Raw genomic sequence first — 116817 nt, forward strand, 5'->3', positions numbered from 1 at the left:
CCACCTCTGCCCCCATGCAAGGCCTGATGGCTGTTTTGTCCCCAGGAAGCCCTGCAGAGCTCTGCTCCTCCTATCCCGCTTTCTAGGGCTTGTACCCCTCCCGGGTGCAGAGCTGTGCAGCAGCAGGACTTGCTCTCAGCTCTCTGCCAGCCCAGCCAGGGCCTGCAGGCATGGTGGGGTCAAAGGGGCAATGAAGCAACCCCTGGACATCCACCTGCCCATGGCTCCCCTCCACTTTAGTCTCCTGCTTCAACCTTTCCTCTTCCTCCTCTATCCTTTGCCCTCCCTCACACCAGATTTTTCTTTTACGTTTTTTTTTCCCTGTTTCAATCCTTTCCTTTCCACTCCTTCCACCTCGTCCCTCTCCCTCAAAATAATCCAAACCTGTTCTTCTGCAATCCCGTGTGGAGCTGGCGCTGCTCCTCCCTTCCCTACCATCCCCTCCCTGAGGGACCAGCTTGTTGTTACCCTCCCAGCAGGACCCAATGCCACCTTTTCCCTTTGTAGAGCACAGCATGTTCTCCAGGGTTGTAGCATATGGTGGTAGCCACCCACCTGACGTGACCCCCTAGATATGACTGCATGAGACTTCCATGGCTTGGCTGTAGACAAGCCATTGTGTAGCTCTGCATCCCACAACATGCTTGCCTATGATGGTTTTGGGGATAGGATGAAGGAGGAGGGGTCTGCTGGACCTTCCTGGACAGTCATCAGTGGGGAGCAGTGTGGAAGGTGGCACCAGAGCAGCAGACACCCAGCTCCTTGCTGCGGGGCATGGAGCCTGTCCCCAGAGACACGCAGTAGCGGAGGCTCCTTGGTGGGATGGCCCAACAGCCATGGGAGGCAAAGGCTGGTGGTGGCGGTGGCGCCAGCTCTGTGGTGGCCCTGGGGTGATGGTGTTGGCTCGGTGGTAGCAGTGAAGGCTCTGAGGTGTCACTGGGGGCTTTGTGGTGGCAGTTTTGAGACGGCAGTGGAAGCACCGTGACGGTGGCTCCGCGCTGGCACTGGGCTCTCTGTGCTCGTCCCGCGGCGGCGCCACGCGCCCGACGAACCGCTCTCCGCCCGAGGAAACCACCCCCCCCCCCCCCCCCCCCCGCCCGGGGCGTGCGCCCGCCCGGCCCACGCTGCCCGGTGCCTCCCCCGGACCAGCCCAACGGCCCGCGAGGGGGGAGCCATCCTCTCCAACGGGATGGTTGCGCGCGCCCGCCCCCTCCTCCCGTAGCAACGAGCCCGGCGTCGGGCGCCTGCAGCCGGGGCGCTGCGGGCAGGTCGGTGCGTACCGCCCGCTGCGAAGGGCCGGGCCGGGGTCCCGCTGGCCAGACCGCCGCCCCCGGCTCGGGCAGCGCTGCTGCGCCCTCATTCGGGGGTGGGTCCGGGGTTTCGGGGTCTAAGGAGCGGCTTGGGGGTACGGGGACCCCGCCGGGCTGAGCCTGGCGGGGGTGGAGGGATGGAGACCTGGGCGGGCGGGAAAATGGCGGGCGGGTGGAGGGCAGGGGGAGGTGGGCGGCTGCACGGACGGAGGGGTACACAGGTGTGGGTGATGAGAGAGTCCCCCTCGTGTTTTTCAAGGCGCTGGAAATGGCGGGCAGGGTGACCGTGGGAAGTGGGGTGTGTCCCCCGCCGCTGGTGCAGAGCTGCTCCCGCTGCCCTCGGCGGGCCTCGCTCCGTCCCGTCTCCGCCAGCAGCAGCAGCCGTTACGGCCGTTGGGCCGCGCCTCGTGCACCCCAGCAGCAACGGAGGCTGCTGCGCTCCCTAAAACGAAACGAGCGTTGTTGGAGGCGCGGCCTGAAGATTTTGTGTGGTGTCCTGTAACGCCTACGACGCTGCAACCTCAAAACGCGGGGCGCAGCCCTGACGTTGGGGCACGCTGTGGAACGAGGAACGCTCCGTCTTGCTGCTCCCCGCTGCGTCCCCAGGTTCTGGTGGTGGTTGCGTGGGGCTTTCCCGTGGAGAAGGGAATGCGTTTAATAACCCGGAGGAAAATAAATTTCAAAACCATGCAAATCGGTGGAGGGGATGGGCTGCTATAAAACTCCAAATTATTTTCAACTTCGTTTTTAAAGTAGAAGAGATTTGGAGTAGAGGATAATGTTTAAAGCAGGTTCTTGAGAGCGCATCACCTTGTCTGAGCTTATATGGCTTAAATTATAGGAAGAAAGGATTTCCACGTGTTGGTGTCTGGATGGTGTAGCAGTTGGCGTTCTGGCTAATCCACAGATAAATAGATTTCAGATAAACGACTACTAGATTTCAATCTGCAATTTTACTTAGGGGTTAGATTGTTTTTAAAGTACTTTTCTCTTTTTTTCTGTTGCAATTTTTAGCCGTTTTGAACCTTATTTGAAAGAGTCCATTTTGTCAAAACTTTTGATCAAAGAATCGAAGTAAAGGCAACAGATCAAAAGCTCACACCAGTCGTTGTGGAAGACACGTGGGAGTTTGACTTCTTGGATATGTAAAGCCTGGATTTACTGAGAAATTGTAATTATAGTTTTGCCACGATGCCACACAGACACTGTAGCTAATGTTGTGTCAGTAATGCCATTAGAATATGCTCTCTTTTTGAATAGTTCAATTTAGCATAGCACAACGTACCTGGTGTGTCTAGGAAACATGCTTTTGAGGTGTGAGAGAACATGACTGAAGTGCTGGGAGGATCCGTGTTTCAGCAGTCATGAAAAGATTTTCAAAGCTTATTATAGCTAAAGCTGGGATGGCTTGGTGCCAGGCAGATGTTTGCTGTTGGAGAGCAGGGAGATGCTCCCAGATGTGCAGGGGCAGCAGGGAGTGAAGGGTTATTGAAATGAGCAGATGATCTGCTGTCAGGAAGACATCTCATCTACTTGCGATGAGCTAAACTTCTTTTTTCACCCGCCTTTGGAGCTCTCTTCATCGAAGGGGAGCTCCAGCCCTGAGGAAAGTGCTCCCAGTAGGAAGGGATTGAAGGCTGTGAACGTGGCATGCAGCTGGCCTCCCGCCCACGGCTGCAGCAGACGGAGTGTGACACTAACAGGGCTCTGGGCAGTTTCACTGTTTTTCCTCAAGATTCCTTGGGCAACCAAGAAATCTCCGAGCACGGGCTGTTTCACACCGTCCTTGCTGGAAAGCCTGGCCACATCCCAGCAGCTGGGGTGGCGGGTGAGTAGGATTCCCTTTGTGCCTAGCAGTTCTCCCATCTCTATATCAGCTTTAGCACACTCAGACAAGCTGTTTTACTCATCTCTCTGGGGAATTGCTGGGAAAACTTTGGAGGCCTGGTTTTGTTCTTTATTTTGGGTGGTGTGTGTCAGTTTTTTTTGCAGTTACAAACACCAGACCCTCCCTCTGTGCCACTGGGAGAGTGAGGCAGATGGATGTTTTTGAGCTGGACGCTGAGTAGGGGTTTGTTTTATTTTGAGATTACTGCTCAATCAGTGGAGGGAGCAAAACAGTGAAGAATTAGGCCTGCTGTGGGCAGGCTTGGTACACGCTTCCCCCATCACGGGAGCTCAGCCGTCATCATCAGCAGCCACATTATTTTGGTTCTAGGCAGAGATTGCCAGTCCTGATAAATTTGGAATGGGTCCAGTTGCTCACCCTACTAAAGGTTCAGATGAACCTTGCATCCTGGAGTTAGCTTTTTTTAACTGGGTGGGTTTAGGATTGTGGTCCTAAGAGGTGAAAGTACAGCAAGTCACATCGCCACCTCCGCCCCTGCTCCCTCGAAGAGGAAGCACAGGTGGCTCAGAGCCACCACAGGGTCGTTCTGCCTTGCTGCTGTTCTCTGTGCCGGTGCAGCAGGCACAAAAGAGTCCAGCAGTGATTCATCAGGAATCCTTGGATCTTGGCTGATACCAATCAGTCCTGCTGGGCTGCTAAAATAGATATGGCCAGAGCATAAAATAGCTAATAAAACCAAAATCCTCCATGGAAAATTCATTCTTCAGGGTATGAGGTTCCAGTTGCCATGCCAAAGAAGAGCTGAGAGGAGAAAGATTTGAGATTTTCTAGCTTGAAGGAGAGGAGGGGGTATTATTGATCTCATCTCCCAGGTCTCTCCAATCTGTTCATTTACTCTGTTTCACTTAAAGGATTCGCATCATGGTAACCTTGATTTATTATCTGATTTCTTTTTTGAATCAACCTCTCAAAATTGTGCGCTGGCTTGAACCTGCAGTAATAAACCAGCACAGTTATTCCCTCTTATCTCCAGCATGCATGTAATGCGTTCTCTGCTGTGTGTACCCAATTCATTCTTGCAAACAGGCAGCAAGGTGAAATTTAGAAAAAAATTGCCCTCTCTGATCAAGAGTATAGGATGGGCAGAGTTTTCACTCCATTCAAGAACACAGCAGAGAGGGCATGGCAGGAAAGGATGCTGTCTTGTCATCTCCATGTCAGGGTGAGACTCCAGACAGGTACCGCTGTGGCCTGCGAGACCAGGCAAGGTCTTTGTAACACTTAGCTGCCAGCAAGTTGGGAGATGCCCACGTAGCAGCCTGTTGCAGAGGCTTGCCCTCCAGGAGTAGGCAAGGCAGATGTGTGGGTACTAGCAAGGGTGCAGGACACAAACCGTTAGTCAGGTAGGGCTGGATTGGGAGTCTGGGTCTAGCATTGAGCAGGAATTGATGAGTAAGCCGTATCGTGCTCGGAGCAGCCTTGACAGACACTGCAGAGAGCTTTGACTCATAATTTATAGGAATAAGCTGTGCGGGTATATGTACATCATTACATTGGCTCATGTGTGTGCAGGCTGGAGAGTCTCGTGTCACTTTAGTTGTACTAATTAATTACAGTAGTCATCCCTGTGTTTAGACAAGCCTGAAATCAAGGGTTGCGTTATGATACCAGAAGTCTAAGGGCTGTTCTTAGTTAGTATCTCTCAGTGCGCAAAGGTTTTTGTAGAATAAGTCTGTACAGCTGTGATATTTGCCTGGACTTGCGTCTCCCCAGGTAGAAGAGTAGAAATCATTTGTGAGCTGAGATCACCAGCAAAAATATCACCTACAGGAGGGAGAGGGCAGTTTCTGGCTATGTTTTAGCATTCATTAGGCTATGCTTAAACATCTTTCCTGAACTGTTTAAATGAAAGAGTCAGACTTTACACCTGAGAGTAGCTGTGTTGGGTATCTAGGCTGTAGCCTACTCCCACTGGAGTCAAGTGTGACAAGGTTTTTAAGGGATCTGGGTACAGCAAAAGTAGCACTTCTCTTGTAGTCCCAGTTTACTCAAATTCTCCTCGCAGCCTTTTGAATGCTACCACAGATCCAGGAAGCCTCTGCTGCTTCAGGAAAGCAGCTTTTCATGCATATACTGCTGGTTTTCCCCCTCCAAAACCCATTTAGAATAAAAAAGGCGCACTCTTTCCCCAGGGTTAGTGAGCCATTGAGCCAGCCACCTGAGACCGATGGCCCCCAGGGCACGAAGGCAGCGCTTGGTACCCAAGCAGGGGATGGAACCTACCTTGTTACCCACTCATCTTCTTAGCAAGCCAACAATATCCAGTGCAGTGGGAGGGTATGGAGGAGTGCCAGAGATAGAGTGTTTAACAGGCTCAATGTCTTTCCACTCTAGCAAGCCCAGGGTTGCATCACAGCATTGTTCTCCTGAGAAGATGGATAAAGCAAAGAAGGATCTGACGAGTTCTCTCAGTAGGAGCCCCAGTCCTCCCAATACCAGCAATGAAGCTTCGTCCCGGGACTGCAGTCCAGGAATGCTTCACGATAGCTGCAACCAGGGACCAAAAAAATACTCAGCATTTAGACAAAAGATGTTTTATGCTGATGTCCTCACTCCAGAAGCCTCCAGCATCTCCGAGGTAAGTGCAAAGAGCATTTATTTTTCTGCCACTGTCCTTCTAAAATGGAAAGACCTATGGTACACCTGATATGGAGAAATATAGCTTTCACCCCAGGTCCTAGTCCTTTATTTTGGTCAGAGGCCTTTTGTGCAAGACCTTGCCTGGTACAAAGTGAAGCCATAAGGCTCTCCCTGATCGTAGTTGTGCTGCCTTCCTCAGTGGCCAGTGCCACTGTCATGATGTTGCCCAGGTTTAGGATGCCAGCGCGAGAGGGCAGGCAGATGGTTGTGGTTGCAGATGATATTTGGAAGTAGAACCCTAATGACTGCCTGCCTCATCAGCCCCCAACCCACATTTTAAGCTGACGTCAAGCTGCACTCTCTTGACAAATTCCCTGCATCTCTGTGCATTGGGATGAAGACTACAGGTATTTCTGTCTCTTTGAGCCTTTTCTGACCGTTACTCATAGTCTGACTTGTCCCTAAAGCTCTGGTAAAGTGGGTCTTACAATCTCACTTTGTCTATGGACCTCTGTAACCCACCCTCCCACTGTGCTACAACTGTGCTTTGTTACCTCTGACACTTCCCTCACGTGCTGCATTTCAGGATGTTTGTGCTGGTGCCCGTTCGTACCATGCTTTGCTAAGACAAGCAGACCTCGAGCAGCACACCCCTAAAGGTAAATATACTGAGAGGAAACGTGACATGGTGGGAAATGGGGCCGTAACTCTTCAGGTGAGCATGCTGGGAGCTAGGCTGATGACTCCAGGTTAGTGCACTTCTTTCATTCTGCTCTCAGTGCCCAGGAACAGTGCTGAGCTGCTTGAATGCCCTGTGAAAAGTGAATTCCATTTAGAGGTGGAGCAAAGTGATCTGACTGGGTGGTAAAACCATACTCTCCCTTTTCTCCTGGATGTATCCACTCCCCGCAGGGTTCAGGGTAGGCTGCGTTGCTGCCTGTGGGAGTTTGGTCCCACGGGCCATATGCCAGGAGAACAGTGAATTTGCATGTGATATCGTTGCTTATGGAGCCAGCAATGCTGCTTTCCTGTGAAAATGGCACCTGCCCGTGAGAGCTGGATTCAGGATCTAGGTACCCATAGCCAAAATCATGGTCCTCTCTCATTTATTCATTCTGCATCCAGCTGTGCTCCAGAGTGGCTTGTTCTCCTTAGATGCAAGGAGTCTTTGTGTATACAGAGCTGCTGGTCCCACCTGCTTACAAGAGCTTGTTGGATCATGGATGCTCAAACACAGGAACAGAGCACGGCTGAAAGGTTTGCCAGCACTCTCCTGGCCCCTAGAGCACTCCTGGGGATATGGATCATAGGCTGGCAGCGGGTGGGGAGAAAGCGTGCATGTGAGAGGATTTCAGTCTTGGAGAAAGATGGTAACTATATATACCACCTTCCTGTGCTTAGAAGTGACATTTATTTTCATGAGTGAGGACAAATGACTGCATCCTCAAGTGATTCTTGACAAGCTAGACTCATCCCTAACAAGTGGAGACAGATCTCTATTTACGATCTGCTGCTTCTTCAAGGGGGAAGGAGCTATCAAGCCGGAAATGTAAATGCAAATGAAACGCTAAGTATTGACATAAATAGTTGATAATGCACAAAGTGCTGTAATGGATAGTGCCGTGGATTTTGCAACAATGAAGTGACAAAATTGGAACAGCTGTGCTCCCTGACAACAAATATAAATCAGGGACACTCTGTAAAGACCCCAAGCAAGAGATATGCATGAGGCTACGGCGCTGCGTCTTAGGAATTCTTCAAAATTATTGTAAGCATGGATGTTTGTATGGGCAATGCAAATGTTTAGGATCATGTTTATTCCAGGCTAGGCACCCTTACCAAGAGAGAGGAGTAGAGAGAGAGGAGCCAGTTCGGTGGCTGTTTCCTTTAGTCCCTAAGCAGATAACGTACAGCTACAAGGGTTCAGTCAGGGGCCATTTAGGAAGGGCAAGGTAATGACATCTTAGAGGACCCTTTCTGTCCCTGATCTTCCTGAAAACTGTCTGGTTTCAGCATTATTGGCTGCTCTGCACAATTGCTTTGAAATCAAGGGGTGGCATGCATGATGCAAGCAGAAGCACATGGAGCAGGGTAAAGGATTGGGTCCAAAGCTTGACATCCAAAATACCACTTACAAGCCAGAACTTAAGTTTCTCCTTGGTAGAGTGTGAAAGTTCATCAAACGAAAAGCTCTCACTCTACTAAGATCTATTTTTAGCTCAATGCTTAGCTCTGTCTAGGGAATAGTGCTTTTCAAAGCTTGCATGCAGTTACTTAATTTAGGTTAAGCTTCAAATTCCCAGTTTGCTGCTGTTCTATTATTTGTGATTTGTTTAGCAATATAAACAGTTTGGTTTATTTATGGGGTAAATGACATGGTTTCATTTCAGCCAGTTCTTGGAAATATATGCTTTTTGCTCAGTCCAAATTTCCATTGAAAACATTTGGCCAGATTGTGAGGTTGTTAGCTGCTTAACTCTTTTTTTTTTTCTCACACCACTGCTGATGTGAGTGGGAGGTTTGCTTGAGCAAAAACTGAGGAGAGGTTTGTCCCATGTAAGGTGTGAACAGGGACTTCAGCACATAAAGATGACCTGAGCAGCTTTTTCTCTCCTGCAATATTCATAAACCCTTTATCACCACCTTGACTGAGTCACTCCCAGCTACGACTGACTCTTGGTCTCAGGGCACCCCAGGGAGGCAGGGGAATCCCACCCCTTTCTGAGAGTGAGGGAAACCATGCACTAGAGACAGTAACTTGCCCACAATCATGTAGTGAGTCTGTAGCAAAGCTGGGGACAGAACAGAGCTCCTTAGAGCCAGGTCAGTGCCCTACCTCCTAATAAGGTGCAAGGCAGTAATTCTCAGTGGAGGCTTCTTCTATGCCATCATTTTGATACTGGAAAATCATAACGACATACTGCAGCAGTAGAAAAGGTCTTCCTTTATGTTTACCGTTTGATCTCTGCTTGATTTCTCTCACAAATCTAGTGAAGTGACTTCTGCAGACAACCTAGGAGACAGCACAGTCCTCCTGTGTGTGTAAATGTAAAGCAGAGTGATATCTGATGTTTCAACTGTGTATTTCTCTTCACCTCTTAGTCACAGCCTTCAAGGTGCCTGAGGACTTTGGAAGTGTCCTGAATAAGCAAGTGACTGGACCGACCACTGAGAACCTCATCAAGTCAGATTTCCCAGTACAATCATTTAAGCCGAAAGTGCAGATTCCTTTCCAAAGGCTTCCAGGACAATGCCCTCGGGATATTGAGATAGAGAGGTAAGTAACCAGAGAGTGGCTAGAGACATCATTACGGAATGGACACAGCAGATTGGGGTGTTGATTTTTGCTTTCAAGACATACCATGTCAAAAATCTTGAGGAAAACACTATCCTGGTAAGGCAGCGGTCTCCAGAGTGGAACGTACGCATTGAAGGGGGTGCGCAAGACAGTTCACTGGGATGCAGGAAGAAAATATTTTTTAAAATAGTGCTTATTTCATCTTTTTCTCATCCTTTCTATTTTTGTCTATGCTCTATAATGTGCATAATATATTATTACAGTAGTACATGTGTATAATTTATAAATTGGACTAGGTGATCATTGTAGGTCCCTTCCAACTTAACTATTCTATTCTATAAATGACGAAATAGACATGTATGTAGTGTGTGCTCAAAAACTTTTTTACTGATGGTGTGCATGATCAAAAATTGGAGTTGTAGGTATGGGAGCCCTTCTAGGCACATTAAATGGTTATTTTCCCATCCAATTCAAAACAGGAAGAAACGGCTGTATCTCAGCTTTGATATTGCTCAGCTCTTAGCCAGCGAGGGGATAGACTCCAATCAGCTGATGCCCAGGCACCATGATCCTGACAATATGCCAACTATTGAGGAGAAGAAAGATCCTGTCTTTCCCATCTACCTCCCATTAAAGGTAAGAGATCTTGTTTGCCACTTATGATCTGTCTCATTGCTCATACTACAGGCTATTTCTGAGAATTGCAGGACACTTAGCCGTCATTGACACAACAAGTGATAAAACAAGGAAATGCTTTCAAGCAGGTTTGGGCCCCAAAGGATCTCTACAGGATGCTGACCATCTTCTACAGGGTGCCCACAACTTCCATCAGACCTAACAGTCCTTGAGGGTGCTTCTCATTGTCATCTGTGTGTCCAGAGAAAAACGGTTGTCTCTTGTTTCCTTCTGAATGTAGTAGTCAGCAGTATTATTGCATGAGACTTCTCCAGGTGGTGGCCTCTCCACCCTAGGAAAGGGCTAGAGGTACAGATATTGCTGTCTGGGAGAAGATTGTTGATCAAAGATCAGCACAGCTTTTGCACCTGAACTGTTTTCCATTTTTGTAGCCCATTTAGGAACTGCATATTAATTCTCCTCTTATCACATTTTATATTGGGTATTTTCTTCTCTCTGAAGTGAGACTTCAGCTCACTTATGTCCTGGCTTTTTAGATATTTGACAATGACGAGTATGACTGTCGAACTCCAGAAGAGTGGATCTCACTGGGACTGGAACCAGGATCTCGTGACAGAAAGCCAGTGCCTGGAAAAGCACTTTTACCTATGGATGATGTACTTGGACACGGTAAAGCTTGAATGAGTTACTGCTCAAGCAAGGCAGTGCTAACAGTTACAGGCCCGTTCAGCAGAAGGGAGCATGTGGATTCTGATGAATGCAGCTCTGAAGAGCAGAAAAGCCATATTCATTCTGACCAGGCTCAGGCAGTCAGAACAAGAAACCGGGGATCTCACCGACTGTCAGTCCTGCCTTGGACTGACTGTTTCCGCGTTTATTTAAAAGTAGCCTCTGCCTCTTGCCCTCCTGTTTCTATGCCTGGAAGTCAGTACACTCACAATTTCGCTTTATTGATGTGTAGGTATCATCATGAAGTTAGTTAGCTTGCACACGGTGTGTTCTGTCTGGATTTCACTGCAAGTGCAGCATCAGAAGTCAAGTTCAGACTGCAGTGAAAATCCAAGTAGTAAATCTGGGGCAAATTAAGTGATGTGGACGTTGTTTTCCTGTCGCTCGGAGCCTTCCCAATGCGAAGGCGTCACTAGGTACAGCTGTACTGGTGTCCATTTGTGGCTGCAGCTCATATCAACACATCTGCACTAGCTTTAAAGCTTAGGGACTGGCATGCATACTGACAGCAGCCCTGGGGCAACCTCCAGAGGCTTGACTATCTGCAAAACCTAAGCATGAAACGTAAGCTGTGTGGATCCTCGGGCAGCCAGCGCATGATGGCTGAGTTCTGCTTGCAGCTGGCTTGGGGAACGCTGCACATGGTCACTCCTCAGGTTGAGTGCACTGTTCTGCACACGAGTACTCAGACCCTGTAGAACCTGGGGGAGGTGAGACCACTGGCATCCATGTAGGGCCAGCACTGTTGCAAATTCCTAGAGCTCAGACCTGTGGTTAACAGCTTCTGTTCTCAGCTTCGGTATAATGCTGTCTTGACCTGTATGTGTATTGATAGCAATATAGATGTGTATCTGTCTGGTTAGCACCTCCCAGCATTTAAGAGGATCCGAACATTTAACAGTTAGGTGCTCTGGGAATGACCCAGGGAAAGAATGGACTGGGGAGAAGGTACAGGGTTTTACACCCACTCCCAATTAGAAGAATGAGGACTCGTGTGGAGGGCAACACAGGGCTCCTTTCCGTGCATGGAAAGGAGAATGGGATCCCCATAGAGCCCATGTGGGTAATGAGGGGTCCAGGGTCAAGGGGTGAAGGAATTGGGAGGCAGAGGAGTCCCCAGGTATGGGCTGAAAGAGAGGATGTAGGGGTATATGGGACTCAAATATGAGGCTATGGCTGCAAAGAGGAAGTGGGAATGTCTGAAGCAGGCAGTGGGGAAGATGGTCCACAGGGAACCCACAGAGGTAAAAGGAGGAAGATGAAAATCTCTGGTGTGTGCGAACAATTGGAAATGCTAAGCTGTAAGACCTGAGTTCATTATTTAGTTGATCTCAGCAGAAATTATGAGAAACTGAGTGAAATTCAAGCTAGTAAATGGATTTGACTGTAGCCTCGCCAATCTGATCAGGAAAGTCCATTTGCTGTAGCCTCCAGGAGGATGGACTAACCTTGTTTTAATCCTTTATTCTCTCAGAGGACCCCAAAAGCCAGAAGTTAATCTACAAGTGGATTGATGTTGGTGTTCTGGATTATGACAAGGAGACAGAGCTCTACTTGGTCCATAAAACAGATAAGAATGGGCTGGTGCGCGATGAAGAAGGGAGACCCATCCTCAATGGAGGAAGAACTCCAGAAGGTGTGTTTCAAGTAAGGCCTTTTGGGACCTGGCGTATATGCTGAGAGCCAGTCCGTTACCCATGCTGGTCCTTGGTAGAGATGGAAAGGACGTCAAGAAATCTTTTAATTCTTCTCCCTGTTATCATTCTTGACATATGTCTGTTTAACCAGTTCTGAAGAACTTTTAGGGGACAGAACACCACACCGTAATTTGACAACCTATTTGAGGCCTTCTCTTTGGAAATACCTTTCCTTTTTCTCTGTCTCCTGTCTTTCCTGCCTTCAAGACAAGTTAAATGATGGTCTTGCTGGGCCAATGCCATTTTGAGGGGGTATGTCAACAGATTAAGATTAGGTACCCGCCTTTTGAAAGGTTTGGAGATGCTGCTAATTCCATGCTCCTTGTCTCTTGCTGACCTCAGCTTTGGTCCTTCATTTTGATCTCCAGTAAGCCAACTCAATTATGTTGTCCATCAAAAAGCTGCTGACAGCATTGCAAGCTGTTCTGAGTTTTGTGTTCCCTGTTGACTCTTGTAAGCTTTCGTTTCCCAGGAAGAGCCCCATTGTTGTCATGTCAGTACTGGGTGCCACGAGTTTGCCTGCTGTTTCTGGCTGAAGACCCCCAGGTGTTTGCACAGCGGGTAGTTTCTGCCAACAGCTTGCGTAAGAAGACACAGGCGCTGCTACTGTATCACCTTTATGTGGACTGCATGCCCACAGATGGACTAAATAGCATCAGTGAGAAGAGCCTGGAGAAAATGAAGTTATGGGCTTTGAATAGCCCCAGACTGAAGCAGGAGAAGAGGTAAAGCATCAAGTACATGTCTGGGGTCTCAGCCTTCAGTCCATTAACATTGTAGGGCTTCACAGGGGATACCAGATGAGCGGCAATGGAGGCAGATCTTGAGCATCCAACTCTCAGACTGTGGATCTCATCTGCTTTCCAGCCTGTGCATACTTGCCTAAGAGTGTCATCAGAAGTAGGTAGGACAAGAGCCCCAGGGACACGCGTACAGGATGGGTGATCTGTCAGTATTCCCAGATGAAGTAGATGTACTTCATATGCAGATCCACTGAGCCATGTTTACACCTGCAGTTAAGTGGCCTTCAACAGCAGGAAGGTTGGACAGAAATGGCATGGTTGACCTTGCTGTCTCCCTGTGCTTTCAGGGAACAGATCAGTCATTGCTGAATTGATCTGCAGACCATCAGCTGTCTCTGGAGAGTTGGCTGTTGTCCGCTGGTGACTCTTCTACTTATTAACAGCTGCTAAAATGAAAATAAGATCTGCACAGTGTGAAGCAAACAGAACAGGAGATCTCCACCTGGATATAATCGAGTGTCTCTTTGAGATGCAGTCCATATCAGGAAGGCGTTTTAAGAGTCACTGGGCTGATGAATCATGAGCCATTGGCAGCGTTGCTGGGAATCAGCCATGACTGATTGCCCAGCTCAGAGACAGGAAGGTGTGAAGGGCTGCATGGTCTGCCAGCCTGAACTGGAGAGTAGGAGAGTAATTAGTCTCTGTTTGTGAGCAGAAATACAGGTATAGAGAAAAGTACTCTGCCTGCTTGAGATGAAAGATGATGATTTCCTAGGGCAAATGAAGCAGGATTTCAGCGCTTATACATGTTTTGGCTGAGGAAACTGATTTCAAGAGGTGTTCAGCGGAAGGCAGTTGGAAGGGCAGTTCAGATAGCCCAACTTTGCCAGAATTACTAGCTAGCTTCCTCAGTTCTTGTTTTTTTCCCCATCCTCTCTGTAATGCTTCTCCCTCTGCATACCCCAGTGGAGATTTTGCTTTGATCTGAAAAGACATTTGAGAAGGCTGCAGTCCTAGGTGCAGGTCCCCACCTGCACCTGTTGTTAAATGTCCCATTGATAGCTTTGCTAGCCACTTCATTGTCTGCACAGCTCTGCTAATGCATTCAGGAGTAGGTGAGTTTCTGTCTTAGCAAATCCAGGAGCGAGTGAGTGAAGGGTGGGTTTTACAGTAAAGCTACAGATGCATTTCTGCTCAAACACTATGGGTTATCATTGTTTCCATGTCTTGTAACAGGGTGCTAGACCGTATGTGCTGCCTGGAGAAAGAAGTGAGATTAGACTATGAACGCGCCATGAACAGGATGATCTTTGACAGAGTCGTCAGTTCCAAACCTCAGACATTTTCTTATGTCACCCTGCCAGACAAAGAGGAGAAGAAAGTACCAGAGAAAGGTACAGGACACAGTGAAGCAGTTTGAACTTGGCATGGTTCTAAGACCTCATCTTTGATAGGATTCATGCTTTGTTGCAGAAACTCTCAAGTTTATGTTAATGATTAGGGCTCCAAAGAGGCAGCAGCAGGAGATTATGAGACTTTTGAGTATGTCTGCTCTTTTTTGGGGTATATTTGCATGTTCATGTTACCTCAGTGTAACACATTGCCATCCAACAGCTGAGCTGCAGTAACCCTGCAAGTGTCCCCTTAATGGCACCAAATGCACGGCAGTGTCATTAGCTTAACTGCCTTCCGCTTGGCTCTGTGCTGGGGCTGGCCACCTTCCATTTGCTGTGCTCAGCTGTAGCATACCTCAGGTGTGGAAGAGGGCTCGGGCTCTTTTAGAGTCCCAAACTGGAGGAAAATAACCACAGTAAAACATGAGGAGGTATATTTTGTGCATTTCGATCTTCCAAAGGCTGGAATGCCCTGGGGTGGTTCACAGGTGGCCTCTCACAGGTGAGATGGCTTGGCTGTGCCTTGAAGCCTCAGAGGGAAGATTCTTCATGTCCAATGTTCTTTCTCATGGGAACTTCATGAGCCAAAGCCTCAGGAAGGGACCAAGACAGTCCCTCAGCCCCCAATGGGAGATCGCAGAAAGTCTCTGCTGCAGAGCAGAGACTCTTTCATCCAGCCATCTGCTGAAACTCCTACATGATAAGACCTGTGCATCAGAGGAGAATCCTTTTCACAAGCACTGTCCCAAAGGAAGCTGTACTTTTCCTCTAAAACAGAAGCTGGGATGGCCATTGCAGGCAATAACATGTTATTTTTTTCGGTGCCAGGGCTCATCTGGATCCCAGACTATCCTTTTGATGAACAACAAGCAGATTTCAACTTTGTCTCTCTCCTGACCAGGCCAGAAGTCATCCTTCTCCTTACACAGGTGCAAGATGAGTGCAACAAGGCAGCCACCATGTCTCTGTTTAACTCAGACTTAGCCAAGCATGTCTGCTTGGAGGAGTTTGAACAGATCCAGACCCAGACCTTCACTCAGGTGAGTGAAGGAAGCGTGGGGAGCAAACACATGGAGCAGCCAGCAGGGCTGTCGGCGTGTAGTACACAGATGCAGCAGCTGCAGGTCAATTCCCTGGAAACGGATGAGCTTTCAAAGGAGACGTGGTGGGTGGGGCAGGGAGGAATTTGCATGTGTGTGTCAAATTTATTGGGATGTGGGGAGAACGGGCTGAAAGAGCCATAGCCCCCTGGTTAGCATCAGGCAATGCTGACCCTGCTCTTAGTCGTGTGTTCAGCAAGTGGCCACATAGGGCTGCAGCCCCTCTTTCCTCTGCCTGGTCTCCATGCAGATAACAGTCCTAGTTGGTACTCAAAAGTTTCCAGTTTTTTTGTTTTTATTTTCCCATTCTTCCAGCTGCAAGGCACAAGATTTTGTGCCTTTGATTCCTCCTGAAGTACTCATGGGGGTAATGCTTTTCTACACTCTATGTTCTTTATGTACTTAATTAAATTACCCTGCTTGCAATGCCAGCAGACAGACTAGGACAAGAATTTGCAACTCTGTGGTAACTCTCGCCAGAAGATCTTCATGCCTGCTAAACGAGGGCAGCACATTGCAACCTGGATATGGCCACACGGGGTAACTTGCACAGGGTTACACAGTGAATCAGTGGCAGAGGGCATGTGCTGGTCCTTCCCAGTCCCATGCTGTTTCAACTAGTCAGTGCTGTCATCCACGCAGTGACTGCTGTTGTTTTATTACACAAAACCAGCAGCGGCCTGTGGAGCAAAAGTGACATTTGGTGGTACTTTAATAAATTAAAACACTGCAGACTGCTGCTGCCCTTGGCTTCTTCCCCTCTTTCTCCTTACTTGTCAAGACAAGACAACATTCTGTCCTTTACTTGCTCATCACACACAACCACACAACTTTTTATGAGGGACCCTGACACAGGCAGCTCCAGGGATACTGTTCTATAGAAAAGAGAACAAAAAGAAAACACTGTGTATAAAAAGAAAGAATAGAGCATTCCTGCTTTTTAACATCAGGCTTTCTTTTTGTAGGTCATTTGTCAGTGAAGGAGATGTGTGGCCAGGTTCAGATGCCACGTGTGTGTGCATGGATTTGTGTATGCAGCACTGTTTAGCTGCCACAGCTCTGAGAGAACAGTTGCCTTTCACAGCAGAGAAAGGTCCAGCAGTCCCAGTTAGCAACTAACCTCACCATACTGCTTTCCTATCAGCCCTTGGAGGATTACACAGCCTGCTTTTTTTCTTTGCCCTAGGTTCAGATGTTTCTCAAGGATACTTGGATCAATATTCTAAAGGCTGCAGTAGAGAGCAACCTGAGAGATGCAGACAAAGACTGGTACAACCTGGAACAGAGCCACTGGGATGCTTATCAGATGTCCAAACTGCATAAGCTGATGAAGCGCATCAGATTCATGCTTCAGGACTCTCTGCGGTGTCTGGTCCAGAACTCGCTGATCAGCTTCACCCAGCTTTTGCTGGACGCTTGCCATGGTACCCTGAATTGCTCGAAGGACCTGGAATGGGGAGATGACCTTATCAATAGTCCCTACAGGTAAGGAAGGGAGAGAAAAAAAGGGTGGAAAGAGCAGGGAAGTGTAGTGCCATTGTCTTTCTAACTACTGTTTTTGCAAGCAAGCTTTGTATTGTATGGGGGCTTTAGGCTGGGCTGTTTCCCCCAGTCCTCCACCTGACACCCTTGCTTGAGTATGGAAGAAAGACACAGAGCTGGCTGCTCTGTTAGTACAGATTTTAAGTTGCTGTTAGTGATATGAGGCAGCCCATCAGAACCAAGGTCTGCTACTTTGACATACTGTTCTAAAGATTAGCCACTATCCAGCATTCTGAGGGGACCAAATAATTTCTACGTTTTTCTGGAGGCCAAGAAGAATACGAGGAGGTATTGCTGCTTAATTCCAATCTCGGATTATACCTCGAGAGTAGGAAGGGATCTCAGGAGTAGCCTATGATCTCTAAAGAATGTTATCACAGTGCCTTCAATTTTCTTCTCTTGGGTATCGATTTAAAGATTTATGTCCTTTGTGGTATTAAAAAAGGAAGATTTAGAAATTGAAAACAAGAAGAAAAGAAAAAGAACCTGCCACTCACGTGAGGCCTTTTACCTTGAAATCAGTGGAAGTCTTGACACTGACTTCAGCAAATTCTGAGCCATGCTGGTAACATACAAGACTGGGAGATACTGAACATAGCTTCTGAAAGGTGCATTTTAGGAGTATATTGGAGATGCTGAATGCTTGGTTTGAAGAGCATCTGCAATTTTTCTGTAAAGCAGCTCCAGTTCTCAACATAAGGTTATGACTTTTGGGGGTCTTGGTCTGTCATGATTGACTCTTCCTTTGCCTTTAGTAGACAAGGGTTCTCGATGTCTTTACTGGTAAATTCAGGATGCACTGTTTCGTGCTTTCAGCTGCATGGAACAGTCCTCTCCTCTGCTTTCTTTTCCTATCTGGTAGGCATTTCAGTATCTGCACCAGAGCAGTATAGTTGTGTGCCATTGTCTCTAAAAGCATTCCTGTTCTTCCTTATCTCTTCCCACTGCAGGCCTCAATGGAATCCACTCTTTGCAGTAGACCTTGTGCTAGACAGCAGCGGGGTTCACTTCAGCCCCCCTGTGGAGAGCTTTGAGAAGTCCCTCATATCTCTGTTTGACAAGGGAATCCTGGTGACTCACACTATCCCACAGCTGGAGAAGGTGAACTGTTCTACATAAACAGTGACAGAGCTGTACAGGTCGTCTTAGTGCATTGCAGCTTGGCATAGACACTCCTGAGCTTCTACTGAGGGAGAGAGTTGCAGAAGTAGGTGGTCAGGAATCCAGTTAAATTAACTTGGGCACAGCACTGTGCTGATGCAGTTCTATTCTGACAGGATTTCTTCAAGCTTCCCAGCCCTGTAACTATTTTATCTGGTTACTGTCTCTACTTTGGTGCTGCGGGTTCTGTGGAGACATGTCCTAAGTAGCCTGTTTGCCCTAAGTGCATGGCAGCTGGTGAAAGCAGATTCATAAAGGAGATAGCACCTTTTCCAGTGCTGTCAGCCTGGTGCAGATCTCCTCTGGATATGTATCCTTCTGCCTGTTACTGTGAAAGACCTGTCTCCCTAGATCCTCCTTCTTTGTGGGGGCAATGCAAAACTGATAAAACAATTCCTGACACAATGTAGGATGGACTGCATGACTTCCCAAAGGTGCCAGTAGTGATTGTCTTGCCCATCTCCTGAGGAGGCATGGTTAGCCCTGCTAGTCCTGAAAGACCTCTCTCCTTCCTCTTCCAGTATGTGTTGGAGAACATAGTTATCACAGACACACCCGTGCTGGACTCAGTGGGCTTGCATGAACCAGAAGTGGAAGAACTACGTGAGGCTATGCGGTCTGCCATTCAACAGGCAGTGATCCCTCTCCAAGCCTACGCCAAGAGATATGAGAAGTTCTTAGAGCTAAATAACAATGACATTGGGTACTTCCTAAGGTAAGTGCTTTCTGACAAAGGCACCTCTAACCCAAATGAAAGCCGTTTCAGGAGCTGTTGTGTGGCTGTGTGTGAGAATGCGGGACCTGTTCTGAGACCACGGATATGTGTGACATGCCTCAGATCTGAGATCAGGCATCCATCAGAGGACATTGGTGGTGGCAGTGAGAATTTCTTCCTGCCTCTGACAGCAGTCACATTCCTGTCGTGTTTGTAAGTGTAATTGGAGATATTAATGGCCCTAAAAATTACTCATCCTGTTTGAAAATCCAGTTAGCATACTTGACTCTGATGCCTTTCAAATAGCGTCTGTTCAGGCTGATAACATTCTATAGAAAACAATGTTTTATTTTGTTTCAGCCTCATTGTTTTCACTGCCAAAACTCTTTGCACCTATGCTGTCCTTCAGCCTCTGTTACTTTAATGGTTTTCTTTTTAGAGCTCAAGTTTTCTCCAAACTGTGGGACTGAAGCCACTTTTCTATTTTGCTATTCTAGCTTAATCAATTTATAAACCCTATCTGACAAATTCCTGTCTCTTCCCGGAACACTGAAGTGCCTGCCCTCTCCCAAGGTGCCTCCTGATCTTGCCTTATTACCTCGTTCATCTCTTTCTTGCACTCCTTTTCTCCAGCTGAAATATTTTGTGCTCTTATTCCACTCCACCTATTGTGCTCCAAGACCTGTTGTAGATTGGTTTTGTTAGTGAGGGGGGGGCCTAAGGTGGCAGCTTCTATAGGAAACTGCTAGAAGTCGCTCCCCTTTGTTCAGGGGACTTGGCCAGGCCTAGGGCGGACCCACTGCTGGCCAAGGCTGAGCCGATTGGTAGCAGAATGTCCTGTGATAACGCCTCTGCGATAACGTATTTAAGAATGGGAAAACAGAAAAAAAGAGAGAGGAGAGAAGATGTCAAGAAGCTGAGTGGGGGCAGAGGCGCAGAGGGGGAGGCGCAGGCCTCATGGGCCTTGCAGGCCTCACCCTCTGGCCTCTTGCCAGGTGGCCGACTGGGCCCAACTCGGTCCGGCCCGGCTGCAAGAAGTGGAGAGGAGATGAGAAGTGAATAAGATGTAAAAAAGATCCTGTGAGACATCTACCAGCCTGTTGTGAGGAACGGCTGCAGACGCCAAGGTCAGTTCAGAAGGAGGGGGAGGAGTAATGCGGCTCCTGGCCAAGATTCCCCTGCAGCCTGTGGTGACGACCATGATGGAACAGGAACTGGCGCCCAACAATTTCCTCAAGATCAACATCTTCAACTTGCAGACCATGGACATGATACACCAGCCACGCCAGATGTACCAACTGCGAGTTCCAGATGCAGCATGCAAGAGTCCCATACTACATACCATCTCTCTTGTCCTGAAAGACTGTATGACATATGGAACCCAAAGTCATGGACTAAATGAACTCAACAGACTTTGGAGGGATAGCCCATAGATTGAAGGAGTTACATCTATGTGTGTGTATATGTATACGCATGACGTTTATGGCATGGAATACTCTCTTTGGCCAGTTTGGATCAATTATGCTGTCTGTCTTTCTCCCAGCTTCCTGCATCTGCAAATTAGCGAGACTTGGAAACCAGGACGGTGTCCTTGGTCTCATTCACAACAACTGGTATCATCAGGGTGTTTATGAACATTCTTCACACACAAAATCCAAAACATACCAGCTACTGAGAGGAAAAATTAACTCCATCCCTGCCAAAACCAGGACAGAGTTTGTCCCTTCCCTTGCTTTCCAGTAATGTTCCCCAGCTACACACCAGTTCCGTGTGTTCTCATGCATACATCTTCTGAAACTGGGGGGCTGTCTGCGCTGCTACATGGGTGTAGCTGCAGTGCAGGTGGCCATCGGCAGCCTGGCTTATTCTGCTTGGTGTTGGTAACCGTATCAGTGAAGGGACTGCAGCAGAGCCTTCGGTGCAGGCTGGTCACCCAAGTCGATGGTCTTTACATGGGATGCCTTTGCTGCAGTAGCTTCATAGGCTCAGTGAAAGCCAGCACTCGTGTAGTTGACTGTGACACAAACACTCCTCACTTCCTATGTAGGCGTATCTTTGGTTGTACGGCCTAGAAGGCATTGGTACCCTCTCAGTTTGTGCTTGCAGAAAGTTGTATGCATTCCAATAGACGCATGTTTTAATAACAGTAAATGTACTCAATTTAATGTCTTGATCTTTTTGGCGGCATGTCTGGTCATCCTACGAATAGTCTGGATATTCAAATGATCTTAACGTCTGTTACCTTCTTTTTGTTGGTATTTTTATTTACAGAGACTATGAAGAGCAATGTCCATCTGCCCAGGAGGTGAGGAGTATAGTAAACACGCACTTGTCTGAAAAGGAGAACCTGGAAAACACTCTACCTAGTTCTGTTGTCATCGGTCCCTTCCATGTCAGCATAGAAAGTGTTAAGCAAAATCTTTCCAGAAAATACAAAGCGCTTGCCACTTCCACGTTGGACATACTGGCTAAAAACCTCCATTTGCGGGTGCAGAATGTAAGTTACCTGGTTCAACAGATTATGTGTCAGTGTCTCGTCTTGTCCTTCTGCTTTTGGAGTTGCTGTGTTTGTGAAACGGCCAAAAGATAGCAACTGAGGCCACATTAATGAGGAGATTTTAAAGGTTGCATTGAAGTGATTAGTTTAAAATGACGACTAGAGGGGAGATGCACAGATTCAACCAAATCAAGTATTAAATATACTTAATAAATTATGTGCCTGAAAGCTGTATCTCTTGAGACAAAGACCCTGCCATCTTACAAAAATATGTTGGTGGATTGAAAATATCTGCCTAGTAGACAACTGGAAGGTCCTACTTGCTCTGAGGATAGCTGGAATATAGACAATTGTGTCTGCCAGAGGGTTGTCTAAATCTGTTGCTGTTATTTCAACCATGTACCTGCATTTCCTCTTCCTCTTGTTTTGTCGGTCTCATTCTGTTTGAGCTCAAATGAGATGGATGGAGAAAGACTGTGGAAACAAAAAGATGGAACAGGACTGGACACTCATCGCTTTAGACCACCTGCAGAATAGGAAGTGGGTGGCAGGTTCTCCAGTTTGCCCATTAGCAATTGCTGACTTTTTGATGGTCTTTTCTCTGCTGTATCCTCCTGCAGATCTGTGATGCATATAAAGCCGCCAGCTGCAAAATGCATGAGAAACCAAACACTATTGAGGAGCTGGCTGAGCTGCGGGACTGGATGAAGGGAGTGCCCCAGCAGCTGGCTGTGCAGGAGGTAGGGCATGCTCTCCTTATGGACAGGGAACACCAAAGGGAAGTGAGGAGGAAGTTTCTCAATGCCATATGTGGTGCCTCAGAAGCTGAACTTTTTGGCTTCAATGTCTATGTATGCAAGGCCATAAAATTCCTGGCTTTCTATTTTTGTAATTCCTAAGATTTGTATTTTTAAAATACATATATGATGAATTTAAATAGCTATGCAAAACAAAATAGCATTTAAAAATCCTGCCCAAAAGAATTATGTACACTTTTTGCTGTCTTCATGAGCCATTCTGCATTTGTGTACCGAATACCTGTCTTCTAAAAATGAATGTTGTTTTCAAGAAAATCCTTCTGCTACCAAATGCTTATATTGCTGTTAGCATATTTCTTCTAATAGGACGTTCTAATGCCAAGTTATTTCAAAGTTGAAGTGTAGGTGTTCTCCCACTGAACAAATGGGGAACAAAGGCATCAAGCCACTGACTTGTCCATGCGGAGGAAAGAACCTGGAGGATAACCCAAAACACTCAATTTCTGTCCAGCACTTTGTCCACTAGGTCACACCTCTCTCCATTCGTATAGAACAGAGGGTGACGATGGCATGATTGTTTACAGAACAAGGGGTTGTAAATCCATTCGCACTCTTTGCACAGCAGAGGAGCAGACTACGTCACATTAAGCTAACGCCCTTCAAAGGCACCTCATGAAAATGAGGTATACACCTGAGAGTCGGAATCAGTATGGTCTAAAGGTGTCTATTTTTTATCTCTTTCTCTCATTCTGTGCAGCAACTGATTCGTGAAGTCATGGAAGATTACAAGGTCATGGAGGGATTCTTTTACAATCTTACCGAAGAAGATTTCAGTGACAAGTGAGCACAAGGCATTTCTCCCACTGTCAAAGTGGGACACTTTGCAGCAATTACCACTCAGTGCTTCAGGGGCTATGTGTCTATCAAGGGCTCCAGCAGAACTTTTAAGTGCCTCTCAGGCTATATGAGCACTGAATTCTTGAAATGAAGCTTATAGAGAAGAAGCGTGGGTTCATGCTGCCTTCTGGCCTGGGGCAAGGCAAACTGGTAGCTATTAGCCTGTTTAACATATTAAAACTTTCCCTTGGTTTTTGGAGATATTTCCAGGGTCTCAAAGTGCACAGTTTAGTCTGTGCCTGAAACTGAATGAATACTTCCATGGTAGGAACATCCCCAGGGTTTGCTTAGGACTAGGAAGGAACATGAACCCTGTATTACTGTTACTGCATTTTTTTTCCACGCAGTCTTCTCTTGATTTTATCCTTGGCTATGTTATTCGGGTAGAGGTCTGACTATCCCCCAGTAGCAGAGTTGGCTCACAAACACAGCTACACAGCTTCTAAAGTCAGCTCAGCCCTGGGAGCACCTCTCATATGACAGGGACTTGGTCCAGTTGTGTCTGTAATGTGAGTGAGTCTCTGCAGAGTGCTCCTGAAACTAGAAACATGGAATGCACAATGCAAAAACCCCACAGAAGCTGCAGGAAAGCAGCTCAGCTCTAGGACAGCTTAGCACAGATGTAGCTGTATGCCCACTGGCCAGATCTGGCACGTGCAGAACTGGTAGGAGATGCCTGCATCCCCAGGTGCTGGGAGGCGTGTGACCTCAAGCGTAATGCTGCAAAGCTCGCATCTGGCGTAAGTCCAGACGGAGTAATGGGTGGGCTACAGCCGAGCAAGAACCAAGAAATCCGCCTTGGTGTGAGCAGCCACTTTGTGCAGCCCTTCCCGTATCCGCATTGCGCTGCCTGGGGCATTCTGCAGAGCCCTTGCTATCCAGAGCTTCTCTGTATCTGGGTTACCCTGGCCCCACTCTGCCCAGCTTAACAGGAGGTTGGCTTTTTCAGTAGCCCTGAAAAGCACAAGCCAAGACTCTAGTCCCACTTTTTTTTCAGTTCCTTGTGAATACATTCAAAGACAGACATTCACTCTGGATGCCAACTGTTATTTTGCTGTTTCCTAGCTTTTCAGAAACATACTGGATTTGTTCCTTTTAAAAAGGCCCTCCACTTCTCCCCAGCCCTCTCCAATTCAATAGCCTAGTCACAAGGACTGCATATCAACAAGACAAGCTGAGAAAAAAATGTTCTGTTGAAACCACATGTGTTTCTGTTGTTGTAAAGCTTCCTTGTTTGGTAGGAGTTGGCTTTCTCGTTCTGTTATTCTCAGCATTTCAAACATATGCTCAAAAAACTTCTCTTTCTCTGCTTTGTTTTTTTGTTTGGTTGGTTGGTTTGTTTTGTCATGTGAGCACAGGTGGGCTGCAAGTTACTGGCCACTGAAAATATCTATGCAAGCTGAGTCTGTTCGGCTCCAGCACCTGGAGGATGAAGACAAATTTCGCAAAATCCAGGTCGTAGATCAGAATAGCTTTCAAGACAAACTGGAAGATATGCAGGTATTAAGCCCCTGACAATAAACTGTCCAGAGAAGGGGACCTTGAAGCTCTTGTGGTCAGCCAGGTGGGAAACCTTCAGATAAGGTTTTAGTCAGATGAGTTTCTAGGACAATGTATTGTCAGACCAAAAATTATCAACCCTCACCTTGTTTTTTGATTGGAAATTGAGCTTTTGATTAAGAGTTTCATTTTTGTGTGAAAGACAATACTCTTTGCAGAAATGCTGTTTTTTCACTGGGAAGGTGTTCATTGAGATACAGTTCTTGGTGCCTGGGCAACACATGCACCTCCTTTTTCTTTCCTATGTATTCAGTTCCCTGCAGAGTATCTCGCATGATGCGCTGCCATCAAAGGAGGAAATACAGCATTCAGTCGTGGAACTCATCTCATGTGAAAGAGCATGAAACAATAGCAGAATTTTGGAGCTGAGATACCTCTGTTTTCTGTTGAAACAGTTTGAATTTTATTTTTCACTAGAAACTCTTAAATACAGAAAAAAAAAGATGCCATCTTGGAAAGGCTGTAATCAGTGACCTAGATGATCTTTAAAATAGCCTCCCAAAGTGATAATACCCCAACACTGGCTTAAAAAAGAAAAAAAAACCAAACAAAACCTCCCAAGCAAATAAACAATTGAAACCAAATCACCAAAACAAAACAGAAAAGTTATTAGAGAAGGACATATGTTGTTAAATAGTTCTTGGAAACAGAGTGACCTGGTAGAGCTATCATTTTCTCTTCACTGGTTCTGTAACTAATGACAGTGTAAATTCAGTAACAAGAAATTTGAGCACAGACTTGCTGCTCTTACTCCTCAAGTATTAAATGTTGTCGCAAAGACAAAAGCAGCTGGTCATCCCATTTGCACTTTCAACCACCTGACCAGTGGTTATTGCTTCTCCTCACCACTTTCATTGAGGTCTAAACGCAAGTGGAATTGGATTGAGGGAGGTGAAATTGTGAGCATAAAAATTTTGTCTTTGAGCGTCACAAAGAGCACACCAGGAAGCTGAGCTCTCCAGAGCTTCTCTCTCTGAAGCCCTCTGCTTCAGAGCCACACCTCATACCTGCCTTTTCTCTTCCAGCTGACTGTAGGTGGATTTTCCATCCAAGCAGATGTTAACCAAGCTCATGAGTTGGCTAACAAAGCAAGGCAGGTCAGGAAGCAGCTGAAGGAGCTTCAGAATTTGGCAATTCTCTACACCAACAGGGAAAAAATCTTTGGGATGAAAGTTACTAATGTAAGTGTCAGATCCTGTACCTACAGGACTTTAATCTTTGTTGGGATTTCTAGGTGGTAGGTAGAGCAAATAATGAGGTACAATTCCTTAGGAAGGAATCCTTTGTGCTCTTCTGATTTATCTGATTACCTGCTCCACAGTCCTGCAGAGTGACCACACTGCTCCATCACTCCACTGGACTGCAGAAGAGCTGGTCCCAGGCAAATGTGGAAGGCTCTTCATGGGCCTGATGTTACCACTTCTGTGAGAGACTTTGGGTGCCCACACTCGGATCTGAGTGATGTTAATGAGGAGGAATTGGGTGGGGAAGCTCTTGAAGCAGCAGTTACTGCTGTTACATAGACATGGATGACAATGGTTGCGGAGTGGTGTGCAGGCAGGTGGCTGGGCTCAGACTGTGCTGTGTTCTCCTAAGGCGACAGTTTATATAGTTGCAAACGTTCGTTTTGCCTGTAGCCGTTCAGCTGACAATGAGTCATTGTCATCCACGTCCAGCCTAGTCTGGCTGCAGAGTAGAAGTGAAGTTTACATGATCCGTTCCTGCCTCTCAATTTGTGGTTACTCTTCCTTCGCTGTAAGGAGCCAGGTTTCGATATGATGTACATTGTATGCTTTCACTGATTGTGCGTAGACTGCCCATCAAAATCTCCTCATTCTGCAGCAGAGTATTTGTAGAGGCAGGTGGAGAGAGTGCTTTCCCTGCCAGACACGGTGCAGGCACAGCTCCACTGAATGCGTTTTGGCTTGAATGTGTAAAGCCCAGCTCTGTTAGTTGCTCTCTCGTGGAATCTATATTGTGGTCCTAGGAGAGGGTAGTCTGATACATTCTCTTGAAGTACATGTTTTCTTGTTGTTTGCTTGAGATTCAAAAAAGAATCGTGCCTTTTTTTACCTTTTGACATGCAAGCTGTCGTTCAGAGGAGAATACACTTGTTGCTTATGCTTGCTTTTTCTCTCTTTCCAAAGTACAGTGAGCTATCCAGGATGGTTAAGGACTTTCAGCCATACTATGATCTCTGGACTACAGCATCAGACTGGATGCAGTGGTATGAGAGCTGGATGAATGATCCTCTCATGGAAATTGAGGCTGAGCAGCTAGAAAAGAATGTCAATGACTTTCTTAAGACTATGCAGAGATGCGTGAAGCAGTTCAAGGATTCACCAGGTAGATACGCTGTCTGGGGAGAGGAAGTCAGTGCATATCAGCATTTTGATGTGAGGCATGTCACAGAGTGCTCTGAACAGAGACTGTTCACATGGATGTGTTGTGTGTATTAGAGCCAGATGAGAAAATGCTAGCAAAGTTATTTTCCATTTTTTTTTTCTGGAATTATGGTGATTCACATCTAGGGGTTAGTTTGCTGCTTGAAGTACCACTTTGGCATGGAAACAACTAGGCTGCAAATACCTTTTATACCTAATTTCTAAGACAATACTGAGATAAAAGCCATCCTCTTACGTTGCAGTTTATTTTACTTTATGTAAAATAGTAAATATTATCCAGACTAGTCATAGAGAATTACTATATAGCCCAGTGGCTGGACATGTAAGTTTAAGTGCTTACGCAAGTCAGGCAGCAAAGGAACTTGAATCTGTGTCTTCTAGGTGCTGTTTTCTTGGCCAATCTTATTTTCTCTACTGGCCAATGGATTTAATGGAAAGCGAGAAGAGATTTTGATCTTGTTATGAATAAAGTGAAATTGCAAAGTCTGGAAATGATCTGTGGAATGTAATAACCATTTTTCTTCCTGCCTGAATGCGTATGGAGTTTAGATGATCGCATACAGCCCTTGCAATTCACGTGAAGGTCTTTTAGTCATGGCTCCTAGTAAAGCTGAAATTGAGACTTCAGCCGTAGCTTAACTTCCCATTCCATGATTCTCAGAGATGTGTTGGTCATTCTGTAGAGCTAATTCTAAAATCTCCTGCCAGATGGCTTAGATTGAAATATATTTTGCAGTGGGAGATTTTTGATTCATCCTTTCTAACTTGAACTCTCTCTTAAACAATGCCATGAATCAGCCCCAATGGAGGAGGTGATGAGTGGATGCGTGAGTAACTATGATTCATTATGGTAAACAGAAATACTAAGAATACCTGCTCATATTCATTGCAATATTCCCTGGCACCTGGTAAAATATGTGCTTCGTCCTTGAGTCTGCCTTGTTTTTGCATACCACCCAGCAGGGAGTGTGAGGTGGTCACATTCTCGTCATGAATAGACAGTGCAGCCACGCAGGGTGCAATAAAAGCAGGCACATGCCTTAGCCAGATTTTGGAAAGGAAGCGAGTCCCATGTTCTTTGCCTGTCCATTGCTTTACTGTCAATAGCACAAGCTGAAAAAGGGCAGGATGTGAACAGCACAGAGACGTGGGATTCCAGGACACCCCCAGACTGCAAAGCCCTATCCTTGACTCTGCCCTTCTTATGGGGCAGAAGTACCTTTGGCTCTACTGTGGCCATAGGCTGGCAGGGCCTCTCCTGCATACTTTTCATTTCCATAACTGGCTGTAATCCTAGCCTACTTCTAGCTCCTATGTATAGTGTCCATCTTCTGTTTGGGATGGCCTGAGCTGGGGTGTGAGATAACTCGCAGCCCAGTCTTGTTAAGGAAGTGAAAATCCTGGAACGATGACTGGATCTTTTAAAATATCTGTTGGCAGATGGGTTTTCATCATGCTTGCGCCCATATGAAGGAATTTAATTTGTTTGCTTCCCATATTTTGGTGAGCTCTAGGCTAAGGCATTCTGCTTAGTGTGGACTTGCCTGTAACAGACTTTTGACTAACAGGCAGGACTGCGTGTGGGAATGGGCTTGAATCCTGAATTAGTAGCCATGTAGAGAGAGCCTTTGTGTCCTCGTTACTTCAACCTGCATTTCCCAGTGCTCTCTCCCACTGCTTACCTACTCTATGCTATGTGTCTACAAACACATCAGGCTTTAGACAACTTCTAGGAAGTTTCTTAAAGCAACTTCCTCACACATTGGTGTTGCTCATGACATTCTGTTTCTCTCCCTGAAAGCGTGCCAGGGTGTGGCAATGGAGTTTCGAGACAAGATTGAAGAATTCAGACTATACGTCCCCTTAATTCAAGGTCTGCGCAGTCCTGGTATGAGGGACCGGCACTGGGAGATGCTGTCAGAAGATATTAACATTGATATCAAGCTAGAACCCAGTCTGACAGTTGGTCGCTGCTTGGAGATGAACCTGCTGGGCCATATCGAAAGCATTACCAAAGTAGCTGAGATAGCTACCAAGGAATACACCATTGAGAATGTGAGGAGAGAGGGACTTGCTATGTCTTTGGTTGCTTCTCAAATATCTTTCTGTTGTGCAGGCAGTCATTGCCTTGAGTGATGTTCCTGATGTCCCAGAGCATTAGACACATTCTGCAGCACAAGTGAAAAGGCTGCTGCCCTTAGAGAGGGGAGCAATGGCCACGCAACTGAGTTCACACACATGAAGAAGTCATTTTGTCTTGCATAGAATTTCAGTTTTAGCATAACAGTGCTGTCTGATGATTATGCTGACCCACTGGTTGGGTCTCGCACGTCACTGTGGGATTAGTGACTGTTTAAGTTAAAATAAATTGATTGTCTGCATTCTGCCATTCAAATGTTATGTCAGGGAGGTTAGCCGTGACTGGAAACGGAGGTGGCAAATCCTTTAACACAATAAATGTGCGGGAAAGACTTGCTGGCTCTGGAAATTCATAGGTTAGGTAGTCGTTCAGCTTCAGTTCACCAGTTTGGATGTGACCTAAGATGGTCTGGATTGAAAGTCATTACCTTCTGACAGCTTTTGTTCTCTTAAATCTCAGGCGAGTTCCCAATGGATAGCTACCCCTTTCACAAAGCCATCGTTAACGATAATCATTAATAGGCACTTTGCTGGCAGCCTCTGTGCGTCTAGTAGCATAAATGGGCCTGGAGATGAAATTGCCCTTTTTTCTCCCTTTTTCACCCCGCCTTTTTTCAAAGATGTTCCTTTTGGGACAGCTTTGAGGTGTTGAGTCCATGGGCAATGCAGAGGAAATGTGCTGTTGCTGAGTGTGTCATACATAAAATACATAGGTGCAATTTCCAGTGGAATCCAAGAGCAAAAATCTGTTACTTCCTAGAGAGGGGCATTAAGAGAGTCGTGGATGCTGGGATAACCATTGCACAGGTTGTATCTGAAAACTGAATTGCTTGTCCCTCTGTTCCAGGCACTCAACAAGATGGAGAGTGAATGGAACTCTGTTGTATTTACTCTGATGCTTTACAAAGACACAGATACCTTTATTCTGAAAAACACTGATGAAGCTTCTCAGCTCCTAGATGATCACATTGTCATGGTTCAGAGCATGTCCTTCTCACCATTCAAGAAACATTTTGAGGAGAGGATGAACATATGGGAAAATAAGCTGAAGATGACTCAGGTATTGTTTTCTTACCTGTACGCATGGTGAGGGCAGGCAGCTGTGCTGCCATGCTTGAACATGGACGTGTGCAGTTGCTGCTAGGGACCTGCGAGGACAGCTATCAAGAGAATATCAGTCTTTAGGGAAGAAGAGGGTCTGTCAAAGTCCTATGACTCTAATAAAAGAGGGGATAAACTCAGAGCCTTATTCTGCGAACAGCCGTGATGAAATTCCAGCTCTTTTGCTACCCATTGCAACACTTTTTGGTGGGGGCCAGGACTCTCCCATTGCTGTGAATAGTCCTGCTGGCATCTCTAATCATATTGTACTAAGTGGACCTTACAGATTCATACAGGCCCTGTGAAATCCATACTAGTTATTCACATCTCGGTGTAGGAAAGCATGTGGAAAACTGCTGTTTAGATCAGGATCTGGCAGACCTTGCCAGCATTTCTTCATCAGCCCAAAGCCTGAATGCTCAGCACCCAGCAGTACTCAGCCAGCAGAATGGCATTTTCCTGCAGGAGAAAAATGCCAATACAAGTATCTGTCTGGAGAACTCTGTGTAAATGCTGGTATTTGATGCATGGCAGCATTGTTATCTGTTACTCATAACTACCTTATTCTGTTTATTGGTACATACCGTCTGGGTATGCCTGGGCCATGGGCTGTCAGAGTGCTGGCTTTGTCTCATGAGGATATAGAAATGTTACTCTAAGCTCTAAGGCAGTAGGTGATGTGGGGAAATTCAGTTATTCACTGCATGGTTTTGGCTGTGATGTTGTCCATGTTTTCACTCTGCCTTTCGTAGAATCATAGAATAGTTTGGGTTGGAAGGGACCTTCAAAGGTCATCCAGTCCAACACCCCTGCAGTGAGCAGGGACATCTCCAACCAGATCAGGTTGCTCAGAGCCTCATCCAGCCTGGCCTTGAACGTTTCCAGGGATGGGGCATCCACCAACTCTCTGGGCAATCTGTTCCTCCCCCTTCTTTTAATTGCATTCATTCCTGTCACTAAAAGCCCATGAATCCCCTCTAGAAAGTGTCTTATCAGGGTTAGCTGATCGAGTATGGCAAGCACCATTGTCTATTTTACTGGAAAACACCACCTCTTGCTTGCGGACTGTGCTCAGGGAATGATAGATAGCACGATGTGACTAAGGCACTCTAAAGAGGAGTCAAACACTTGAGCTACTTTGCAATGTTGGGCAGGTTCCCCATACCTTCCAGTCTCCCATGACTGAAAATGGAAGAGGAGGATGTTCTTCCAACCTAGTTCTTGCTCCTTTGAATGCCTGACAAGCAGAGTTTCCTGTTTCCATTCTGACTAAAATGTTTTGCTTTTCAGTCGTTCTCTTAATTTTGGTGTTGTTCGAAGATCTTTTAATGGATTATTCTGTAGGCAAGGGTGGGGCTGAGGTATATCAGGCAGGAGACAGGATATGACAGAATTGCAGACGGGCATATTTTATTTGTCATTCTTCTTCCCCAAAAAGCTCTTTTCACAAAATGAAATCCCCATCTTACTGTATGCTCACATAGTACTATCTTCTGTAGAGTACAGAAAGACTAGCCACAGAAATGTGACCTAGCACCACAATGTCCCCTTGAGCTTTAGTATTGGCTCACACATAGATCTAAACTACCCTGGTTAAACCAGTGGGTGTTGATTCTGATGCCTACTGACAACAGTTAGCAAAGGAGATGTTTACATTATTTCACTGTTAATTATTTGGGAAGGAGCTTCCAGCTCCTGATGCTGCAGGTAGATTTTAGAATTGTGGAAGATCTAAGTGCAGCATCATCTCTTCTTTCTTTTTCTTTTTTTCTTTTTTTTTTTTTTTTTGAACCCATTCTAGAGCATAGTTTGAATGGTTTTGTCAAACAGATTCATAGCATGGTGTCTTGATATGCCCTTCTTCCTTCCCACTAGGATGTCCTAGAGGAATGGCTAAACTGCCAGCGTTCTTGGCTCTACCTGGAGCCCATCTTTAGGTCAGAGGACATCAAAAGACAGCTCCCATTGGAAAGCGAGCACTACCAGGCCATGGATAAGGACTGGAGGAACATAATGAAGAATGCTAATGAAAACCCTGAGGTGTGTGGCTTTATAGAAGCAAATCCAAGTATCCCAAATTCCTTGGAGCTGTGCTCACAGAGGGACTGCCTTTGGGTTGTTGCTTTTGTAATGGTGTGGGCATAAGTAGCGCTGTATAAGCCATGTGACCTTGCCCAGAGTGGTGTGCTAGGTTTCTTCTCTTCGAACGTGGGCTTTTGTTCTGGTGCCCAAAGAGTCGTTCCCCATGATGCCTTGCACCAAGCTGTCCACCCCGCTACATACCTTCTCCTCAGCACACAGACTCCATACCTCCTACAGGTCTTGAAACCAGCCCTGCTGTAATCCTAATCCATAAGATAATTCTTTGATTCCTCTTCAAGACTCTCTTTAAAGTTGTTCAGAGCCATTGTTTGGCTCTTCTGCTGCACTTCGCTTGTTTCTGGTAGGAGTGCTGTGCGATCTTCTGTTCTCCAGTTTCCACTTCCCAGGACTCCATCACCACTTGTATTCCATATTACAAATGCTGGTATTTAGGGGAGCCCAGAAATGTGCTTGTCACATCCGTAAGTGCTGTTTCCCCTCCTTGCCCACATAGCTCACACCTCTCCAGATCCCTGTGAAAGTATTCCTGTGAATGAGTCATTTAAATCCCATCAGTAACATTACTGGGCAACCCAATTATCTCCACTGCCTTATCTCCCACATGCTTAGAATACTGATGCTTCCTCTGTTCTCCATTCTGTTTCTAGGTGATTTCTTTGTGCCCTGATCCTATGCTACTAGAGAATCTGCGAAAATGTAACAGACTACTCGAACTTGTGCAGAAAGGGCTGAGTGAATATCTGGAGACCAAGAGAGGCGCTTTTCCCAGGTAACCCCAAATTTCAGTGGGCTAAATCACACTCCCTGGTTCAGAAAATATGAAAGGGGAGGCTCACTCCAGTTCACTCTGCCAAGAAAGAGCAACACAATCTAAGCTTAGGATATTGTCATAAGACTGCAAACATAAGCAAGGCTGCGCCTTTCAGTGCTGCCATCTGATGGGGAGAAAACAGGCAGACACAAATGTTGTGAGTTAAGAGCAGCCTGGTAGCATCATTGCATATCTGTGCCTCGTGATTTGTCTAGAAAGGATGGAGTAAAATGAAAACCTCCATGTAACTCCATCCCTTATTCCTGAAGGAATACTTCTTTGATAGTTATTTAAACCCACTTTGCATGGGAATAACTGACTTCTGCAGACGGAGAAGTCTCTTTGCAGAAAGGTAGATGGCTGGACTGTAGCTGCTACTCTCCTACACAAATACAGAGATCTGTGAGCAATCAGAACCAGTGTCTCTAGCAATAGGCTTGTTCCTGTCTTGTCAGGGCTTAGCCCCTGATGCCACAGTAAAGGGAGCCTCCCCTCATGCCTTGCTCTGTGTTTCTAGGTTCTACTTCCTTTCAGATGATGAGCTGCTGGAAATACTGTCTCAGACAAAAGACCCCACTGCTGTACAACCTCACCTCCGCAAATGCTTTGAGAACATTGCACAGGTAGGCAAAGCAAGACCCATAGTGGCTTGGCCCACTGTTGGGAAGCTGGTGTCCTGGGAACTTGGAGGTGTGCTGAGATCTGGAGGAGTGTTCACATTCTGCTGTGTGGAAATGGGTCTCCTGGGAACCTGTAACTGTGTGTAGGCATTGCAAGGTGCTGCCTGCCCTGGAGTGGGATTCAAGCAACCTCACTTTAGGCATTTCGAAGCCACATGTCTGCCTTGGACTGGGCACCCTCAATTGCTTTTTAGACAATGGGGGGAAAATAGGCATCTACAAAGGGCGACTTAGATACCCATCTTAGGAAGAGAGGACAGTCCCTCTGCAGACGTCTGTCCATCCCACCGTGGAAGCCGGGATAAATAGCTCAGACTTAGCTGTCTACTCGCAGGCACCTGGTTAGGATGGAATCCTTCTCTTGCTAACAGTCTCAGGAGGGACAAGTGAACAAGCCTGAACTGAATTAAGTTTCTGCTTTCATCCCTACTTAGGAGCTGGGATTAACCCAGCTATTTTTCCTCTTTATTATTCCTAATAGACTTCAGACTCCGTGGCTAGTCACAGCTCACACCACCATAATACTCAGAGACTAAAACCAATCTCCTAGTCATTAGCTTGGGAAAATAGAACGGAAATTGAACTGGAAACTTGGTGCAAAGCTATTGGAATAAATAAGGGGACTTTCAGTGATATGCTGGGGCACTGGAGACGCTGTTAAAATTTTGCTTTTAAAACTGGGCACTGTGACCTCATGGGAAATGATTTGAATCTACAGAATTGAACAGGAATCAAGGGGTTGAATCCTAGACAGGCAATGAGAAATGTTCATTCTACCTATAGTTTGATTTCCTCCACTGAAACCAGCGATGTGAATCTCTTGTTTTCATCCAATCATCCTCCATTTTTTGGAGAGGTCATTTTGCACATTTTTCGCACACTACTGACAACCAAGTTTGGTGCCAGATGTATAATGAGCATACACCACTACCGCCTGGCTGTCCCCCAGGGGCAGGAAGGCAAGGATAGAAAGGGAATCCTCCATTCACATCTCCTGTTGCGCTTCTTCCGTTAGCTACTGTTCCAGGAGGACCTACAAATCACACACATGTACTCTGGTGAAGGAGAAGAGGTGAAGCTGTTTATTCCCATCTATCCCACTGACAATGTGGAGGACTGGCTCCTGGAAGTTGAGAAGTCCATGAAGGCCAGTGTACGGGACTACATAGAAAGATCAATTCTTGTTTATCCAGAGGTAAGTGTTTTATCACAGACCGGCAAGTCTCTGATGTCTTGGTTCTAGGCTTGCCATAGAGGTCACCAGTGATGGGGCTGATGAATTTGTGATATTCTCCTAGTTTTAAAATACAGCTTTTAATCCAACTGTGTGTGGATCAAGTGCAGAATGCACAATTGAGCAAGCAGCTAATGATCCAGAAGAGTGCAAACCCTGCACACTCACTTAACAGCCGCAGAACACTTGCCAATATCTTAGAACAACCCTGTATGAATCCATTTCTATTTCTCTCCCCAAGCAGCTTCCTCTTTGTAAGGATCTACCCTCTTTTGTCTTCTTCAGCTCTCATGTCTCACACAAGAGTATGCTAGGGGCTGGTAAAGGCAGTTAAGGCACTGTGAACTATTGATTTCAGTCAATGTGCAGGGGATGCATTTTGGCTCTGGTTTCTTTGTAAAAGCTATGCTGGTAGAAAATCTAAATTTTTATTTGTTTGGGTCTAGGGAGGGAGAAAGGCTGAAAAAAGAAAGGGCCTCAGATATTTCTGTTACTGTTTTCTACTCAGTGTGAAAATTTGAAAATAGGAAAGTTAGAACAGGCCAGAGGAAGGGAAACGTTCTTTTGGGTCTCACAGATTCATGTCAGAGCAGGAACATGTAGAAATACATTTTAAAAAATCATTGTCTTACCACCTTTTTTTTTTTTCTTTTTTAAGACTCCACGTACTACATGGGTCTTGCAATGGCCAGGACAAGTGGTCATTGCTGGCTGCCAGATTTTTTGGACAAAGGAAGTGTCTGAAGCTCTGGAAGCTGGAGATTTGTCCAGCAGGCTTTTCCCACAGCTGAGTACTCAGGTACAAAAACCAGAGTAAGGGTGAGATTTTTGAGACTTTTCAATCATCAGACCTTAGATAACTTATAAATAGAGCCAAGACAATACTCTGGGAGAAACAGAGACACAGTCCTGCATAGCACAGCTCAGAAACAGGTTAACAAACAGGTTCTTGCCATCTTAATCATTAGGATATTTGTCATCATAAACTTCAAATCATGTACAGAACTGATAGTATGACCATTACTTGAAGATAGAAAGAAGGCAGTGTCACCCAAGAAGTCAGAGGTCGGGGAGAACTGAAATGATGGGCAGTAGAAATCAAAGTGAAACTGCATCCTTCATATCTGTTCTGTGCATCTCGTCGCACCTAATACCTGAGAGATATTAGCTCTGGGCCCCATGGTGGCTGTAACTCTTTCTTTTCACCTGAACATGGTAATGGTGTAAGGCAAAAGTCAGCTCTGAGCGAGCCCTAAGCAGTATTTGCTTTCTGAGCAGTCATTTATATCTCTGATAAGAGAAGAGGCAGAAGTTGCCTGGGCACAGCCTGCGATCTGGTCTTAGCATGCCATAAACTTGACTGCGTTGTGGTCTTTGGGATGTGGATTGCTTCAGAGTACTTTCTTTTCCTTACCCAGCTGGACGATTTGGTTGCCCTGGTCCGTGGAAAATTGTCTAAGATGCAACGAGCAGTGTTGTCAGCCCTTATTGTGATAGAGGTCCACGCCAAGGATGTTGCAGCAAAGCTGATTGAGGAGAATGTGACAAGCATGAATGATTTTGAGTGGATCTCCCAGCTCAGGTAGAAATCACAGCTATTGAACTTCACCTGGCCTCCCTGGCCAGTCTTCATTCTCCTTACCCATCAGCCATGTCCATGACAAATGGAAACAAGAGTTTGCATAGTCTGTAAGCAGTGTTCCTGAGTCGCCTCTAACATCCCTGTGAGGAGTGGGATTGAAGTCTGCTAAGGATGCCAGTTCTAAGGCATCTGAGACAGACCTAGTTTTGATGGTGTCCGCTTTGGCAATATAGACGAAGCTAAACTGCGGTGTTTCACAGCCTCACTGTGAAAGAGCATGCTCCTGCCCAAGGAGGAGTGCGATGGTTGATGTAACGCCAAATTTCAGGTCCTGTGAGAACTCCTGTCCACCCTGTTATGTTACATTATCCTTTCTGCTCTCGAGAGGGAAATCCTATTACTTGCAGGTCTCCAAACCTGCAGGCTGCAGCCTTGTGAGCTGCTGTATTGTCTGCCAGCCAGTGTTTATCCTTCTGATGTTGTGTTCACTCATCATTAGATACTACTGGACGAGGGGGGACCTGTATGTCAGAGCTGTCAATGCAGAATTTATCTATGGCTATGAATATCTGGGGAACAGTGGCCGTCTGGTTATCACACCCCTCACTGACAGGTAAGGAGATTGTTTTCTGCATAACAAGTGTTTGGTTGTTTGTTTTTTTTCCCCTGGATGAACAAGCCTAATTGGAGATTAAACCAAGGATCTGACAATGCTGGTATTACTGCTTAATGTAGGTAAATAGAAACCGTTTGTAGAATAAAGGACTACCTGAGGTGAGGGCATAGGGACGCCCTGGTGTTGGTTCTACTGTATTGCTAGTGATCAGCGCTCAGACTGATTGCTTTCACTCTCCTAATTCTTCATGTAGTGTTCTGACTCATATAAAATGCCCACCTGCTAGCTAAGGAGCAATTCTACAAACCAGTAGATAGGGGCATCTAGACTTTAGAATATGCAGCAGCAATAATAGTTTTACCCTTTTGTGACTGTCCTTTTTCTGGAGAGTGAATTTGTAGCCAGTGGCAGAAGGATTTATCCATGCAGGGCCCCGTGAATACTAATCAAGGCCACATAGCTCACTCCTTTGCAGAGTGCTGCATATCTAAGCAGTTCTGCAGAATAATAAAGGATGGATTCCTACCTGTCTCCATCTGAATAGATCATATGTCTCCCTTACTAAAATCAGTAGTAGAAATGCTTTTCATCATCTGGTCTCTTCTTTGTTGTAGGTGTTATCTGACACTTACAGGAGCTCTGCACCTGAAATTTGGAGGAGCTCCTGCAGGACCAGCAGGAACAGGCAAAACAGAAACAACAAAAGACCTGGGTAAAGCGCTAGCGATCCAAACTGTAGTGTTCAACTGCTCCGACCAACTTGACTTTATGGCAATGGGAAAGTTTTTCAAGGGACTAGCCAGGTACGATGAAATATGTGTGTCGTCATTATCAAGGAGTGGGTAGGATACAGGGATACTGGCCACTGGGAATTGGTGGGTGTTTTTCCTAGCAGCCCAGAAGAGCAAGCAAAGCCAGAGTAAGGGGGTTACTTTGTCACAGAATGAGCAAAGTTACAAAATTCCTGACAGACGGAAGAGACAGTTGAGCCAATTAAAAAGAAAGGAAAAAAAAGACAAAAAAAGATCCTGTTCATTTAAGGCAAAATTAAAATGCTTTGCATCAATCCTAATTAGAAACCTGTGCAAATGTTTGGAGCTCTGGCCTTTGTTTTAATATCATACATATTGGACTGAGATTCAGCTCACAAGCTACTTAAGATTAAGAAGGAGAGAATCTGCTGAGTGTATCCAAAATTGGGCAGCCAGGAGAGACTGCTCTAAGCCCTGAGGAATCCTCTCAGAGAAGCTTCTCTCTTCTCTACATTTCAAACAGAGCTGGTCCAATTAGTCTGTTGCACACTGGTGAATCTGAATTAGTCACTCCAACAAAAGCCGATACTCAGATGTTTTCTTTGTAAGTGATTTCACTTCTTTCTTAAACCATGTCTTGTGGGAAGATAACCTTCCTCATATGCATGCTTCCAGCTTTATATATAGTCTTCCAAACTCTGAAAAATGTATTTAAGTGACGTCTAAGTTGTATCTGCTGCACTTATAGCTCAGGTACAAAACAGGAATTCAACATGACACCTCTTTCAAGCCCAAATCTGTAACACACAGAATTTATGCCAGGCATGGTCTTGCAGGGACCGTGCACCTTCTCACTCATCACCTGGCCTGGGATGTATAGTCAAGGTGAGGGGCTACAGCCCCTTCCACTGTTCCAGTACACTGCGGCTGTGCCACTATCTGCTGTGGGATGTTAGGGGCCTTTTAGGTTCACTTCTTGTCTCTGTGCTGCCTCTACAATGTGTGGATTTGTAATTTCTCAATCTAGCTGAACTTTTGACTGCAAGTTTGCTCCTGTGTGATGTTCCTGACTCCTCTCATTTCTCCTTCCTTGCCTAGCTCTGGCGCATGGGCTTGCTTTGACGAATTCAACCGCATTGATATTGAGGTGCTGTCTGTGGTGGCCCAGCAGATCACAACCATTCAGAAAGCACAGCAGCAAAGGGTACGTAATGAACATGTGGATGCAAAGGCAGACAAAAAAAACCTCCGCTTGAGCTAGCCTAGGCAAGTCCTTGTCTTTGCATACGTCTTCATGGAGGACCAGCTTCACCGCTCAGGGGCAACTCACACAGACATACTTGAGCTTGGAGACGCATGAGTAATGCCTTGACTGTGGCACATCATATCAAGCCACTACACAGTCAGCATCCTGGATGGGTTTTGTAACTTCACCCTAGTCTGTGCTGCCACAGTTGCCCACACTCTCACAGGCCAAAGTACATCTCAGCTTGAGCTGGAGTGCCAGCAGACTTTGGTGTGGGAGACTCTCTCCAGTACAGATCCACTAAGCTGATACAAATTGGAGCTGTGATAAAGGCAGCCAGTGTTCTGCCATGAGTTGCTCAGCATCACATTTGTCTAACTCTGTTATCCAAGCTTTAGTGGATTCACAAAACCCAATATGTGCAGAAAAATGCATACTCATGCACGCACAGAGCTGCAACATAAAGTGAATTGTTGGCTTTACATGGAGACTCGGCTGTCAGCCAGTCTAGCAGCCAGCCTCTGCTTTGTTCTCTGGAGACTCAGAGGGGTTAAGACCTGAATCTCCTTGACTTTAGCTTGGAATTAGAAACTTGCTCTCCATGAATTCTTCTGCTTTGCTTTATCCCCCATCTGAAATTACTACCTACACAGCTTTAAAAAGGATTTAGGTTTCTCTTTGCCCTCTCTGCCACGAATTAATTCAGGTCAAACTCTAGTGCAAAATAAATGGAAAGATGTTTGTTTACAGCTGGAGGGATAGAAGTCTGTTCAAGAGCCAAAAAAAAAAAGTTATATCCTATCAGTAAATCTTCCATGAGCTCAGTTTCTTAAACAGGGAAAAATACTGCTGGTAATACTGGATTCCTGAAGTGGGACCAGATTGAATCACTACACTTGTGGGGAGCTGTATGTGTCCATGCTTGATAATTTAACTACTGAAAGCCATTGTTGTCTTCTTGAAAGATTTTGCTACATTATTTAATTTGCAGGTCAGGCTCTGTTCTTTGAGGATTAACAGATTTTTCATTTCCTAGGTGGACCGCTTCATATTTGAAGGCACAGAGATCCCACTGGTCCCATCCTGTGCAGTTTTCATCACAATGAACCCAGGGTATGCTGGGCGTACTGAACTGCCTGATAACCTGAAGGTAAGGAGGGCAGACTGCGTAGACAGAAGGAAAGGCAATACAGGTGCTGGATGCTACCCAGACCACCAGTGTGTCTATGACAAGGATTAGCATGTGGTGCTTTTGGAAAGTCTAGGATCATTTTGAGATCTGAATCACATCTGTAAGCAAATGGCACTCCTCCGATTGCAGTCTGCAGGGATGCTACCCTCACAGGTGCACAGCACACTCATGCTATGTCCTCTGAACAGTCTGTGATAGATACTCAGCCTTTTCAGTTTTCTGGTAAAAGCAAAAAAAAACCAACACTGGTTTGATCTTGTGTTGTAAATGTATGTTTCAGGCTCTCTTTCGTCCTGTGGCTATGATGGTCCCAGATTACTCCATGATTGCCGAGATCTCACTCTACTCCTTTGGGTTTAATGAAGCCAAAGTCCTTGCAAAGAAGATCACCACAACATTCAAACTATTGTCAGAGCAGCTCAGCACCCAGGTAGATGCCTTAATGTCTGTGAATGTTTTTTAAATGTGAGGCTGTCTCAGCCTAGGCACAAAGTACCTGGATGGCTCTCTTGGTGCGTTGTGATAGCACAAAAAGGTTGCAATACCCATTCTTTGTCTACCTCCCTCCTTTCTAATTCTCATTTCTCCTCCTGTGACCGGACTTGCATTCACCTCAGCCCTAGTAAGAGTTACAATGGCACAACAGTTGAGCCAAGCAGCCCTGCCTACTTCTTCCTCCATCTAGGATTTTTCATCATCCAGTTTTTCTCATCTTCCTCATCCTTTGTCTGTACAGCTGAGGACTAGTTAGTTGTTTGAAGGATCCTGAGAGCAGAGGTGGATGAAGGAGCAGTTGTTCTGAAGGCATAACTCTCATTTTTCTTTTCTTACCTGCTAACTGAGTGCATGCATAGACTCACTCTTTTTTAGGTGATGCTCCTGTGTCCGATGATATTGTTTCCTCTGTGCCTTTTCCAGGACCACTATGATTTTGGGATGAGAGCTGTGAAGACTGTCATCTCAACAGCTGGCAACCTCAAAAGAGAGAATCCTACTATGAATGAGGTAAATGTGCTTATACTTGACACTGTCATGGCCTTTTCTGCAACCACAAAAGAGAGGCAGGATCTTTGAAGTTCTGAGTTCTTAAATCTTTGTAGGAGCTGATCTGCCTGCGGGCTATCAGGGATGCCAACGTACCCAAATTCCTGCAGGACGACCTCAAGCTCTTCAGTGGTATTGTCTCAGATTTATTTCCCAGGATCAGAGAAGAGCCTGTTGATTATGGCATCTTGGAAGAAGCCATTCGCAAATCCTGCATCAAAGAGAATCTGAAGGATGTTGATGGTGAGGGGAAAGGCTCTCCACAAGTTCCCTCTGGGCCTGGGCTTTTAGTCCAGTGCTCTGCCCTACGAAAGAGACAGCTCGTCCCAGACCCACTCCTCATCATCTTCCTCTACAGGTTTTGTGACTAAGTGCATCCAGCTTTATGAAACCACTGTGGTTCGTCATGGCCTTATGCTAGTGGGGCCAACAGGCTCTGGCAAGACAAAGGTAAGGTTGAGACATGTGCTGGCCCCAGCAAACCGTTGTGTACCTAGTGATGCAGAGGGTTAAGCTTCACAGAAAACTCGCACGCTGGCATTTTCAGCTTATCTCAGATGGAAATCAGGGGACCAAGATGCTTTTAGTATTGATTTATAGCCATGGGGAAGTATATTAGTAGCTCACGCTTTCAAGTTGGGAGATTAGACTGAAGTTTATTAGGTCTGCTTCAAATTTCTAAGGCTGAGACATACTTTGACATCTCAAGATGCTTCAGGCTGCTTGCATGGGAAATCTTTATTGCTGTAAATGCAGGCAGGCATCTCCTTACTATGGTATTATCCTTCACTGCATTTCCTTTCCCACTGTCTTTAGAATGCAGTTGCTGTGAGAGCAAGTGGCTTTGTTGTTATGAAGCCATGGCAGTTAACTCTCTTGCTCTCCTGCTTTTGCAGTGTTATGAAGTCCTGGCAGCTGCAATGACATCACTGAAAGGTCAGCCTGCAGCCAGTGGTGGGAATTATGAAGCAGTCAGCTACTTTGTACTGAATCCCAAATCCATCACAATGGGCCAGCTTTATGGAGAGTTCAACTTGCTAACGCATGAGTGGTAAAGTACAAAACCTGCTTTCCTTCCTTCCAGATGGGAAACCTTTTCTGGTTTTGAGTGTCTTCTCTTCAAAACTATTTAGAGTAGTGGCATAAAAGCAGAAGTGATCAAGTCCTTATCCTCACCAAGCTACAATAGCCAGTCACAGCGTTTAAGCTGACATTCTTTATTGTGCGCTTGGCCTGACTGCCAGCACATGCCCAGACAGTTACTGCAGCTCAGCTGGCAGCATTAGCTGTGTAACAAGGAATAATTCATTTCCTTTGGAGCACATGCCTCTGCTCTAAGATACAGCAGCTTAAAAATACTTGCTTCTGCTGCGCTCTTGACCTGTTCTGTATAAATATACTGGTGGTCTTGAATGGTGAGGGATGACTTTCAGGCATAAAGGGGCATTTCATTCCTGTTACCAGGGCTCCTGCTTGCTTACGTGGTTAGGAAGCCAGAACCAGTAACCCATTTGCCCCCGTGACAGCAACATCCTACTGCTTATGTTTCCGTATGTGACCTGAGGTTGACTTTGCAGCTCACTTTATCCAGAAGCTAAGGTGTGAGAAGCTGTCTAAATCTCCCTTTGGCCTGTCACCCACCACTTGCTCAGGGGCAAAGCTAAAGACTGTGTTCTGTAAAACCAGGGAAACTAAATAAATATGAAACTGACTGCCTCTAGGAAAAGTGCAAACAAGTAAATGTTACTGATGCTGAGACCCAGAGCTTCCCAGTCTGGGCTCTGGTGCATCTTTACTGAAGGACATTTTATAGGATATTCCAGTTAAGCACAACAGTTTATTTATGATGTGACACTACCCAAGGGCAGCAGGCAGGCACATCAACATGACAGAAAAATACAGCAGCTATGTAACATGTATTTACAGACAAATCCATCTGTTTTAATCAGCTGAGCTTTAGAACAGACTGTTTTCCCCTTGATCTCAGTAACAATACCCTGGAATTCACTAGCACTATAAAAATAGCAAGTAATTATTTAATAATGGGAGTAGCATCCAGGGCCTGAATGGAAATTACATTCCAGGTTTCCATGTACAGATTAAGTTCTTGCTGTCAAGAGCCAGCACTCCTTGTGTGTCTGCTCTCCTGTTCACCTGCTTCTGCACCACCTGGGTTCACAGACAGCTGAGGATGGGCAACTTCAGTTACAAAGAGGGTAGAGTCATGCCCTTTAGCCTGGATTCATCCTCCTAACCTATAGTTACCCAGCTGAAGCATCTGAATTAGCAGAGTAGCTGTCCTGAGTCTCCTGTTACACTTGGTGAAAGAGGCACCTCCAGAGAACAGATAATCTGCATATGACCTGAACTGGATGCTTAGCAAGGCCTCTTTGCTTTTCACTGAGGACAGAGATGTTAAGGGGAAGCTTGGTATTTTATAGTTAGATGACATGAAGTCCGGATCCTAATGCCAAAAGAAATTGTCTCATGGTGCCACTCAGGCTGAGATGTATGTCTCAGTAAAAGAGAAAATGAGATGAGCTTTGTGCAGCTCATCAACAAGTGAGGCACAGGTGTCCTTAGGCACGTGAACCAGGATAAGATCCTGGCTCTGTTGCCTTACATGGTGGAAGCTTTGCCACTGATTTCAACAAAACCAGAATGGGCCAAGCCCTGCCTTCCTCCCACCTTTCAGGACAGATGGGATCCTGTCCTCACTCATCCGACGGGGAGCTGCAGCCACTGACGCCAGCAAGAAGTGGTACGTGTTTGATGGGCCAGTTGATGCTTTGTGGATTGAGAACATGAACACAGTGCTAGATGACAATAAGAAGCTGTGTCTCAGCTCAGGAGAAATCATCAAGCTGACAGAGGTAACTCATCCATCCTGCTTTTGCTGCCTGTTATCTGTTGTCCTTCCTCCCTCGTGGAACAGACTTGCCTTTTAGATTCTACTTGATGCCTGTGATCGACTTGTGTGGAAACTGGTGTCTCAGTAGCAGCCCTGTGCTGGCCAGACCTCTGCTGTGCTGCACAAATGTAACAAAAAGAGGGCTCACGCAACAAAGGGAAAGATTTCAGTTTCACCAAAATATGCTAAAAGATCCTTACTTTCTCTCATTTTGCAATTTCCAGAGCATGACCATGATGTTTGAAGTCCAAGATCTGGCTGTTGCTTCCCCTGCCACAGTCTCCCGCTGCGGCATGGTTTACCTGGAACCCAGCATCTTGGGGTTGGAGCCCTTTGTTGAATGCTGGCTGAAAAAAATCCCAGGCGTCATACAGCCCTTCTCACAGCAACTAGCATCTCTCTTCAGGAAATTCCTCAAGGTGAGCTACCGTGCTGTTCCAGCCCTTCCATGGCTTGGAGCTTGTCTGCTCAGATACCAACTAGTCCAGACTTGCCAAGGCCTGGATTTAAATGCTTTAGTGGGAACACTTCAGACTACCAGTACGCAAACTACTCTGTGAATGTCCTGGCTTTAATAGAGGTTAATCACTGATCCCCACAGATGTGACTTAGTCTTACTGGTCATTAGAGTTTGTTTAATTTCATTTTAAAATAATCTTCTGGACAAAATAATCCCTGGTGCAGCTCCATTGCTTATAGTGGAGCTACTCCAGGGAGAAAGTTGTAAGAACAAGTCTTGTTATTTCTGCTCTACTGCTAAGCCACTATTTTACTGAATAACCCAGGGATGCAAAGGAAAGCTCTGAAGGGAGCAAACCATTTAACAGCAGTGATGATACAAGATGTGTGTCACTGTTGCACAAAACCTAAAGGCAGGTGCAGAGGTTCTTGTGGTTAAGACTAAAGCAAGGGGTTTGACATGCTTCTCCTCAGTCGAAACAGTGGTACTCAGGATGCAGTGGGAAATGGCAGCGTTCTCAGTCATACCCTCCCTGCTAAATGTAGCCTGCAGCGAGGTGTGGAGAAACCAGAACCCTAGAAGGTAAAAGCGAAGTCAAATGTGTTGGATGGTGACACTGACCTGTTCCTACCTCTCCTTATAGGAGGCCATCAGCTTTGTCCGGACGTCTGTGAAGGAGATAATTGCCTCAACAGACAGTAACCTCACAAGGAGCCTCCTCATGCTCTTGGAATGTTTGTTTCAGCCTTTCATTCCCATTGAGGTAGGATTTTGCAACCTCTATCACTATCACTTGTGTGTGCCTCTAACTCTTAAGGGCACTAAGTCATGCAGAGGGTTAGTCACTAGAGAACAAGGTGCTGATGCAGAAAGGTCATGCTGTAGCTCATCTATGTGGCAGAAAATACAGCATCCTGCAAAGCACAGGTAAACCTGTGTCGTAGTTCAGCCCCGATCGGGACCAGACTACGCAGTCTCTCTCTCACTCCCCCCACCCTCCGAGAGAACAGGGGGAGATGATATAAGGAAAACGGCTCGAGGTTTGAGATAAGGACAGGGAGAAATCCTTAAAGTTACCGTCACGGGCAAAACAGACTCGACTTGGGGAAAACCATTCATTTATTTCTAAAATTAGCAGGAGAATGAGACAGGGAACAAGATAACCTCTCCCCACGCCTCCCTCTTCCCGGGCTTAACATTATCTCTACCACCTTCCCCTCCCGAGCGGCACGGTGGGGGGAAAGGAATGGGGGTCGCGGTCAGTTCATCACGCGTTGTTTTACGCCACTGTATCATCGTTGGGGGAAGAACTCCTCACATTCCTCCTCTGCTCCAGCGTGGGGTCCCTCCCACGGGCCACAGTCCTTCGTGGAACTGCTCCGGCGTGGGTCATCTCTTCCACGGGGTGCAGTCCCTCTAGAACAGCTGTCCCAGCGGGCCCTCCACGGGCCACAGCCTCCTTCAGGCCTCCACCTGCTCCGGTGTGGGGTCCTCCACGGGCTGCAGGTGGATCTCTGCCCCTCTGTGGACCTCCATGGGCTGCAGGGGGACAACCCGCTCCACCATGGTCTTCACCACGAGTTGCAGAGGAATCTTGGCCAGGAGCCGCGTTACTCCTCCCCCTCCTTCTTCACTGACCTTGGCGTCTGCAGCCGTTCCTCACAACAGGCTGGCAGACGCCTCTCAGGATCCTTTTTACATCTTATTCACTTCTCATCTCCTCTCCACTTCTTGCAGCTGGGCTGGGCCCAGTTGGGCCCAGTCAGCCGCCTGATGGGAGGCCAGAGGGTGAGGCCTGCAAGGCCCATGAGGCTCGCGCCTCCCCCTCTCTGCCCCCTGCTCAGCTGCTTCACATCTTCTCCTTTTTTTTTCCTGTTTTCCCCTACTTAAATACATTATCGCAGAGGCGTTATCACGGGACATTCTGCTACCAATCGGCTCAGCCTTGGCCAGCAGTGGGTCCGCCCTAGGCCCAGCCGAGTTCACTAAACAAAGGGGAACAACTTCTAGCAGTTTCCTACAGAAGCTACCACCTTAGGCCCCCCCTCACTAACAAAACCAGAACAACCTGGAAGGATTATGTTTTGCCCACTGAAAGAGCAAAAGATAAGCTCCATGCCTACCAGGCTGGAGGGAAGAGGCTCGCTTTTATTTATAGCAGAGGGAATTGGAGAATGAGTGGAAAGCAGAGATCAGAGCTAAGCAGCAATACACTTCGGATTGCAGGTCCTTTAAGAATTAGTATTGAGAAGGCTGGACAACTTTCAAATTAAAAACCAGACACTAAATTCTTCTCCAAGCTCCTGTTGAGTGATATTAGTTCAGCGAGACGAGTCTCTCAAGTACACCAATGAAACAACAAGTTTTAATCCACAGAATACATTAACAAGGCATGTGAAAAACTGGCTAGAAAAAGATACATAGAAGCTGAATAGAATTAAAAGCACATTAAGAAGAGTCTGGTTTTTGTGTACCTTAACCGTGCCTGAGAATTTTACTTCTGCTCTTCTCTGTTTCCCAGGGAATTAGGATGATTCCCCAGGAAAAGTCAGCTCGTATCAAAGAGCTGATTGAACCCTGGTTTATATTTGCCTTGGTCTGGAGTGTGGGTGCTACTGGAGATTCCCAAGGCCGCGTGGCCTTCAGCTTGTGGCTGAGGAAGAAGATGGCAAAGGAAAAGGTGAGTAGAGGCAAAGCAGATCCTCTCTCATTATAGAGGAATTGGTAGTGAGGAATGGAAGTCAGAGCTTCTTGAATGCCTGGAGGCTTTGGATGCGCTGCTTCTTGGGATCCAATGTACCAGCTCTGCTTCAAACTTCAAGGGACCCCTGGAGCTGGAAGATCTGGGACAGAGACCTAACCTCTCTGGTCTGGGCAGCATCCCATTACTAAAGTCTTCTTTGCCGTAGTGCAGATCCTCATGTGAATTTAGCTGAGTGGCAGCCAGGCTTACCACAGCTTTATTCCCACAGATCCAGTTACTTTTCCCAGAAGAAGGACTGGTTTATGACTATAAACTGTACGATGCTGGGCTTAGCAGTGCTGAAAATGATCTGGATGAAGAAGTCATTAGGGAGGTAAAACACTTCCAACTTCAAGCTCAGAAATCTGGGGGGAGGGACCAGGAAGCAACACAGTACTGCAAGATTTGGTAGGATCTTCTCATCAAGGAAAAATAAGAAAGTCCTGTAGGAACCAAGTGAGGATGCTTAAAGTGAAATCAAGCTTTTCATTAAAGGAAGAAGGCAATTTCTTGCCCTCAGGGCTGTGAAGCGGATCCTTCAAATCTGAGCCAAGGGCTGGTCAATTCAGACCTGAGTGCCTCTGCCAGTGCTCAGGAGAGGGATCTACAAGTGTGGCTGCTGCAGGAGGACAGGGAGAAGCTCAGATGGAAAGGTCTGTCTGTGTTAGAAGGCAGTGCACAATAGAGGAAGAGCTGTGTACAGTAGAGTGTGGCAGAGGAAAAAGACAGACAAATATGCCATCTTTTTTACAGGAGACAGCAGATCATTAGGGCATGCAGGGCCCATCTGACTGACAGTCACAAGCCCGTGGGCTGAAAGAATTAAAAAAAAAAGAAAAAATTAAAAAAGGAAAAATGGTTCCCCTTCTTTTGGAGCAAAGAACCCCACGTGAGCATCAGATGCCTAACAAAAATTGCCAGCATGATCTCTGTGGGAAGGCCACACGGGGTAGTCAGGAATGCACATTTTCTTGCACTTGTATAGTGGCTTCTGGGAGGTTAGTCTGTGACTTGATTCTAGCACAAGTCATCCTTGTCTTGTACAAGTACAAAACCTCTGTGTGCCTGAGTGCAAACATGAAGATGGGATCCCAGCTAAGCCCTCTTTCACCCTCTGCCATGGGGCCACTTACAGGGTAGGTCAGCTTAGGACACAATTCCCATTCTTGCAGATACTGCAAGTGCTCCATCCCCCTTTGATCCCAGTTTTCAGAATAGAGGGCAGGAACGTTGCTGCTGAGGCAATGGTCTCTAACTCTTGGGCTACCTCCCTCCCAAAGGAAATGAGGCAGACATTCACAAGTGTTGCCATACAGAAAGGTACAGGTGGCAAGACTAGACAGAGGGGCTGGAAACCTGAATTCCTCATCAGAATTTCAGCTACTACACAAAGAGCTGTGATGGGGAAAACACAGGAGAAATACTGTTTTCCTATTCCTATGGGGATGCAACCACCCCGTCTAAAAACACCCGTACTTTTCAGGTGTGCTGGGAGAAGTGGCTGGACTCTACAGCAAAGTTCACCATGGTTCCCGATACCAACTTCTGTGACATTATTGTGCCCACGGTGAACACAGTCCGAATGGCCCATCTGCTGGAACTGTTGCTCACCAACCGTAAGCCAGTATGTGCCCAGCCTTGTCTCTGATTTTTTGATTCAACCTTGTTCTCTTCAACAGGGACACCTTTTCCTCTCCCAGGGCAATCAGAACCTAATAGCTACCTGCTACCTTTAGATTATTTCCCACTGTCATGGGTTTGTATTTCTCTGCTCAAAAGCTATGCTTAAGCACATTCAGTCCTCAAGCACCATGCCAGTGCCAGAAAGGAATATCAACTCTCAGTTGTTCTATCAAAATGGAGTGATTGGTAGATCCCCTCCCCACCACAATAATAGCCCGTCACCACCTCTCTTTACCTGTTTCCTGTGGTTCCATTTCATACTTTGATTAGATTCCTTCCACGCAAAGAGACCCATTCCCTTGAACAGCTGTCCTTACTGCAGAAGCAAGCCTTCTGTCCTCTCCCAGCCTTCGAATGCCTGAGTGAGCAGTAACCTGCATCTCCTCCAGCAAATGTCTAAGAGCTGGGAAACACAGACGGACTGCCTGCGGTTGTGCTGCATTGCTAATTGTACTTCTAGGTGCTCTGCATCGGTCCCACTGGCACGGGGAAGACCCTCACAATTACAGACAAGCTTTTGAAGAACTTGCCTCTCAGATATGTCACCCACTTCCTGATGTTTTCAGCACGCAGCTCTGCCAACCAAACCCAGGATCTCATTGACAGCAAACTGGATAAGAGGCAAGTTTCGTTTCTGCGTTTGCAAAGGCAGTATTGCTGAGGTCAGTGTTTCTGTCAGCTTGGCCATTTAGTTTCATCTCAAGACCTGAAGAGGCCTTGAGCACCTACAGCTGTGGATAAAAAATAGGACACAGCAAATCTGAGGAGGGATGGTGAGAGCCAGTAATAACTTGGTACAAAGGCGAGAAAGTGAGAAGGATTAGTAAGGGTCTGTAAAAGTTGCTCCAATTATAGTTATTCCCAAAATATTAAATTTCACAGCACAGGTGTTTACAAACTCTGGTGTGGGATCTTTATAGAAACTAATAAGGGGAGAAAATGTGGCTGCTAACCCCCAGTCCCACTCCCCATAGTTAGCAGCTTCCCTTTTTCTTCCCTGAGCAGCCATTGGTTTGACGTTTCCAACAGATTCATGGGCTCAAGCTTTGCTTTTGTTTGCACCCGTTTCTTCGTTGACATTTGTGCATAAGTAGACAAAATTTCACTTGTGTTTGGAAAGAAGCCAGTGTGTCAATCGTTGCTCCGGATCTTTTCCATGCAAAGGTCTGTATAAAGGGATGTATGGAGTGTAAGTGTAAGGACAGCGGAAACTGCTGACCCAGGAAGCCTCTGGAGAAAAAACTGCTTTTGGATCAAGTTAGGAGGACCTTTGCAATAGGAGTTGTTCTGTGTCCTTACACTGCTTTTCTCCTTACAGGCGGAAGGGTGTATTCGGGCCTCCGGTTGGGCATTACTTCATATTTTTTATTGATGACTTGAACATGCCTATGCTGGAGAAATACGGTGCTCAGCCACCCATTGAGCTGCTGCGGCAGTGGATGGACCAGGGGGGCTGGTACGACAGGAAACAGATCGGTATGAGCCAGGTCCTTTGCCCAGCACTCTTGCCAAAAGTTGGCATGCTGATAGATATGCACACCTGCTGTGAAGAGTTGTGGCAAGGGTTTTTAGCTGCAACTTAACATTTGTTCCTGATTTTTCACTCTTCAAGGTACTTTTAGGAAGCTGGTAGATATTAATTTTGTCTGTGCCATGGGACCTCCGGGAGGGGGAAGGAATCCTGTCACTCCACGCCTCACCCGCCATTTCAACTGCCTTTCCTTCACGGAGATGGAGGACAGCAGCAAGAAGACTATCTTCTCCACCATCCTTGGCAGCTGGATGGGTAAGTTCTGCAGATGACTGCCACCTGCTCCTCATGTTGCTGGTCAGCTCAGTGGTAATGGAGGCAGAAAGCTGGGGAATTAACATTTATGATCTGATCAAAGTGTTGAAAGCTGGAACTTCCATTAGTTGCTTGAAGATGCTTTTGGGAAAGTGTTGTTTGAATCTTAGCAGACAGAGAGCTCGTACACTGTTTAGTCTTAGAGCCAAACTCTGCTGGTGCAAATAACAAACTTCAACTTTAGCTCTCAGTTTCTTAAGGTATGCCATAGCCTAAGCCTTTCAAAGAGGATTTTGTTTGTGATAGATGATGCAGATAACCTTCACCTCGGCAAGTAAAGCAGTAACTCGGGTTTTCTGTCTTTTTCTAGCTGGACTCCTAGGAGAAAGAAGTTACAGAGATCCAGTGCGTAAGTAAGGGCAGAAAGATATGAGAGAGAGAGACTGTGAACAGAACAAGCTGGTGGGCACAGCATGGCATAGCTTACCTGTGCTTTCAGCAGACAGACACACTTGCCCAGACAACAGCCTTCTGTGGAAGTAGAGCCTTCTGTTACTCTCCATCTGCTGCAGCCTGTGGACAGCTGAGCAAGGAGGATCTACACATGGTGCTACAGCCACCCAGAAAAAAAGGGTTCATTTGGAGTTAAATGAGTCCGCTCTTATATTTGACAGGGTGGGAATTTAGGATCATCTTTGCAAATGTGCCCTCATCTGTAAATCTGCTAGTAGGAAGGAGTGAGAATAGTGGGCTATAAGAGAAGCAAAGCAGAGCTTTCTGAGTGCTTGCAATATTCACAAGCGTCAGTACCTGACTGTGAGCTCAGGGGCACACTGAAGCATCTAGCTGTGATTTAAAAATAAATTAAAGAATTTTGGAAATAAGGCAAAAAAAAAAAAAGTGCAGAATGCTAGGGTGTCACAGAGCTCTACTTCCTCAGGAGTGTTTGTAATGAACTTGATTGGGAGGGGAAAAAAAAAAGTATTTTCTGCTCTAAAACTGGCAGCTGTGTTTAAATCTTGGCAGACTATTGCATAAGAAATTATTTCTCAGTGGTTTTGCATTTGCTGAGCTCAATGAATTGCAAGGCAGTTTAGCTAAGAGGGCACTGAAACCTTCTAGCTTAAAAGTAGCTGAGACACCACTGAGTACAAGGAGGGAGAAGGAAAACCTATCTGGAGTATTTCAGGTAGGCAGCAGTTACCTACCTGGAAGTGTCTCCTCTCTCCCAGGGCTCATGGAGTCTTAACAGTGTAGAATTGTTGTGATGCATTCTTCCTTCCCCAGATCTGGTTCCTTTTGGGTGGGAAACTCATTGGCAAGCTGTCCACTGCAGTGAGCAGGTGCTTGGTTGGGTCCCCACACAGTCTCTGATAAGAAAGCAGAAAAAAAAGGGTGTTACTGGCCAAGTCAGTGCCATCTGTCTGCACTGCTAGGACTTTCTCATCCCAGAGTCACCACCTTGGCATCCTCTCCATCTTCCTCTGTCTCTGCAGCAGGAGCACTTGCAGTCAAAGACTTGAACGAGCCCTTGGTTGATGCCACTATCCGTATGTATTTGACCATCACATCCCAGCTGCTGCCCACACCAACAAAGTCTCATTACACTTTCAACCTGAGAGACCTCTCCAAGGTGTTCCAGGGCATGCTCATGGTTGAGCCCAGCAAGATCAAGGTGAGTCCTCCCATCAGCACAGCCATGCCACCCAGGGGAAGACCAGAAATATTCCCATTCAGGCCTCATTGACAGGCCTGCAAACAGGCCTCAATGTCATGTTGAAGCTGCGTTTTGGTACTGTTCCCTTTGTCTAAATTGCTTCATACCAGGAATAAACAGACCCCAGCCCTTCCCTAGCATGGAAACAGGTGAGTGGCCGTAGGGAGTCAGTACAACACAGCCCCGCCACTCAGGGCTGGATGGAGCAATAGGGGACCAGACAGAGGACCATGCAGGGGCAGAGGTGGTGTTCTGTTAGCAGCTTGGAGCCATGGAGGCTTCTGTCCCTTCGGCTCTCCTGCGGATTTGCTCTGGCTGCAGCCTAGGCAGTGGGATTGACTTAGCACAGGAATTACTTGGGACTGTGGTTCTGTGTTACACCTGAATAAAAGGACATTTTCAAAAACCAAAAGAACTTCTGAAAATGGTAAAACTGGGGGAAAGATAAGGACAAATAGCATGAAATTTAAATCTCTCAAAGAAAGCCTGACATATGGACAAATAAAAGGAGGATTAGCTGGAGCTGTAATGAGCTCTCTGCAAAGCAGCTGTTTTGACAAGGGTTGTTTCTGAGATGAGAAGGGAATGCAGCTTCCTCCACCCAGTTCTTTCTCCACTCCAGCTGCCTTCTAGCAGGAGTGAGGCTGGCCACATGCAGGGCAGGAACCAGCTTTCCTGCCAGCAAGGCTCTTAATACTTCTCTGCTTCTCTCACGGGGCTGTTTTGCTGGGATTTCCTACCAGGACAAACTACACCTGCTGAGACTGTGGTACCACGAGAGTTGCCGGGTCTTCTGTGATCGCCTGGTCAGCAAGGAGGACCGGACCTGGTTTGACAGCCTGATGAAGAGTATGATGGAGGAGTTAGGCACCACTTTTGAGGAGGTCGTCCCCTCCCAGCCTGTTCTGTTTGGGGACTTCATGGAGCCAGGTGCCAATATCAAACTGTACGAAGCAATCAACAGCCAGGAAAAGGTAAGGACCCTGGGAATCATGATGATGTGATCATAGTTCTCCCACGTCTTCTGCAAACAAAGTAAAACAGTTAATAGTAACCATGAGGCTGCTTGAATTGAAGGTATCTGGAATCACAAACCCTTCCAGAGCTCTCCTGTGAAATCCTACCCCAGATATGGATGGCAGCTGCGTTTGGTGCAATGGGAAGTTGAGGTGGAACAAGCTGTCTCTGCATTGCCATCCTGGGGGCAGCCTGCTATACCAAATCTCCCAAATGAGCTGCACTTGGGACTGAAAACTGGAATTTGCTGGAAATAAATGGCACATTACCCCCAAACAATACTACTTTTGCCATTAAAGACTTCACAATTGACCTTTACAAGTAATTAACATTACTGCCAGATTCTCTGTTGGAGAAGATACTGCGAATACTTTGGTAGTGATAATTAAGCAGAGGCAATGAGCAGTGCATTTTGCACTCATTATCAGAAACAGATGATTATTCTGTCGTTGCTTCGCTTATAGCTCTGTGGCAAGGACTGGTAATTAACTGAGCTTTCCAGTCTCTTTTGCAAAATAGGTAGGCCTGTTCCCCACTGAGGTGAGCACAACTGAGACAGCCAGACTTAACAAGCTGCTGCACAGTCCACTGATGCGTGCAAGACTTGGCATCTAGGCAGGGATCTCAGCACTGTACGAATTCCAGCTGATGTTGCTTGCCCAGGTTCAAAGTGAGATTGGTGAGGGGGTAGGACCAAATCCCAGATGTCTTCATACTTCATCTCCTGCCCTGGTCTGAGGATGCTGTTGGAGAGTGCCCTGGAAAGGACAGGAGAGACTGCTCCTGCAGCTATTCTGTGCTTTGGCTGGGCCAGGAGAGGAGTGTGTTTCTGTACTCATCTACAGCCAGCAGGGTTTTCTTCCAGCACCTGCCCTTTCCAGCCAGGATCCTAACCACAGGATGCAGCAGGCAGTGGTCAGATATAGAGCAAGGAAACTCTCCCAGAGGGAGGCCCTAGAACAGCATCGATCAGGCAGCCATAAGTTATTTTATTTTGAACACTGCCTTGCTGTTTCTCCAGGCAAACAGTACCATTGAGAACAGCAGAACTTAGTCACTTGCCTGAATTAGTTTAAGTAAGATGACTGTTTAGCAGCTGCTGCCACGACCGCTGGCTAAACGCGGTCCAGTCCAATGGCAGTTCCTATAGGAGTATGGAGCAAAGGGAGCCATCACCTCCCCACAAGCAGCTCCTGGGGAGCAACTGAGGAAGGCAGCTGCTCCCAGATCCTGCAGAGCACCAGGCTCTGCCCTCCCAGAAGCCTGGCTGTGCTTACAAATAACCACCTGCTCCCTCACAATTGCTTTTATCTGGTAGCCACAATGGACTGTTTCTGCCCACAGCTGAAGGTTGTGATTGAGGATTACCTGGAGGAGTACAATCAAGTCAATAACCCAGAGCTGAAGCTTGTGCTTTTCATGGATGCCATACAGCACATCTGCCGAATCAGCCGAATCCTGCGGCAGGCTCCAGGGAATGCTCTTCTGCTGGGTGTTGGGGGAAGCGGGAGACAGTCTCTCACCAGACTGGCATCTCACATGTAAGCAGTGCACTCCTATGCACATAATGTGGAGCAGCTCCATCGGGGCTGCCTCCAGAGAATCTCTTTTCCTCCACCTCCTGCTACTGGTTACACATTTTTCTGGTTGCTGACTCTTCAGATTTAACACTGAAGAGCTAGGGCTCAGTTAACATGCAGATCTATACTAGAAAAAATTGAGTCTTTTGTGTACTAGTAGCTTGGGTTACTGCTGCAGGCATGCAGTGAACAAGCAAATGCAGTGCGGTCCCTGTCAGCTCTCTGGCCTGTGCAGCACTCAGCATAGCAGGAGGAGAGATAGTGGCTTCTTCCTGGGAGGTGGGCAGCAGGAAGGTAGAGACAGGAGCTACTAATGACAAGTAATCAAGTGATACTGGCAGCCTGGCAAGTAGGACTGGTGATTCTTGGGAGCCAAGGGGCCTCAAGGAGGAGAATTGAAGAACCAGGGAACTAGGCTGAGGAAGAAAATTCTTCCAGCTCTGAATACAGGATGTGATCCTAGAGAAACGCAACCACGCTTCCCAGGTGCACCAGCCTCCAAGGGCAGCATCACAAAAAAATCCACAGAGTTGCTCCCTCTGTACTCTGAGGCACTGGGACCGAGACGGAATATGACTCTCTTAGCTCATGGAATTGTACTTCTCCCAGTTTCTAGCTGGCTCAGGTATCTCTGCTTTGAGTAAAACATGCTCTTGGGCTGGTGGCTGAACATGCACAAGGACAGGCATGAGCTCAGGACTTATTGCAGGAAAACAGCTTGCTTGAGTCCTCTCTCCCTGAGTCTACAACACATACTCAGGATTGACAAAAGAGGAAGTTTTAATTTGATGTAACTCCACAGGCTTCTCTTTCCTTTAGGGCAGATTATGAGTGTTTCCAGATCGAGCTGTCCAAAGATTATGGCATGACTGAATGGCGAGATGATGTGAAGAAGATCATCATGAAGGCAGGCCTTCAAAGTCTACCCAAGACATTCCTGTTCACGGACACACAGGTACAGCAGTATTAGCATGGTGGACTCCATCTCAAAAGAAATCAGAAACACACCTCTAAGCTCAATCCGTCCCCCTAAAGAGGACTGAGGAGCTTGACACAAACCAGGCACAACTTGTATTTCTTAAGTAAAGTAGTCCACCTTCATCATCTTATAAAAAAGCCCAGAGAAACTAAAGGTGCTGCATTTGTTGCTAGAGGGACTGTAGAGCTGTGTGTGGGGGCTGATTCTTCTGTTGCTCAAGGAAGCCTCTTTCAGCTCCATCCAAGGGTTTGGTGGGATCAAAGATTTTAGACCCAGCTGCCTGAAGCTAAGCTCTATGCTGACCACTGATACTAGAAGTCATAAGTAACATCATTCTCTTTCTTTTCAAAGAAACCAGTAGATATCAGGCCTTATGCCTGCTGGTTCCACAGGATAATATTGGCTTGTTACTGTATCTTGCTAATGACTAGGCCAGCTTCTGGAATTCATGGTTATATTCCCCATAGGCTTTTTTACTGCCTTCATTATCATGGAAACCAAGTCCCTTCTGACAGTGCCCTAAGCAGTGAGATGAGCACCTGTCAAACGCTGCTTGTTTTTGTATCCTTTTCCCTGAAGTGAGAAGCATACGTGGGAGAAGAGGGGCATGTGAGGGTGCTTTTAGTCAAGTAGATAGATTCTGTGTATTTCTGATTTAGCAAAGGTGGAGAGGTGAGTGTACCTCTGGAGGGAGATCGTCCCACAGGCTGTGACACATCCCTACAATTACTCTGTCTGCCACATCAATGAGCCTTATCCTAATAGTGAAGTGTTCTGGAACGAAGACCCAGAGCATCCAAGGCCCAGAACAACCCGGTGTCTGGTTGCAGAGTCACTGTGAGGCAGGGAGCAAGGCCCTGAGCTCAATTTTTCCGTAAGGAGACAGTGAATAGGCAGAAGGAGGTTTGTGCTCAGACACCCTGACCCTTGAAATGGCTGAACATGGCTGTTCAATTGGAAATGCTGGACAAGGGTCAAAGTATGCTTTACTGGAGCCAAGTGATCACAGAAATGACTTTTTGTAACAGAGGCTGAGGGCTATATTTATCCAGAAGTGATCACCATGGCACGTGGAGACATGATTGTCTTACAACTTAACTGGTTTGGTTTTTTTTTTCTCCTGTCATCTACTTAGATTAAAAATGAATCCTTCCTTGAGGATATCAACAGCCTGCTCAACTCAGGTGACGTTCCTGATATTTACAACCCTGATGATCAAGAACAGATCATGACAGCTATGAAGCCTATTGTTCGAGATGTAGGGCAGCAGCCCACCAAGGCCAATCTGATGGCTGCGTACATAGGACGGGTTCGCAGCAATATCCACATGGTCCTGTGTATGAGGTACAGTTCAGGGGTAGGACTCCATTCTGTCAGTGTTACTTATTCCCTCCTTGTCCTTTGCCTTGTATCACTTTGTTTCACTTTGGACCTTTGTTTCCAAGCCCCTGACTTTGGAGAAGGAGTAAGGCTTGCATTTCACCTTCCTGTCGGACTGGATACTTTTTTTTTTTTTTACACTTTGCTGGTTTCAAGATGAAGTTTGAAAAGTTTAAGAATATTATTATATGTGATCCAGATTAAGTACAGTCTTCCTCCTCCTTCATGCACAATTGAGCTGTTTGTTACAAAAAATCTTGCTTGAATGTGGGGCTCAGTTGCACCATGTTTACTCATTAATCTAGTGCATAGTCCTTGAGCAGCTTGCTTGTTTGCAAGAGGGCTGCCAGAAGGTACAGGGCATTCTCAGTGCAAGTACAAGTGGAAGAAGCAGGGCCATGATTTTAGTCTGGTGATGCAATCTCTGCACTCACCTACTTGAAATATACTTCAGATCACATTTATTTCTTACCACTTAAGTGTTTTCCCTAGGAAGGGACCCAGAAAACATCATCCTACTACCATCTTAATACTTCCAGAATATACCCAGGACTTCCAAAGAGTGAGCTGTAATATGCACCTTAGGACATGTGCCTCACTGCCTGAACTTTAATTCCCTATTTCCCTCCCTCCTCCTTCAGGTATATTCCCTTCCTTCTTCCTCTGTAAGAGTTCGGGTTGGTTCTAGGGAAGTAGGAAAGCTATTTTATCCTTGCGTCTGTAGCTAGTTGTAACACCTCTTTTCTGCATGTCTCGCCCTCAGCCCTATTGGAGAAGTCTTCCGTGCACGCTTGAGACAGTTCCCCTCTCTTGTGAACTGCTGTACCATTGACTGGTTTAACGAGTGGCCTGCTGAAGCCCTGCAGTGTGTTGCTTCCTCCTTCTTGCATGAGATCCCATATCTTGGTGCCAGTACTGAAGATATCGATGGGATGGTAGGTGCCACACTCAACACACAAAACACAGCTCAATGCGCCATGTCTCTAGATACACATAGACAATGGACACAGGACACACCTGCAAGAAGGTCCTGCCCTGTAGCAGAAATGTTTCATGGCAGGGTCATTTGAATATAGAACTGGTTAGCTTTTGTATGCCTTGAAATGGCCGTGTCCCTTTGTCACCCTCTCTGTATGGCATTGAAACTCACATGCATAGATAAGCTCTGCTGTGACAGCATACTTGAGCTCTTTCTACGCCCCTATTGCTCTCTGTGGGCATCACATAGATTTTGCCCACCATGTGTTCAGTACTACATAAGATTGTTTCTTTCCTTTCTCCTTGTAGATTCAAGCATGTGTAGAAATCCATCAGAGCGTGGCAAAGAAGTGTGAAATGTACCTAGCAGAGCTGGCCAGACACAATTATGTCACTCCCAAGAGCTACCTCGAGTTCCTCAGCATCTTCAGTTCCCTGATTGGAAAGAAACAACAGGAACTGAAGACAGCCAAGAACAGGATGAAGAGTGGCCTGGACAAGGTTCTCCCTCACACCTAGAAGAGCTTTGGGCCCCCCCTTGCCTGCTCTGAGCAGTGTATTTATAGCTGTAGAGATGCCCTACGCATCTCCTGTGTAACAGGAGAAAACTCCTGCTAAAGCAAATGAGACCTATGCTTTTTGACAGAGCCAGTCTTTCTGAAGGTCTGAGTCTGTAACAGCTCTAAAAGAATGACAGTCTCCAGCCTTTGGGGACCACAGACCTCTCTGTAACTTATCTCTCAGGTGTTCCTTACTAACCTTTTAACTAAAAGCCCAATAACAGCAACATTGTTCTGCTGACTGATTGCCATGAGCTTATGAGGTAATGCCCATTATGTGCAGGCACTGTTAGGCACTGCTGTCGATAAGCCCGCCACAGTGCCAGATTGGTGCTTAGGGCAGGACCTGTTTTGTACAGCCAGACACTGGGCAGGGAGCCCCCCATCAGGGCAGCCCAGCCCTTTCCTGGGGCTCTCCATCGCTGCTGCCTGTGCTCTCACACTCTGCTCTGCTCCCACAGCTCCTGCAAACAGCAGAGGATGTAGCAAGGATGCAGGAGGAGCTGGAGTCTGCCCACCCTCTCCTGGCACAGGCAGCTAAGGACACAGTGGCAACCATGGAGCAACTGCAGGTACTGCTGCTGCACAGCCCTGCACTTTCCACATCTGACTGCTCAGACTGGACACAGGGCTTTGGGATGCCTTGCGAGAATTGTACAATATTCTGCTTGATCTGACAGTAAAAAGGCCTAGATCAGCCCAGCAGGTATTTATGCAGAGCAGCACTGCCAGGGAGAATGGCCTTGTGCTGGGGTCCCTGCTCTGGTGTTGGTGGGGGTCAGTCACAACCCACCATCCCAGTAGGGATCCCCTCCAGCAGTTAGGCCCCACCATGTCTGTGCTGGAAGGAAACACACAACCTGCCAGGACAGCTGTGGTCCTTAGCTAGCAGTGCTAAGCCAAGCCAACGGGCTGCTCTGGCTCCAGCATGCTTCTGAGGCTGTCTCTGGTGTTGCAGGTAGACACAGCTGTGGCTGAAGAGACAAGAAGTGCTGTGCAGGCTGAGGAGATGAAGGCCAAAGTGAAAGCTGAGACAGCCCAAGCCATTGCAGATGATGCTCAGAAGGACTTGGCTAAAGCCCTCCCAGCCCTGGATGCTGCTCTTGCCAGCCTGAGGAATCTCAACAAAAGTGATGTTACAGAGGTGACTGGGTTGAGGAGGGTGGCAGAGGTGGGTCTGGTCCTGGACAGCTCTCCCGTTGCAGCAATTCCCCTTCTATAGGCTTGCAGCATCCCCAGCCTTTTCCAGCATCTCCATCCATCCCCCTGGGCTCACGGTCTGGGCAGCTGCCCACACAGCTTCTCAGCTTTGCTCCTTCAGAAGCAGAGTTTTAAAGGGCACAGAGGCAGCAACTGGCTGCTGGGTGTTCCTACACGTTGTTTCCAACTTGTGCCAGAGAGGGTGCTGAGGGGGGCTCGCAATGCAACTCCAAGTATTGACTGCACAGCACAGGAATGGATCTAGCAGCACACTGTCTGAATCAACAGGCTCTTTTGAAAGGAGATCCACCACAGGCAGAGAAGAGGAGGCAAGGGCTAGTGGGCTGACTTCAAGGAATATTGGCTTGAAATAGGATAGTCAGAGAAAGGAGGGTGGTTCTGAGCCTGGCAAGCGTCACAGCCCATAGACAAGAGAGCAAACTCAGCAAGTACAAGATCTGGCTGCCCAGAGCATAACAGCTGTGGAAGGGAGAGACAGGCTTATTGCTCTGTAACTGTGAATAACAGACCTTTTTATTCCCCACAAAACATACAAAAGTCACAAACATTGTCAGTCCACTTGCCCCCAGCACCCATCCTCTTGTAGGGTCAGCATGGAAAGTCTCCTGTCTATACAAGGCTTCCAATGCCAACTCACAAGATGCATCAATTTCTTACACATCATCTAACCTTCCCACCAGCTTCAGGAAACTTCTTGTTTAAGGAGTTTAAGGAATAAACTCCCTGCTTCTTTTAAGCCTAGCTGCTGGGCCATGACCCAAGGAACCTGTCACTGGAGCCAAGACCACTAGAATTCTCTTAGTCCAGGATTAATGGCCCAGCCCATCCAAAAGAGGACACCACTTCTATGGCAGGGAGTGAGCATCCTTTAGACCTACTCCTTTGTATAGGGCAGCTCCATCAGGGGTCCCTTGGAGGAAGCTGATACCTTCTTCTCCAGCTCCTCCACCACCTCTCTGAGCCGATCTTCATTGCAGTAAAAATACACATAAAGGTTGCGCTCTGTCTGCAGGATAGGGGTCTCCAGAGATCTGCGCTTAACCTTTAAGTCACTCAGGAGGTCTGTCAGCATTTGGTAGAGGCTGTCCTGCATGGTGATCAGTTGCTGCAGCAGGTCAGTGATCTCCTGAGGGACAGAGCCCCAGACACACATGAAAATGCAAAAAGAGGGGGATTTCCTCCTACCTATGAAACAGCTCAGCCCACCAGAAACAAACTACGTGCCTGGCTCTGGCCTCCAAACACATCCAGTCCAGGGAACTGAGGCCACCTTGGCTAAGGCACCCCAATCTCTGTACTTAACAGCACGTGTGGCTGAGAATCACCTTTGTCCCTCAGCAAGCCACTGCCTCACTGGACAGGTTCTGGGGCAAGGCAAGGATCAGGCCAACCTCCTCTGCCTCTGTGGCCTGAGAGGCAGTAAGTTCTCCCTCCTGCACCAGGGAAGATGGCACAGAGGGCTCTGACTGACAGCCCCATGCCACCCAGCACAGCCTGGTAGAGCAGGAGCACTTGCTTACCGGAGAGGAGAGCTGCAGCTGGTTGGAGCTGTTGTACAGCAGCCGGTACAGTTCCTCTGTGGAGGACTCCAGGGCAGGGAGCTGGGACATAGGAGCTACCACCTGTGCTTCCAGCACTCTCTGGTCGTGAACCAACTGGGAGCACTGGGCTGCTATGGCCTCATAGCTGCGGAAGAGATGCTTCTCCTGATCTTGCCCCACCAGCATGTCCCACAGCCTGCAAGAGGGGACAACCAGCCAGAGGTGTGAGTAGCATGCCAGCACTGAGGAAGAACAGGGCTCAGGGGACATTGTGCACTGTGGAACTGGGATGCAAGCAGCTGTGGAGCAACAATGAGAGGGCAGCCACTCCTGGTGAGCAGCCCATGTCCTGGCGTTCTGGGAAGAGCACCATAAAGGATCAGGCTGGCTCAAGAGCCAGTCAGGGACTCCTTACTGGCAGACACTAGCACCATCTACTCCAGAGCTGTGCAGGGAGGAGTGAGAAGCCCCTGTCAGGGCAGGACACCCAGACAAAGCTCTTGCTCCAAGCAGCCTGTACTTCCTTCTGCTCCAGCTTTCTCCACAGCTGAAGATTTGGTTCTGCACTCTCCACCTTCCCATCCTAGGGAAACCTCTGTCCTCCCTACTCATTTCTTCCTCCAACCTCATGGTTTGCTGCATCAGCCCTACCCAGATGCAGTCTTCTGGGGAATTTCACACCACCGTGGAGTCAGGGTGGCTCTGCACTGGCAGAAGAGCACTGCGACTGCCTGGTAGCTTGAGTCTGCCACAGGCCTTTCTCATTCCCATGCCCTCCACATCCAGTTTATTCCTCATGCGTGTGCACACGCGCGCCCCCACACCCCCGTGCCCCCACACCTGGGCCCTTACCGTGCAGCAGAAGGGTCTTTAGGGTCTATCCATGTACGTGGACAATGCTTCTGGGAGGAGCTGACATCTTTGAAGTAGTCCTGCTGTGCCTGCAGCCTGGTCTGGGCTTCCCTCATGACAGCTTCCATCTCCACAAGCTGAGCAGCCTTCTGGTCCAGCTCTTTTCTCTCTCGTTTCAGCTGGAGCTCCAGCAGCTCCAGGCGGCTGTGCTGGCTCACCAGCCACGCAACTGCCTCCTCCTGCCTCTCAGCAATGTTCTGCAGGTGGGCAGCTTCCAGGCTGAGGCGCCTCTGCAGGATGGGCAGGTGAGAGAAGCAGGCCTCTGCCTTCAGGAGAGGTGGCAGCTGGTGGCTCAGGATGTGCGTGATGTCACAGCGCAGGGCGTGAAGCTGCTTCTGAAGCATGGCAGCCTGACTCTGGAGCTCTGCCTCAACCACATGCTGTGCAGGGGGAAGACAAGACAGGCTGGTGTCAGGATGCATTGCTGTTGCTGCCTGGGTCTGCCACCTCCTGACATGTCAGCTGTGCTTCAGCATTCAACAGGAGGGATTGCGTGCAGCACAGGCAGGCTCTGCCACAAAGAATGGTGGAGGAAAGGGAACACTGACCCTACCTGGTCCTCCTCAAGAGCTTCCAGAGTCCTCTGGGCCCACTCCAGAGCAGCACAATTACCTTCCACTTTTGCTGACATGACTATAAACTCCCTCTGGGCACAGATATGTGCCGTCTCCATTCGGCTCAGCTCCTTACAGAAGCTGTCCTGGTCCTCGAGTAGTTTATCTGCGTCAGTCCCAAGGCTTTTTGGCATCATTGTTTGCTTGGCATCCATTTTGCCTGTAGCTTCCTGGCTGCCATCTCTCCCATCCTTATCCCCCATGCTCAAAGCCTCTCTCCCATTCCTCCCCTCCACCAGCAGCTCTGCCCTTGAGCCTTGGGCCAGTATTCCATGACTTGCTGCTGCCACTCCCCATGGCATCTTTGTGCATTCTTGATAAGGAGCTCCTCTTCTTCCCTCTGATGTTTCCCAGTCCAAGTCCATCTGTGTCCCAGCCTTCAGCCTTTCCTTCAGGCTGCTCTCTCCCTGTGTACTTGCTCCCTGAGTATCTGGAGCCTGGATGCTCTCTGGTATGACCTGCTGGATGAGCCTCTCAAACACATCGGTGACCTGTTGTTCTAGCTCCATGTAAGGGCCAAGATCCATCTCACACAGCAGTGCCGGTGGCCGGCCTTTCCCCATGTCCCCATGCCACTCTGTCAGCTGCTTTGCAGCCTTGCTGATCTGGCTCAGGATAGAACTGGTTTGCAAGATCTCCACTTCCAGGTCCATCTGAGCCTTCCTTACGTCCTGCTTCACCTCTTTCTCCTTCTCCTCCAAATACCTCAGCTCTTGCTGCAGATTGGCTACCCAAACCTGCAGCTTGTTGTGCCGCCAAAGCTGACAGTCACGATAGTCCTTCAGCTCCTGAAGCTCTTGCTGCAGGGCCTCCAGAGAGGGACCCTCACCATCCAGTATTGTGCTTGGGACCTGGCAGCATGTCTCCAATGCCTGCTCAAGAGCTTCTCCTTCCAGAATGGGCTTGCCTGCAGCCAGCAGAGCGTCGTAGGCCTCCACCTCAGCTGGACTCAGCACATTCTCCTCACCCACTGTCCTGCAGAACCACTCGAGGAACTGCTTTGTCTGAGGGCAGTCAAAGAGCCAGTCAAAGTCCTTCTCACAAAGGGTGTCTGCATGGGGGTAAATCAGCCTCAGCGTTGCCACAAACTTTGCCCCTCTGTTGACTGTATCCAATGGGAAGGCCTGGGAGTGCCTCTGGCTGAACATGGCAAGGATGGTCAGCACTAGAAGGGAAGAAGCAGGAGTCATCCTTCAGAGTCCTGATACTCACAGCCATCTTTAGGGTGCTACAGCAGCACTCCTAGATGCCTGCTTGAGGAAAAACTCAAGCAGTCCCTCCACAAGCGCTGCAGACCAGCTCATGGAGTGTAGCATTGCTACAGTGGAGTACAAGACAAATGAGAGCCCACAGAGCAAGGGAGAAAGCCTGCCCATGCCCTATTTCCATACAGCCTCCTCCCCAGGGTCACACAGATCTAGCTCCTTTGCCAAGACATCTTCAGCCTGTAAGATACACCTATCAGAGCAGGCTTTTTCAGCCTGCCTATAGTTTGCTCCATGCCTTTCCTGATAACCAGCTTTCCTTTCAGATATCTCTGTCCTTCCTGCCTCTAAATGTCCGGCCTCTGGTTCCAGTCTCCCCTGGGCCAGCTGAGGGATGAGCACCCCGTCTCACTGAGAAACCAGGCTAACTCACTGTCTCCCTTTGGGTTTTGAAGGTACGAGCAATGCAGCGGCCTCCCCTCGGTGTGAAGATGGTGATTGAAGCCATCTGCATTATGAAAGGAATCAAGCCCAAAAAGGTGGCAGGACAAAAGCTAGGCTCCAAGGTGGATGACTACTGGGAGCCAGGCAGAGGCCTTCTCCAAGACCCAGGGAAGTTCCTGGACAGCCTGTTTAAGTACGATAAGGTAAGTGGTGGCAGAGGAAGGCTGTGACCAGGGATCAGGCGTTGCCTGACAGAGATCCTTGTCACAGCAGTGAAGGTTAAAGCTCTTCGTGGGCAACACCTTTCAGCAGCACAGAGAAAGAGGACGTATTTGGCCTGGGAATCCTTTTGTCAGCTGGCTGTACTTCTTTGCCTTGGGAAACAGGACCCAGGCGGACAGGTCTTCCCCTCCCATCCAGCTCCTTCACAGGGAAAGAGCAGAGGGACAGAAGTGGTACAGGAAGGGATATACCCAGTCCCACAGCCATGCCTCCCAGGCCTCACCACGCAGCAATTTGATTCCTCTTGCTCCAGCGTGATGCCTTAACCACCCTGCCAGGCCCTGGGGCAGGTTGCAGCCACTGGGGGAAGTACTTTGAGACCCTCATTCAGATCTCTAGCACCCTCATCACCAATCTCATTTCTATCCCACTGTTCCTTGCAGGACAATATTGCAGACACTGTGATCAAGGCCATCCAGCCCTACATCGACAATGAGGAGTTTCAGCCAGCTGCCATTGCGAAGGTCTCCAAAGCTTGCACCTCCATCTGCCAGTGGGTGCGTGCCATGCACAAGTACCACTTTGTGGCCAAGGTCGTGGAGCCCAAGCGGGTAAGAAGTAGCGTGACTCAGTTGGCTCTAGGTCTTAGGGAACACAGTACTAGTAGCCCCCTTCCGCAAAAGGTGCTGAGAGTCACCATGTTCTGCAGGCCAGGACATAATGTTCAGACCAAGCCTTAGCAGAGCCAAAGCCTCAAAACCCATTAAGATAATAAAGTAGTAGAAATCAGCCTAGAATATGCTGGGACAGAGGTGATACCTTGTTCTTAGTGCTGAGTTCCTGGCTCAGCAGAAACTACTTACAGAAGCATTCCCACATCTCACTGGTGTTTCAGTTTTAATCCTCTCCAAGCCTAGCTGTTTGTTTATCATTATTCTGGGGCAAGCAGAGGAACCTTTCCTCCTGTTCACCAGTGGGTCACATTGTGAGCTTGTGTAAGCTGGCACAGGCTCTTGGCTTTTGAAGCTATGCAAAAACACCCTCCTCACCCCTACTTTTATTCCCAGGCTTGCAGAACATCCCCCTGGAGTTAGGCAGGTCAACCTTTGTCATACAGGGAAGGATCTCAGTATCACCTAGTGCTTTTATGGAAAACCAACTCTTACTCCAAGGTCTCTGGCTTTTTGGGGAAGAGCCTGGCCACTTGCCCAACATACCCACTGTTTCCTTATGCATCTCCCCAGCGAGCCTTGCAGGAGGCAGAAGAGGACCTGCGTGCCACTCAGGAGGTCCTTGAGGAAGCTAAGGAGCGCCTGAGGGAGGTTGAAGGTAGCATTGCCATGCTGCAAGCCAAGTACAAGAGCTGCGTAGCCAAGAAGGAGGAGTTGGAGATGAAGTGTGAGCAGTGTCAGCAGAGACTGGGCCCTGCCAATACAGTAAGGGACAGAGCTGGGTTCTGCCTGCTTACATGATACAACCTGATTTCATGTCAAGGAGCACAGTGGTGAAAACATCTACATGCCTGCAGTTCATGACAATCCTAGGTTGAAGCTGCATGGTCAGATGTCAGCATCCCCAGTCCTGTTGTGCTGCTAAGCACAGTCACTTGTGTGAAAAGCTGCTGTCTTCCTATGTATGGTTTCTTCAGCCAGCAGTGGGTCTCCAGGGCAGCTGAGTGCAGCCCAGTAATCCCAGGATTAAATGCTTAATGCTGGAAACAGAATTCAGGATATGGCAGGGGCCAGCCTGCAACTTGTGGTCACCAAAGTTGCCTGCAGCATTACCCAGAGAGCAGCAGGTCCAGGACAACGGTTAGACCACACAGCAGCTCTCATGCATGCACCTTCTCCCACAGCTCATAAGCAGCCTGGCTGATGAGAAGGTACGCTGGCAGGACACTGTAGAGAACCTGGATTACAAGATCAGCAACATCACTGGGGACATGCTGGTTGCAGCTGGCTTTGTGGCCTACCTGGGCCCTTTTACGGTAAGCGTGCAGTGCTCCCTGCGAAGGCTCGGTTACCTGCTCTGCTGGCCTCTTGCTGGCCAGATCCACTGGGAGAAAGGAATAGGACAAAAGGGTGCAAGATCCCTCCTGGATCTCTGTGTATGCCAGCAGCTGCACAGAGTCGCATTTGAGTGGAAGCAGGAGGGTTTAGATGCTCACAGCAGACTAGCTGCAACTGAAAGAAAGGCTATAATATGTTTCTCATGGCAGGGACACTACCGCGTAGCGCTGTGCAAGGAGTGGGTGAGGCAGCTGTCAGAAAACAACATTCCTCACACCAAGGAGCCAAACCTGATCAGCATCCTTGGAAACCCTGTGAAAATCCGCTCCTGGCAGGCAAGTTGCAGAAAAACCCCACACTTTCAGGCTGAAGGTGCCTCAGGCAAAGGCGAAAATGCTCAGCTCACCACTCACTAGGATCACCTGTACCATAGGACAGGCCCTAAACCAAACAGCTCAATAATGACCAAATGCCTCCACAGTGCAGAGCTGGAATTGCTGCCAGGGCTCCTTGCACAACGAGCAGGAGAGGACCTGGCAGCATCCAGGGCAGCAGCAGCATCCCTGAGGGCATCAGCCTTAACCCATAAGGCTTCCCCTTTACAAACCACAGGCTTAGAGCAAAGCCCTGGCCAGAGCCTGCCCAAGCCTAGACAGAGCTGCAGCTCTGGGCTCAGCTTCTGTTAGATGTACCCTCACCACCATTCCCTATCTACCACACTGGGACCACACAGGGGCCACAGCAGCAAGAGCTTCTCTCTGATCAGCTGTGTTGTGCTACCAAGTGTTCCCAACACCTTTTTCCACCCCATAGATTGCTGGTTTACCCAACGACACCCTGTCTGTGGAGAATGGGGTAATAACACAGTTCTCCCAACGCTGGACTCACTACATAGATCCCCAAGGACAAGCAAACAAGTGGATCAAGAATCTGGTAAGACCCCTGGGGAGGAAAGCCAGGTCTGCCAGAAGAGCAGAAGCAGCTTTCTGTTAGGAGCTGCACAGAGCAGCCTCAGGCTTTGGGCTCCAGAGCTGCAAGGCCCCACACTGTCCCAGCCCAGCCTCCCCAGCACTGGACAGGCTCCACATCCATATTCACCCCAGGTGCATTTCCCTACTTAGGAGAATCAGGACAGGGCAGGAAGGGCCTTGCTGTAAGCAAGTGAGGCATCATATTCCCACTCTGGCTCTCCACTAGAACTCTGGAGGCCTTACATCCTTCACCACACCCTAAAATACACAGAAAACCACCACCATCTCCAAAAACATCCTTTAGGATCCCTAGGACAGAAGGGATCAGGGAGTATTACCTGGCTAGCAAACACAGTCCCTGCTGCTAGAATGCTGAGAACACAGACCACCAGCTTTTCTCTTCCCCCAGAGCCACCCACTGCCCTTTTGAAGTGTCAGGCAGAAGGCTGAGGCCGCTGCTCGTGTTTTGCTCCCCAACGGCTTTTCCCACCCACCTGCTCTCACTTTGCAGGCAAATGAGCTCTGAGTTACCAGTGTGGTAACCTCCGCACAGGTGAAGGAGGTTTTCCCCGTTTCCCTCCTTTCCTGCTGTCTAACTGAGCTGCCTCTAGTGCCTGGTGACATGGACTAAACTTGCCAAAATAGCCAAAAACCATCTAAGCAAGAAAAAATACTATTTCTGCTGCTCTGGAGAGCTAAATCAACCCAATGAGAGGTGTACCATGCACCAGAGCTGGATGTAAAGGTGGGCAGGACACCACAAGGACACTGCCCTCCCCTGCTGCCTTTCAGGAGAAGGTGAATAACCTGAAGGTGGCCAAGCTGAGTGACCAGGACTTCCTCTCCAGTCTGGAAAATGCCATTACCTTTGGGAAGCCCTTCCTGCTGGAGGATGTCGGCAAGGAGCTGGATCCGGCCCTTGAGCCTGTCCTGCTGAAACAGGTTTTGTGTCTTGTGTTGACAAGGAGGGCAGTGGGTACCTGGCCGGGCTAGAAGGGGCTTTCTGTTTGGGGTGAGGTGGAACTTGGTGGGTTTCCAGGTTTCTCTGGCCAAGCAGCACTCATGTGAGTGCTGCCTGTTTTGTGCTCGCATGTCTTGGCCAGGATTCCAACAGGTTGGCAACCTCCTGGTCTCCTGCCAGGAGGTGTCTGCCTGGGAGGCAGGGCCATAGAACACAACTGCTTTATTCAGGCCTTCAGGTCTGCCAGGTGACTTTGAGCTCCTGTGTCCAGAGAGCCTTCAGACTTTCCTCACTGCAGAGCCCAGGGCACAGCAGGATGCCTTTCCTCACAAGAGGTGGCTGTCCCATCCTTCTTGTATTTGTTCCTCTCTGGTACAGACCTTCAAACAGCAAGGCAACACCGTGCTGAAGCTGGGAGATACGGTGATCCCCTACCAAGAGGATTTCAAGATGTACATCACCACCAGCCTGCCCAACCCTCACTACAGCCCTGAGGTTTCCACAAAGCTCACTCTCATCAACTTCACGCTCTCACCCAGGTACCTGCTTACCCCATTAGCTGCTCATGCTGCTCAGCCTCATTCCTTGTTGTCCTCAAACCCTCGGGGTCTGTTGCACTGACCCTCGCTTCCATGGCTTTTGTTGTAGTGGCTTGGAAGACCAACTGCTGGGAGAAGTGGTGGCTGCGGAGCGGCCTGACTTAGAAGAAGCTAGAAACCAGCTAGTTGTTAGCAATGCCAAGATGCAGCAGGAGCTGAAGGAGATAGAAGATCAGATCCTTTATCGGCTCAGCACTTCTGAAGGAAACCCTGTAGATGACTTGGATCTCATCAAAGTGCTGGAGGCATCCAAGCTCAAGGCAGGAGAGATCCAGGTCAGAGGTGGAGGAGCTCTCCCCCTGCAATGGTGCATCCCCTGCTGGCACTGCATTAACCATGACATCTCTTCTGTCCTCCAGGCCAAGATGATAGTGGCAGAGCAAACAGAGAAGGACATCAACATCACCCGCCTGCAGTATGTCCCCGTGGCCGTCCGCTCACAGATCCTCTACTTCTGCGTCTCAGACCTGTCCAGTGTGGACCCCATGTACCAGTACTCGCTTGAGTGGTTCCTCAACATCTTCCTAATGGGGATCAGGAACTCCGAGAGAGCAGGTACCTGCCCAGAACAGCCTTGTACTGTCCTCTTCCTCACCTCACATTCCCGGTTTAGTGGCAGCAGAAGCTAGGACACCTGCAGAGTCAAGGCAAACGTGGCTGCTTGCATTGGCTCTTGGCATGGTCCAGAGCTACCCCTAGTTGTGTCCACACAGCAAGGGAAGATGTGGTCACAGCCTGCCCTCTGCTCTCTTCCCCGCAACTCCCATGCTGCCCTGTCTAACTGGGCGGGAGGGATGTTAGTGCCAGGGCACAGGTGAGGTACACGCTGTCCTGGTAATGGTGTGACTCTGCTTGTCACAGAGCCACCTCCACGCACAGGTCCTGGCTGCTGCTGCCAGGCTGGGGGCAGCTTTCCCCACCCAGCAGCGCGTGTTGGCCAGGATGGTGGTGCCTGGGCCTGTGTAGGCTGCTGTGGTGCAGTGTGGGCTCCCTCCCAGTGCTGGGGCAGTGTTTTCTTCTGTGTGCTGAGTCTCATGGCCTTGTGCTTTCACAGGGGTTTCTGTGCTAAGTCTGTATTTGAGAGCAACGTCTGTTCTTCCTGGACAGGCTGCAGCTGTGCCCCTGTGAGCAGGAAGGGTGAGAGCACGCTCCACGTCACCCATAGCACCCACCACCCTTGTCTCATCGTTGCCTTTTTTTCAGACGCTACGGAGGACCGGATCGTGAACATCAACAACTACATCACCTTCAGTCTCTACAGCAATGTGTGCCGTAGTCTCTTTGAGAAGCACAAGCTCATGTTTGCCTTCCTGGTTTGCGTCCGGATTCTGATGAACGATGGGCAGATCAATATGGTGAGCAAGTGCTTGGTCCTTTGATGGGATTCCATCAGGGAACTCAAGCCCAGCCTGTTCAGCACCCTAGAACAGTGTCCCAGGGTGGAAAAGGAGCCTTGTTCCCTGGGGCTGGGGGCAGGCTTGGCAGGCTGGTGGGCAAAGCTGAGGCCCCTCTCTTTAATCCGATCTCAAACCTTTCCCTGTGTCTGTATGCAAAGCTGCCTGGCCTGAATCACCTGCAGCTTTTGCCAGTTTGCTGCCAGACTGCTGCAAAGGTTAGCATGTTCAGAGGGAGCAGGCAGGGATTAGAAGGCAGAGAAAAGTTAGTGGCAGCTGAACAGTGATGTCAGTCTCACCAGACCCTCCAGTTCACTTGCCCCTCAACACACACACCTGGCAGGAGAGGCAGCCAGAAAGTTACTACAGGATTTTAGCTGGATATGGCACAAACCACGTGCCTCAGGCCCAGGCAGGTAGGCTGTAATCCGTGACCACGTCTTATCCTGTTCCCAGGACGAGTGGCAGTACCTGCTGTCAGGAGGGACCATAAAGGAGATGAGGGAGAACCCAGCTCCAGCCTGGCTGAACGAGAGAGCATGGGGAGACATCCTGGCCTTGAGCAGCCTGAAGAAGTTCTCTGGCTTCGCCAATGATTTTACAGCCAACCTTGTAGCGTTCAGGGCCATTTTTGACAGCCCCAAGCCTCACAGGCAAGTGTCCCCTGCTTTATTAGCTCAGCTGTGCTACAACTGGCAGGTAACGGCGTTCCTGGGAGAGCGACAGGAGCCGATACATCCACAGCACCGGCTCTGCCCCCAATGCAGTGCCACCGAGGGAGAGGACAGGTGGTTCTTGCCTGTGCGTGTTGCCATACGATGCCTTAGCCCAGCAGGATTTGGTGCTTCCCCAGTGGGAGCAGCTCTGGCTTGCCTGCTGGTGGTCTCAAAGCTACAAACAACCAGACACTTCCAAGTGACTGGAAGATTGTTGTTCTTTCTGAAATCCCAGTGGCTGCCTGCAGACAACTTGGGTGTTTCTTGGGGAGCTGCAGGATCTGCTACATCCCCTCAAAGTGCACCTAATTGCTTTGCAGAGAGCCTCTGCCTGGAAAGTGGGAAGCTGAGCTTGATGCCTTCCAGAAGCTGCTGGTTCTGCGGTGTCTGCGAGGAGATAAGATCACCAATGCCATGCAGGATTTTGTGGCACTGAACCTGGATCGGCGCTTCCTTGAGCCACAGGTGACCAGCCAAAAGGAAGTGCTGGCGGGGCCAGGAGTGGAGCGGGAGGTCTCAAGCTTGTTATAAATGGACTGTCAGCATCTTCACATTGCAGTGAGGGTGCTCATGCCTCTCTGCAGCCGCAGTGTTCCCACAGCTGGGGAAACACTTATGTCTTAGATGAGGCTGTCCTACCTAATGTCCACTAGTTAAGCCACACTGGGAGGGGGCAGGTAGTGCAGGCATACAAGGGAAGAGTTTGGGAAGGTGGTTACTGCCCTGACCCTAATGCTGCTGGAGGAGAGCTGTACTAGGCCTTTATTGAACGTTTTTCTGGCCTCAGCACCCAAGAGCACGCTGGTGCCTTGGAGAGGAGCTGGAGGCCAGGCAGGGTGAGGAGGGGCTGCGCGGGGTGCCACTATGGGCCCTCCGCTCTGACCAGCTTTCTGTGTTGCAGACCGCTGACCTTTCAGTCGTCTTCAGGGAGTCCATTGCCACCACCCCCCTGGTGTTTGTGCTGTCCCCGGGCACTGACCCTGCTGCCGACCTCTACAAGTTTGCTGAAGAAATGAAGTTCTCCCAAAAGCTCTCTGCCATTTCTCTGGGCCAAGGCCAGGTAAGCTCCTGGTGCCCATCTGGGGCAGCATGGTCCTGCTGGCACTCCCAGCAATCTTGCCTAGATTCGAGTAGGTCAAACACCTTTGCAGCACAGTGAAAACACCCTCCTACCCTGGGGCCCTTACTCACCAACCTTCTGCTAGCTGGAGGAGCCAGTTTATTGTGAAAGCTGCACTGGTTCCTCCTGTAGTGCCCTCTAACTTCCCAAATCCATCCCCAGTTCTTCCCTTCCCTCCACCCTCCCACACAGGCTTGCAAAATCTGTAAAAGGGCCTTTGCTGTATCATCTGACAGCAAAGATCCAGTTGAGCCATGGGGCCAAAGCCAGGCTGTAACTCTGGGAAGTGGTCCTTCCACCCAGCAGCTGTCTCCCTGTCCAGCTCAGCAGGTGGACCAGGGCCTCTGAGCTCTTCTCATCTGCCTCCTCAGGGCCCCCGTGCTGAAGCCATGATGCACAGTGCCATGGAGCAGGGCAACTGGGTCTTCTTCCAGAACTGCCACCTGGCTCCCAGCTGGATGCCTTCACTGGAGAGACTCGTCGAGGGCATTGACCCCAGCAAGGTGAGCTGTTTACTGAGCAGCCTGCCCACTCTGAAAATAACAGGCAGGAGGCCAGAGCCCCGGGAGGAGCCCAGATCTAGTTCAGTCCCAACCACAGGTTCTCCACAAAACCAGAGGGTCAGTGCAGGAGCACCTACAGTGACTGTGGCTGCACCCTCTGAACACTTGCTGCCTTCTGGATTTTCAGGTGCATCAGGACTTTCGCCTCTGGCTCACCAGTCTGCCAAGCAACCACTTCCCTGTGTCCATCCTCCAGAAAGGCTCCAAGATGACCATTGAGCCTCCCCATGGAGTCAAGGCCAACCTGCTCAAGTCCTACATTAGTTTCAGTGATGACTTCTTGAATTCTTGCCCCAAGGTAAGATCCAGGTTGTGCTTTGGTTTGTTGTCCCCACTCTGTCCCTACTCCAATGTATGCTCTCCACCTGGATGTTGCTCCTCTCCAGGCACAGAACTCTCATGTGCTAGAGAAGGGCTGGTGATATTTCTCATAAGCCCACATCTGATCTGTGGTGAGCCAATTAGAAATTTCTCTTTGAGGAACAGGAGCAATAGGATTGCGGAGGCCTGGCGTAAGATGCTTACAGCTCTCTTTAAGCAAGGGAGTGGGCCACACAGCAGCCTGACTGAGGTTTCCACCTCTCCAGGCCGCAGCTGGCATGGCTGAATTGGCACATCTCCTCTGCCAGGGCCCAGCAGAAACTAACCCCATCCAAGGATGCCTGCTCCCGAGCTGAGCACCTCTTCTCCCTGCTTCTCTGCCTACAGGTCACCGAGTTTAAATCGTTGTTGCTGTCACTTTGCTTCTTCCATGGGAACATGCTGGAGAGGAGAAAGTTTGGGCCTCTGGGGTTCAACATCCCCTATGAGTTCACAGATGGAGACCTCCGCATCTGCATCAGTCAGCTACAGATGTTCTTGAGCGAATACACAGACATCCCGTACAAGGTAACTGCATGAGCTGGCCCCTCCTGCGGAGGGAACAGGCTCATGACGCACGTGTGGGTCAGAAAGCCATGGTGGGGTCCCTCACAGGTTCTGAAGTACACTGCCGGGGAGATCAATTACGGCGGCCGCGTGACTGACGACTGGGACAGGCGTTGCATCATGAGTATTTTGGAAGATTTCTATAAGCCTGAGGTTTTAATTCCTGAGTTTGCCTATTCGGAATCAGGGATCTACAAGCAGATCAGTACCTCTTCTGACCTCAATGTAAGTACTCGTGTAACAAACTGCAGCTCATATTTCCAGGGGGATTGTCACAGTGCAAAGGCAATCTACTCTTCCCTGAACCCCACTGCATTGCCAGTTCCCTGGGGGAATATAAGTTTGTAAGAACTTGGGGATGTTCAGCTGCTTTCAGGAAGCTGCATCTGTTTGAAGCAACAGGAGGAAAATCTTATCCCTGTGCACAGGAGGTGGTAGCAGCTGTCACTGGAGTTCCCCAGCTGAAAGCTTTTGTATTCTGAATCATTTTGGTGTCACATACCTAAAGCACCTGGGGAGCTCTGCAGGAGACAGAGCAGGAAGCTCACTGCCAAGCTGCCTGTTCTCATAGCATATGTTTGCTTCTACACAAGAGCAATTTAACTCCTCAGCCAGACCACAAACCATGGCCATGGCCTCCACTCAGCCACCAAACCTCCACTCAGCTCAGAGGAGCTGCCACCCCATCAGCCTCCCCAGCCCTGTATCAGCCACCATTTCTCTGGGCATGCATAAGCTGTCCCTAAGTCAAAGCTGCAAGTTACATTTCCTGGCTGTGACAGGAGACAAAGAGCTGTGTAAAAGTCAGATGAATCAATCTCAAACACCAAGACAAGGAGTATGTCCCAACTGAGTCTTTGATCTGCTGTGTACCTTGGCTGCTTTGATCAGCAACTCTGGTTTAGTCATTTCTTTTGGGCCAGGCCCATAGCAGCAGCCCGAAGAGGCACCACAGCTTTATCCCTGTGCTCTTGGCCTCACAGCCTGTGTGGATTCCTCTCCAGGGCTACCTCCAGTACATCAAAAGCCTGCCGCTCAATGACAGCCCGGAGCTCTTTGGGTTACACGAGAATGCCAACATCGCCTTCGCTCAGAAGGAGACCTTTTCTCTGCTGGGGTCCATTATGCAGCTGCAACCCAAGACCCTCATGGTGGGAGGCCGCAGCAGGGAAGAGGTGGGTGCCCTGATCCCGTCGGTGCCTGGTACAGGCAGTGAGCACAAACACCAGCCCTCAGCAGGTGCCACCCTGCCTGCCAGCAATGGCACTGCCACACAGGCGTTAGCTCTCCCCTTCTCAGGGGGATGCTCATCTGCTTGCTGCCTTCCTTCCAGCTCGTGGAGGAAATTGCCAAGGACATCTTGGCAAAGCTGCCTGCCCCCATGAACTTGCAGGAGGTGAGCCAAAAATACCCGCGTCGCTACGAAGAGTCCATGAACACAGTGCTGGTACAGGAGGTGATCAGGTAAAACCCCTGTGGGATCACATCCTGGGCCAGCAACCAGCTGGTCCCCTGGGGAACAGCAGAAATGTGCAGGCCCCTGCTCCCACCCACCTTTGAGGACCCTCATTGCTGAGCATGGCAGCGGGGCTGGCAGCCACGCTAACAACTGTGTTATCCCAGCCAGGACCTTCAGCTGGTCCCTGTCCTGCGGGGCCTCCATCCACTACTGCCAGCGATTCAGGGCTGGGGGGACAGCTATGAGACACCGTTAAAGGGGAATGGGGCTGGGGGTTACATGGATGAGCTTCACTCGTTGTACAGAGATCCATACCCTCTCTGGGCAGACACGGGTGATAAACACTGCACTGAACGGCTCTGCTCCCTCTGCTCTTTCTCTGTAGGTACAACAGGCTCCTGGAGGTGATTGCTCAAACACTGAAGGATTTGCTGAAAGCTCTCAAGGGCCTGGTGGTGATGTCCTCTCAGCTGGAGCTGATGGCCAGCAGCTTGTACAACAACACTGTCCCCGAGCTGTGGAATGCCAAGGTACATGTCCCGGCCAGCCCAGCTGACCACAGGAGCTCACCCGAACCAGGGAACGGGGCTGTCTCACGTGGAGCTGGCTCCTCTGTCACAGAGATGTCTCACTCGCAGTTGTTCCCGGCCCCAGGCTGGATGCATCCCCGGGCTCTGGGCAGCTGTCAGTACCTGGGGCACAAGGTGTAGGGTCCTTCATTGCCTTCAGCACCTTCTTCTGTCGGTGCCCTGCAGGCCTACCCGTCACTGAAGCCTTTGGCATCCTGGGTGAACGACTTGGTGCAGCGGATTGAATTCCTGCAGAAATGGATCAGCCATGGGATCCCCTCCGTGTTCTGGATCAGCGGGTTCTTCTTCCCCCAGGCCTTCCTCACTGGGACACTGCAGAACTTCGCCAGGAAGTCTGTCATCTCCATTGACACTATCTCATTTAGCTTCAAGGTCAGTGAGTCAGCCAGGGGCTCTGGATTTCTTTGGCTAGCAGGCCACAAAGGCAGCAGTTCTAGCCCTTGTGACCTGCCCGAGAGGAGAAGTCAGTAGCTGCACAGCTGCCCGTGGACCCCATCTTCCCCTTTGTGCTCGGATACACCCACCCCACGGCCACTCACCTCCACAAGGCGAGGAGAGACCGCTCTGCCTCTCCAGACCTGCTCACATCCCTCTCCACAGGCTGCCCCACAGCCTCATGATGCGAGGTGCCAGAAAAACCAGCCCAGCCCATCTGAGAGCTGGCACTCACTTTGGCTGCACTGACTTAACTGGGAGCAGCTTAAGAGAGGAGTCCTTGGGACTGAGGCTTGAGGACACGCCTTGATCAGGGCCCTGGGCCCGCTCTCTTCTGCAGGTAATGAAGGAGTCGGTGAGCGAGCTGACTCGCCCTCCTGACAAAGGCTGCTACATCCACGGCTTGTTTCTCGAAGGCGCCCGCTGGGACCCCGCTGCGTTTCAGCTCGCGGAGTCGCGTCCCAAGGAGCTTTACACAGAGATGGCCGTCATCTGGCTGCTGCCTGTCCCCAACCGCAAGCCTCCGGCCACTGGCATCTACCTGTGCCCAGTTTATAAGACTCTCACTCGCGCAGGTAGGTGCCCTAAAGACAGCTCTCCAGAAGGAAGGGAAATTGTAGAAGCAGCTAGGAAGGGCAGCTCACGAGAAGCTGTAGGAGCTCGTCCTGCCACACACTGGCCTGGAGGAAGGCACCGTTGGTAGAGACTGTTGAGGGGAAAAAAAAAAAATTTGTCCTGCTCTGGACATGCAGACAGAGCAGCCAGGCACCCTGGCTATGCAGCAGTGCCCAAAAATACACAAGCCTGTTTCCCCCAGCCCTGCTCAGCCTGTCACCTAGCACAGGGATGGGATAGGGACAGGGAATCTCATGTGGGGTTACTTATACAGGACACTTCGGTCAGCGTGCAGTAGCCAGGGCTGCAGTACCACGCTCACTTCTCCCATTACAGGCACGCTGTCAACAATGGGCCACTCCACCAACTACGTGATTGCTGTGGAGATCCCTACGGACAAGCCGCAGAAGCACTGGATCAAACGGGGCACAGCCTTGATCTGCGCCCTGGACTTCTAGCCAGGAAACCCTCCCAGCCCAGGAAACCCTCCCAGCTGCACAGAGGTAGGCTGCAGGGGCAGGCAGCAGGAGCCAGCAGCCACTCCCCTTCTCCCCTTGCGCTGAGCCATGTCAATAAATTGATTTTGATTCCACCAGCATCCCATTCACCTAATGCTGTTGCAATCCCCGCAATTACCTTATCTTTTTAGCACCACAGAAGAGCTGCCAGCAGGGACAAGTGGCCTGGAGCAGCCACTGGGTGCTCCTAGCTGCATACAGGCCCCTCTCCCTTGGCTGGCTGTTACAGGATAGCTTTATTCCTTCAGACAGATCCATTACTTACAGCACTTGGTATTAGACACAGCAAGAGACAGAAGGATTTTCTTCCCTTCAACAAATACCAAAAGAACAGTTCAATTCCATAGTCAAGATCTGCACAAATTTGCAATTCTGTCCTTGCACTGTGGCCTCAGGAGAGAGGCGCTGACCTCCAGCTTCTGAGATCTCTGCCGGGCTGCTGGGGATGGGCAGGAGATCATGTGCAGGAGTGCAGGCAGGCCAGCGTGCTGGCGGCAGGAGGAGCAGCTTTGGGCTCCCTCCACTGTTTCCACTTGCCCCTGCAGTCGCCGTCCCACCTTGAGCATTACAGCAACCGTTGTTGCCTCTGCCCCCATGGAAGGGCTTCGCCAAGGGCACGAGGTGACTCCACATCCAGTGTCCACCTCAACACTGTGCTCAGCAGCACCAAGGCCACTCTGAACTTGGTCTGTTCACAGGGGGTTTCTCTGGGGATCGGGCCTGGAGCAACCCTGTGTGACCCACAGGCACTGCCAGGGCCACAGAGCTGTTCCCTAGGAGAGGGGACATCCCCCAGCACCACGGAGGGCTGGGCACAAGGCCCAGCTCCAGTGACAAGCCCAACCCTCCTCACCCAGCAACACACCTGCCAAGGCCCATGGGGAGCCTGGCTGCGCTGGAGGGGTGCTGCCCTCCCCAAAGCAGCAAGGGCTGGGGCAAGGCAGGAGAATGGGCTCTGTCCAGGAGCCACCTGGCTCAGCAATGGCCAAAGTGTGGGTCAGAATGAAAAATAAACTTGGGGAAGGGAGGGAGAGGGATAGAAAACACAGACAAGAGTGTCCTGGGGAAGTGCAGAGCTGAAGGCCTGGATGAAGGAGGACATAAGCCACAGCCAGCTGCGGCCAGCACAGTCTCATGTTGGTATCACCAGCCTTCCCACAATGCCAGACCTGCCACCAGCCAGGTGGGCTCTTCCGCTCCTGCCACAGTCCTCAGCTACATTGTCGAGATGCAGGCCCACAGCATCTGGGCACCGCCACGGCATGGTCAGGCAGCTGGGCACTCCGGCTTCTGCAGCTGCAGGGATTCCCCTCAAGTCAATGAGTTTCCGCCTTTCATAACAGGCTCAGGAAAATCCAATTTCTCTTTGTCTTCAGGCTCCACCTCAGCTGAGGGCTTGTCGCTGTGGTCCCTCTTCCTTGGGCAAAGGTAACAGAGATCCAAGTCCCACAGCCCAAAGCCCAGCTGCTGCTTCTCACAGTCTTGACTCCCGGGCTACTGCCGCTTGGCTTTATACGGGCGCGAGCGTTTCCGGCGGTCCGGCTTCCTCTGCTTGTGCAGACGGCCGATGCTGACTCCCTGCCGCCTGCGGACGGAGATGTTCTGCTCCACGAGGCTTGCCAGCATGCCTTCAGGGGGAGAGGTAGACAGACATGCCCCGTGCTGGACTGCTGGTATTGCCCATGCCAGGGTGCAGCCCTCCCTCTCTTGCTCAAAACCCATCAGTCCCCTCTCCTGGGACTATAAAATGAGGAGGAGACAGAGCGGAGACACATGACTCTCCAGACTGAGTGCTACCTTGTGCCCTAGGTCTGGCAGAAAGAGGGAGCAGAGCTGGGTGAGCTTTCTAGGCTCCCAGCTGCTGCTCTGCCACTCAGCACAGCTCCCCCAGCTGAGTCTGACCCCACATTCCATCCCCTCGGAACGCAGCACAGCTCACCTTCCTGGGCCAGCATGGAGATGAAGGTACAGATGAACTCATCGTAGTTGTGGGTTCTCCTCTGGTCATCGATCTACAAAGAGATGACAAATCCACAAATAATCCACAAACAGGCGGCAGGGAGAAATGAGGGTTTAAGGCTAACAAGGGGCAAAGAACCAGCATGCCTGGCCCAAGCCACAGGCCAAGGAGACCAGAGTGGGAAGGGACCCAGCTTCCAGCCCAGTGCATAACTGGGATGGTTTCCATCCATCCCAGTTCAGATGCCAGCATTTTCCACAGAAGGCAGCTGGGAAGAGGCAAGGGAGGAATCCTGCCAGGCCCTGGGGCAGAGACAGTGCTGATGTTAGTGCTGCCCAGGGCCTTCAGTCTGTCCCGCCAGGAGCTCTGCCCCATAGGGCTGTCTGATAATGGGAAAGGAACCCCAAATGTTCCCTATCACTGTTCTCGACTGAACCACTCTCCCTCCACTTCAACATGAAGCCACCTCAGACAGAAGCCTTCAGCAACGCAAACAAGCCTTCAACAAAGCGCACCTTGAATTTCTTCCTCTTTTCCACCTCTTCCTTCAGGCAGGCCTCGTAGTTCGCAATCTCTGCCTCCACGCACTTCAGCAGCGCCAGCAGCTCCTGCCAGGATCAAGCAGAGCAAATGTGAGCAGATGGATCCCTGACACAGCCCAGCAGCCAGCGAGGTGAGCTGGTGGGTGTCTTCTCTGCACTGGAAAATGGAGGACTCAAAGCAAAAAAAACCAAACACTTTCCAGGGTTAAAGGAAAAAAAAAAAAAATCAGTTCATTGTAGGAAATTTCTGAGTCAGAGGGTGATCAATCAGCCAGCACTGCCCAAGCCTGGCCCAGCCCCATGTACCTAGTTCTCTGGGACAGGGGGAAAGGTTGCGTGCGTGCCTGAGAAACACCCCAAGGCCTGGTTCTTCTCAGTAACAAAATTTGAAGACATCCCTTTTGAGTAAAACAGCTTCTAGCCATCTCTTCTCCAGGGAGTCCTTGATGCGCTTGTGCTGCCTGAGCCTGGTCCTGTCTCTGGGTGGAGGGCAGAGACAGGCAGTAAAGTTACCAGCGGGCTGGGATTTGGGGCTGCAGGGTCCCACCAGCCTCCGGCCCAAAGGAGAGCACAGCACAGCAAACATCTCGGCTGCAGGAGACAGCGGCTCTGCCTGAGGTGATGCAAGGCACAAAACCTGTACTGCCCCGTGCCTCAAGGGACGGCTGCGGCGACACGCGAGCGGGACAGCGTGCACATGCGGTTCGGTCAGTGCCAGCGCTGCTGCGTCTCTGGGCGAGCTTAGGGAGCTCCACGTTCCCAGGCCTGTCGCAGCACAAAACTCACCTTGGGAGAATACTTTTCCCCCCCAGGGTGATCACTGGTCCTGCCAAGTCCCACCTTCTCTTTGCTGTCACTGGCCTCACTGCCCTCCTCGTCCAGTTTGATTGCGACCGGAGCCTCTTCACCAGGTTTGATGGAAGGGGGGGAGCTTTTCCCCCCATCTGCACGCAAGGGAAGGAAGCATTAGGAGCCATTGCAAAGGACCAGTATCCACCCCTGAAGTCAAAGGACGCCATCGTGTCGCTGCAGGGGACGTGCCACCTCCCCAAAAGCCGGCAGACACCTACCTGCAACAGCCAGCGGGCAGAACACGCTGTCCTCCGTGAGGTGCAGCAGGCCGGTGCTGATAACGGGCCCCAGGTCCCTGACGGCCCGGTTGTAGCGCATGCAGTCAACGCGCAGCAGGCCATCCTCCTCGCCGAAGAGCACCTTGGAGATGTGGGAGGTGACGGGGCTGGAGGGGCGGGTGGGGTTGGCCGAGCGGATGGGGGAGCGCAGCGGGGAGTTGAAGGCGCTGCCGATCTCGGAGGCAGTGTCTGTGCTCTCGTTGCTGGGGGTGGGAGAGGGCTGGGAGTGGGTGACCACTGCCACGGCGGCGCCTCCGCCGCTCGTCTTGACAGACAGGGGAATGGAAAGATCCTTTTGAGATTCCTTCAGCTTCTCAGCCAGGACATTGATGGTGTTGGGCTGGAGGACGGAAAGCTGGCCATCCGCAGCCCCCGCCACGTGCTCTTGCTTCACCTGCCCTTTCCTTTTGTACCTGCCCAGGAACACAGAGGGAAGGTGAGCAGCTGCTGGAAGGAGGTGGGGGCCCAGCGCAGGCACTGCCAGCCCCGCACTCAGCACTCCAGGCTGTCTGCTGGGATGCAGCAAGGCCTGAAACATTTCTAGGTCGCTCCCACTGCCACCAGCTCCTCTGGCAGCACCCCACCCCACTGAACCACTCAGCTGCAGGTACCCCTATGCATCCAGGGTACACGGGGTGCTGCCTGCCCCTGCTCCTCTTCCTGAAGCCCCAAAAGCAGCCCCGCTGTGACTCCACCTTCCCGACCTTCACAGCGGTCCAAGCACACCGTCACCAGGAGCTGATCTGGCAATCCACACTGGGGAACTGAGGATCCCCAAAGCCTGCTGCCAACAGACACAAACTCAAGGCAGCCAAAATTCAGGGCTGATTGCAAAGGGCTACAGAAGGGCTTCACAAGACCCAGAGAACAGTAAAGCAGCAGGCCAAGAGAACAGCCCTAACTGCACACACAGGTGCAGGCTCTAACACAGCTAACAGCGCTCAGGAAAGAGATCTGGGAGTCACCGCTGGTGATTCTGCAAATGTCAGCTCCCCGTCCCCCACCCTTGGCTCAAGCCGTTACCTAATGGCTGAGTTGGTGTTACAAACTTCCTCCTCCTCATCGTCATCGTAGTCATCCTCATCATCCGAGTACTGCTGGTGCTGCCGGACTGGGACTCGGCTGCGACCCACTCCTGCCGCAAGGTCTTCCTCCTCCTGCAAAACATCGTTGCTGATGGCCTGCCGGCAGCGGGGCAAGAAGGAAGAGTCTAGTGGACACGTCCTCAGTCCAGCCGAGCGCTGGGGCTTGCCCCTTTCGAGAGGAGACAGGGGACTCTTCCCTGTGCTTGCTCAGCTGACCCACATTAACGCAAACCTCTATTGCCAGGTCAGTCTTTATTTACCCTCTCCCCCTCCAGCCTGGGCTAGCACAAGGGTAGGCAGGCCAGGGGGAGGGCTTACACCGGCTGACAGCCGCAGTCCCTCAGAGGTGAGGGATTCAGCTTGAGCCAGGCGTGCTGCTGACCCACAGCTCCAGCCTACCTGCATGGGGGACTTGGCGTAGTTGTGATTGTCCAGGAAGGCTGGCAACCTCTGCACGATGGGGTTGGGGTTTGCTGGAGGCGCCCCGTTGATAGTGCTCGCTGAAGTCTTTGCCACCGGTTTGGATTTGCTGGGTGGGCTCTGCGTGGCCGCAGGGTGGCCCTGGCTGGCAGGCTCATCGGTGCCATCTGCCATACAAACACCAGGCAGCCTTTCACGACCAGCACCGTCACTTTTTTACTCAATGTCCTCTGCCACCCCTTGCCCACCCCACATAAGAGAGGAGCTCCTAAGATCCACCAGACCACCACACTCACTTCCCGTTCCACCTTCAGCTGTCACCAGCGCCCCCAAGCTTAAGCCCTCCCATTTTCAAGCTCTGCGTTCTTCCAACACTCCTCCCAAGCACAGAGGCGTCTACCACACCCCAGCACAGTGTGCACGGAGACGGGCTTGGAGAAAAGAAAGTGAAGCTGACCATAAAACTGCCTCAAGCTCCAGGTCAGCCAGCCGCTGTCACTAGCCTGTGCTCACTCCACAGTAGGCCAGGGTAGCTGGCTGGCAACACCACTGGTATGGGGGTCTACCTGGATGGGTGCTCTCTGGAGTCACAGTCTTGCTGCTGGCTGGCTTTGCTTCTTCAGGAGGCTGAGACTCCTGAGACTTCTGGGTCTGGATCAACTCAGGCTGAGTTACTCGGATAAGCTGGAAGGCAAATGACATTGAAACTGAGCGCTGGACTAGGGTGATCCAAACCACATCCCTCCCGTTCAAGTACTGCAGAACTTGCGAGGGTGAGCCAACTGCGGAGCACCAACGTGCACAATCAACTGACAATGCCATGGATCATCTCCCAGAAGAGCAGCAAAAGGCCAAGCAGCGAGAGTGGTTATCTCCTCTTCCAAGAGGACATTTCCCAAGGCCAAAAAAAAACCCAAAATCCAGGCCCCCCAGAGCCCAAGGAGATGTCCTGAAAACTGAGCCTGTTCCCACCCCAGGCTCACATTCCCTCAGGGCTTGGGCTGCCCTACCTGCTGCAAGGCCTCCAGCACAGTCTGGCGGTTCATCTTCAGGATGTGCAGTTTGGACTCGTATTTCATCCTCCGATCAGGCACCACCGCCATCAGGTTGAAGCGGATGTCGTGGTACGGCTCCCTGCAGGAAGGGACAGCAGACGTCAGCCACGAGCTGGTGGTGGAAAGCCCATCTCCCAGCAAAGGAGGATCAGTTACCCTGGCACACCTCCTGCGGGCTCTTTCCAGGCAATGCCTCCCCTGTCCTGGCATTTAACACCAACACCCAGGATGCCATTCCCTCAAAACCAAGTCAACCTCACACTGGCTGAAGAAGCAGAGCAAGGTTGCTTCAGCCAGGACACAACACACCCTTCACAGAGTCACAGGTTGGCTGAGGTGGATAGGGACCAGTGGAGGTCGTCTGCCCAGAGCTGGTTGCTCAGGACGGTGTTCAGATGGTTTTTGAGTATCTCCAAGGATGAAGACTCCACAACCTCTGTGGGCAACATGTGCCAGCGCTTGGTCACCCTCATGCCCAAGCATCCAAGAGGTCCAGCTCGGGACCAGAAGGACCACTCCTCTTATGGACTTGAGCAAACAGGGACCTAATCGGCCACTCTTATCCTGCGCGGCCGTTTGCAGAGACTCTGCATCACACAGGGGGTGCACCCTCTCTGCGTGCTCTGAAAGCAAACTGCAGGCAAGAGACGGCAAGGAGGCAGTGCACCTGCACCCCTCCCAAGCAGGATTCTCCACCCCCACTTCCACAACTTGTTGCACAGAGATCACAGCAGAAATAATTCAGGGGAAAATGTCAAGGGGCCCATGCCTGCACCATGGCCTGGGACCTTACCCTGCAGTGGCCAGGCCGATGCGCTCCATGATTACTCTCCTGGCTTTGTCTGTCCATTCCTCGTCATCAGCCCACGGCCCTGTGATAACGGGACAGAGCTGGAATTAGCAAAGCAGGCCAAGCCTCCTGCTTCAGACTGACAGAGCGGATCCTGCCATCCCCACGAGAGGCAATCTCATGGCTCCCTACACACCAGGGAGTGAGCCAAGAAGGGACCCAGGAGGCAGAAGGACCACGCTGTCAGCCCATATGTGGAACCCCCTGCCTCTGCCTTCTGAATGGAGAACGTGAATTATCTGCAGGGCAGAAAGGTGAGTGTTGAACCCTACAGACCACAAGCATTTCCCAAGCTCCAGGCTCACAAAGTCCAAGGAAATCTGAGGTCTCGCTGGATCTGGTGCCGTGCTTAAGAAACGCAAGTACACGAAGTGGGTACCTTAGCAACGGGCCTGACAGACAGAAGCAAAGTCCTAAACAGTGTCTGAAAGACAAGCTGTAAGAGAAAGAGGTAACCTGAGCAGCCTGCTGGGATCTGCATTGGGACTTCGTGCCTCAACACACAGCATTATTTGGCACAAGGGGAGGGTAAGGAGAAAACAAATTCTGCTTGCGATACCGAATTATTTCAGAGGTGCCGAAGGACCTCGTGACCCTGAGCAACTGGGGAGGAAAATGGTAAGGCTGGAAAAACAATGCAGTGCATTTAGAAATAATTGCCTTCTATAGACAGTTCCAGCACATAGGCTCCAAAATGAGCTGTCAAAACTCAGAACAAATCTGGGAGCCACTGGAGTGATTCTCCACAAACATTATCCAATGCTTAGCAGCAATGAAAAATAACCCACACATTTGGACACAGCAGGGTGTCTATTCGGCTGTGTCAACAAGCAGGGACGCATGGGCTCTTACCATGGTCAATGGGATAGACCTTCAGCCCGTCCAGCTCAAACAGCCGTCCCTTGATGGGGACATAACTGACAAAATGAAAAGCCTCCATGGTTCGCACAGCGCTGATACCGTTCTGCTTCTCCGGCAAGTGCCGCGGCTCCGGCCTGACAGGGCAAGAGAGGCGAGAGGTCAGCGGAGAGTCTGCCTCCTGCAGCGACGGTGAGCTGTAAGACAGCCCCTCGCTCACCTGGCATGGCTGTTGTGGGCCTTGGCCAGCTCCGGGGCGTTGCCGATGGCATAGCCTTTACTCTGCAGCAAACAGCAAGAGAGGAAAACAATTAAGAAGTGACCAGAAACAAAATGCTTCACCCACCGGCTCCCCACTCCTTCCATCCACACCAGGAAAGCAACCTTCAGGCACACCCTCTGCCCTGCCGAGTTGTCGGTAAAACCCAAGATGAAAAGAACACACAGGTGTAGGGGCACCAAGGCTCTGAGCACCAAGGCAAGGTAGGAAGAGCAGAGACAAGCACCGATACTGATGTAGCGTGCAGCCACGAAGGGCTGGGAAGGCGCCAGCTCGTCAGAGCATCATCCTGAGAGGGGAGCGAGAGGCAGATTTCACACACGCTACCCGTGCACAGCCCTGCACACCCCCGCCTCTACCTCAGGGCTGAATCCTTTGGTGAAATCCTTCATGCGGCTCAGCGTGGGGCCCAGGTCGACATTGTTGCAGTTCAGGAGGACGCTCAGCAGGGCATGGGTGGCACAGGAATTGGGGATCAGCTGGAGGGTGACACAAGGACAATCTTACTCAGCAGGAACACGACAACCCTTCAACAACCCCTCAGTCAATAACAATCAATTGAAAAGTTCTGACACAAGAACCACTTATGAGAGTAATGACTTGACCTTGGCTCTCAAAGAAAGGGAGGAGGTCAGTCTCATTTTGTGAGCCACACAACGGTCCTATCAGCATCCGCTCACCGCGCAGCCCACAGACAGGCTCGCAGCCCTCACTGGATTCCCTCCAAGCTGGAGCTCAGGGCAGAAACTCCCAAGAAAGAGGAGCTGCCCTCAGGAACAGCAAGAGCAGTACCAATCTCAGTACCACGTTGCTTCCCTGAGGAGTCACAGGAGACACACACACTTGCCCCTGGCCTCCAGCCTACCTGGTGAGCAAAGAACATGTTATTAACGATGTCATCGTCGATCACCGACGTCTCATCCACCAGGGTTGAGACCTTCCGGCGTGATCTGCGCTCCTCAATCCACTTGAACAGGAAGATGAAGCCATACACAGGGCTGTGGAGAGAAGCCAGGAGCTGCATCGTTTTGGACGAACCACACCAGTGGGGATGCTCTGCCCAGCACCAGAAACCTTCTGTTTCAAACCACAGGCAGAGCAAAGACAGAGAGGAAAAGCAGAACCGCCAGCTCCATCTTTTTGGAACTATCCCTGCCACAGGTTCCCCCAGCCCCACATTACTGAGGACACTCTCCTGCGCTGATGCTCCACACCCAGACAACAATCAAGCTTGAAACCTTTGGAGTTTGACAGGTCTTAAGAGACTCAAGACAGAGAAATGTGAGGTGAAGTTTACCTCTGGACACTGACTAACCTGCAGAATAGTGCCTGACCACCAACTGACCCCTCCTTCTTGTATCCATTTTCACAAGGAGTTCAGACAATGGCTTTTAAGAGAGCGACAGCCTCAAAGCCATTTCAAGGCACTGAGAGAGGGAGAAGGCCCACACTGCAAGCACGCTGGTTGGCACTGCACCTCTCCATACAGGAGTATATCTCCCATCCCCACGAGGTCTTTCTTAAGCCACGAGATCACCCATCTGCCCCAAACCTGACAAAGCACCGTGGTTCATCACTCACCATGCTGACCTCCACGATCAACAAGCTCACACGGGCCCTTCTGAATGCCTGGCGATGAGCTCCCAGGCCCACAGACACATTCTCCTTAATAACCTCACACTTTCACACCTATGACTTACCCTTGGCATTTGCTTTGCAGATCATAAATCTCTTCAACCTGCACTCCCTTGACCCCTGCAAACAAAGGGCAGAAGCTGGTGTAAACCCCACCAGAAAAGTGTAGGGGCAATGTCAGGCATGAAACCAACTTCCCAGGAAGGTCTCTTGCACTCACCAAAATCTTCAACCAGGAGTGTGAAGAGACCTGAAAAGGAATAAAACCAACAGGTTGAAGAGACCAGAGAGGAAACCTGCTGCCACCAGCCCCAGAACATCCCACATGGTCCCAGGCCAAGGCACAGCCAGAAAAACCGCAGCAGAGCAGCACCAGGATGACGCCAACTCCCCAGCAGCAGAGCTGTTGAGCCCTGGCTCCCTACAGAGGTGCTCTGGCTCCCTTCGTCCCTCCATCCCCGTTCATCAGCCTCTTCCTCGAACCAACCCTCTCCTGCCAGAGCCCAGTGAAGCCAGACCCAGCGTCAGCATCCTGACCTGCTGCAGATGACCCACCAAGAAATCCCCACCACGAACAGCAGCAGGGAGCACCTAAACGACACGCATGCCTCTAACCAGTGGGAAACATGGCTGAATAGAAGAACATAATTTATGTTCTTGTTAGAGAAAGACAGCCAGTGAGGGGACAGCCAGCTCACAGCACCAGGGCTGTGGGAAAGTCCGAGCGCCCAAAGGCTCATCTTCATCTCCCTCTCTCCTGGGGAACCAAATCCAAGAGCCTGTCCCCATTGACTACAAAACGCCCGTTACGGAAGGACGTAACCAGGGGTACAGAGACAACGGCAACGAGACCGCAAGTTTATAGGACATCAGCGACTGAGCAGCAGCTCCCGCCGCAAGGCCGTAGCAAAGGCAGCCGGCCCAGATTTCAGGCGGTCCCCTCACACGCGGAGTTAGCGAGCTCGAGACTGGAATAACAAATCTGCTTCTTTCGCTCCCACATAAAGGCTGCTGAAAGCCCGGGAGGAAGGCCAGGGAATATCAATAAGAAGGATTCAATCCAGAGAAACATCCCTATAAGCAAAGGATTTAAGGAACCTGATGTAAGTGGCTCAGTCAAGAAGGGCCCAAGGGGCTTCCACATCAAAGCTGAAATGACTGAAACAGGGAGGAAACTTCTGGGAGCAAAAAGTCTCCATTAATTTAGCAGAAAACATCTTATTTCTTACAAAATTGTCAGTGGGAGGAAACATGCTATGGGAACAACACGCTTTCAACCAGTGACGGCCTCCTCACCGTGCAACGCTGCTACACCAAACCCCGGCACCCTTCTGACAGATGTTTTTGCTCAAAATACTTGACACTGTGGCAGGCTGTGTCGCACGGGTGATGTCTACAGAGACTTCAGGCCGCCTCACTGCCTTCTTCGCAGCAACTCCCTTGGGGCAACTGGTCCCTGCAGACCATAAGGGCCTTCACACGCTCATTACAGCCACAGTTCTGGTTCTCTCTTCGGATGGCAGCCGTTAGGGAAGCAGGAGTTTACAGGTAGAGTCTCTCAACTGTAAAAGCTGCTCACTCTCCAATTTCAACAGTTACAGTCCACTGATTACGGCAAAACACGTGCAACACGAGACGTGAACCGGACCACAAGCTCTGCCTCGCAGCCAGGGAAGAGCTGCATTAAAGCAAGGCCTTGCAAACACAAACAACCGTAACTGCCGAAAGCAGCGCTGCTCCACAGGTACCACCAGAACGAGGAGACCAAGCTGGGGAGTCAGAGAGAGGATGAAGGCAAACTTCTCCGCGTGCACCATGAAAGGACCAGAAGTGAAGGGAATGAGCTGCAGCAAGAGAAATTCTGCCTACTACACACCTGGAAAAACCCAGTTCTTCTCAGCCAGCGTGGCCAGCCCAGGGACTGGGGTGCAGAAATCTCCTCCTTGGGCACATTCAAACTCAACCAGACACGACCACGAGCAACCTGAACTACCTTTTAAGTTAGCTCTGCTCTGGGCCAAAGACTTCCAGGGGTCCCTTCCAACGGCAGTTTTTCTCCGATTCATTTCAATATTTCATATTACCTCAGCGTCCACGAAAGGCGTAGTCCTGCTGCTGCCATCACTCCTGGAACACCCCAAACCTCCATCCCCAATTATTTGGGTTGGCTGGAGGAAACATTCCGGTGCCCGCAAGCACACACAACACTACGCCAACTGCCTGGAGGTTCCCAAAGCTCCACGCTCTGCCCAAACAGCCACGGCAGATAGCCCAAATCTGGATCTACCAACCCTTCCTGACAAGCAAAGCACCGACAGCTTTCAGTCTCAAGCCCCGTGGTGAAGGCTGGGCAGCTTATGGGATGTGCTAAAAGCCGAGAGCAGCACACGGGTCACTCCTAACCACTGTCCCAGCGAACCTCCGCACATCCGAAGGAGCACAGGTGCGGCGTGCCGAGAGCCCACCTCCGCCCAGACAGATTATCTTCCAAGGAAATAACCTTCCCTCCCAGGTGTGAGAGTCCAAACCGTGTCCTGTCTTCAGCATCATCATGATGAAGAAGGGAGAGGATGGGAATGATTTTGGCAATTCCCAAGTACCAGTAAAAACAGGATAAAGAGCAGAAAAACCTGGGCTGACTGGAAGACCAACAGCAGAAAGAATTCTTTGCTGAGCGCAAGAAGATGGGTGTAATGCCAGGGGTACAGTTTTCACACCCAGAGCCTCAAAAATACACCACCCCATCCTAAAGACCAGCTCTCAGCCTCCCAGAGGACAACCCCACATGGCACTACAGCAACCCAGAGACATTAAAACGATGCTCAGCCAGCGCCCAGCCAGCGCCAGCTTTGGCCACAAAACGAACTCTGAGACTCCAACGCAGAAACCGCTTTCTCCAACGCAGCGGGAAGGGGACGCCCGTGACCGTCCTGCTCCTGGCTGTTCAGGTGCCATACCGAGCTCTTCAGCACCTTCCGTGGGCTGCCTGGGGTTTGATCCACCCGCTCAGCCGCAGAGCGGTGATGGGATCTGACACGCATGGGATGGAGACGCCGCCCTCGCACGCTCCCAAGGGACACAGGTTGTTCTCAATCGCCCGCGAAGCTCTGGGGCAACTGCCAGTCAGAGCTGTGTCTGTGGCACGGGGCGTCCCATACGCACGCCTCTCCCCATATTTCAGCAGTACTTCAGGGTGTATTTGCAAACGACAGGAAAGCTCCCCGCTGGCCTCGTGCAGCGTTTCAGGTGTTTTCCACAAAGATGCCCAGGTTTATCAGATCGCACACACTCAGGGGCGTCCAGGGCACCTCAGACCCCCTGTATAAGTGCTACCAGGGTCTGGCCCCACTCTGAGCCCTTGCAATGCTCCTGCAGCCCTGTTCACCCCATCCTTGCCCCATCCCACACCTGCACCCCTACGCGTAGCCTCCTGACATCCCCTTTTCTGCCTGCCCTGCACCCCCAGAACCTCTCCCTAACCCTCCCACGGGCTACGCCCCATACACAACCCCACACAGCCCCTCTTCCCCCCTAGAACCCACTCCCACAACTCCGGTCCCCGCTCCCACCTCCGCTCGAAGCCTGCACCCCATAACCCTGCCTGCGCACCCCACACCCCACGCTCCCCCCCCCAAAACTTCACCTGTACAGTCTCGCCCCCGGCCTGCCCTCCCCTGAGCCCCCCCGGCCCAGGCCCCACCCCCAGCCAGGTCCCTCAGAGCGCCCCCGCCGCTCCCCAGGCCTGCCCGCCGCCGCCCCCGCGGCTCACCGGGGTCGCTCTCCAGCTCCAGCCAGCCCTTATTCATCTTCCCGCGGGCCGGGCCCCGCCGCCATGTCCGGCCCCGACTCCGGGCCCCACCGCCGCCGTCGCCCTCCCTTCTGCGTCATCGCTGCGCGACGCCGCGTGACGTCAGCGCGCACCGAGCCACATCGGTCCCCAAGGGGTCGGTGGCGGTGGCGGCCGGCGCCACAAAAGTCCCGCGGTGGCGGGGGAAGCCTGGCAGGGCCCTGCGGGCTGGGGCCTCTCCCTGCCCCGCCCCGGCTTTTCGGCCCCCGCAAGCGGAGGGCAGCGAGTGCTTCAGGCTGGGTCTGGGAGTCGGACGCGACAGCCTGGGTTGCCGCATGCAGCCTGGGCCTGTCGTGAGGGATCTGGGCCTGGGCCCGGGCCCGGGCCTGGGCCTGTCCTGAGAGACCCGGGCCGGGAACTGGGCCTGTCGTGAGGTGCCTGGGCCTGCGGTGAGGGGCTGACCTGCCCTAGTTGAGATGTGATGGCTGCCGGTGAAGCTGGGGCCAGCGGTACTGTCCTGACCCTGCCAGCAGCTCCATTTACGCCGCCAGGGAGGCTGGAGGGGTCCCAGGGCAAGCGGGCGCCCCTGCGCTGCGCTTCCTTAGGAAGTGGGCTAAAAATAGGAGCCGGATCCGCGGCTGCACCCGTCCCCCCCGCCACGGCTTTGTTCTGCGGCTGTTCCCACGCACGCCCGTCCCCCGGCGCTCCCCTCACCCTGCTCCTGCCCCGGGGACAGGGCTTGGCCAGCCCCAAGACCCAGGTAGGGCTGGTTCCCTTCATACAGAGGAGATGGGGGGCAACAGCCCTGTCCCTGCCCACCAGAGTTGTCTCCTTGCACCCTGCTCCGGGGTGGGTGAGGACGTGTTCATGTTCATTCAGCCCCTGGAAATTTCTAGGGGCCCAGGTTGCCTCTGTTGGCTGGTTATGATGAGAGACACGGCTGGAATGTGAGCTGTGCAGAGCCCCTGACAAAAGCCCTTCTGCTCCGGCCTTCCTGATGTAAACCTACCCAGGAGGGCCAGGCTCAGCCGCCGCTGAGGTTTACGGAGATTTACCAGGAGGGGGAGGCCCTTTTGGGGACTGGTTTCTTCTGGTCTTTGTTCCTACTCAGTTTGAAACATCGCTGGCCCTGGTGTCACCTCCAGGCCAGGTCCTGCATGCAGCAGAGGCCCTGGGACCCCCTCTCGCTGCGTCCCCCGGGATGGGCAGCCCAGCCTCTGCTTTGCGGAGCACGGGGGTCACTCGGAGGGAACGGGGTGCAGGCGTTTCAGTGGTGTGGCTCATTGCAAGCGCTTCAGAGCCATTAAATCCAGGCCCTGAGGAACCAGACTTCTGTCTCTTATTTCTGGCCTCACACTAGTGTTCCTCCTTGTCTCTACTTGTTGCTTATCGTTCTCCTGTGCCCCCCAGGCCTGCGATTAACCAAATCCACGTGCTTGGCTCCAGTTTGGCCTGTAAATCGTGCTACCGGCTCCGCTCTCCTCCCTGCAGGACGTGTCCCGGCCCGCCAGCCCCACCACGGCTCTCCCACCGCAGGAGACACCCCGTGCAGGGGCCCTGAGCTTGCAGGAGAGGTGGGACGGGGAGCTGGAGCTCATCTCCATGGGCACACCGCGGGACAGGGAAGCGCTGCCGGGGGACTTTGCTCCCATCAAAGGCGCCGTGGTGCTGCGTCGCTGCAGCACAAACACACACCCGCGGGGAGGAGCGATGATATCATGACCTGGCTTTGCGCGAGCTATTTAGGGGGTTTAATTATTATTATTATTCTTTTTCTTTCCCGTTCCTCTGCCGCCGAACAATGCCCGTGCCGGCAGGGCTGCGGTTCACACCATTGTGTGGGGCGGCCCTGGTCAGGAAGGGGGAGATCCTTATCGCCCCGGGCTGCCCGGGCGCAGCCAGTGAGCTCACGTCGGGCGAGGAAAGCAAGCGAGCACCTTGCCGGCAGGCTGGGACGAGCCTGCGGGTGCTCCACACGCACCCACCCTCCAACTCCTGCATTTGGGGGAGCGCTGGGGGCTGCTTTAGCTCCACCAGCCGGTATCAAGCGCCCCCCCAAACCAGCCTTGTTCCACCCAGCCCTGCAGGGCCACAAATCACCAGAAACAGGGGTGCAGCCCCCTCCAGCTGGGCTGGAGCCACCTTCTTCTGCATGTCCCCACTACCCCAACTGCGGTGGCATCAGTGCCTCTCCTGTGTTTACTCAGGAACGGGTCTAACCTGCCCGCGGCCGTTTGCTTTCCTCCCCGACCCTGCCCAGCCCTAAAACGGTCTTTGGCTCGGGGGAAACACGGAGGGGAATGGGGGAGCTGCACCCAAACACAGGCTGGCACCGCGGAGCATGTCCTGGTGCCGCAGGGAAGGGTTGGAGGGAGCCCTGTCCCCCGGGGTACGCCCTGGGCAGCACGCCACGGCTCTGGCTCCTCGGGCACAGCACACAACAGGGTTCATCTTGGCTGGGGAGGCTTTTGTGGGTGATGGTCAGTTTTCCCCACTGTGAGAGCAGGCGTCATCTTTCCCAGGCCCCGTGGTGGCGTGGAAAGAGCCTGGAGCCATCAGCTGCTCCCCGCCGCGCCACGCTCAGCCTCTTTATTTGCAGCGAAAGCCAGCCAGCAAGCTCCCTGGGGAGGTGGCACAGCAGTGGCACCGCGCGTGCCAAGCCCCAGCCCGTCCCGGCCACGGCATCCAGCTGCAGGGCCGGTGCGTCCCACCACACCAGCTGTTTCGGAGGTGGCCCTGCAGCCACCGAGGGTGACAGAGACCTGCCCAGGAGCCGGCCCTGGCATTGCGCCCACCGCAGCCGGGGCTTGGAGGGACCAGGCTGGCGCGGCTGCAAGCCACCCGCCAGGGCAGGAGTCCCCCAGGGCCGCCAGCAGCGTGGGGAGCTGGTCTGCACCCCCAGCCGCCCCACATCCGTTACCCTGCCCTCTCTAAGTAGCCACCGCTTGCCGGGGCACGCGGTTCCTCTCACCGTGGGGTTTGGCCACCCGTCCCTTCTTGCCCATGTCCATGCCAGCCAGGACGTGTTTGGCCTGGGCCAGCTTGCTCTTGCGGTGGTGGGGGCGGCTGCTGCTGCACCAGAGGCGGGCGCAGTACTCCTCCACCTGCCGCACATTTTGGGAGCTGATGAGGTGCATGATGTCCTTGAACCAGGTTTTGGGAGTCTGTGATGCCAGCCAGGGCTCAGGGCAAGGTGGACGTGGGGGCTCGTCCCCTCGCCCCCGGGGGAAGCTGTGTGCCAGCTGCTCGCTGGTGATCACCTCCAAGGCCGTCTTGGCCACCGTGTGGGTGAAGCCGTGCTCCAGCGTCTTGCAGTAGTAGACGCCGGCGTCGCGGCGGTGCAGCTTGCGGAAGAGCAGCCCTTGCTCCGTCTGCAGGATCCGCTCATCTGTCTTCACCTGTCAGCAAGGTTGGGGGGGGTCTGGGTCTGGCCCCGTGTCCCTCCCCTGTCCTCACAAGGGGAGCGGGGCAGGCGCGGGGGAGCCTCACCTCGTCCCGCTGCTCATCAGGAGGCCTCTGGACGAACCACTGCACGCTGGCCTGCGGGGACCGGGGCACACACTCCAGGAAGGTGCTGTTGTCCTCCGCCCCAAAAAGCACCTTCTCCTCGACGCTCTCAAAGTCGTCCACTGGGGCGAAGACAGACACGGGCTCAGGGGAGAGCAGAGCCAGGCTTCCACACAGCCAGGTGTCAGCCCCCTTGGGCCACCGTGTGGCTTCCGTCCCCTTCTCCTCCTCTCCCTGGGGACAGACCCCAGCCCCAGCAGCACCCACATTCTCTTGGCATGCCTCGGTCTACGGGATGAGGAGATGAGGGTGCCCCAGCCCACCTGCAATGGCCGCAAGCCCCTCTGTGTGCGGATGGCTGTGGATGCCGAGACATCTCGGGGCACCTGGACGAGCCCCCCAGCCCCATGCGCACCCCCCCCCCCAGTCTCTCACCAGTCAGGTTCTGGTCCAGGCACTGGTGCACAGGGTTGCTGTGGTGGGCGTCCTGGCGGCGGTAGCGGCGCTTGGCAGAGGGCTGGTAGCGGGTGCAGGCAGTGCCGTCCCAGGCGCAGTAGGGGTCCCTGGCCAGGCAGCATTCGGCACAAGCCGTGCCGTAGGTCTCGCACTGGTGCAGCCGCACCTGGGCCACCCCCAGGCTGGAGCCCACGTAGAGCGTTTGCTGGGGGAACGGCACAGAGGTGGTGATGCCGGCAGCCCCCACGGGTGCGGCGCCCGGGGTCCCTGGCAAGGACCACCCCCCAGGGCAAGCACCATGCGGTGACAGCAGCTCAGTCCCTCCTGGTCACCTGCCCTGTCCCCAACCCCGTGGCCGAGCCATGGCCGTACTCACGCGCTTGACGGAGATCTCCATCTGAGTGATGGGCACGGGCGCCTGCAGGGGAGGAGAGCGGGTGTGAGGCTGGCTAAAACCCTGCCACCAAGAGCCTGGCTCATCTGCAGCTGCTGGGGCTTTGGGGGGCACCAGGAAAGTTTTGAGGGAGGGTGAAAACACCCACAGCCACCCTCTGCCCTCCCAGCCTTAAGACCTCCCAGTGCCCAACAGTGCGATGACAGCCCTGAGCCTCTGTCCCCATGTGTCCCCACCCTGAACCCCCTCTGCAAACAGCACCTTAAAAACCTGCAGCTCCTCCAGGACAACTTCCTCAGTCGCAGCGGAGCTTGTCTTCTGCAGGACCACCACCTTCAGCACCGAGCCAGCATCTGCAGGGAGGAAGAGGAGGAGGATGGACGTGTGAGCACCCTGCCATCCCGTACCCCAGCAGCATGCCCACCGGCAGCCCCAGAACCAGGGCTCCCTCCTGCACACCGCCTCTGCTGCTCACCTGTCCCAAGGAAGAGGACATCATGCTGCCCGTCTTCAGCCTCCACCCGGTCCACCACAAGCTGGCGCAGGCGGTGGGGCAGGTCAGTCTTCACCAGGAGGGGCCGGCGGTGCCAGGGATACACGGGCTTGTACATGAGGGGATGAGCACGGGCAAAGTGCAGCACCTCGTCGGGAAAGTCCTTGGTGGTGCCGTACTGCCGCCGGGGCTGGTTGGTGGTCTTGCTGGGACACTGCAGGGACAAGAAGGGACCAGCTCAGCCTGGCCACCCCAGCACCCATCCCTCCTTCCCCCTCCATCGTCCCACAGAGCTGGTTTGGGTCCCTCCCTGCCTTCCAATTTGGGATCCATCTTCTCCACCCCTTTGCCAGACCTTGGTCCCCAGCTGTCCCAGGTGAATCCCAGAAGGAGCCTATCCCAGCAGGCGAGAATATGGAGAATCAGCCCCATCACCTCCTCTAAAAGCACAATTGGAGGAGCAGAGGGGACCCAGAGGTCCAGGGAGTTGCTTACCACGCCTGGCCGTGGGTAGGGCACCTTGCCCTCGTAGGCGCCCCACTGGTGGTGGGGGCTCTCCCGGTGGGCGAAGGGCCCGTTGAAGACCTCCCGGATGTCGGCCATGCGGTACATGCACACAGCAGAGCCCTGGAAGACGTGGCTGAAAGAGGACAGTGAATGGGGTGAGCAGAGCCAGAGCCACGCTCAGCACCAGCCGCATCGAGGCGGGGCATGGGAGCACCGACGTCTCTGTGTGGACCAGGGCAGAGCTGTTGGATGTTGGGGAGCAGCCAGCATCCAGGTGGTGATGGTGACAGGGCAGGTCAGGGACGGCTGCAGCTGGACGGCCCCAGAAGCCTGGGCTGGACAACCCACCTGATGGTGCTGAAGAGGGCGTAGATCTCCGGGCTCTTCCCATCCTTCGTCCTCAGCAAGAAGACATCCTCTAAGGATGGGACACCCAAGCCGTGAGGTTTCTCTTGGAAGCCCAGGAGCTTCCTGAAGCCACCAACCAAGGGACCAGCCCTGGTGAGGTCCCCAGCTCCATGCACCCCTTACCCAGCTCATCAAAGTGGGTGTCAATGCCGCCAGGGCCAGGGACAGAGCACACCAGCCGGGCTTTGTTGAAGGTACTCCACTTGTTGACCAGCACCCTCTGGCCTCCAGCATCATTCTACAGGGACAGGGAACATCAGGGCCACTGCAGCAACCTGGCGCATCCCTGTCCCCTGCAGTGCCCGCCAGCATCTCACCACGCAGACCCGCGCCACCCGGCTGACGATGGCGTGCTCCTTGCTGTCCGCCTCCACCACCTTCTCCGTGAAGAAGAAATAGGCTTTGTCATTGTCCCGATCATCATTGTCTGGGATCACGTGGGCTGCCACAAATTTGGGGTCTACAAGCAAGAGCCATCCACGTCAGGTGGGGCGAGAGGGCAGGGCCACCTCCTCCGGATCCACGCACCACAGCGGGTCTGGATGCGAGCCAGGAGAATGCCATGCTGCCCTGGTGCCTCTCCCCACTTTTGCCCAGCATGGGGGATGCCGCGCCATGGCCAGTGGGTGTCCTGGCCACCGCAGGGCTCACGATCCCCAGCATACCCTCACTGAGGGGGACGGAGGGGCAGGGGGGAGCCGTTACCGTTGAGTAAGCGCTGGTCCACCTCGGTGCGCAAGGCGGAGCGGGTCCCCATGCTGCGGAAGATGCCAGGATCGCGGCCCAAGAAATCTGCAGTGAGGCCGGCGTACAGCTCCCCGCCTGGCAAAAAACACCCGGTCGCAGGGCTGAGAGCCAACCCCGGCTGGCGTGGGGACCGTCCCTGGTCCCAGCACCCCAAAGGCTCTCCGGTCCCTGAGGCAGATGACCTACCGATGACGGTGCTGGCGAAAGCACGGCTGGGCTCGTGTGGGCACCTGCCCCGGCCGCTCTCCACGCTGGCGGGGTCCAGGCTGAAGGCGTGCTGGGCGAGGGGGAGCAGGCAGCTGAGCCCCCAGCCCTGCTCTGGGCTGCGGGGCCGTGCCCGGGCACGCAGGGGCTGGCACTGGTCCCTGCCCAGCTTGCAGGCACCTCGCCGCAAGCATCCGCAGCCCCAGCGCTCCCAAAGAAACCATCTGGAAGCAAGATCTCTGCTTTTTGGGGCAAGTCTGATGCTCTGAGGATGGGCAGCAACCGGAGGGACCCACCAGCCCCATCAATTGCCCGTTGGCCTGGCCGGAGGCGTCGTGGTACGGGCAGGGCTCCTGCTGCCCACGCAGCACCAGGCTGCGGGGAGGAAATGGGACCCTGCCTTTCTACCCCGGCCAACCTGATCTGTGAGCAGCGAGTTGGGAGAGGAGGAAACACCATTCACGCCACAGCCGCTGGCAGGACACCAGCCCCAGGGGACACATCTGGAGAGGCGATGCCAGGCCGGAAAGGTGGGGGAGCTGGAGAGGGGGCAGCACAAGGGCAAAGGGGCAGCAAGGAGCTGGTTCCTGCCCCCAGCCCAGTATTCAGCATGGGACAAACACATCATCCAGCATCCTCACGCAGTCCTGAAGCCCCCTGGGAGGGAGGCAGAAGATGGAGATCTACCTCCCAGGGGTGTCCCACGGGGATGCACAGGTGCTGCCCTACCTCGCCCCGGTGCCCCACGTAGATGAAGGCGCAGATGGGGTGGAAGGCGCCCGTCCCACAGGCCAGCAAGTGTGTCCGGTTGTAGGGGTGCAGCACACGGACGTAGTTGGCACAGTCAGTCTGGGGGGACAGCAGGAGAGGGTAAGGGTTGTGGGGGGTCCCACAACAACGAGTGAGCCCCAGCCCTGGCTCCCTGGTCTGCACCCAGGCTCTCTGCCTTCACTCTGGTGCCAGGGGTGCGAGAGGACACCTTGCACCCACTGGCAGGGCTTGCGTGGACCCCAGCCCATGGCAAAAGGCTGGGGCTTTTTACTGGTCCTGCCGCCAAGCATCCCCAGGAGAGCCACACATGATCCACATCTCCTGCCCACGGGCACCCAGGTGCTCACCTCATCACCCACCCACCTAGCAAATTCCCGGCAGCAGCTCCTGCACCCAGCCCCAAAACCCTGGGATCCTCCTCTTCCTGGCACCCAGGACACAACCAGATGCAGGAACATCCTTCCCCGTCATGTTCCTGCTCGCACCGGAGAGGAAACATAAGGAGGAAATGTGGGAGACAGAGGCGGATACCCACGGGCATCCTCGGCTGCCTCCAGGACAGCCCCGATCGCTGCTGTCTGGGATTGTCCCCTTCTGCTGGGGACCAGTGGTGATGACCCCCCCCGGGGCTGGAGACCTGCCACCTCTGACCCTGCACGCTTTCTCCTGGCAGTTCCCACTGGAAAAGGGCTCCCATCCTTCTCCCACTCGGGCATCACCACTGTTGGGTCGGCAGCTGCTCCTGGCCAGCGCCAGCCCTGCCTGCCCCACATCGTCTGCCCCCCCAGCAGGACGCGAGGCCCCTCGTCTGCTGGGAACACTGACACCGAGCTGCCCCGGGGGTTCCCAGCCTCCCCGCTGTTTATTTTCCCTTTGCAAAAAGCCTCTAAAATAGCAAGTTAAAAAAAATATATACGTTCAAGAAAAATAAAAAATGGAGCCTGCCCCGGCTTGGGTCTGTCGGTGAGAGCTTGTAAAACAAACAGGCGGAGCAGGACGGGGACTCCCGGGAGCAATTCGTCTGGGCTAGGGGAGCCTCGGGGACTTTCTCCCCGCCACAGCCCCGTTTCATTTCAGGATAAGGGGGATGCGAAGGGGGGTAAGGTTTGGGGAGAGAGGTGACTGAACCCGAGCGAGTTGCAGATTTCCCACCGTTGGGGACAGCCAGGATGGGCCAGCCCACGCCACCGGGATCTGGAGCACAGCACGGGGCTTTCTGCTCCTCAAGCTCGGATCTCCAAGCCCGGCTATCCCTGCCCACTCGGTGCAGCCACATTTGGGGAACGCTGGCCACCACTACATGGCCACGGGGCAGAGCAGAGCCCCAGAGATGGGATTTCCAGAGCCCGGTGTAGGCGTCTCACACGGCCGGGCTTGGTCGCCCGCTCCCTGCCTCAGTTTCCCTCCTGCACCCAGAGGGTCCCTTGCTCTGCCCCAGCACTAACTGGCCTGCGAGCCCCACAGGGCCATTCCCAGCGGGATGACAGGGCACAGCCCCGCTGCGGGGGCACAGTGGGAACGCCCCCAGCTTGGGGCAGAGCACGCATGGGGCGAGACTCACCCCTGGGTCCTTCCCTTTCCGAAAACACTCCTCCGTCTGCCCAGGGAGGGGCGGCCAGTAGATCTGAAACACAAAGGATGTGTTGGAGCAGCGAGAGGACACAGCAAGGACCCAGCCTTGCAAATCCATGTCCCCAGGCACGGTGATGGAGAGAGGGACAGAGAGAGGGACCAACAGCTCCCCAGAGCCCACCCAGCCCAGGGCTCCCACCCTCCAACCCAGCCCAGGACCCTTGGGTTGGCCAGAGCTGGCCTGGAAGTGGGTGGACTTGCGGGTGACCTGGGGAAAGGGTGCTGAGGGGCAGCAGGGAGCGATGGAGCCCAAGTCCCCGCAGCCTGCAGCGGCTGTCGGACCAAGGGCAGCTTGGGTACACAAGCCCTTGACCCCCTCGTGGTGACCCAGCACGCCAAGGGGCACCTCATTTCCTTCTCCGCTTTCTTCTGCTAGAAACAGCCCAGACCCACGTTTGAAAAACAAGCAAAGTGGAGAGGATGAAGGAGGAGGGGAGCCACCACCCAGCATCGTCACTCTGGTCCATCTCCTCTCCCACGGAGGACCCAGGAGAGGTGTGGGGGCTTTGCCAGCTGAGCCCTGGCACAGCTCATTGCAATGATGGATGCTTTTAGCTCCTTGTCTCTGCAGGCATCCAGCTGCATATTTGGCCACAAAGGGGATGCCCAGAGGGGAACAGGGAGCACTCGTTCTCCTGATTACAGATTTTTAGGAGAGGGGTGCAAGACCCCACTCAGCACCCAGGACTCACGAGTGGGCTGTGCCACCGGCTGCCAGCCTCGACTAATTGCTGGCTAATTGCCCTGCCACCACCATGGCCAGCCCTCCCTTGCCAGGCAGCACAAGATTTCAGATGCATTTCAGGACCCTTGGGACAGGGACGTCCCCAGGGCAGGTCTTGCTTCAGGATGGCTCCACGTGGCTCGGCTGGGTGCCATCTGCTCGAAGGGGCGAGGGATGCATCGGGGCCCAGGGTGGGGATGGAGACCCCTTGGGTGCTCAGCAGGACTGGGCTCACCTCCTTGGCGTCTGCACCGACCCTGTCCAGGAGCAGGGAGTAAAGCACGTCCTTCCCCCCAACGAAGAGCCGGTCACGGTACTCATCCAGGTAGAGGGAGCGGAAGCCCAGGAAGCCTCGGTGGCCAAAGAAGAGGACAGAGCGGTTGGTCCCCAAAAGCTCTGCTGGGGAGAGAGGGAAGCATCAGGAGGAGCCACCCAGGCCCCGAAGACCCGCAGGGTGCTGTAAACACTGCTCACCCCAAACGTCCCCTCCCGACTGCGGGCACAAGCGCTTGCCTCAAGCCCCCGCCATGTCCCTTCGTTTGCTGCGCACACGGGGGTGCTGCTCTCCCTCCCCAGCCGAGGACAAAGCCGTGGCACCAGCAGGGTCCCGAGCCGGTTTGCCCCCAGCCGGCTTCGGCTGAACCACACTGGGGTTCCCACCGCGGCTGTGCCGCAGCGAGTCGGGGTGCGCGAGAGCCCGGCGAAGCCCGTGCCGGCACCCAGCCAGTGCCTTGGGGAAACCAGCACACAAAACCCGCTGCCACCACCGCCACCAGACCTCGCTGTCGAGGAGTCTTCCTCCCCACCATGGCACAGGGACGGCACTTGGGGACAGCCACCGAAACGGGGAGGCTGTCCCTGGGATAGACATCACATCCCAAAGCAACATGGTCTGACAGTCAAGGCTCCCGTAGCAGGTCCAAGCCTGAATCCCACGGGCTGCCGAGGGGACCTTCGCGGCGCCGCCGCCGCGGGGGCAGTGGCGTGACTGGCTCCCAGTGGGAAATGACTTTCCGGGTCAGCAAGCTGAAAACCCCGGCACGGTGGCGCCCACCCAGCTGCCGTGGAGAGAAAGGGCGAGAGGGAGCAGCTCGGCTTCACTGGGCTCTGAAAGCCCATCCCAGCAACCGCCCGAACCCAGGGCCGGGCCACCACGACCGCCGGGCAGAGGAGGAGGAGGACAAAGCGCCATTGATGAGCGCAGCTGTGTCCCCAGACACCCTGCGCCGGGGAAGGCTGCCAGCCGCCACCGCTAACCCCAGGGAAACCCCCAGCCCGAGCATCCCCCATGCACGTCCCCATGGGAGAGGAGGTGGCACTGGGACAAGCCCAGCTGTCAGCAGCCCGGGACACTGGGGTACCAAGCCCCCTCTTGCTGGGGGGACATCCGTGACCTCCGGGGAGGCAGTGGCCAACAGCACAATGCCCCGTCTTGGTGGGAAATGCCCCTTCTGGGACCTACAATGGAGACAGGGTCCATCCACGGTGAGGGGACAGCCGCCTCCACCCCATCGCACGCAGCTCCTGTCCCCACCAAGTCACTCAAGTGCAATCCCAGTGTCCTAACTGGTGATGCCCTCCCAGCATCCCGGGTCCTCCTGTATCGCTGGGCCCAGCGTGGGAAAAGGCTGTCGTCTCCTTCTATTCCTGCCCTGCAATAATATTTTCCCAGCTCAGAATAACATTGGCTCCTTTTATTGTTTCAGGCAAGGCTTCTTCCCCTTCTCCCCCAGCCCCGACAAATTCCTCCTGCGCCACGGGTTACACCGGCTCGGGGCGCCTTCGCCTTCCCCAGCTTCACCTCCCCAGGGAGCAGCACCTCGCCGTGCCCCCTCCATCCCCGGGACCCCTTTATCCCCAGGGTGGGGGTCCCGTAGGAGCCAGCACCAGTGCAGCAGGATGAGGGTTCCTTGCCCAGCACAAGCAGCTTCAGCTTGCCCAGTTTTCATTTCAGAGGCTCCTAATGGCTTTAATTGAAATTTTCATTTTCTTTTTCTTCCCCCCAGGGAGAAGGCGGTGGCAGAATTTGTTTCATGGGAAATTTCGGTTTGTTTCCAATTTGGAATAGGAACAGAATAATCAGCTTAAGAATTTAAAAAAAAAAAAAAAAAGTTTCAGAAGGTTGCTCGCTCCTCACAGGAGGCCGAGGAGCCCGCCCGGCCCCGGGGAGCCCCTCGCACCTGGGGAACGGCCCGGCACAGCCGGACTTTGCGCTGGAGCGGACCAGATGGCAAGCCAGCCCCTGAGCCCCACAACCAAGCTCTGCCGCGACCCCCAAGCCCCTCCTAGACCCGAGGACGCTGGATCCCACCGCGGGGCAGAGCCGGGAACCGTCCCGGGCGCCTGCTGCCTCCCCGGGTAAGCAGGGCCGCTGCGTGCCTCAGTTTCCCCCGTTCCGCAGGGAGGGAGCCCCGGGGGTCGCCTGCTCTGCCCCCAGACAGAGCCAGGGACGCGGCCAGCCTCCGAGAGCCCTGTCTCCAATTTGGGAAGGGGGAAGATACACCTCATGCAATTTATTTTATTTTAATTTTTTTTTTTTTTTTTTTAGAGCAGGTTTATCACTTCTAGGCATCGAGGAGGAGGTCGGGGCGCTCTGCGCTCCTCTGCCAGGTTTGGCTGGCAGCAGCCCCGGGATGGAGCTGGCAGAGCCGGGGATGGGGCGAGCCGGTGCAGGATCCGGAGTTTTAATGGAAACCAAGCGCTCCCAGCGCAGCCCCCGAGGCCCCCCGCCCCCGCACCTCAGCACCCGCACCCCAGCACGGCGGGGCTCAGCAGCACCCGGGGGCCACCCGGCTCCCAGCCCCGCCGCGGGCGGGATGCTGAGCACCCACAGGGATGCCCACGCAGGGGGAGCGCCCACCCCACCCGGCGGCCCCAGCCGTGCCTCAGTTTCCCCCCTCCACTCCCCACTCCGCGTGGGACATCGAGCCCTCATGGGAAGCGGTGGAGCCCGGCGGCGCATCCCATCGCCGGTCTCTCCCCTTCCCTCCTCCTCCTCCTCCTCCTCTCCCACGTCCCGCGTGGGGAACGGGAGAGCGCCGAGCAGCCCCCCACCCACACTGCCCCCCCCCCCGGCCAATAACCCCGCACTCCCAGCGCAGCGCCCACAGCCGAGCCCCCCCAGCCCCGCGTGGGGGTCGGACCGATCCCACCAAGCCCCCCCAGCCCCGCGTGGGGGATCAGACCGAGTGCCCCCACCCCTGCAGCAGGTGCCCCCGGCCCCGCTCACCGCGGTGGGGCAGGCGCAGGCGGGGCAGCCCGCGCCCCGCCGCCAGCAGCGCAGCCCCCAGCCAGCAGCCCCACACCGGCACCGCCGCCGCCCGCATCCCGCCGCCGCTCCCGGAGCTGCCGCCGGCACCCGGCTTTTATGGGGCCGCCCGTCGATCGTCGACCGCCCCCGCCCCGCCCCGGCCCCGCTCCCTCCTCCCCATCCTCCGGGGCGGCGGGGGGGGGGGTGTGCGGGGCCGGACGGTCCCATCACCCGTGGGAGGGGGCTGAGAGCTCTGCACACCCCCAAATTGTCGCCTTCCAGCAGCGGTTTAGGCTTTGCTGCAGCTCCCCCCCACCTCCAGCCCCGACGGCTCGTCCCTGAGGATGGGGAGCGAGGGTGGGGGTCCCGCAGCCGGAGGGGTGGGAGAGGACGCGCGCGTCGAGACAGGCCACTCGGCGTGGGGTGGTCTCCAAGCACGCAGGTCCCATCTCAGCCAGGTGAGGAAGGGTGCTGAGCGGGGGGCACGGGGTGCGGCACGCAGCCTTGGGAGAGTCACAGGGGAGGGATAGGGCTGCTGTCTGCCTGCAAAGGTGCCTGCTCACCCCCACCCTGAGCGGAGACCCCAGCCAGCAAGCAGGGCCCCACAGTACCCACACCGCTCCCACACCGGTCTCCCCCCAGGGCTGCAGGATCAGGGAGAGAGACATCAGAGAATCCACAGAGGCTTCCCCTGGGGAGCCTCGGTGCACAGGCAGGCACTCCCCCCTCCCAAAAGCCTTGGATTTCCCCCCACCCTGGACAGAGGGGAAGGTGCAGAGGAGCTGGTGGTTTCTCCTGCAGCGCTCCATCGCTGCCGGCCTTGTCCCTGCTCCCAGTCTGGCATGGGTGCAGCATCCCTAGCCCCAGCCCTTCCGCAGCTCCCTGAGGGCTGCAGAAGTTTTATTAATTAAAACAGGGGGCAGGAGGAGGAGGGGGGCCCAGCGCAGCTCAACCTTTTGTAGTGGAACAGCTCTGCAACCCACCCAACCAAGGGGAACCCACCCCAATTTGGCTCAGCGAGCCCTTGGCCACTTTCCCCCGGGACGACCGCATGGGCGAGCGGCCCAGGGTGGCTCTGGGACCAGGGTGGCTCAGGGTGCCCCTGGGTGCTGGGGAGTGGCGTGGGTTGGGGTAAGAGCAAGGAGGAGATGCAGCCTGCCGGCGGCTCTGCCAGACGAGCAGAGGCTGCCTGCCCGGACCCGCACGCGACCTGCTTGGACCCGAGGGTTTGGGGGAGCGGCACTGCCGCATGACCTGAGGGGAGCAGGATGAACCCAGCGCTGCCAGCTGCTCCTGCTCCCCCCAGCACCCCGAGGCTGATCCAGAACCAGGGGGGTCCCAAGGAGCAGGATCCTGCCCGCAACACCGCCCCCCAGCCCGATGAACCCAGGGGAGCGGGAAGCGCCTGGCAGGCCCCACCACGCCGAGGAAATCTGCAGCGCCTGGTCTCCCCAAAACCCCAGGGGCAGCACCACAGACAGACGGACAGACCCCCCGCGCCTGGCCACGCTCACCAAGGAGATTTATTGACTCGCACGGGGAGGACAGGTGGCATTGGCCCCAGCTCCCCTGGCAAGCAGGCAGGGGGGCAGGACGAGGCAGAGCGGGGCACTGGCCAGCCCCTTGCCCCACGGCCGGCGGTGGGGCACCGGGACAAGAGGAGGCATTGCCAACACTGGGAAAGGCAGGAGGCACCTGGGCTGTGCTGGCACTTGGGCAAAGGGGACACAACCCCCCAGGGGGGCGGCCGGGACCCAGATTTTGAGGGCACAGCCAGGACACAGCACAGGCGTCACCATCGGGCATGATGCCATCTATGTCCCCAGCACGCTGGCAGGCATTTGTGTGCCCACCTCCTGCCCCCTTTTTAAAAAGCCTTGCATCCCGCTGCTCCGCACCCCCTGTCCTGCCCCTCACCCTCGGCTCAGCCCTCGGCGGGCAGCGGGGGCACGGATGCCAGGGCGGGCAGGAGGCGGGCGTAGATTTCGATGCCCCGCAGGAAGACTTGCTCGTTGAGGAACTCGTTGTGGTCGTGGAGCAGCACCGGGGTGCGGTTCATGGGTGAGAAGCCAATAGCAGGGTGTCCTGCCTAGGGTTGGGAGGGGTACGGGGTCAGGCCGGGGGTCGGATGGGCACCGCCTGCCCCCCTCCACCCGGGGAACGGCTCCTGCTTGGGGCTGCAGGCCTCATGCCGGCTGGGGGACCCACGGGCAGGCTGGGTCGCACTCACCGCCCGGATGTAGCGGCTGTCGGTGGCAGCCGGGAAGATCTCCAGCTTGAGCTGCAGCTTCCTGACAAGCGAGACCCTGCATCAGCATGGGCACAGGGACAGCTGGGTCCCCTGTCCCCCTGCCACCCCGCGGGCAAAGAGACCACGCCAGGAAGGTTCCTGAGCCTTGCAGGACACTCAGTCCCATCCCTTCTGGACGGGGGCACGGGGAGATGCCCTGGCATCTGGTATGGAGCATCTCCTCCCAACCCCTGCAATGACCCCGGGGACCCCCCTGCTCCCCACAGAGGATGTCCCTGCCAGGGTCCTGCCCTTCCTGGGGACGCTACTTACATGTCCCTGCAGACCCCGCTGAAGGCTTTCCACCACGGGTCTGACTCCTTGGTGGAGGTGACGTGTTGGTCCATGCATTTCTGAGGGAGGGAGAGGGCAGGTGAGGGGCAGGGGGGTGGGCACATGGCAGGGGAGGGACGGCCACCACGTGCCCGGGTGGCCGAGACCCCTCACCTGGTGAAACTCATAGGTGACACCGTCCCCAGCACCCCGGCACCACGCGGCCACCTGCTCCTCGAAGGCCTGAGGCAGAGAGCAGAGGAGGGGTGTGAGCAGGGTACGTCCCCAAACTGTTCCCCTCCCAGCTGGGGCCGGTGTGACGCCCACCTTCAGGTCCACGGTGGGTGGGATGCGGATGTCGAAGCCGACCGCCATCTCGGAGGGCACCACGTTGAAGGAGACGCCCCCCTCCAGCATGGTCAGGTTGAGCGAGGTGACGTCCCCTAGGCTCAGGCTTGAGTCGGACTTCAGCCTCGGGGGACGCAAGGGAGAGTCACCCTCCGCTACCTGGGGAGGAGGGGAAAGGCTCCCCCGCGCCGCTGCCACCCCCAAATGGGGAAATTAAGGCACGAGTCAGCGACGCCGAATCAGAGCCTGGCTTGGGGTCCCAAGGACCCCCTCCACGGACTGAACAGAAGCCACCGCCATCCTGCTGCCTGTCTCCTACCTCTGCTTCTCGCTCTCCCTGAAGGCCAGGAAGGAGTTGATGACTTTGTGCTGCAGAGGGAAGGGCAGGGCTGGTGAGGTGAGGACGAGTGCTGGCGGGGGGCATTTGGCAGCCCCAGGGCAGGCGGGAGGGTGCACAGGGTGTACCCCCTCTCATACCATCTTCTCGGCCGCTGTGTTGCTGATAAAGCGGGACCCGTGCCCAGGGCTGCCTGCGCATTTCACCTTTATCCCTGTGGCAGTGGAGCGGGAGAGGGAGGTGTTGAGCCAAAAGCGTGGGGTGGCACCGATCCCACAGTGCCCAGCACAGCCAGCGACGGGGTGGTGGGCACGCAGTTACTCACACCATGGGCTCTTCTCGCCGTAGAAGACGCTGAAGGTGTCGGATGGGCTGGCCAGGCCTGTGGTAGACCGGGGGGTCAGCAGGGCATCGGGATGCCGTGACGTGCCTCCCTCTGCTCTGCCCCGGCAGCGTTCCCCCTCCAGGCTGGCACCGCGTGGGTCACTGTCCAGGGGAAGGAGCCCCTGGGGGGGTCCCTGGAAGCTGTGCCGGTGCCCAGGTGGTGATGCCGACAGGCAGGACACGCGCCAGGAGGAGACACGTCCCCATGCCAGCCCTGCCGCCACTCACCCTCGTCCAGGGCGAAGCCCACGTTGAGCGCTCTGAACTCGGGGCGCTGCACGAACATCTCCATGCCCTTGTGTCCGCCCACCTCCTCATCTGCGGGGGAGAGCCTGGTGTGAAAGAAGGAACCAGGGCGTCCCCTGGCCCACCGCGCCCTGCTCCTCCTTCCATGCCAGCCTGGGTGCCACCAGCACACCCGATGCCCTCAGACATGGAAACCCCTCCAGCCCCGAGCTAGGGGAGCTCAAAATCCGGAGAGGCTGGCAGGGGATTGCCCGGCTGCCATGGCACAGGGAACTCCAGAGCATCAGCCAGCTGCCAGCCCCTCCTGTCCCTTCGAGAGGGGACACCCTGGGGACTCACCAGGCACAAAGGTGAGGTGGATGGTGCGGGCAAAACACTTCCCCTCTGCCTTCAGCCGCCGGATCGCCTCGAGGTACCTGCGGGGAGAAGGTGGTGCCTGGACGTCATGGAGGAGAGGGGCTGCTGTGCTCCGAGCCACCCCAGGGAGGGTCAAGCGGTGGCACCCACAGCCCCAGGGACCCTGGGGATGACGGCATCCTGTCCTGTGTCACTCAGAGGCATCCTTATGCCGTGCCCACCCGGCAGGCGCAGTGCCCTCCACTCACTGAATGGAGACGCACTTCATGTCCTGGGCGCCTCGGGCGTAGATGTTGCCTTGTGAGTCCTTAACAGCCTCGAAGGGCGGGTAGGTCCAGTGCTCCTGCAGGGAAGAGCGGCCGTGACGGCAGAGGGACGCGACGGGCACCAGCTTCCCTTTGCCCACCACCCCTAGTAATCCCCACCATGCCCGTCCCACCCCTCGCCCCGTCCCGGCACCTCGAAGACAGGCACGACGTCGGTGTGGGAGTTGAGGAGGACGGAGCGCAGGCGAGGGTTCGTGCCCGGCCAGGTCAGGATCAGCACCACGCGGCCCTGGCACACCTGTGGGGCGAGGGCAGGATGGCACCGGGGTCCCAGCTGGGAACAGAGCGGCTGGCATTGGTGGGCTGGAGCCAAAAAGCATCAGCCAGGAAAAAACATCTTGACGCCCCTCGGCAGGTCGCTCCGTCTCCGCTGGGAGTGGGCAGCAGCAGGAGCAGGCATGCCTGCACCCCCGCGGCCAGACAGAGCCCAGGCACGGGTGCAAGCTCCTGGCTGCAATTCAGGCGGAGGAGGGAGACGAATCCAGCGTCTTCCCCCTGTGCCCGGGACAGCCGGTGCCCAGCACGAGGGACCCTGCCAGGTCCCCGGCTAATCATAGCACAGGCGGCCGCGAAGGTCAGCGGGGACCAGTCGGAACGCAGGCTTAGAGAAGGGCTCGGGTCAGCAGAGGATTACGGGCGGAGGGGATTCACGGCTGCCCACCTCCAGGGTGGCGGGCAGGGGAACAGCTCGGTCACCAAGGACCTGGGCACGGCTGGACGGACCGGGGGCTCCTCCTTCGCTTTGCTCACCTCCACTTTCTGGCAGGCCAAGCCCAGGTCGGTGCCGACGCGCTCCAGAAACCGGACAGCTGCATCTGGGGAAGAGCAGGAATGCCCGGAGTTAGGTCAGGATCTCCCTCCCCTCTTGCCACGACCTCATGGGGACCCCAAGGCTCTCTGGGGCTCCCAGGCCAAGGAAAGGGGTGACCAGAGAGGGCAGGTGATGGAAGTCCTGGGCGCAAGAGGTGGCCAGGAACAGCTCGTCACCATCCCTTTGGGGCGAGGACTAGGGAAATATGAAAATTAAAAATTGAAGGGGGTTCAGGGTTCAGGGTGGACAGTCCTCCGTAGAAGTTTTGGGAGCTCCTCACTAACAAAAAAAATCTCTTTGTACTTTAGTGGGAGAATGGAAACGTTAACAGAAGGAGAACTACGAGGGGTTACCACAAGTATCCATCCCAGAGCCAGGGCAGCATGGAAAAAGGGGGCCCTGGGGCATGGGGCTGGAGGAAGCGAGTGGCAGCTCTGGGTGCACTCGAGACGTCCCTGCCCCAACCAAAAGCACCGGCAGAGACAAGGCACAAAGAGGTTCGCTCCTTAACACCACGATCAAAACAGCCCCGGCCAAGGACTCAGGCCGGGTCCAAAGACCGGAGCTGGAAAGCCGTGTTGCCGGATCCCTGCGTGGCTCCCCATCCCGTCCCGTCCCATCCCTCCCATCCTCACCATAGTCAGGTTTGGGGTGGACAGTGTCGATCCTCAGGTACTCCCGGAAAAGTGTAACCGAGGGGTCCTCTGAGGCCCCCGTGCTCTTCCCAGGCTTCCCGGGTGCCATGGCAGGCCAGGGACCAGGGCTGCAAAGCTCTGGAGGAAGAGCGGGGAGATGATTAATCACCCCCCGGCCCCTCCAAAGTCCGCCGGCAAGCTCGGTCGTCACAGAAACCAAAGTGGGACTGGGCAAAGGTCTGCCTGCTGCAAGTCCCGGGACTCTGCCGTCACGGGAGAAGTCACCCCAACTTGGGTACGGGGGCAGGATGGGGTGTGCCCCTCACACCATCCTTTCATCGTCCCCCCAAAGCACATGTTCCTGTCCCAAATACAGTGCCAGGGCAAGCTGTGATGCCCAGGCGTGGGGCGAGCCGTGGGGTAGGGCTAGCTGGGGTGTAGGGGGCTAGTAGGGAGGAAAGGGGGGCAACCAGGTGGGGCAGGGGGTTGTTGGGGGAAGAAGGGTGTATGGGGCAGGGCTAGCCAGTGGTCGGGGCTCCAGGGGGGTGTGGGGGAGTGCGGGCAGGGAAGGCTGGAAGCTGATGTCAGGGGGTGTAGGTAAGGGGGGAGCAGGACGCTGTGGGATGCTTAGGGGCGCATGGGGGTGCGGCACATGTGGAGTAGGGGTGCAGAGGGGCTAGGAGGGAGGTGTGGGGGGACCATGGTTAAGGGTGCGGGGGGGTGCAGGGGTATGGTGGCTAGGGGTGCAAAGGGGCACAGGTGTTGTATAGGGGTACCACGGCTGGGGTGCAGGGGTACTGCGATTGGGGTGCAGGGGCACCGTGGTTAGGGCTGTGGGGAGTACAGGGTACTGTGGGTAGAGGTGCAGGGGTACTGTGGTTTGGGGTGCAGGGGGTGCAAAGGGAGGTTAGATAGCGTGGTTTGAGGTGCAGGGGGGTGCAGGGGGCTGCATGGGTTGGGGTGCAGCGGTCGCATTATTGGGGAGCAGGGGTAGCACGAGCAGAAGGGCAAAGGGGTGCACAGCACCGTGGCTGGGGGTGCAGGGTACCGCGGTTAGGGGTGCAGGGGGTACGGGGGGGGTGTAAGGACAACGTGGTTAGGGGTGCGGGGGGGGGGGGAGAGTGCCGCAGGGTACCGTGGCGAGGGGCGCAGACTTGTGAGGGGCACCGGGGCAGCCCCCGCAGGCTTCCGGGCTCCTGCCCGGCCCCGCTCCCCGGACCCCCGCCCGCCCCGGCCCTACCTCCGCGCTGCTGCCGCCCGCGCCTGCCCGGCCCGGCCCCGCTCCGCCCCGGCCCCGCTCCGCCCCGCAGCCGGCCCCGCTCCGCCCCGCAACCGGCAGCGAGCAGGGGAGGAGCTGGCCAGGGCTGACGGCGAGGGCCAGCTGGGCAGGAGCGGGGCACAGGGTGGGCCAGGGGCAGGAGGTGGGCAGGGGGCTTGGGGTGGGGCAGGGGGTGGGCCGGGCACCCTCCCGTCCCATAGCAGAGGCAGAGAGATGGGGCTGGAGCCCGGGGAGCCCCGCGGCGCTTAGGGACACATGCAGAAACCAGAGCAGCATCAGTTTATTGGCCTCGTGACAAACGACATCCTGGCCAGACACCCCCAGTCGTCCTCCCTGGGGACACCCCAAAAGAGAATGGCACCCCTCACGCCAGCCACCCGTGCCTCCCAGTCCCTTGGAACGCCCCGGCCCCCCACCCTCTGCACAGTGCGGTGCGAGGCGGCAGTCACTGCAGCTGGCGCAGGAAGCCCAGCAGGGCCCGATGGAAGTCCCGCGGCTTGTCCAGGTAGCAGGCATGGCCAGCGTCGGGCACCACGGCCACACGGTGCCCGGGGAGGTGCTGGAGGCTCCGCAAGGCCTGGGGACCCAGTCTTGCGTCACGGTCACCATAGATGATCAGGGTGGGCGTCTTGGTAAGGAGAGAGATAAAACCAGAGCAGTTGTCAGAGGGGGAAATGGCCACGCTTCTCCTGCGCTGTGCCCACCTCCATACTAAAGCCAAGGGAAGGCAGGTACCAGCCCCCTCGTGAGCTGGAGGGGTACAGGTCCCCCTCTCTTACCCCAAAACACAGTCACCCTCCATGCCAGCCTCCAGCCAGCTGGTCCACGAGGCCTGCCAGCACCCAGGCACCCCCCAGGAGCCCACCTCACCTGGACCTGCTGGTACTGCTCAGCAGCGTAGTCCTTGGTGCCCACAGGCGCCACGGGGACGAAGCCGGACAGCTGGTCCCCCCGCGCCAGGAGGAAGGGCAGGGAAAAGCGGCCGCTCATGGAGGGACTGACAAGGACAGGCCTCTGCATGCCCAGCTCCTGGAGTATGTGGTCCAGGAAGGCCACCCGGCCCTGTGCTGTGGCCACTGTCTCCACCGGGGGTGAATCCCCATAACCTGGCATGAAGCAGAGTGCATGGAGTGGGCATGGGGCAGGCGGAGGCTTGCGCAGCCTGCAATGGTCTTTAACCCCAAGGCTAGCTGGCTTGGCAAAAATCAGCCACCTGATCAAGCCCCGGCAGTGGTACAGCCACAGCCATGTGCCAGCTGGACCGAGCCAGCCCTGGCCAAAGGGAATGGAGGGAGCGGAAAGCCAAGTCCCAGGCACAGTGCCTCAGGGACCACCGCTAGCTCCCTAAAGAGGTCCAGAGCCCACTGGTGGCTGAGGTGGGGGACCAGAGCTGCCCAGAGGGGAGCGCAGGGCCGTGGTCCTACCAGGCAGATCTATTGCAACCGCACGGTAGCCTTCTCCAGCGAGCAGTGCCAGTGTGCCCAAGGCCTCCCACGTCTTGGAGGTGAACGCCTGGCCATGCAGGAACAGGACATCGGGCCTGCGGTGGGGAAGACAGGCAGGAAGGGGATCAGGGAAGATGCCATGCCTGCAGATATCCAGGGCTGGGGAAGACTGATCCCCAGGGCCCGTCACCCCCACCTCCCTCTGCCACGGGAGCCGGAGGGCTGACCCACCTCCCGGGTCTGGCGGTGCCGCCGGCCCGGGGCTCTGCGGAAACCTCCCTGTAGAAGACGGGGGGCTCTCCCGCAGCCATGCCCGTGCGCGCGGTGGCGTTGGCCTTCTGCCGGCCCTGCTGCTCCTTGGTAGGCCCGGTGCCTGCCAAGCGCTGCTCACGGTGGGCAATCGGGAGGAGGAGGTAGAGGAGGAGGGTGAGGAGCGCCCCGAGGAGCAGGAGCCCCAGCCGGCTGCGGGCGGGCGGCATCTCCGCTCCCCCCGGGGAAGGAAAACGGCAGCGAGGGGCCGGGAGTCCCAAACCCCACTGCTGCGGGGGGAAGCAGGCCCCAGACCACGGTGCTCTCCTCAGCTCTGGCCCGGCCTGCGCCCCCCGCCCTCGGCCCCGCTCGGCCGCCCGAGCTCCCGCTGACTCCGGCCGCCGACCCCGCCGCCCCTCAGCCCCGGCCGGGACATGCGGCGGCCCCGGCCGTCACGGCGCCGCGCCCGCTGCCCCAGGCTCCGCCTGGCGGGAGACCGCAGCGCTGCAGGCCCCGAGGGCTGTCAGCCGCGGGCCGGTCCACCGCACCGAGCCCCCGGTGGGGCCCCACCGGGCCAGGACCGAGGCCTCGGGAGAGAACGACCTGTGCCGGCAGAGGAGCCCCGGCTCGGTTCGTAAAGGGCTCGGCGGCGCTCGGCAGAGCTCGACAGGACTCGGCTCGGCTCGGCAAGAGCTCGGCTGGGGCTCGGTGGGGCTCGTCTACAGTTCGGCTACGCTCGTCTCGTCTCGGCAGAGCTCGGCTCAGCTCGGCTGCGCTCGGCTCTTCGGGGCGGCGGCCGTCCCCAGGGCCGCCCCGGGCCCTACGCTCCGTCAGGCGGTGCCGCCGCTGCCGCTCCCCCCGTCTCCTCCCCGCCCCGCCGGCCTTTGGACCCGGGGCGCGGCCCCCCGCCAGCCCCGCGGTGCGGCGGGAAGCGAGTGGTGGCCGGCACTGGAGGCGGAGGAGCAGGTAAGGGCCGCCGGCCCAGCGCTGGGCAGGGAAACTGAGGCAGGGGCGGGCCCGGGAGCCCGCCTGGCACGAGCGAGCGGCCCCCTGCCGCTGTCCCCCAAAAAGAGGGTGATGCCAGTGTAACCCCCACCCCTTCCCGGTGCCAGGGGCACAGCCCGCCTGCCTTCCTGCCACCACCGGGTCTCGACGCCGGGACAGGGCCGGTCCCTGGGCCGCACAGGGCTGCCGTGCGCACCGGGCCCGTTTCCAGCTCTCGGCCCCCCGTGACAGCTCTCCCGACCCCCAGGCATGGCAGCCCCCCAGCTCACCGAGAGCACCTTCACGGCGGAAGGGCAAACCCTCTTCTACCGCCAAGCCCAGCCGGCCCAGCAGGCGCCAAAGCTGACGGTGCTGCTGCTGCACGGCATTCGCTTCTCCTCTGAGACCTGGCTGCAGCTGCGGACGCTTGCCGTGCTGGCCGAAAACGGCTACCGAGCCGTGGCCATCGACCTGCCGGGTAAGGCGCGGTGGAGAGCACGACCCCGGAGCAAGGTGGGGGCCGAGGGGAGCTGATACAGCTCCTCGGTGCTGGGATGGCAACCCCGGCGTCCTGCTCTGCCGGCTCCTCCCTGCCGCAAGGCAGCAGAGAGCGTGACAGGGCAACTTCTGTCTCCCGTGGCTCAGGGCTGGGGCGCTCGAAGGATGCCGTGGCCCCCGCGCCCGTGGGCCAGCCAGCGCCGGGGACTTTCCTGAAAGCGGTTTCGGAGGCTCTGTCTCTGGGTCCGGCCGTGGTGATCAGCCCGTCGCTCAGCGGCATGTACTCCCTGCCCTTCCTCTTCCAGCACAACCACCTGCTGAAGGCGTATGTGCCCGTGGCACCCATCTGCACCGAGAAATTCACGGCGGAGCAGTACACCCAGATCAAAGTATGGCCTGGAGAGAGACTGGGGGCGGACGGGGAACTGGGAGGGGACGGTGAGGAGAGGACCCTGGCACCGAGGTTGGGCAGGGGAAAGGCCAAACAGGCCAGAAACCCCATTGCCACTGCAAAAGTGGAACATGATGGTGAAGGAACGTGACTGTGGGGTAGCAGGAAGGAAACAGAGGACATCAGCAGACCCAGGAGAATGAGCCTGGGGTGGGGGGGGGAGAAGGGTGAGGGTCTCCCCTCCGTATCCTGGTGCCAGGGTGTCCCCAGCCAGGAGGAGCGAGTGCCTGGGTGCCGTTGGCAGGCTCAGGGTGTGTTCCCCCTCTGCAGACGCCCACGCTGATCGTGTACGGGGACCAGGATGCGGAGCTGGGGCAGGCCAGCCTGAACAACCTGCGACACCTCCCCAAGCACCAGGTGCTGGTGCTGCAGGGTGCCGGACATGCCTGCTACCTGGACAAGCCCGACGAGTGGCACCGTGGGCTCCTGGCCTTCCTGCAGCAGCTGGAGTGAGCAGGATGGGCTGCGTGGAGGGGCCCATAGGGCTGGGGGACATGGCCAGCCCACCCACCCCTCTGCTTGCGCACACACCCTTGCACCAACCCAGCCGCTCACCTGGCGTCCTCACCCAGCCTCCCTTGGGACCAAATAAAACCCCGAGCTCTGCCAACTGCTTTCCTGCCACCTTTCTCCCACTGCTTTCCACCCTCCCTGCCTCCTTCCCCACTCCCCACCTCCTCTGTGACCGCCATCGTTTGGGGGGTGACAGTAGGCACAGCCACCATGGGATGGGACATTTGGAGAGCCGTGCCCTGTGGGTGGGCGAGTGCTAGCTGCAAGGCCGCTGGAGCCCACCCGTGACTCCTGCCAGGACCCCCAGGAGTCTTGGAGGGTGCCTGGGGAGTTCCGGGCTTGTACCTGGGCACAGGTAGGTCCCCTAGGGTGGTGTCACCTGTGTCCCCAGCCTGCTGGCCTCCTCTTCATCCTCCTCTTCCTCCTCCCACCCAT

At 53.0% G+C, this 116817-nt stretch overlaps 7 protein-coding genes across 9 annotated transcripts; 2 read left to right on the forward strand and 5 right to left on the reverse strand.

Moving 5' to 3' along the window:
• The first annotated feature begins 5593 nt into the window (after positions 1-5593).
• On the forward strand, positions 5594-78341 carry DNAH1 (dynein axonemal heavy chain 1). The gene is made up of 78 exons (XM_086756027.1): positions 5594-5797; positions 6386-6458; positions 8902-9076; positions 9577-9733; positions 10270-10402; positions 11937-12098; positions 12632-12884; positions 14139-14296; positions 15125-15336; positions 16583-16881; positions 17889-18039; positions 18621-18814; positions 21086-21311; positions 21932-22051; positions 22827-22909; positions 24325-24466; positions 25552-25707; positions 26674-26872; positions 28733-28986; positions 29918-30130; positions 32047-32211; positions 32922-33043; positions 33603-33708; positions 34781-34960; positions 35658-35798; positions 36418-36581; positions 37081-37194; positions 37812-38000; positions 39048-39153; positions 40232-40345; positions 40668-40817; positions 41306-41392; positions 41488-41674; positions 41790-41881; positions 42328-42482; positions 44127-44304; positions 44567-44761; positions 45446-45565; positions 47324-47482; positions 47775-47879; positions 49029-49169; positions 49689-49849; positions 50547-50704; positions 50841-51014; positions 51385-51423; positions 52511-52689; positions 53475-53705; positions 55093-55289; positions 56148-56283; positions 57443-57651; positions 58451-58622; positions 58975-59166; positions 59687-59797; positions 60184-60369; positions 65174-65365; positions 65828-65995; positions 66629-66820; positions 67240-67371; positions 67603-67728; positions 68207-68326; positions 69157-69306; positions 69704-69864; positions 69974-70199; positions 70284-70479; positions 71128-71279; positions 71775-71975; positions 72359-72499; positions 72936-73094; positions 73526-73657; positions 73845-74015; positions 74426-74605; positions 74693-74869; positions 75649-75819; positions 75978-76108; positions 76489-76633; positions 76859-77065; positions 77469-77703; positions 78080-78341. Exons 1-78 carry the CDS (start codon positions 5594-5596, stop codon positions 78199-78201), a joined length of 12666 nt encoding a protein of 4221 aa, XP_086612153.1. The 3' UTR covers positions 78202-78341.
• LOC147599505 (HAUS augmin-like complex subunit 3) lies at positions 61321-64661 on the reverse strand. The gene is made up of 4 exons (XM_086755830.1): positions 63453-64661; positions 62840-63279; positions 61967-62183; positions 61321-61572 (listed from the first exon to the last, which is right to left on the reverse strand). Exons 1-4 carry the CDS (start codon positions 64659-64661, stop codon positions 61321-61323), a joined length of 2118 nt encoding a protein of 705 aa, XP_086611956.1.
• Positions 78342-78478: 137 nt separating the features above from the next.
• BAP1 (BRCA1 associated deubiquitinase 1) lies at positions 78479-91929 on the reverse strand. 2 transcript variants are annotated; one of them, XM_086756030.1, is made up of 17 exons: positions 91846-91929; positions 88297-88326; positions 88142-88196; positions 87307-87439; positions 86801-86920; positions 86382-86443; positions 86156-86298; positions 85247-85325; positions 84409-84532; positions 83965-84082; positions 83378-83565; positions 82917-83050; positions 81834-82306; positions 81604-81707; positions 80737-80829; positions 80201-80273; positions 78479-79889 (listed from the first exon to the last, which is right to left on the reverse strand). In XM_086756030.1, exons 1-17 carry the CDS (start codon positions 91880-91882, stop codon positions 79756-79758), a joined length of 2100 nt encoding a protein of 699 aa, XP_086612156.1. In that variant the 5' UTR covers positions 91883-91929; the 3' UTR covers positions 78479-79755. The 2 variants fall into 2 exon arrangements, with proteins under 2 accessions (XP_086612156.1, XP_086612155.1); XM_086756029.1 differs by having other exon boundaries at positions 81550-81707.
• Positions 91930-94423: 2494 nt separating this feature from the next.
• SEMA3G (semaphorin 3G) lies at positions 94424-105032 on the reverse strand. Its single transcript, XM_086755582.1, has 16 exons — positions 104936-105032; positions 101942-102102; positions 100912-100974; positions 99309-99428; positions 98562-98652; positions 98334-98450; positions 97946-98088; positions 97752-97866; positions 97569-97638; positions 97209-97353; positions 96696-96927; positions 96482-96573; positions 96203-96244; positions 95806-96031; positions 95353-95492; positions 94424-95261 (listed from the first exon to the last, which is right to left on the reverse strand). Exons 1-16 carry the CDS (start codon positions 105030-105032, stop codon positions 94794-94796), a joined length of 2322 nt encoding a protein of 773 aa, XP_086611708.1. The 3' UTR covers positions 94424-94793.
• A 1429-nt stretch (positions 105033-106461) lies between these two features.
• ACY1 (aminoacylase 1) lies at positions 106462-112229 on the reverse strand. 2 transcript variants are annotated; one of them, XM_086755712.1, is made up of 15 exons: positions 112204-112229; positions 110964-111101; positions 110268-110332; positions 109651-109755; positions 109440-109534; positions 109174-109250; positions 108817-108906; positions 108530-108586; positions 108345-108418; positions 108187-108236; positions 107847-107991; positions 107694-107762; positions 107520-107599; positions 107187-107247; positions 106462-107045 (listed from the first exon to the last, which is right to left on the reverse strand). In XM_086755712.1, the coding sequence occupies exons 2-15, from the start codon at positions 111070-111072 to the stop codon at positions 106881-106883; spliced, it is 1242 nt and encodes a 413-aa protein (XP_086611838.1). In that variant the 5' UTR covers positions 111073-111101; positions 112204-112229; the 3' UTR covers positions 106462-106880. The 2 variants fall into 2 exon arrangements, with proteins under 2 accessions (XP_086611838.1, XP_086611839.1); XM_086755713.1 differs by lacking the exon at positions 112204-112229 and adding an exon at positions 112099-112185.
• A 277-nt stretch (positions 112230-112506) lies between these two features.
• ABHD14A (abhydrolase domain containing 14A) lies at positions 112507-114309 on the reverse strand. Its single transcript, XM_086755796.1, has 4 exons — positions 113919-114309; positions 113667-113782; positions 113113-113348; positions 112507-112870 (listed from the first exon to the last, which is right to left on the reverse strand). Exons 1-4 carry the CDS (start codon positions 114164-114166, stop codon positions 112688-112690), a joined length of 783 nt encoding a protein of 260 aa, XP_086611922.1. The 5' UTR covers positions 114167-114309; the 3' UTR covers positions 112507-112687.
• Positions 114310-114561: 252 nt separating this feature from the next.
• Positions 114562-116479, forward strand: LOC147599506 (putative protein-lysine deacylase ABHD14B). Its single transcript, XM_086755795.1, has 4 exons — positions 114562-114899; positions 115185-115398; positions 115566-115807; positions 116140-116479. The coding sequence occupies exons 2-4, from the start codon at positions 115191-115193 to the stop codon at positions 116320-116322; spliced, it is 633 nt and encodes a 210-aa protein (XP_086611921.1). The 5' UTR covers positions 114562-114899; positions 115185-115190; the 3' UTR covers positions 116323-116479.
• The last annotated feature ends 338 nt before the right edge of the window (positions 116480-116817 follow it).

This window comes from Chlamydotis macqueenii, chromosome 10 (genome assembly GCF_036417535.1).
Source record: "Chlamydotis macqueenii isolate bChlMac1 chromosome 10, bChlMac1.mat, whole genome shotgun sequence".
NCBI lineage: Eukaryota > Metazoa > Chordata > Aves > Otidiformes > Otididae > Chlamydotis > Chlamydotis macqueenii.

Excerpts from the sequence above, each read along its gene's own strand:
- DNAH1 (XM_086756027.1), top strand. The coding sequence starts at position 5,594 with ATGGATAAAGCAAAGAAGGATCTGACGAGTTCTCTCAGTAGGAGCCCC. Across the intron at positions 18,815-21,085 it reads GACATTGGGTACTTCCTAAG|AGACTATGAAGAGCAATGTC; the intron begins GTAAGTGCTTTC and ends TTTTATTTACAG. Across the intron at positions 41,675-41,789 it reads GAATCTGAAGGATGTTGATG|GTTTTGTGACTAAGTGCATC; the intron begins GTGAGGGGAAAG and ends CTTCCTCTACAG.
- LOC147599505 (XM_086755830.1), bottom strand. The coding sequence starts at position 64,661 with ATGTTCAGCCAGAGGCACTCCCAGGCCTTCCCATTGGATACAGTCAAC. Across the intron at positions 63,280-63,452 it reads AAGCTCTTGAGGAGGACCAG|CATGTGGTTGAGGCAGAGCT; the intron begins GTAGGGTCAGTG and ends CCCCCTGCACAG. Across the intron at positions 61,573-61,966 it reads AGCTGCAGCTCTCCTCTCCG|GAGATCACTGACCTGCTGCA; the intron begins GTAAGCAAGTGC and ends TCTGTCCCTCAG.
- BAP1 (XM_086756029.1), bottom strand. The coding sequence starts at position 91,882 with ATGAATAAGGGCTGGCTGGAGCTGGAGAGCGACCCCG. Across the intron at positions 84,083-84,408 it reads TGCTGGAGGCCTTGCAGCAG|CTTATCCGAGTAACTCAGCC; the intron begins GTAGGGCAGCCC and ends TTTGCCTTCCAG. Across the intron at positions 83,051-83,377 it reads ACGCCAAGTCCCCCATGCAG|GAGGAGGAAGACCTTGCGGC; the intron begins GTAGGCTGGAGC and ends GATGTTTTGCAG.
- SEMA3G (XM_086755582.1), bottom strand. The coding sequence starts at position 105,032 with ATGCGGGCGGCGGCGGTGCCGGTGTGGGGCTGCTGGCTGGGGGCTGCG. Across the intron at positions 97,639-97,751 it reads CACCCACTTTGATGAGCTGG|AGGATGTCTTCTTGCTGAGG; the intron begins GTAAGGGGTGCA and ends TCCCATCCTTAG. Across the intron at positions 97,354-97,568 it reads GCCCTCTTCAGCACCATCAG|CCACGTCTTCCAGGGCTCTG; the intron begins GTGGGTTGTCCA and ends GTCCTCTTTCAG.
- ACY1 (XM_086755712.1), bottom strand. The coding sequence starts at position 111,072 with ATGGCACCCGGGAAGCCTGGGAAGAGCACGGGGGCCTCAGAGGACCCC. Across the intron at positions 108,907-109,173 it reads CCACCTCACCTTTGTGCCTG|ATGAGGAGGTGGGCGGACAC; the intron begins GTGAGTCCCCAG and ends TCTCCCCCGCAG. Across the intron at positions 108,587-108,816 it reads GGGCTTCGCCCTGGACGAGG|GCCTGGCCAGCCCATCCGAC; the intron begins GTGAGTGGCGGC and ends GGTCTACCACAG.
- ABHD14A (XM_086755796.1), bottom strand. The coding sequence starts at position 114,166 with ATGCCGCCCGCCCGCAGCCGGCTGGGGCTCCTGCTCCTCGGGGCGCTC. Across the intron at positions 113,783-113,918 it reads GGCACCGCCAGACCCGGGAG|GCCCGATGTCCTGTTCCTGC; the intron begins GTGGGTCAGCCC and ends TCCCCACCGCAG. Across the intron at positions 112,871-113,112 it reads AGCAGTACCAGCAGGTCCAG|ACGCCCACCCTGATCATCTA; the intron begins GTGAGGTGGGCT and ends CTCCTTACCAAG.
- LOC147599506 (XM_086755795.1), top strand. The coding sequence starts at position 115,191 with ATGGCAGCCCCCCAGCTCACCGAGAGCACCTTCACGGCGGAAGGGCAA. Across the intron at positions 115,399-115,565 it reads CGTGGCCATCGACCTGCCGG|GGCTGGGGCGCTCGAAGGAT; the intron begins GTAAGGCGCGGT and ends CCCGTGGCTCAG. Across the intron at positions 115,808-116,139 it reads AGCAGTACACCCAGATCAAA|ACGCCCACGCTGATCGTGTA; the intron begins GTATGGCCTGGA and ends CCCCCTCTGCAG.